At 40.0% G+C, this 144,179-nt stretch overlaps 1 protein-coding gene across 1 annotated transcript; it reads left to right on the forward strand.

The window, feature by feature from the left end:
• The first annotated feature begins 31,974 nt into the window (after window positions 1-31,974).
• antxr2a (ANTXR cell adhesion molecule 2a) lies at window positions 31,975-113,323 on the forward strand. The gene is made up of 17 exons (XM_084360183.1): window positions 31,975-32,501; window positions 38,659-38,730; window positions 42,236-42,307; window positions 43,488-43,569; window positions 43,671-43,775; window positions 44,074-44,142; window positions 46,398-46,478; window positions 49,719-49,779; window positions 50,640-50,735; window positions 54,432-54,501; window positions 63,710-63,788; window positions 64,426-64,521; window positions 69,866-69,916; window positions 70,577-70,666; window positions 72,578-72,745; window positions 73,558-73,638; window positions 110,558-113,323. Exons 1-17 carry the CDS (start codon window positions 32,329-32,331, stop codon window positions 110,594-110,596), a joined length of 1,485 nt encoding a protein of 494 aa, XP_084216309.1. The 5' UTR covers window positions 31,975-32,328; the 3' UTR covers window positions 110,597-113,323.
• The last annotated feature ends 30,856 nt before the right edge of the window (window positions 113,324-144,179 follow it).

The following is a 144,179-nucleotide window of genomic DNA, read 5'->3' on the forward strand; positions in this document are numbered from 1 at the left end:
GGAATGATTTCGATTGTTAAAAAATGCCCGTGTGTGTGGACACGTTCACGCAAAATCAAGGAAATGATAAGGTGATATTTTATACGAAATAAATTTGCCTCTGAGTCCTATTGCCTGTAAAAATGAAACAAAAAACAAAATTGAGACAAAATTATGTCCGTAGTTTTCCCATTTTCTTGACTTCTTGCTGAAAGAAATGCAAAAGCTTAATTCTACCAGAGAAATATTCATGTAATATAAAGCATAAAATTGTATGCAGTTGAATTTTTCATCCAGAGAAATTTCTTCTTCGAGATATTGTTGTAAATTCCAGTTAAATCAGCTGTCAGGCATCCTGTTAGATCACTGCTCTGTGTGTGTGAAATGATTGACTTTTCTTATACAGGCAGTGATTTGTGATTTTGTATTTAAGTTTTGTTTCTGCACCGAAGTCTTGAGGAAGAAGAGAAGAAAACACACACTGTGCAGTTGTAACGTACAAGTTCAGATACCGCTCATGCAGGAATCGTAAGGAAATGAGAAGATAGACGTGAGCGAGTGTGTGCAATGTTGCTGGGAGGGTCTGTGTATGTGTGTTCACAGTTGAGTTCAGCAGTGTGTCTGTGAATCATCTGGATAAACTGACAGTTGTATTGTTTCCTGAGCACCACTCCCTTCAGTCCACACTCACATTTTAGGTCGGCTCCAAGCAAAGGCTGTGAAGTCAACACTCATATTTCTTTACCGAGGAGCTGAATTTGTTCAGATGAATATTGGAAACGGCACGAGAGAGGGACTGAGAGCTGTGATGATTCAGATTAATAAATCATGAGTTTGGAAAATAGTTATTCAAAACACGGAAAGCAACACATAACCCGACAGTTTCCAAATTGATTGCAATCTCAATCAAAAGGTTGATTGTGTTTACAGCGGCCATTTTAGGACATGTCAGACTCAGCATTTAAGGCTTAGCTCTAGACACTGTCAGCTTGAGGTAAGTGTTAATCTTCACCAACAGCAATAATTTTTAGCCCTAACCTCAGCTATATGCTAATGGTAGCATGTTAGCTGTTGCGATTTGAATGTTAGCATTTTTATGTTGGCCTACTTATCCATGATGGACATTTAGACTATGTAGCGTCTAGCATTTCAGCAGGCTAACATTTAGTAAAAACAAAACAAAAACTGACCATGTTAATTATTAAAATGTCTAATTTTAGTGTGACATGCTAACATTTTGCATGCCAACATACGATTATCATACAAATGCTAGCTTTTGCCATTTGAATGTTAGCATGTTTATGTAGGCTACATGTTGAGAATTATTTGGTTATTTAGGATGTAGTTTTTAGCATTTTATTAGGCTAACATTTAATGAAAAATAACAAAAACATTAGCATGTTAAGCTATTAAACTTTATACGCATTACTGTACTTTACTGTTCACATCCAGTGGTAACTTTCAGTGCCACTGCAGGAAGTAGTGTTTCCTTAATGTAGGCATATAGTCAGGGTGCAGATGTCAGGAGATAAGTTGGCATCTTTTAAAGACTGTAACCACAATCTTTCCCTTAACCAAGTGTTTTTGTTGCCCACCCCGAACCACAGTCTACCTCTTACCAACTCAATAACAGGGCAGAGCTTGTAATAAAATTGCCAGTACACCATGTCAGACACAAATTTTAGGTTCTTATTCTGCGATCAAGTTAGCAATAATAAATATGCAATGTCTGATTAGACTTTCAACATAGAACTTGCTGAGAAATATTTCTGCTGATGGTCACAGTTTGGATACGTTAAGGCACCAACACCACTTGGTTAGGTTTAGGCAAAGATCCTGGTAGGCTATAGGATGTAGGCTATGTTACGTTAGGTATGTAACCAACAAGATATTTATCGTGATGAATATATGTGACATACATTTATACGTTATACAGAGTTAAATACATTATGTACGTATGTGACGTTACGCGTGAAACGTTAAGTACGTAACATTAAGTACGTTGTGTAAGTTGTCTTACGTAAGGCCTACGTAGGTTAAAATAAGTCAAAACTGACTTTTGATTGTGCACAAGACACAAATCCTGACCTCCTGGGTGAAAGTCCAGCGTTTAGGCGATAAACGTTTTGTTTGACCCATCCAGTCACCGTGACCTCCTCCCTACATGGACTGTCACACTTTGTACTTTTCAAACCTTGGCAAGGCAAGACGTGACACCGACACGGTATGCTCCGATCTTAAAACTAAAGCTAACTGCTCTTAGTAACTGTTACAACTGAAAATATCTGACTGTGTGTAGAATCAGCAGGAGCAATGAAAGAATCAAGTAGGATTATTAGCATGAAGTCTCAAAAAAATGAACACTGACATGTTGGTGTCCTTTCCCTGCGTTAAACAACTGAAGTTCCTATCAGGTCAAATTACCTGTTGAGTAAATAGTGTATGAGGAAAGGCTGATGCCCGCGCCATGATTAATTCACCGTCATCACGCAACATCTTGTGGGAACAATCTCGTGCTCATAAATGCCTCGCCATCAATTATAAACAGAGTTTCTGACAGGATCATATTTTTTTATCATGGATCAACAGGCATTCTTGAATATTTACTCGCAAAAAAACCTGAGCAACTTCTAAACTAAACTTTATCTTTAATCCTCCCCTTGTGATGCAAAATTCTGCAGCAATGATAAGTTAATTCCCCTCCCTTTCATTCAACACATCACGAGAATGACAACAAAAGCGTTTCCAAATGGATTTCAGCAGACAGACACTGGCAGCGCTGCGTCCCGGACGTACTGTCACCGCGTCTCATCAAATATTAGGCATGTTTTATGCTTCGTAAATTTTTTTTTTTAAAAAGCAGCTCGGGAGACTAATGCATTGATCTTCGATGGGTAAACACATCACAGGAAAAACACAGTTATTCACCCAGACGTCAAAGTCGTCCACTGTGGACGTGTTGACAGTTATTATTTCCAACAAAGCTGTTTAATAAATCTCCCTCTACTTTAATACGTGGAGTGGAATATGTCTTTTTTAATGGTCCAACACAACCATACACACACAGACATAAATAAAACAAACAGAACCAAGATAGGACACTTTGTTCCTTTATAAAACAGCCAAAATACTTTTATCACACTCTCTTTTCCACCTGCAAATGTTGCTGGTTCTGAAGCTAAGGATCTCCCTGACCTATTACTGATGTGCTTTTTAGCAAGGCAGTAAACTTCCAGGTGATTCAGTAAATAATGTCAATATGGTATGGTATATCCAAATGCATTTAAGCAGAACATTTCTGTGAAACAATTGGTATTTTATGAATATGTATGGAAAATGAAAATTAACTTCAGATATTGCTGATATTGTCGACTGTTTAATATTGTTATTTATAGATTGTCTTCGTTAAGGGACATTCCTGTAATAAACGAAAGCCATTTGTTTTACTTAACTTTAAATGAATTCTGCATTTGACAGGTATGTTTAATTTTCTTTTGTTAATGTTTACCCTCTTGGGTTGGAGTTTCAGGGTGTAGGTGTGGTGTGGAGTATAAAGGAGGTGTTTGTTTATACATTATGACAGAAAAACTGGATTAACTTCAATATTAATGTATTTGTCTTATGTTTTATGAACTGAATCAGGGTCTGTCAACCAGAAATAATGTAGGCAAAATGTAGGAGATGTAGAAAGAGATGAAAATAATTTATGTTGTGTTACATCTTTTATAATGATCTTTGTCTATTTGTCTTTAATGCTGTTTCCAGTGGAATTTAAGCTTATCTTCTTTCATGTTTTCTAAGGAAAATCATCACAGTGTAAATTTATTCCCAAACTGTAAATTGTAAAAGTTGACATCACTTGAAAAAAGTCAGTCACCTCGTCAGATTTTACAGTGCAGGCCAGTAATCAATATCAGTAATCATTCCTAATTTGCCTCCTGTACTACTTTAATGCTCCATTTTAGTCTTTAAGTTGTAAAACTTCTGTGAGAAAATTCTCACAAAAAGAAAAGAAAAATGTGGTGTCCACCCCAAGATTTTCATTGGCCCCTTCTGGGCCCCCCTATAGAACATTTCTAGGGGCGCCCCTGCTGAACAGCTCAGTGTCTTTAGACAGACTTATATCCATGTGGTCCTGGTGAGTCGGTTCATACTCAGCCTGGCTGCTCAAATGAATTTAACAGTAATAGTAATTCTTTTTTGGTCTAATTTATACTGATATAAATTAAGTTTAAAAGATTTTATTGGACAACTTTGTGTCACATTTGGTATCTTTTAATATCAAATTAATAGTGAGTGTTTCTAAAATCTCAATTTAAAGCAACCCAACCTAAAGGGAGCGACCGTCCCAAACATTGGAAAATGGATTTGAAAGGTTGCAAGATGATTTACAAAATGACAAAGTTTGCTACAAAACATTGTTCAATTTCTGTCCTTGTAAAATGTTGTATAGTTTAACCTTTTAATGCCTTTAAAATGATTCTGTGGTTGTCTTGCTCACAAATCAGAACGAGGGTGATGATGAGGGTCACTTTAATGTGTCATTAACCAATGATTGGGAACACACCGCAAAGTCTTGACTCTTTGTTACAGCATGTTGTGAATGAGTGATGAAGGGAGTGATTTTGGACCAGGTCCCTGTATCTTCTGTTTGTATATTACTGACATCATCATTGTTTAAATGAATGAACAAGGAGACCCAGGCTCTCGCTGGAGTTGTAAACACGGTCCAGATGCAATTAAGAAGAGTCACAGGGGAAAAACTGACATGAGGGTGGACGAGCGGCGACGCTGAGACCCGGCTGTGAATGTGGGAGTCAGTGTAGACCTTCCAGTCTCTTTCCAATGGAGGGCAGAAGAGGAGAGGGAAGAGACAGGCAGCGACTCTGAGGCAAAAGCAAAGAGGAAGTGTGGGATGTTTGTGTGTGAGTGTCAAAGAAAGACAGAGACAGACAGACACACACACACGAGGAGACAATTCCTGTGATAGTAGAAGAGGAATGCGAGAGCTGTTCATGAGAGACAGAGGAGGAAGCACAGGCCGCGGTAAAAAGAGGTCTCATTTCATCACAAGTTTATATAAATAAATGTCAGTCCGGCTACTCACGCTAAATGATATAACACAACAGTGACTCAACCTTCAGCCAGTTCAGGATAGCTCTTAAATTAGCTGCTTAAATCCTCCTCTGTCACACAGGAAGTGATGCGTTTTTTGGCGCATGTGGAAGACACAAGAAGGACTGTGTGGTTAAGTGGGAGCCAGACAAACAAAAAAAAAAGAAAAAGAAACAAACGAAAAACAGAAAATCCATTGACTGACAGGTGAGAAAAACAGAAAATGAAATGCAAGAATCTGACAAAGGAGTATTGTGTGTGTATCACAGCCTGATATATCTTATTCCTCAGTGCCATAGAGCTTCATTGTTGTCCAAAAACACATCAGTGAGTCACACTGTTGCACTGGGTGACATGTTCCTTCATTTCCATGAACACACACACTCAATCGCACATACACCATCTTGCAGCTTGTGATATTCACCGGAGCACATTTGTATTGATCCGCCGCTGAAAATAGTTCCCAAGAAATGCAGTATGTAGTCCTGTTTGAATAATGTTCCCAGGAATTTCAGGAATTTTCTGAGTTTTTTTTAATTATTATTTTTGTATTAAAGTTACACTGTGTAGTTTTGGAGAAGAAATTCAAACTCAGAATGTTAATATTAACAGCACTAATGAGGTAATGATACAATCTCAGAAATATCTATTTTTACCATAACTGAGTAAACAAGCTGTTCTCAGAGGAAAATAAGGTCCAGAACACTGTTTTGAAGTTAGGAAGATGGCAGGGTCCGCCAAGTACAAACAGACAGTATGAAACTGTGTTGTCGTTTAATGTCCGTTTGTTTATTCACTTTATTCAGTCATGAAAACAAAGAGTTTATTTAGTTTGTTTTGGCATAAATGTCAATCAGTCAATGAAGATCCTTCTCTTCTGATTCCCCAGAACTACGTAGTGCACCTTTAAACTATATATTCCTCAGCTTTAACAGATTTGCATCCAGGAGCCAGGGTGCTTGGTGCTGAGCGCCACAGACAGGGCGGAGAAACTGTAAAGTATTGAGAACGGACAAATATAGAGACCAACAGGCCAGCCCTTTAAAGAATCCTGCATGTTGGTTTAAAGAAAAAAGAAATATAGAATTACTTTCTTCCCAGCCATCAAATGTCAGAAGATTTGGGTTTTATTGTTACAATAAACCAATTTATTCCTGTTGTAAAGCATTTAAAATCTAATTTGTGCCATAGTAGTGCTGAATACAAACAAGATTAATGCATAAAGACGGACTTCCGCACTGGCAGTAATCCCCACATTTAGCTTTGAATTAACCAAACGCTTTAATCCGCACACTGCACGTTAAATTAACTTGTCGTTCCTGTCCTCATAGACATCAAATGGATTTGGAAAAAAATGAAGGAAAACGAGAAAAAAAGAGAAAAAAAACACAGAGGGGAACTGAAAAGGAAAAAAAAAAAACTGGGAAGGAATGAATTAATAATGAGCCACTTTTATACCGGATCCAGCGATTATACAAATGGGGGAAACGGCCAAAAAATATTCTGTATGGCATATGGCACTTCAGCTGCCATATGTGCCAGTTTTCACAAAAATTGGCAATGACGTTCATGATGGTCAGTACTAACTGCCAAAAACACAGCAAGGCCTGAACAGAGGGAGATAGAGAGACAGAGAGAGAGAGGGAGAGAGAGGGATGGAGAGAGCGGGTGAGGGAGGGGAGGAGGGGGGGAGTAATGCTTCAATAGCTTTGTTGGCTGGCTTGGACTCTTCACTCCACAGCTTCTGGTGCTCTTACTACAAAGAGAAAGAGACAGAGAGCGAGAGAGAGAAAGAAAGGGACAGAAGAGGAGAGAGACAAAGAGAAACTAAGGCTGTGTTCAGATCAAGTAATGTTTTCTACCTCTGTTCGGTTCGTTTGGTCGGTTGTGAGCGTTGCCACTCGCTTCCGTGGCCTCCAAGCCTCTGATCAGGCGGGCTGGTGTACGTGTCTGACTGACAGCTGAGCCGGCAGGGGCGACGGGTCACAATTGTCCATTTTTTGACCGAATAGATGGAGCCACGGGGACTAAACTCAAGAACAACATCAGTTCAATTTTGCATACTTCCATTGGCATTTCATCACATCTGGAGAACAGTCGAAATGAGGTAAATACAGTAAGCCTGATTATGGCTGAAATGAACAGATTCGTGGAGACGACAGGACAAGGTGGAAACAGAGACCGAGGATGACAGGAGAGCTTTTTGGCGTACTACAGGAAATACCCACTCAAGTCCTAATATTGATACTTGTGAGCTGAATGGGCGTGGTTTCCATTTTGAAAAAAGTACGTGCCGCCAACGGCAACTTGAAATGATGACTTTGTCCTGCCACTAAATTAAATATCACCTGTAACTGTAGCACTGTAAACAATACAGACTAATAAACAGTGTGAGGTGTCATAGCTTAATCTAAATAGAGAGCTACTGTATTATTGGTTACACTCATGAAGCGTAAAGCGTTAAACTTTACCTCAGCTTCCCCCTGCTGCAGTTTGATTACGTATGATAGAGATTTATCACTTTAAAGCCATCTGCATTCCATTTATGTATATTTTTTGGCCAAATTGAGCACAAGTTTAGCAGCTGCAACGTTTGTGTTTGGCGAGTGAGTGAGTCATTCCTGGAAGTTACAGTGGAAAGTACTGCAACCCGAAGTAGGATGTACTGGGGGCCCAGAGATAAATCTGAGCCCTGGTTCCTTTGGTCCAAACACAGCTTAGACTCTGGAGTTCATAAAGGAGGCGCATTTTGCTCATTTTCAGGCACATAATTTCATTTTGGGTTGCTACCAGGACAGGTTTACATGCTTTCATGTTCAAAAAATGCGTATGTTTTCTCACTGTATTCCCCCTCTGTCTGAAACGCTCATTACGGCCCCTCCTCCCGAAACCCCAGTCGTCTCTGATTGGTCTAATTGGCACACGTCTGAGCCAGCACCGCTAACAACAGCAGAGCAGCTGTGCTAAATCAATTCTTGCGTGCCAAACTAGCAACTAGGCATAAATTATGCAAATGTGCGACATTGTGACGTAGTGTGAAGTCAAGAAATCACGGAATTAAAGGTGAGACTACTGGCGAGGCGTTTCAGGAGCAGTGTTTTCTGTGGGAGAGAGGAGCTTCTGTTGGTGCGGTTTTCGACCTTTTTTAACTTTCAAGACCTTTTACACGCACAATCAATCAATCAATCAATCAATCATCTCATGACACTTTACAAAATGAGCAGGTCTAGACCATACTCCTTGAATTATTTAGAACCTATGTAAAATACTGAAGGAAAGGAAAAACTAAAAAACAGTAAATGCATTCTAGGCCATGCGCAGATGGCATTTTGTTAGTATGATATTGGTGGATAAAAATCTCATCCTGGCATTTGCAGGTAGGTTTTTTAACTGTTAAGTGAGCTGCAGCTGCCCAGCAAATGAGCTTATGGCCTGGAAAAGATTTTGCACCAACAGTTGTGTCATAATTTTGCAAACCAAGGTGCAATAGGATATGTCCCCATGCATGTAGGCCTAGATAGAGACATGAGCTAGAAAGCTATTTGTCAGCCAATGATTAAACAGTGACCATCTTTATGGTACAACAAGTTAATAAACTATTTTCCATCTCTAAATGACTTTGTTCTCAAGCTCTAGTGGATTTGTGAGAACCGCGTCGAACCAAACACAGAAAAGTAACAAAGTCAACTCTTCCAAGAAAATAAAGTATAGGTGTGATGGCACTTGAAGGGCGTTTTCACACTCGGGCTGACTGAACCTGTGGCTGTTCGCCCTAAGAATCTGGTACAATTGTTTGAAAGCGTGAAAGCTGCTGTCACACACGGGTGTGGTCCAGATGAATGGTCTTGGGTCCGTCACAGTTTTCACACTTGGTCAGATACTTAAATCCATAGACTACACAGGAGCTTCAACTGTTAGAGAGGGGGAGGAACTGCTGAATTTTCTATGTTCTGAAAACATACAGAATAATGTTGTTATTGTTTTGGATCTTGAAAAGTAGTTCCAGTCAGCCTGAATGTGAAAGAGCAATCAAATGAGGGTCTATCCTAGCTTCAAGTTAACAAGAGGTAAAAACCTATATAACTTGACCATGTATCTGTCCCTATCTCAAAAACGTTTTGCCTTGTCCTTATACATCTAGCAATAGCCTGAGGGCCTGTGTCCACATAGCGTTTTATTCTGAGCCACAACAACTTTTTTCAATTGTTTCTAATGAGAAGAACACTTCACCTCTTTGGTTGCCCCGAGCACTTCAAGTTAAAAACCTTTAAACTTTTCAGAAACATGCTGGTGACGTCCCCGCTGCCTTTTTTTCCCTAGGCAACCAATTACATATTCGATCAGTTGAGACTCGTCACACGTACGAAGTTCTCTGAGTTACTGTTAGCTTTTTAGCTCAGTTAGCTGTGCAGTCACCAAGGGAGTTTTATTGTTAACATTGCAAACACAGTAGGTTTGGATTTGGACTGCTGGGACAAAGAGGTTTTCAGGCCAGGGGCTAGCCAGTTAGCATGCTAACTTCAATAGATATGTCATCAACACAACATGTCTTTGATGTAACAGTAAAGCTGTTGCTTCTTCACATTGTGTTGGTTATTTTTTTAATGCTGTCTTGTCAATCTATCTCATCTTATCATCTAAATTATATACGTATATATATATATATATATACATACATACGTATATATGTAATAATTCTTACGAGTTACGGTACCTAACTAACCTTGGTGCCTATTCATTTGGAAGGCGCAATGTCCAATGGGGAAACTCTTACACTTGACCAACCAATGGTGTAACTTCATCACTAACTCACTCACCCAGTAAGTTACAGACTTTCATGTTCATAAGTGGGGTTGCTATAATGACCAATCTTCCAAATGGAAACACAAATAACGAATCTAGGCCTAATAAACAACCACTATGGCACCTTAAGGATGGCAAGCAATAGATAAAATAATGAAGCTGGAAATAATAATCATCATTGTCCTCAGATCAAAGTGGCTCATTAGAGGTAGATGTGAAACACAAATTCACAGAAGCTTATAAAATGACTTGGCCAGTGGAGGCTTCTTTCTCATTTTCTCTGCTGATTCAGTAATCAAGCGAGTCTCTCATAGAGGTTCAGGTTGTACTGACCATGAAGCACGTAAACACGGACCTAGCTTCCTTTTGATGACTTTCTGTCATGTAAATCCTGTTTGTTTGTCGCCTTTCAACTCAATTCCCAGGAGCCGAGAACAACCTGGCGTCTGCTCCAACGGTGATTATTTTGGGCCGTTTTCAAAGGGACGGTGACACATTTTCTGTCTGCATCATAGAGACTGTCCAGCCACTGAACACAACCTAGTAATTTGCATCCCTCTTCCAAAATGTTTTAATCCTTGCTACTCTCTGTTCTGGATGAACACGGTCAAACAAAGGCCACATAGGCCAACTTTCCCTTCTGCGCATCTGTGATTCCAAAAGAGAGTGACAAAAACATTTCCACCAGCTCGGACATGGAGTGGGGCTGTGCGTCCCAGAAGAGTGAAAAGGAGCAAGCTGAGGGGCCTTTTCAAAACCTGTGCCACCCCCGCTGCCACCTCTACCCCAGGCAAGCTGCCAGAGCAGCTCAAGGCTCAGAGCTGCGCTGAGCCGCCATGGCAAGGCTTAATGTTCCAGATTTCTCTGCCCTCAGGGCATCCTCCCATACACAACCCAACAAACAAAAACACACTTTGGGAAGAGAGCTGCACGTCTGCCCCTGTCTGAGCAGGGCAATGTCCTCCAAACTCTTCAAATGCTCCACTTGGCTTTGCTCTCGTTGTCTCATGTAACCAGAATGATTCAAACAGACTGAAGCCCCCAGTTTAAAAAGTTTTTAATAAATCACTAATTTCCTTTTTGATTCATGAACAAATACTAAAATGTTGCTGTAAGTCAGCTTTTATAACATGTGGATGTAGTTATTTGCACAATAAGACAAAATCCCATACATCAGATCTCATTTCTTGCATTCTGCATAAAGTTTCCTCAGGTGTCCAGTGATTGTAATAATGGAAGTCAAGTCTATTATTTGTCAATTAACATTCAGGCAGAATTTTTTTTGAGCATAAAATCAGAATTTTGGAGTTAAATTCTGAGAATTCTGAAAGATCTTTAGGTCGAGATACTGTATTTATCCTCTTGGTTTTTGAGGTTGGCACATTCAAAAATGTTTAGAAAAAAACAGATTATATAAGCTGTGTGAATTTGGAAAAGTGTAAAGTGAGTTCTATTTTCTTTTTAATATTCTATGAAATACTTTAATATGATGATATGGTTAAATCTGAAATATACTAGCGTACGGATTATTAAAAAATTTAAATGGTTGTTGAATTTCCTGTGTTTAACTTTACAGCTACAGTTTTGATTTGGACTGATTTTAATAATTCTGACACTATTCTCATAATCATTCAAAATTAACATCTAAACTAAAATATTTCATATGTGCCCCCAGCACTGTTTCTCATACAGACATCCCTAAATGATAATAATTTCAATCATTCGTTATTTTCCTTCTATTGCTGTTTTTCTCGTGTTGGGATAATTGGAGGTGGCGCCAAAAAAACAGCCCTAAAAAGCCAAACCAGAAAACATTAAGTTACAAACTCATTACCAAACACTCTTGTATCTTAGGCCCATACATTTCAATGAATGCCATTACTCTGATGCATTGCAGAGTTTGTAGGATGAATGAATTGCATGAGGTCTCCACATCATACAAGCCCTGTGTGAAAGCTCATGTCACCAAATTTAATTTTAAACCTCTGTTTGAAAAGTATTTGAGAGGGGAGGGCAGGGGGGTCTTTTGATGTAACATGGAGCCAAAAAAAGACACACATGTGAGATGAAGATGACAAATGATGTGGAATGCCTTGAGGAGGAGCTGTCAGCACCACCAACACCAACCTCCCCCCAATACACCGCCATCTCCACCTCTCCAAACTTGCAGTGGCCCGGGACGACTGCAGGACCGCCGCACCAAACAGCAAATCAAAGCCAGCAGCAGCAAACACATAGCCGTGTCCTGACGGGCATCAGCAGGCGGACACTGGCAGGGAGCAGGGCAGAGCAGAGTGTGTATGTGTGCGCGCGTGTGTGTGTGTGTGTGTGTGTGTGTGTGTGTGTGTGTGTGTGTGTGTGTGTGTGTGTGTTTTAAAGCAAACAGAGGTGGGGCACAGCTGCTTAGTGGAGGGCATTTTAGATGTGGGTGGATTTATGTGTGTGTTTTGGGGGGGCGTGGCCCCTCTCAGGCTCCCTGCACAGGGAGAGTTCTGCGTTCCATAAGTGCATCAACGTTTCATCTCAAAGAGACAAAAACACACAGAGACTGAAAAGAGAATGAGCATTCAGGGGGGTGGAGGGTTGGCTGACAGACTAGCAAACTGATTAAAAACAAAAACTGAAGACTGATGCAGACTCTGAAGACAGCCGATCAGAGTGGGAAGATTTTTTTTTTTCGGAACCTGAATATTCAATAGGAGGATTCAAGCAGTGACATTAACAAGGCCTCAGTGAGGAGGCCCTCCATCATGGACGCTCGGGAGCAGCAAGTGCAAAAGTGCACGTGGCCACAGAGATGTGCAGCACAGATGCAGCTGTATAGGAGGTGACACGTTTTTGCCACATTGCTGCTTTGGCTGCAGTCCTAACAGGAACTCATGGGAAATTCATGGGATTTAGAAATTAAATTAGATTTTCCTTATTTTTTAAAGGTGCACTACATAGTTTGGGGGGAGAAATTTTAATCAGATGAGAAAGAAAGGGAGGAAAAGAGATTGTGACGTCTTAACATCCAAAATAAGCAAACTCTTGATTTCCTTATTGAATAAACTGAATAAACAAACTGTTTTACTTTATATGTGGCGAACCCTCAAACAGTTTTCTGGGAACCTTATTTTCCTCTGAGCATAGCTTGTTTGTTGATGTTGGATAAAAGGAGTTTGGAGTTTATATTATTACCTCATTTGTATTGTTAATATTAAATTTGAGTTTGAATTCCTAGAAACTGACTGAAACTGAATGACAATTTGTTCAGCTTTTAAAATCTACATGGCCTCAAGACTTCCTTTATATACTGTATCTTAAATGTAGCTGTCAAAAAAATAACTTTGTTCATTTTACTTGGATTTTACTATGTTTTTATCACACGATAAAAAGGATTTCAATTTCAGCATATTTGATACTTAAGTATTTTTACATGTCTTATCTTTAGTTTTATAAGTGTGGAGCTTTTGAAGCATCCTGAACTGCAGGGTGAGAGCCCGGATAACAATCCAACTGACCCCTCTCTTAGAAATTTTTTTAGTACCATATGGCTTGCACGATTTGAGTGGTGGCATTAATAAAAAAAAGGAAAATAAATCCCTCTGGACTTCCAGTGATGCCACACAGGGAGCTAAAGGGGGGGCACCATCCCGGGACATGCCGGCAGTCACCAGGGATGCTTTAACTTCTGACCTTGCTTGACATGGATAACCATGTCTGACCATAATCACTTTGAAACCCCCCTCTCCTTTAAGACATTTCAGCCGAGGGAGGGATCCCACCCTTAATGAGTGACCCCTGGTTTTAACGAAGCACCCCATTGCCCCCGGCGCCTTATTCCCTGGACTTACTCAGGGGTCATGCACCCGGGTTACATCGACCTCATTCCTGTCACGTCGGGGCTAAGCAGACGGCGTTGTCCTCCGCACTTTCTACATGGGGGAGATTTCACAGCAGATTTACCTCATAACCACCATCATCCTTCCCTCTGCTCTCTGGGGAATCCCCTAATTCCCACTGTGATCTCCTTTGTCTTTGTTGTTGCACGTTGGAGCCTGGCACGCACCCCAAGCCACCAGTCCTCGTTTGTCTTATGTGGTTTTGGGAGCGCAAGGCTTACTGGAGCAAAGAATGTGCAACGTGTTACCAGGACGCCTGCCAGGAGAGAGGATGGACCCTGCTCCGAGTTTTAATTGGTCTCATATTCTTGGCCTCAAGCATTCAGAGATTGAAAGAGAGTGTGCGGGAGACAAAAAAAAAAAAAGGCATCAGAGTGTGGAAGGGGGATGTGACAAAACTCATTTCAAAACCTGATTGTTTTATTTAAGAGAAATTGAGTTGGAGCAAAGAGTTTAGAATTAAACCCAGCAGATTATCAGATAAAATAATTACACAATGCTGACAAATGTTAGAATCAGAGAAGGAGTCCACCACAAAAGAAATTCAGCGGATTTCGTTGTTACATGGGCACAAGAGGCTTCCTGATTTCATGTGCAAATTGGACAATCTGCTGTAATTGCAGCAGGGATGAATGAGTCCCTGGTTATTTAACTCCACAGTTCAGAAAACTGAAGCGGCACTCAGGTGTATCCTCAAACTGCCTGAGGAAGTTGGAGCAAAAGACTTTGGGAAGCAGCAAATGTTTCACTGCTGAGCCAAGTATGTGACCCATTGAAGTGTTTGGCCTCGGTTCGAGTCTAAGCTCCACACACCTCCCCACCCCCTTGTACTTGAGTGGCGTTTGGTGTTAAGCTAACATGACTTGAGGCTCAGGCACTGCAGCTCAACGTCCGGCTAAATATTGCTGAGATTGGCCCGAGTTTACTGGTATTGTAACTGCGCCCATTTAATCCCACAGCCTCGGACCACACATCCGCAGCGCTCATTACTGTCACAGCCCTTTAATATTAGATTAGTGACCCTTTGGAAATTAGAGGATGACCAGAGAAGGAGGCTTGGAGTGATTTGCCAGGAGGGATGTGCAGGGGTATTTGCCCACCATCCATCCAAACCTCTTATGTTCGCTTCGGGAAAACGGACGCCGTGGCCTGGACTCATGTCATCCTATGTGGCCGGTAATCGCATTAAAAGTTCACACAGTAGTCCGAGATGGAAAAAACGGTGCTGTGCTGTGGCTGTCCTCAAAGGGATCCCATGTTACGGGAGAAGATGCGGATCCCTGGTGTACATTACAGGAACATGACTCCGGGCTGAGATGGAGCTTGTTAGCTGATGGTTCTGTGGATACTCAGAGTGATGTACAGTTGAACAAAAGATACAGCTGCCTGCTGACCTGAAAATTTATCTGACAGTGTTAAACTTTTCACGTTGTCTGAAATGGTTTTTTGAGCTCAGTTCACAGAATGCTCCTTTGATACCACACCAAGCATTGAACTTTGAGTGAAATATACAATTGAAACATAAATTGAGAAGGATGGACAGGATGGAGAAAAAATTCAGTAACATCTCTCATTTATCAAATCTAGTTTTTTAAACAGTCTGAAGAGGTTCTAACTGTACTGAAGATACGGTTAGGTCACACCTTTTGTGAAAACAAGTGAAGGTTTTACACAGTGTACTGTAAATGTTGAGGCTCACAAGCAATTCAAATGCATACATGCCACTAGATTTGAAGTAGCTATTCTGCTACCTTTGATAAGTGGTTAGCATACTCTGCAATACAGCTGCTTGTGATTGTTGATATAATGTTTAGAGTCAATATCAGAAAAGTAAAGAGACACTTTGCTGATATTAAGTCAACATGATACAAGTTCACTCTTCAAGGGAACTGTTTGTACTTGGAAAATCACTTTACTTCTGCCTTATGTACGGAGCTAGAGCCTCACTTAGCACAAGGACTGTAAGTAGCTAGCCCGGATCTGTCGAAAGTTCAAAAGTATCTCTCCCAACACCTCGCTGATTGACACATTTTCACTCCCAATGCATCAAATATGTCAGTTGACGCTGTATAGGTACCCCTCTAGCGTCACTAGTGCAGTAGTAATAATAGCAAGAAACTCCAAGTCTGGGGGTTGTTAGATGGGTCATACAGTGGATTTTCCTTCCTAAGAATGGGGTGTGCATCCTGTTTGTTACCAAGCGTGTCAAGAGTTTAGTTTATAAGTTATGTTATGTAAGTGGGTTAACATATGTAAATGATGTAAGTTTACGTTATGTGAGTGACGAAGTCAGTAGGCAACCAGCAGGGGCGCTGCAAAGGAGTGGACTGTTGATACATTGTTGTTTGTCAAGTACGACAAGTTGTCTCTATAGTTGCATACTGAGAACCAGGCTTATTGTTTCCCATGGCTTCCAGCATTGACGCAGAGCAAGTTGATTATATGCATTTTCCAAAATTTCAAACTCTTCCTATACAATGGACCATGCAGAAGAAATCCTACCATAGTGTGCGGCGGGATTGCTTTAAGGAAGCTATTGCTTGACAGTCTACGACATTTTGCCAATTTTGACCCATCACAAAACATCCAATCAACTTCTGGTGAGATCAGCATTAAATGTGGTTGCATGGTCAGGGAAAACGTCCAACCACAAATTTGACCTGACCATCAATTTGGTCAAGGGCGGGTATCTCATGGTATACAAGAGGAGGAGCCCAATAAACTGTGAAACCTCATCCTCAGTTTTTTCCTAAAGGTAAAAACAACCAGAGATGAATTCCTGAGAGGAATAACAATTTCATGCCACTGCAGCTTGGATAAAACAAAAAGTCCCCCGACGAAACAAACAAACGATTCCTGTCACGCTGCCTCCTCTTGAACTACAGACTGCGGGTGAGGTAGTGTACAGTTTGTCATTGTGTTTTCTGTTTGTTTTGCTGCTTTCTAGGTTACGTGAGTTGACGCTGGATGAATCTTCGTGCTCTCTCTCATCCAAACAATACGGTTCCCAAACAACAGCTGAATTCACTTATGTGGTCTGGCCAGGCGTGATTATTCATGAACGCTCTGATACTTCTACAGTACCTAACATGTGTTTTCTCTCACTCGAGCCTGGCGAGGAGGGAATGTGCTGAGATTATTGATTACACTTATGAGAACTGCAGGGAGCAGAGATTCACTTGCGTCTCAGCCAGTGTGTCTTAGCTCATATGAGCAGTGACTCTCATAATCAATGCTGTCGGTTTTTCACAGCAGGGGAAATTTTCTGTCAACGTTCGCCCAATATTACACTCACTTCTTGACTTGGTCTTTCACTTTTGAGCCTCAGGAATATGAAAAGCACATCACTTCTTGACCCATGTGTAGTTTTTCTTCTACGCTACTTACCAGTCCAGGTGAAGCTCTTTGATTACCACAAGTTTCTATACTTAAATAGTTAAGAAAGTAAGAATAAAACAGACACACAGATATTTGTCGTCATAAAAAAACCTTACTATTGATCTTAATGGAGTGCTGTAGGGATGACGTGTTTTTGTAGGCTAAGTTAGCATCGCCCTGGTTGGCTATTTGGTCATAAACCAAAGGAACAAACTTGACTGAATTGATCGAATGGTTCAACTTAAGCAGAAAATTGTTGAGTAGTCTAGGGCTTGATGAATCTGCTTTAATAATGAACATAGGTGACAGGAAAAGGGAAGAGACAGAGAGCAGAGACAAGAGTTTCTGGTGAGTTCTGAGTTCAGTCAGAGGCTGGGCTGAACACAAATCCACAGACACACTCCCACTGTTTGGGGACAATAAACACAAATTGTTCAGCACTCAGATTCACATAAATGATGCTTTGTATCCTGCCTGAACACATCTTCACAGTAATGAGGAAATTGGACGTTTGAACATCTACGACTTTGAACAACATCTGACAACTGAACAAACTACTAAACGAATCCTGTGTGTAAAAGAACATACGGTAAATCAGAGAAAATAAAGCTTCCATCCGCTGAAATTGTGTTAAAGGGATCCTGTTTCTTCAAGCTCAATTAAAAGGCCTCATCAGTTTGAACTTGAGGAGGGATGCAATCATGTTCAACATCATCACAACCTGGCCTCGAAATTTCACATACAGGTAAAACAGCAGCATACAAATGTATATTAAAACTTTGAACATTTATCTGCAGTAATATCAGATTGAAATATGACAAAAGACACACATTGTGTGTGTTGCACTTCGGTTATGTAGTCACACTAGCTTTTTGATCTTGGTGCCAGCCATCAGCATCCATTCAGCATCAGGCAGAACATCCGCTCCATCGCGCCCTCATTTCTAACTGTATAAAGTTCAGGATTTTTTTCATTTCAGTTTTCTTTCTCTCCAGCTGTCACTCAGGGTCAGGCGGAGGCCTGCTGGCCCTCAAGCCCATGTTGCTAATATTTGGCGACACTGCTGCAACTCTCTCCGCTGTCTCCAGTTTGTGCTCTCGAAACCTGAGCAGGAAAAGGCGGCGAGAAAGCAAAGTTGATGGGGACTTGGCAGTCGGCTGGCTGCGACGGCGAAGCACGGTACTGAAAATGGCAGCTGTCAAGAGATGTGATGCTGAGGGGGAGCAGGCGAGAGCCGAACCCCCCACCACCACCACCACCGCCCTGATCTGTCTGAGGACTTTGTCACATGCGTTAGATACTCCTGGTCGTCAGAGTAAATGCGGACTGGCAAGCTTGTCAAGTTGAGTGAGGAGGTATGTCCGTGCGTGAACTCAAGTGTGACTGCTTAGGTAAATCCATTAAAGCACTAAGAACAGGGGGGATTTCTTCAATGATTCAGCCAAAGCCAGGGGAACAGACATATGAATATCTCATCACATTTAACATCACATTGCAGCTAAGATACTGGAGATTACAAATAAATATGGAACAGTAAAAATAACTCTGAGATTGCAGAATTTAAAAGAGGGGCACTTTTCAAACAAACCTTACTTGAAGATGTTTTCTGATAAAGTGGGTGCATCAACTGCATATCAAAAAATCTGCTGAATTAAATAAAATCAACAGTAGTCCATGTGGGGAAATAAATGCTTAAAAATCTTGAAATATTGTGAAATCCGTCCCTGTTGTCTTATCACAAGGTCTGTTGAGTAGCTATTCTCGATCTTTCAGTTATATGACATAATCTTCATGCAGATGAACTTCAAATTTCCATGTTTTAGAGCAATTTAATGGCTTTTTGTTTATGTCAGCCTAATGCATAACACCTTTTAAAAATGTAATTTAAAGGTCCAGTGTGGAGGACTTAGGGGGAACTTTGGGCAGACATGGAATATATTTTTCATAATGTTTTCATTAGTGTATAATAACCAGAAACTAATAATCATTGTGTTTTCATTACCTAAGAACCAGACTTTTAATATCTACATAGGAAGCGGGTCCATCATGTTGCACCACCATGTTTCTACAGTAACCCAGAATGGACAAACCAAACACTTGCTCTAGAGAGGGCCTTTTGTTTTTTTCGTTTATTGTTTGTTTGTTATTTGCAGGTACCAAAGGGGAAGGTGAGATGAGGGGTGTTCAGTTGGTTGCAATCTATAAATACACCTCTAGATACCACTAAATCTGTTGACCTTTACAGCAAAAAAACACCAACGAGATATTGAAAACACGTTATCAACCCTAGATCAGCTACAATAATGTAAGCAAAACAAAAGCAAAGGACTATAATAAATAATACACATGGTGATAGAAATAAATGGGAGACATAAAGCAGTTGTACTAAAACTTGGTCCTTGGAAAACAATCTAACATGCAACACAACAACAGTGCAACAGTTCGCATTTAACAAAAGTATGTGATTCCTTTTCTCCCGCTGCTAAACAATCAAAAGGGACTGAAAATTTCCCTTTGCAAAGATGGAAAAACAAATGATAATCTTTCATGTCCAATTTAGCAACAATGCAAGATGATCATGGTCATTAAATATGACACAGTCCTGTAAAAATAAAATAAAAACCAGCAGTAAAACCAGAGTAGTGAAGATAATTCACTGCCCACAGAGGTTAAAACCGGTCACCGAAAGATAATGCATTATCAAAAGGCCCACAGTATATCCATACCTTTGCCATGCATGTCATCTTTACTGTACATGCGTGTAACTTCCGTTAAAGTTTAATGACGCATATTCATTCAGCGTGTTGAGCTGCGATACATTCATCAAAGCACCTGTCCCCCTGTGAGGTCATGTGAGGTCAAAGCCTCTCCTGAGCCACGTGAAAACAACAATGTGCCAGCAAGTTTTCTTCTAACGCTGGAAAAGTGCAAAGACTCCCATGACAGGCTGGAAAAAACATCGGCAAGATGAACTGTGAACACAGCAATTGTTCTTCGCTGTCTTGCTCAAAGCGCCCGGGGCAGTTTGAACCGGGGCTGGTGGAACAAGGGGGGAGAGGATTGTGGGTCGCACATGGAGGTGACGAGGTTGGACGGATTATTTGCTGCCAACTTAAGCGACAGCAAGGCTCATGCACTTCCTTCTTCTTTAAAAAGTGTTTTTCCCCCCGAGGGACAGGGTGCTATGGGACAATCATTAAGCTGTAAAGGAATGGCCCTCACCAATCAGCCCCCGTCAGTGTTTAGCAGAGCTGCAGCCTGACATGTGAAGCAACAGCTAATCGAAAGCCTCGTCCACTTTGGTTTCACATCAGCGGCTGCGCTCTTGCTGTTCGTTCTCTTTGTCTTTCTTTGTTCCACTCAATGTTTGTCTGCGTCTTACGTGTTCATTCAGTCAAACACACGAGTAACCCTAACCCTAATTTTATATTCACTACTTTTTCTGAACTCACGTAGGGATATTTTAACCCTTAGCAGCAACATTTTTAACATGAACCTTCATTTCAACCATTGTTTTGACTTTGAGTGCAAACCTAAAGAGGCAGTAGCAAGATCTTTGCTGCCCTACAGCAGCAACACATTGAAATATCTGCATGGGGACTACTTTGCTCAGCGGGTGATTAGATTTAAGGCTTTCAGTATTGGGTTTTCCTCTACTTTGAAGAAATAATTACAACTTTGATGATCCTGCCAAATCCTGATAAATAAGACTTATATCAGATGAAACAAATTCTCTCTGAGTTGTTGCAATTGCAACTGTTTGCCAATAGAGGTTGGTAAAGGTCATACATTGCTTAATACCGCTACAACTCTTTTCCCTGTGACCTCATTGTACTGTATAATATGTTGTGTCTCATCATTTGAAGAAAGGATGCTGAAGAATGGATACTAATGCACAGTCATCGTCTGCGTAGCTGGGACCAGTCTGAGCCATTTCCCACCAAAGTTGAGGAAGTTCAACTGTTGTCATCATTGTGGTCTTAATTACGATCCTCTCTGGTTTTTGTCATTTCTTGTCATTGGTTTATCGAATGCTACATGTGAAGAAATCTCTCAAAGAAAGGAAAAAATGTTGCAGACTCAAAATCAAGCTCATACACTTTGACATTAGGCCGCCTGTCTGTCCAGTGTCTAGATTTTCATTTATTTCAGCTATATGTTTCAACTGTCTGTACCTGAAACTGGCACTTGTGCTCATGTTTGACAGGTCAGGGATGTGCAGCACAGCCAACTCCACTTATCCATGCCCCACTGAACCCATTGCTTTGATCACGAAGACTCCTTCTGGAGCATGAATAGGGTAAAATTCCTGACTTCTACTGCTTAAGATGACAAACAGAGTTCATCTGTGACAGGGCAAGACAACATGCCTGAGGAAATGTAAGGAAAGCATGTGTCAACACGTATAGTGCATGTGTTTCTGTGCAATATCCTCATCCATTGCACCAACGTTCTTACCACTGAAGGTAAAAGCAGTCGTTTTCTTTTCAAGTTTTAGACCTCATTCATTTGAAATGATTAAAAAGTGAGATGCTTATAAATTCACAGTGGCAGACTCAGGATGTTTGAGGTTCAGGGGCAAAACAAATAAAAAGGGCACCAGCTGTATGTGGTGGGGCACCAGTATGCAGAAAGTCGTGATACATTTATAGTGAAATCCGTACAAACCCTAGTCGAGATTATGTTTTTTTTATTATGGAACTATTAACTATTTGACTGGAAGAGCACTCCAGAGGGCACTTTATCATGTTATATCCACCATGGGGGCATCCAAGAGGGAACTTTGGCAGCGTTTTTTGAACATGGGGGCACCAGGGGGCCATATCTTCCCCTGCCCCCAGTGTTACTCTTTAGTTTTTAATATGAAAGATAAAGTTCAATAATGATTATCATAAATAAAAGCAATTCAACAAAAGGCCTAATAGGACAAAAATGTCTATTTATACCAAAGAATACACCTTCATCAGGCTCTTTACGCTGCAATAGTATTTCTAAAGTATTTTGGCACTGTGAAAGTAGGTAAAGATGTGCCAGAAATCATCACTCTGATTAATGTGCCAAAATTCAAATGTAATTTTATGTCTAATATGTTTTTTGGTATGCATTCGAACTGGAGTTTTTAGGAAATGCCAAAATGTAGTGCAAATAACTTTCCTTGATTAACTGAAATTCATCTTCAGCATACAACAAAAGCTAATTCAGTCACACTGACAAAGCTGCAGCTGCAGTAATATAATTGAATCAGCAAGTGAATATCACTGGACGTTGCAGTGAGTCAGTTAATGCTGATACCAAAATATAATTACTTTACTGATGGCGTAAAGAAAATAAGCAATACATCGGCTTCTGTATGTTTCCAAAGGCCTACTGTAGGGTCCCTTGTACTGGGAGGTTCACACGGTCAGCTCCACAAGCAGTGTGTCAATCAACAATCCTATATTATGAAATGTCCTTGAGCAAGACTCTGAATTCCCCCTTTACGCACTCACGCAAAGAGTCTGAACAAAATACTCCTCCAAAAATGTGCTAAACGTAATCCAGTGATGAAATCCAATGACTCTTCCAGAGACGAACATGCCTCAGGACGCCATGCTGACCTGATGTTTGCACAGGCGACTCGTCAGCCTGGAAGACATTTCATCACAGCGGAAGAAGAAAAAACACAAAAAAACAAAAAAAGGTGGTGAGAGCGAAATGCTGCTGACACTCATCTGCAGCGCTCTGGACAGGAAGGTGAGCAAACAATCACCAGGAGCAGGTGCCTTTTGATGGACAAAGCTGCCAGCGCGAAGATTGCATGTCAGCCAAGTAAATAAAACAGGGGGGGAGGGGGAGGCCGGTGGGAGTGTGAGACGGAGGAATGAGATGGATGCAAACTGATGGTTGTGTTTTTACAGACTAGCGGTGGTGTCTGAACTGAGAGAGGAGGCAGTTTTTCGGGGGAGCATGTTTCAAACCAAAGGTGTTGGTAATATTATCCATCCGTTAAAATAAAAACATTTAGAATTTAAAGTGTTACAAATATATAAAATCTTTTTCAACTTGTTAGACAGTAGTCTGTGTGAATCTCACAGTAAATCTATGTGCTAGGCCAGCAGGGCAGAGCAAACTGGAAACCATAGCATTCTGATAGTGAAATAATCCTTCACAGAGGATGGCGGCTGTAGTTACCTTTCATTAACACCACACCAACACTATTAACTGTGTGTCTCAATAGTTTTAACCAAAGCTTTCACTTGTCGTTTGTCATTTGACTGGTATGGTTAGCTGTTTACCTCTTATGTAGCTGCTAGCTGTTCCATTTAGCGACAAAAAAGTTTTGGCAGAGTAAGTATATTTTTAAGCAATATTACATGAGAGGGTGAGCTTTATCGGCTAAAAAATCAACTTAGGCAAACAAGTCTAGGAGTCATTTGTTATTAGCGCTAAAAACAAGTATAGCTGCGGCTTGTTGGAATATCATTAGCTTTACATTCAAGCACAATATTGGACAAATTGAAATTCTGACCAACCCAATCGCCACAATAAATGTTAGCAAAGTATGTTTCTGCAAAACCTCAGATACGTTAAAAACGTCCTGTTTCTTTAAGTTGCAACTTTATGTTTATTTAGATTCAATCTTCTGTTTTTCTCACATCACAATGCTGTGCTATGCTCCGATTAGGGTTAATCACAAAAGCCACTTTTGGATGTTTAGGAAAACATTGTGGTTTGGCTTGAAATATCTTTTTGGTTGCCGAAAACACAGCTGGAAATTGTCCTGAGGTCTCCCTACATATATCTGGTGGTGTCACGCTTACAAATGTTGAAACCCTCCACCTCCAGATATGAACGTCAGGTATTACACACGTAATGTGAAGGTGGTAAGACATGTTTTGAACAAATGTCAATATAGTACATAGCCTATGATACGTACATATGGATGGATCAGTGCTATGCAGAAACGTTACCTTCTAACATTTTATTCTGGTGAGTGGGCTGATTTTGTCCCATATAACTGAGCAATTTGAGAGAACACAACCCTAAAGTGATGGACCGATCAACTAGCTAGCTACTGTAACAAACTGTATAGACTGCTAGCGACTCAGCAATGTGAAAATGGTTCAGGTGCAAAACATCCCATCATTTTCAGTCTTGGACTAACTTAAGTAGAGAATCTAATAAGGACCTTGCTCTGCCCCATCCCCACTGCATCAGGAATCCACTGGATGTTCCGACTGTGACATTAATCGGTTCAGCCTAATGTTTCCAGAAATTAATCCATACGCCCTCACACAGGCTTTCACTTCCTCCCATGATACTGCACGCCAAAGAAATCTTTGACATCTCAACAGCGTGGTGAAAGAAGTTGAAAGGGTAATTCTGAAACGACTTCATCACCTGTTTTTCTCTCATCCAGCCCTCCCCGACGCCCCGTCTCAGAGTGTATTTATCCCGATTTCCCTCTAATCCAATTAAACATGGGAGCAGAGGTGCTGTCACTGCCAAACATGTTTCTGCAGGAGCCAGCTGAAAAAAAGCCTCGAGACAGATTAAGGCAAAGAAGATCCTTAATTTGTTAATCACTGAACTCTGCTGTCACTGATAGGGGGAACGATGCACGTCTTCATACACGGGCCCTGATATGAGTGGGGAGTCAAGCGTGAAACACAAAGGAGGAATCAAGAACAATTACCGGGAGACGATGAGAGGATCAAACGTGGATTCATTTCATTATCTGGACGATGCCTTGCTGCCTGTTCTTCTCTAAATGCTAACGTCTGCCTCCGAGGAGCATGGAGTCAGTGCAGATGTGTGCTTTAACTGAGGCCCATCGTGCAGGGATGTAGTGGAGGCTGAACCCACAAGCAGTCAGCTCAAACACACGTCAAGATGGACTTCTTTAGCATGTACGTACCTGCGGAGGTATCTTTTTGTTATTATGGCTCCATCCTTCTTTATGTTTTTGTACTTGTACTTGTGTTCTACATACTGTTTTATTAGAGTCTATCTTATGTCACAAAGTGGAGGTACAACAGAGACATGTGGGGTTAAGACTAGAGACTTGAGTCAGACTTGAGTAACACAAATTCGGACTCGTTTCAACTGCAGTTAGAGCTGAGATTCTTTATTAGTTAATTATTACTGATCTGGGTTAGGGTTATCTCTATTTATTTCTTATTTATATCTCTATCTATTTTAAAACTATCAATGTCTTGAATAAGTGCAATGGACAAACCGCCATGCACACTTGCACAATTTGAAAACATTACAGCATCTTCCAACATGGCGGCGTATCTCATCTGTGACACGGGTATAACTGATGAAGCTGATGTGGAGCAGCTGATGAGTTTGCATGTTGTATGAAATGAAAAATGGCTTGTTCAGATAGACAAAAGATGGTCACTGTGTGCGTAATCACCACTCACACTTATCAGGCAGGTGTCTGACTCCCACACACACCACACTCATTACACACACACGCACACTTTTGGCTTTTGTGTGTTGTGACACTTGGCCTCAAGTCATGATTGATAGATGCTGTTTACTTGTGGGCAAGGCACTCAATTTCAACTTAAGATGCCATTAGTGACAAACAATGCTTTCTCAAAGGAGGGAAAACAAGCTAAAATAACAGTTATTAAGGTAATTATGAGTTATAGATGCTATTAGGGCTCGGTGGATCTTTGTTATTGTGACTAATACTTCTTTGGTGGGTTTTCTTGAGGTGCCTTGATTTTCTGACGCCTCTCCAATTATCGATAACGAGTTCTTTTCTCTTGTGATGAAGCTTCATCAACACACAGCAGTTCTGAACTTCAAGGACCTTCAGAGGACAAATCTTTGACAGTAAAGAAACACTTACTGTATACGAAGCCACAGTGAGTCACAGAGAGCAGTAAACTGGTTCAGTAATGGTCTCAACTGGTTGAAACTTTTGATCATTTTCAGCACCCACTGTAAAATCACTGAATTGAGTGTAGCTGGAGGTACTTGAAATGTTCTTGCAATTTTTTACCTCTGTCAGCGTGGATAAACTCCTATTGCCTCACTCTTTCTGTTTCCTTTCTCCATGTTGTGCTTGACCTTTGCCTCTTCTGAGTCTATGTAGTTTGTCATTTTCCATGTTTCCAATGTGGAGAGGAGGTCGTGTGGCAGGTCTGTTTGGAGCCCTTGAAAGTTGCTCTATGTCCTCCTAGATCCATGTTCCTCAAATATGATTATAATCAATATATCATTTTGTCATCCTAGTGTAATTTTTTCTGTAAATGTGATACCTATTGCATTTTGGGAGTTTTCCCTTATTTGAATCAAGGTTCTAAGAGGATGTCATTGATAACCACCTCCATTAAAAAAAGACAGAGGTAAAAAATACTCAAACACAGTGATTAACTTGCAATGTAGAGAAACAAAATCATGTATTTGTTATCGAAGTAGAAGTCTAAAGTTTGCATGGGTTAATGTATGATATGCTCCGCAAACAATATTACCTAAACATTGGGCTAATGTTCTGCTAACCTTAGCAATATGACATTTTAATGAGCTAAATTAACACTGTTTATGCTAACCTAGTTTAGCACAACACTGGATAAAAACACGTCTTTCAACAAATCCAAAACTGGCTTACTTATGTTCAGTTGTTTTCAAGAGCTAGCGAACAATTTACCAAAGAATTACTGGGGTTTTGTTCAGAGTTAAGAAGTTATGCAAGGAGTGCCACATTAGCTCAGTTGTAACACACCGAGCAGAGTCTGTTTCCTTGCTGCAACGACCCGGGGTTCAAGTCCGACCTGTGGCTGCTTGCTGCATGTTATCCCCCACTTCCTGTCATATCGCAAGCTGTCTTATCACAAAAAGCCACAAAAAGGCCCCCCCAAAAAAAGGTTGTGCAAGCTAACTGGTTATCAAACCATATCTTGTTTTCTATTTTTTTTTCTTTGCACATTTGAAACATGAATTCCCCGTGTAAGACATAACTTTGATGTCGTTGGAAAATGCATTAGAAAGAGCTGGGTTAGCAATTTTCATCTGATTCTCCTCTTTGTGCTAAGCTAGGCTAAATATGGATGTACAAAAATGAAGCTCTGTCTGTGTTTTCTTAAGACTGAGGGTCTTTTTAAGTTAGTATAGTTATTCTGAGGAGGTAAAGTGGGAGGTCGTGTTTGTTTTTTGTTTTTTTCTTTTTCTCTTGAAGGTCCAATTTGTAAGAATTCCCAGCTCGTCAAATACTCTGGGTATTTGGGAATGTTGGGAATGAGACTCATAATTTTAAAGTCGGAGGTCCCTTATGCTCCATTTTATCTGAGATTGCTGACAAAAATCTCCCTGGGTTTCTTTCTTAACTATCAAAAATATTTGTTTATTCTTGCACTTTAGCATTTTGTCATGGGCTTGTCTCTTGATTAGCTTCAACACCTCAGTGCTTCCTTAAATTAGTGTTGTTGTTTTAACTGTCACTTCTGATTTCTCCTCCAGCTTAAAAACCCCATGACAAATTCATGCACTACAACTATTTTCTCAAGCCACTGGATTCTCATAAACATGTACATTTTCCAAATAATGGAAACTACATGCTTGTTGTGTTTTTTTGCTCTCTTTGTTTTATGGAGCCCTGCTCAGGATACACCAAGTTAGGTAGCATATACGGAAACCAAATGGCGTGCAAAAGAATTAACATTCTAATTAAAATCTAATTAGACTTTGATTTGCCAGATAATTATACTCGTGTGTCGCTGTTCTCTGGACTATTCAGATTTGATGAGGTGTGTTAGTGGTAATTACCTCGCTGATATGGAGTTGTGTGACAGCGCAGTTTTCGCACCGAGGCAAAACAAAAGAAAATAGATTTAGTTCCTCCGTATAATCCATGTTTTAGAGTAAATGGTTCTTGCACTTAATAAAGTGAGACTGCTTCCTGAGAAAAGAGCAAAATAAGAGTTTAAATAAAGCAGGACTTGATGTGGACATAAGTGTTTTTGTGTTAACATTGTCTATAGTCCGTTTTCAACATTCATTGTTTACCATTTTAGGTTTTCATGGCAAAAATTTGCAAGCATGTTACTCACAATACATTTCTGCAACAATATTTGGATCACTTTTCTACACTTAAGCTCTCCAGTGAAACACATTCTGACATGAAGTTTAACAGCTTTGATAGTTTAAGTCATTCTATTAAGGCAAGAAACCTTTGTAACTGTGGGGAAGCTCTGCATGATGTCCTGCCTGGCAGCTCTTTTTATGGTATCATACTATTCTGATTTTATGGTCTCGATACTTTGAATATGACTTTTGGTCATGTCTACAGCTGTTGTCTTCCCATTTACATTTACAGAGCTGCAGCCAGATAAATTTACTGGAAACTCATCCTAATAGAAACTTGCCTAATTTTTAAAAATATATTGAAATGTCACATTCCCAGAAACATCTTGAAATCATCTTTGGCTCACATCTGTCTACTGTATTTTAAGAGCAGTGTGTGCAGGAAGAGGCCAAGCTCACTGTCAAAGCAGACAAGCAGACCAAAGTGTGAACTCACATGAATTTACTGTCTTTGGACGTGAAGCCCGACTTTGACTTTAAAACAAATAAATCATGAGTTCACTTGGACTTGTTGTAAGACTGTGGAAGTATTTAGCAAATTTACCTGACCTTAAATTCACATTAAGGACTTGAGACTTGCTTGTGAATTGTAAAACAATGACTTACAAAAAAAGTATAGGGAAAGTTTGACAAAAAGTTAATAGGATTTCATGGCACAATTAAAGTCGAGCAATTAGGAATATGTTAAACATATTACAGAAAAATTACAGGTTTTGATTTCCTCAATAATCACAGTCAGTATTTCCAAATAAATATGGACAACAAACCTTTATTTTGCTGCTGGATTTACATGGGTTTCAGTGCAGGTACCACCTGTTTTATCACCACAAATGTGTCATTGTGTTATTTGTCGACAGTGACATATGTTGTAAAACCAGCAAATAGACCTACAGGTATTACAGAAAGTGCAATAAATATAAAAAATCCTTTCACTCTACCTTTATTGAGAACATGTGTCGCAGCAGATACAGGTAAAGCAGCTAGAGCTCAACAACAGCTGAGCTGAGTGCCTGTCAGTGTTTATATCTAATTCCATAGCCTGGAGTCACAGCCAGCTACACACACCTTGTTCAAACAAGTGATAAGGTAAGACCAAACCTGGAACTTCCTGTATGTCCTGGAAAATACCGCCTGCAGAAAGCTGTCATTGGCGTTTATTGTTACCTGAGGTTGTGTTAGTCAGATACACAGGAGTTAGGAAACGTAATTACTCACCAGAGTCAACAGATACAACTGTGAGAACATTTGCATCATCTGTCTCGGTATTCCCTTGAAGACTTTTGGTTTCAGAATGGCCACATGTTCATATTGCATTTGGTTAAGAAGTGCTGTGGAGCTCAGTGGGTGGAGCGTGGCAGCAATAAGATGAGGAAGGCTTCAGTTTTATACATGCATACAGCTCCGTGGTACATTGCCAGGCTCGGAGGTTCAGCTCCCTGTGTAGATCAATGAGGAGAGAAATGCGCTGAGTCTGCCAGGTTTGGGGATTTAAATCACACAATGAGCCATCCATGCTGAAGATAGAGGCACCTGCAGTTTCCATAGTGTGCCTGGAATAAAAAGGCAAAATTAATTAAATGTTGAACAGAAAATATCCCATTGCTCCTCCTGAGTTGTTTTGTGTTAGCATATTTCTGTGTTACAGCGACAAACTAACTGGATTACTCGAAAGTGCAATATGTACAAATTCTTGAAAAAAATACATAATTCAAAAACAAAAATTAACTAAAATTATCATCAAAATGTGAAGAAATAACAGTTATGATGTCTATGTATTGTGTAGCAGAGATCTACTATAATTAGCATGCTAACTCAGGCCCATCCCAGTCCACAGCTCACTTGCTAGCAGTGTCAACAACAACTCCCACAGTGCTCTGAGCTCCTAGTCTGGACCACTAGTTGCACGGCTAACCAAGCTAACTCGCTAACGGCAGCTACAGTAAGCAGGTGGACAGGTGTTCAATTTGTGCATATTACACCTTTAATACTATGATATCAGTCAGTTTTAAGGAGTACTTTCATAGCTCTGCTGTGCTCGGGGGTCTGTTTCTGTTGTGTGTTACTGAAGGACTGCAGGCCAAAGTTATTCTGGGTACACTTGTGACACATATGAGTTAAAAAAAAGTGAAAAAGAAAGGCTGAAGAACAGGATGAGAAAAAATACACAAAGAGGTTTACAAAAACACATCACACCCTTCCAAAAACTATTTATAAGGATTTCACTATTGCCACACCTCAGAATTTGTCCTTATGCAACATCTTTGATGTGACGGACCTCACATCTGCAGCCTCTTCCTGTTCACTTTCTGCCAACAGACTTTTCTGTTTCCTTCAGAGGGACTGTTCTGTATTGGGAAAAGAGTTTTGGATGCCTGCTTTGTTTGCCACGTGTGTTCTCACTGTTTCAAATTGAGTGTGCCAAGCCAAGCGGATATCAGTGGCTGAATGGGAGGCTTTTAGCGCGCATGTCAAAAGAAAATTTGGGAAAATTGTGAAATCTTGACAAAAGGAGAAGATACATATTTCCTTGCCTGTGCAGCTTGTGTGCTTCTTCCAAAATGTAATCAGTCATAATAGCTTGGATGATGGGAAATGGAATTTATCTGTATTAAATGGTCCTCTTTCTGTGTTAGTTTGCAGGCAGAAAGTTAACAAGAACCTTGAAACGCAATGCAAGTTGTTTTCTCACAGGAGCAAATGTGAAATGCAAATGTGTAAATATTGTGAACGTAACATCATTAAGTAGCCTTGTACAAAAGGCAATACAGATGTTGAAGGGTGTGTGTGCACTGAGACCTCCAGCTCTGCAGAAGTCCAGCAGCTGCTTTCACATCGGGCATGCGCACTGGGTTAGAAACTGGTGAGGCGTTTAAGTGCTGTCGGAAAGGTCGGAGTGAAACTTGAACTGGAATAGTCAGACAATTGTCGCTACTTTGGTGAGACGTTAAGGGACATGAGAGACAGCCATATTAAATACTGAGGGATTGAGCTTGGTGAAGGGGCAGGAGGCAGCGAGATGGCTAAGTCGGTGCAGCATATGATGGCTGATGCCGAATGTGCCCCTTCTAATGACAACTGGTCTCGTCGAGGATTGTATTAGATAGGCCTACTTATCAGTCCATCTAGACAGCCTAAATTCAGGGTGGAAATATGGATATACACATTTGTGTTTCTTATCTGCTGCACTTAATCAGTATCAGCTTATTCTAACCTTATTCAAGTAAATTTTTCTGATGTCAGGTATTCATTGCTATATATTAAATTAAATTATATTACATAAAATACAGCAATTGAACTTAATTCTGACAAAAAATGCTATCTACACAATAGTACATCAGGGATTTGACACTTGTATTAGCGCTATTTTTTATGAGAATATATTCTTATATTAGGTTTTTGTTGATTCAGTAAAAATGGAGTGCCTGAAATTACTACCAAACTGCAGTAAGGCAATAAATATCGCATATTTTTCACTTCTCTGCCACCTTATAAAACATTGGTTGCACGTTTAATAAACAAACAATATCCTCTTCTTTCTAGTTAAATGAGGCAGCATTAAGCCCCTGTGTCAGTGCACTCTTATAATACGAAACATAACCCATCCAAGTGTTATGACTCATATTACAGTCATTTTATAATCATTAACAACTGTGGTGAAAAAACCCCAAAACAAGTCACGCCTGCGTCTCTCAGAAGTACGAGCTGTCAAGGAGCCTTTGAAGGCAGCCCTAACTTTCCTCAGTGTGTACTTCAGCACGGTGAAGTTTATTGTTAGCTGAGATTTAGATTATCTGTTAATGAGGCTCGCTGTGAGCTCAGGAGCCAGGTTGTTTTTTATTGAGGATGTGAGTGAGTGAACAGTGAGTCAAGATGATGAAGAAACTGCACAGCTGGTGACGTCGGCGCGGTGATTTCCTTTATTTCGCAGGTCAAACAGTTAACTTGGTTGTTTTGGAGGAACTCTTGACATGTAGCTGCTCACACTGCGGGATGAGCACGTCGTATTCAACGGACTCTACGCAACGTGAAACCGCCTGAAAGTTATTTATTGTCGTTTTTAAAGTTTTTTTGTGTGTGTGTGTGTGGAAAAATGTTGGAAAAGTTGTCACGCTACTTCGCCCCGGAGGGTGAACTTTTCCACGGAAAGACTCGCTGGACCTCGGCGGCGGTTGCTGTCGTCCTCCTGGGGCTGTTTGCTTCATCTTGCTGGGCAGAGGAAGCATCCTGTCACGGAGCCTACGACCTCTACTTTGTTTTAGACAAGTAAGTGAGGAGAAAAAAAAGTTCGTCAGCTTTTGTTTCAGACCACTGTCCCCTCTTATTGAAGCTAAACATTGAAATGATGTCATTGCAACACTCTTTAGCTTTATCTTATAAACTGTTGCTGGTGTGGCGGGGAAGGGGTTGAGCGTGGTCGCAGGTGTGACACCCCTTTCTGTGACCTGGCTCAGACAGTGCCACTGCACACGTTTCTGTATCACCACAAAGTGCATTTTGGTAGCTGTCACCAAAAATGGTGCCACCATAGTTTTATGTCGGGTAACACATCCGGACAAAAGTATGTGGACACTCCTCACGACATATGGCAACACTGTGGACAGGGCAGGAGTGTCCACATACTTTTAATACAGGGGACTACAGTTCTGCAGTGTTATTCAAGACAATGATGCCGGTTGTTTAGGGCAAGCTCTTTCCCATGTCAACATTAGGACACAAAGCCAGAGGTCGACCAATATGGCTTTTTCAGTTACGATACCGATACCATTTGAGATAACAATTACTGTACCAATATGGCTTTTTCAGTTGCGATGCCGATTATTAGTCAGAAAACAGATATTTGGGACTGATATTCACTTGCGAACCCATTTCACTCTTTCGAACAACCAGTGATGGAATGAACAAATAGTACACTTTACTCAAGTATTGTTTTTAAGTACAATTCTCATGTACTTGATGCAAGTATTTTCATTTTCTGCTACTCGATGCTGCCTCTCCACTACATTTATTTGATAACTTTAGTTACTTTGCAGATTCAGATTATTCACTGTTGATAGGCTCTTAATTGTGCCGTCTAACCAATCAGATATTGTTGTGGGCAGGACATTAAGTAGCACATTTTTAAATTAGTAAATTTGACAGATAATTGGAAAACACTGAATATCGGCCCTGATAATTGGCCAGGGCCGATAATCCATCTACCCCTAAAAGCCAGTCCCATTAAGAAATGCTTTTCCCAGTTTGGTGTGGAAATCAAGTTGACTCCAGCCCCATCTGATACCGTTGCGATGAACTGGAAAGCCAACTGTGAGCCAGACCTTATCACCCAACATCAGAGTTGGGCTGAGGCTAAATTGGTGCACATTCCTGCAGCCAAAAGATCCAAAATCTTGTGGAAAACTTGAAAAACCCATGGTTTTGAAAGCACGTTCAACAATCACATATGTTTGGACTATGTAGTTTTAGGGGAGACATTTTAATCAGAAGAGAAAGATCTTCATTGACTGATTTTTTTTTTTTTAGATAAACACTCTTTCTTTTCATGACTGAATAAACTGAGCAAACAGACTTACTTTAAAGGACAACACAATTTCATACTGTTTTACTTTGTTTATATTTGGTGGACCCAATTCTGATTTTTAATGTCTTCTCCAAAACTACATAGTGCCCCTTTAAGTGTAGCTGTGCTAGTAGGGTGTAATGGCCATAATGTATCAGTCTGTGTATGATGCTTTAACACCTCACCTGTCAATATTTGGTCCACAGTGTGTTTTTGCTTTCTGTAGTTGACCCTTTTGTGTCACATATTTCAGTGTAACATCTCCTGCACATGTTGAATGGGGTTAAAACTCCTGTTTCTCATCAGCTATCACAGAGGCACTCATCATGAGCAAGGCAGCTGATACAGTGGCTACAGCTTGCTTCAGTGGAGCTGCTGAGTGCCCATCAACATACTGTGGTTGTACTGAGTAGCTTCCAGCGGTGAATGTTTCACAGGAAAGACCAGACCACCGAGTTTGCATGTTCAGCCCATTTACTACAAGATACTGTACACTTTGCTACTGACTGGTTCAAAGGTTTGACCTATTAACGTCTTAGCACTAAAGTACAAGCAATTTGCAATATAAAGAGGACAGATGCAACACAGTAAGGGATGCGGATGTACAAAGAAAAACTACAACAAAGTAAAAAACAATGGATTTCTTGAAACAAGAAAAATAAAACAACAAAAAATAAAAACACCAAAAGCCAACTTATTTCCATATTGTTCCCTCCACAGTCTTGTCAGTTCCTGAATAACAAGGCAACCACTGGTTTCATTTCATTAAATTTTAGTATGCAAATCAACTACGTAAGAGTGATGTTATTGTTGTGTTGTTATTAAGTACAGATTTTTCAAATCAGTCTGTAGCTACACCAACTTTGGCTAAATAAAAACAGGCATGATATTTATGATAATGCATTAGTAAAGTCAGTTAATGTCTCCGAAGATTCTGGCAATTAGTTTAAAACAGTGCCTGGCGGGAAAGTAGGGAAAAAACCTGTTTAAAAGTTTGATAACATTACATCATGTTCTTGAAAAATAATCAGCAGTATTGTCCAACAAAAGAAATTAAAACAAACTTGCACAGTCCCTCAAAGTTGAACCAAAGTGTGCACGTTCGTGCCTTACTCTGAATTTTTAACCTTGGTGAAACTAGTCAGGATGAACCTGGGTGGATCTGGTTCTGGCCTTTGACTTCTCTGACCTAATAGATAACTGAGGCATGTCTCTGATTGGCTGGAGTCATGTGATACTCCGTGGTAACATTGAAGGACGATAAACCTCAGGGAGCCACACAAGGCTAACCATGACCACACTAACCCAGTAGATTCATCCAGGTTAACCAAGCCTTAACCATACAAGCTTCTCACATGTCATGAGGTCTGTACATCTCTTGTTCCCTTACTGTACATGAGAAATGCTGACAATGTGAGTGGGTTACCATGAAAAAGGAAGAATGGAGGTTTGTCATCTCTTCCTCCCTCACAATGACAAATACATTTCGTACTTCTTCAGAATACATTTATAAATAAGTTCAACCATATTTTTTTGGAGGTTGCATCATTTCAACTTTTAGGGAGATGAAAATAACCATTATCTGTCCTCGAGTATCAGCTAGCAGGAATTGGACCACTGTCATGTCCCCTTGACATATGACCATTTGAGTCATTTATTGTCACAAAAACACAGCCCATAAACATCTTCGGGAAGGCCTTGAATGTTGTGTGTTAATGATGCAAACTAGCAAGAATGTACCACTTCCTGTGTCTTTTCTGCACTCACAGTGTTGCCTCAGACATCAAACACACACAAACTGCACAGCCAGATTCAGTCAGTTCAGCAAACTTTGCAGTGTTGCTGTAGCGTCATGCAAAAAGGCCTCCAATATGTAATGGAGAGTTTACAGGTCTGATAGCAACTGTTTTTAATCCTGTCCTCCCCCGGCCTGGAAACGGGCCATTACTCAGGGCTGTTGAGTTGAAACATTGCTCCCCTGACCCGTTTTTTAAACCATCCCACCCTCATCTAAATTACAGGATGATGACTGAGATTATTGGCACAAGTTTGACCAAGTGCACCAACCGTAGTTTGTTCTGCATTTTTGTATACATTTGCAAGTTGGGGGTTTCTTTGGCTTACATATGCACGGTTATGTTTGTGAAACAAAAGCTTAATCTGCAGCGATTGCTGGGTGTCAAATAGTTGCATGTCTCTTCTATGGAAGTTTAACTTGCCCCTGCTGATAAAGTACTCCACCATTTCCTTTGATAAGTCCTGATGTCGTCAGCAGTTTTCCGCTGCAAGAGTTGTTGTATGTTTTTGTACAAAGTCACGTCCATTATGGTGTTCTAACACCTAGAGATGGTGTTTCAGTCAGAGGACAGTACATGAAAACTTTTCTGTTTGGTTTCCTGAACACTCAGGTGACTCTTTCCAAGGAAACGTCCCTTAGTGTCACTAAGCTTTATAGTCAGGGAAATTTCACTGAGAGCCAAGCTCCCTTTCTCAGGAACGCCCTGGTCACACTCACACAGTGACACACATTCACACCTGGAAGCTGCCCAGTACAACCCCAGTCTGATGTGCTGGCCACTGAGCTGCAGTTGCAATCTAAGGGCTTTGCTCAGTGGTGGAAACAAGGAAGGTGCTTGCACTTTTCATACCCAGACCAATCCGATCGCAATTAAATCTTGATATATGTAATCTAATATCATGATTTCAGTCTTAATTGTTCATTACATCAGAGTTTATTTACCTTTTCCAGAAAAAGTAATTATTTTCTCCATTCCCCCCGATCACAAGACAGTGAGTAAAATATCAGCTATGATTGTTCAGTATAGATGATAAACCAATAGTTATGTGTGTGGTGTACCTGTGGTACATCAGTGTACAAAGACGAGGGTAAAGATACAGGAAAAACTTTGGTAAAACTTGGTAACGTAGACTTAAAGTCCTTTGTAAAAGGAAACATTTAAAGTATATTGTGAAATTATGCTCAGCAAATCACAGAATCTTTGTATCACTATCACTACATAACTTAGACTGGTTTATTGCCCCTCTCTAGATCCTGGTGTATTTTTAACCAACAGGTAAAGATCTAGGTATTCAGCATGAGCAATGATAGTGACCTTTGCACAACAGAGTGAGATCCTAGTTGGATGGAAATTTATAGAAATACAGATTGAAATTTGAAAAACCAGAAAAGCCAGAACAGCTGAAATGCCTCAGCTGATCACTAGCACCATCAACATGATACAGATGTGTTCTGGAGCCGTTAAATTTAACTGCCGCACCAACACTTAAACCACAGTTAACCACTGCTAATCGCCCACTGACACTTAAATATTGTCAGAGTGCAGTGTAACTTTCCTTCACCCTCACAGTCACGCCTTCCCTCCGCTGTGTGACCTTGTCTTTGGGCAGCGGGGAGGAGAGAGAGGTGGCATGAAAAATGAGCCTCCTAATGGTCAAACTCTACTGTTTTATGTTCTCCGCACATACATTGAATTGTAATTATTGGTTTAATTACCTCTTTGTCGTTATATCAAGGGCACATTTTACTCACTGTGTTCATTGTGGTCAGATTGACTTATCGAGGGGTGAGAAGGGCCAAGGGCTACAGGTTGACACCCACCTAACATTGGTTTGTCCTTGGTCGCAGCAAAATTTATGCATCGTTTGTGACAATTACTGGGTCTTAATTAGTTTTAATGAGACAAGACAGTGGTGGAGGAAGTCCTCAGTGCTTTTACTCAAATAAAAATGGCAACACCTCAAAGGGAAACCTGCTTTTACCAGTTTCATACGCTGAGAAAAGGAAGGAAAGAAGGATGATAGAAGAAAACAGAAGGACAGAGGAAAGAACAAAAACTACATTAAAGGAAAGTTGCACAGATATGAATGAGTAAAGGAACGAAAGACTTAAGAGTGAAACCAAGTCTCACAAATCTAGCACCTATGGATTTACTAATGAAGTCCTGCATTGAATTTAGTACATTAAATGTGGATATATTTAAATTTGATGTAATTGTGTTTGTGTTATCCTGCCATGGCTCCTATTGCACACCTTTTTCTTGTCTTCTAAAGGAACGTGGTGGTGTTCATAGCCACTGGTACTGTTAACAAACAAGCCCTCTGAGAGAATGCATGTGTTACAGATGGGGCTGGAACTAGCTATTATTTTCATTATCGATTAATCTGCCAATTGATTAATGGTTTAGTCTTAAAATTTCAGAAATTAGAGAGCCCAGAGCCCTAAGCAATGTCTTCAAATTGCTTCTTTTGTCCAACCAACAGTCCAAAACCCAAAGACACTTCATTTACTGTCATAAATAACAAGGAAAAGCAGATCCTTACGTTTAAGAAGCTTGAACCAGCCTCATATTTGACATTTTTTCTTGTAGATGACAGAAATTATTAATTGATTGATATTAAAATAATACGAAACTAATTTTCTTTTGATCGACTAATTGTTGCAGCTCTGGTTACAAATGCACTTGAATTGACATGCATTCCTTATAACTGTACTATAAATACTGTACTTACTTACCTCCCCCTCTTTGTAACGACCTCCTGTTCATTAAGTTTATTTACTTTAATGATTTTGCTACCTTTTAATGTTGGAAAATAAATTCTAACTCTCCCAGCCAACTAGATTTGTAGAAAGGCAGCACTCCTGTGAACATTCGAGGGTTGTAACAGCTGAAGCGGCTGCTATGGAACACAGACTTATCGGCACAATTATCCAGCATGTGGCTGGTGTTAATGTCCAACTGTGGTTGTGGTACAAAGCACAAATACTGTACAGTATTTTACTCCCCAGCACACAATCTGCTGCCGCTGACGAACTGCAAACTGACTGTTGTTTTCTCGTTTCAGGTCTGGAAGTGTCTCTGCTGACTGGTTCGAGATTTACTCGTTCGTGAAGAACCTTACAGACAGATTTGTGAGGTCAGTACAAAGTTGCCAGGGTCAAAATCAAACATTTTCTTTTCAAACCTGAAAAGTTTCAGGATTTCATAATGCTTTAAGATAAGTAATATTTAGACGTGCTGATATTGCACAGAGCAAGGGCAAGTAATGATACGACAGCAACACGTAGAAATGTGAAAATACATAATAAAGCAATAAAAGTGTTAAATATTAGAATAATGATTCCTTCGAGAAGAGATATTTACCATTTTTAAAAAATGGTATCTACATTGACAGAATTGGTTGGGGAAATAGTAGTCTTTTTGACAAAACACCTTTTATTTAACATTTTTATAACATTTTCATGGCTGTTTTATCAAAAAAAATGTCTGCAATTAAGAGTCTACAACGTTAGCTGTAGCCCATTGCACAGATTTAAAGCACTTCCCACCTGCTTTACAAACTATCAAAATTGCAAAATCAGTGACATCCTTTTTGCACATAATTCATTAAAAAGACGAAAAGCAGAGAAACCGGCTTGAAACGTTCAGCTTGCATAACGTTTGAGTCAAACGGCGCCTGCCAGCACAGTACAGACGGTAGCGACCCAGCCAGAATGAAGTGGTTGGTTGAAGAAAATAGCAAAGGCACCAGGTGGGAGTGGGTGGCAGAGAGGAGCAGTCTTCTGGGCTGTGAGAATGGCCATTTGCACCGGGGGGGTCCGGCTCCACACTTATCCCCTGCTTCCACCACAGAATGGCTGACAGGCAGACAATGTACAGTAAAGCAAAAGAACACTGGAAGGCGACGAGGACAATCTGCTAAACAATGCTCGCTCACCAAGAGCTCTTCTGTTCCGCCATGTGGAGCAAACTGGACTACTTCATCAGCCCCCCCTCCACACATCCCTCGAAAGAAAAGAATCCCACCACCACCCTCTGATATGTCCTTGGCATCCCTGCTGCTTTATCTGTAGACTTTCTTAGAAACAGAAAATATCTCAACACTGCTTAAGAGCTAACATACTCAGTCATAAGCTCCACTGAAAGCCTAAAGTTCGACGTTAAGTCACCACCCACGATTTGTCATCCGTGTCTTGAGCGTGGTTAGTTTTTAGTCCACATATGACTCTGAAAGTTGCAGACAGGATGTGGATGTATACGGCTGCTACCGCTCCCTGCCAAATCTGGCCGTGTGGCTTTAAAGATTGTGCTATGTTTGCGGGGGAGGATCGCGACTGGGCCATGTGTCACGTGGGTGAGAAATATCAGCACCTCTCCTTATGCTCTGAAGGCTTCGGATCTCTGAAGGAAACACTTGGGCGCTTAATTATCTGAAGTTTGACTCGCTCTGTGGGATGGCATTCGTGTGCTTTGTGTTTGTAACAGAGGTGGGAAGTAACTGAGTGCGTTCACTTGAGTCCTGTACTTCAGTACCTTAAGACTTTATTTGGTACTTTGAGACTATTTTTCTCCCTCTATATTTCAGAAGAGGTTATTGTACTATTTTCTCACTTAGATTTATCTGATGGCCAGAGTTACTGGTCACCTATAGCTTTAAGATTTTAAAAAGAGATGCTAAGGTCCTACTTTGTTTCTCCATATACAAATTCTGATACCACCTCTTTTTATTTTTCAATATAAAAATGTATAAACCTCACTGTGTAGAAATGATTGGTATTAGTCTTTTGTGTGTAAGCTAACGCAAAGCAGTTATCAACAGTGCATCACTTGTTCCGTGTAGTGACGCATTTGCTTTATAGGCTTGCAAATGCAAATGATAGTTATATTCTTGCAGTGAGTTTATCACATTGCGCTGTTACCTTTTTATAAACAACAAAGAAACTAACATGTATTTAATGTGTATTGATCACATCGGTCCGTGACAAAGTCTGCTTTATAAGGTCAGCATTGGCACCAACCCCTTTTTTTATATTCGGTGTGAAAAAAAAGATAAAATATGGCTGATGTGTCAGGAATAAAAAAAAGCCTTGTTCCATCTTCATGATACAGAGACTTTTAAAGCTATCCAGAGAACATTCAGTTGATCTGTAGAGGAGCGTTTACTACTTCTGTTCATCATGCATTCATGAAAATCCTCAGAATTAAGTCAAGATGAATTTATTCATACAGCCAAAAATTGCAATTCACAAAATTGCAGATCACAAAATTTCCCTCAAAGGGTTTAACAATCCTTAGGAAATCCTGATGAGGAGCAACAGAGGAAGAATCCCTCAGCAGGACAGATATTAGATATCATGCGAACAGACCAAGACTGAAATGATAGGAGTACAATTATGATAAGGAGAAACAGGATGACAGTATTAGATAGCAAAGATATATGAAGAAAAATAGTAAAGAAAAACATTTTAATTCCAACTACTGCTGGGTTACAAATGTTATTACTTTTCGAGTTTTGATCGAGATGTGTCGGTAGCACAAAGCTTTTAAAACTATCATGTACTGAAAGCTGGCCTGAGTGCTTGTTCTGCTTCTTAATCCTGTTCCTTACTCTTTGATTAGTTATCTCCTTATTTCAATCATAATTTTGCTCATTACAGTCTTAATCTAGAATAGGCAGAGTTGTCATACAACTGCATTGTGTTAAGCAAGAAATTAAGACATGCCTTTTGAGAAGATTGGCTTGTTTTGTTAAATCAAAAAATACATTTAGTTACTTTTCCTTTGCTCTTTAAAGAAATTTAAAATCACTTAATTTTACCTGTATTAGAGTATTTTTCCTATGTGTTGCTGCAGCTTTTACTTGCATAAAGAATTTGTAATTGAGTTTGCATAATCAACTCAAGGAAGGGAAGTTTTCAGGCACATTTTTACGGTGGGAGTTGTACATTTTCATCATCTCTGTGCTGATTTCTCAGAAATTTCGGCTGGTTATCAACTCAGAAATCAGCAGTGTTTACAAAAAAATGTGTTGATATTCATGAGAAGGCAAGTGTGCAGTAACATGACAGAGGGACACTGAATGTAAACAGTACAGGTTGTACAGAGAAGCCTCAGTCTGATGCCACACTCTGTGGTCAGAGACACATCACAGTGTCCAGCTTTAGTTCTCACCCTTTTAAAGTCACAGGTACAAAGTAAATATTAGTGTAACCAACAGGATGTGTGTGTGTTTGTGTGTGACTCATTGCCACAACATGTTTCCTGTCTGTGAATTGATTAATCACTTCCTTCAGCCCCACAGAAGCTGCTTTAGGTTGCACACTAATATTAGTTGACATTAAAGAGCCCCTTCTGTTTGGTTAACCCTTAATGCTTCTTTCTCCTTAAGTGACATGGACTTATGTTAAAGCTTTATATAAAACTGTCAGACATACTCAGTCATATAGGAGCATTTTACATCTCACGCTCTGTGGTTGGTTAACAAAGTGGACAGAAGTAATGATTTTATGCATTAAGGAAGAGCTGAATAAATATTACAACATTATAGTATACAGTTTTGCCATAGCTCTGTGCTCATTTATTTTAAGAATGAAAAATGCAATATTTCTGAAACCTAATGTCATTTTTGTTTTTCTCATCAGCCCCAGTATGAGAGTGTCATTCATCGTTTTCTCGGCCAGAGCGACAGTCCTCCTGCCCCTGACTGGAGACAGGTACTGAACTCTGAGATCAACTCTCTGTAATAAATAAATGACAATGTTGTGTTGTGTCTGTTTCTACTCCTGCTCAGTTTTTACATTTTGTTTTTATATCACCGACAACAATAACTTCCTGACTAGTTTGGTTATAATAACAGCCCCTGAAATGATTTTCAAGAAAATGTTCACAATATACTGTATAATGATGAAAGTATCTTTGCTTTTCCTTTTAGATGTATTGGTGTTGTTGTGTCTCTCAATTTCCAGGATACACATTAACTCAGTATCAAAAGAAAAGCAGCAAACATTGTGTCTTAAGTAATTTTAAGGTCAAGGTATAATGTATATGCCGCACCAATTTAAAAAGGATACAACACTGGGTACATTAAACTGATATTTTACTCATCAGTATTCTGCATTTTTGTGGTTTATTTAACAGGGACAGTTCACATTAATAAATATTGCTGTTAATGTACCGGAATTCGCCAAAATGCCTTTTTTCATCTGTAGTAGTTGGACAGATGTTAGTCACCCTAAAAACAGAATATATAAATTGCAATGAATTATAATTCCACTTAAATTTGGTCTTGCATATAAGTATGTGCTTTATTTCGATTACATACGATAAATTAAATCAGTTATGTGCTTATGTGCACCATCATCAAACCTTAACCTAAATCTCTAATGTGTGTTTTGAAGCTGTTACAATAATAGCATACATTATTATTGTTCAATAGGTATCCATATGTATATTATACTGTATATATTACCTTGTTGTGGTTGCATACTTGAAGCATTTTGTTGATTTGGGTCTTTCTGGCCTCTTCTTGCAGGCCACTGTGGATGAAATGTTTGCATGGTGACATTAGAATGAGGTCAGAGGTTAAATCCCCACTAGGCCTCTAAATGCCAAAAACAGACTCTCTGGGACATTCTGGATAAACAGCTTCGTCTTTATTACAAGAACAACTTGATAACATCTCTTTTTTTGGAACCTGTAGTTATTTGTACGACCATAACCACAAATTTCCACCACATTATCTATGAGGTGTTAACATGCTGTTTTTATAGTGGTAGTACAATAAGCTTCTCCCATTGTGTGAAAAATAAGTATTTGGAATTCTGATGTGATTTCAGTACAGAAGAGCACATGTGGAGAAAAAAAGTCAAACCTTTATTTTGTGTGTGTTTTAAGATACGAGATAGAAGAGGGTCTGAAGCGCCTGCATGACGTGAAACCAGCAGGTGAAACATACATGCATGAGGGAATAAAACAGGTCAGTTTACCCTCTCAATTATAGCTTATTACAACTCAAACATTCACATTATGTTAAATTAATATCTGCTGAAATGTTTGTTCTTCATTTTGAATCTGCAGGCCTCAGCTCAGATACAGGCACAAACGACCAAGTCGTCGAGCATCATCCTGGCTCTGACGGACGGGAAGCTTGAAGTTTATGTTCATGAGCTCACAGTGAAAGAGGTGAGATTCTTATTGTCAAACAGGTGTACAAGTTGTCTTGTTTCTGTGTTAAAATGTTGTGTTCTGGTGTCAAAAGAGAATTCATGCAGATTCCCACAAAGCTGATGTTGTACTTGACAGTTTGACAAACTTTAAACACAAATGTTTTCTTTTTATTACAATTAATTATTTACTTTTAGTTATTTAATTGGTTAATATATTAATTCATTTATTTTCCTTAAATATGATTGATGAATGTAAGTGTTTCTGTTCGACCTCGACCTGTTGCACATCATCTACACACTTGTTTGATTTGCAGGCTGATGAGGCGAGAAAATATGGCGCTCGTGTTTACTGTGTGGGTATCAAGGACTTCGATGAGCAGCAGGTAAGAGAGCTTTAGTCTTAATCTGCAGCAGGCAAACACCAGTGAAGTCTGTCACTAAATGTGTGCTGAAAGACAAAAAGAGACATTGTGTTGGAAGTGTGTCAAGACAGGTAAACACATGTAATGCTAGTGCCATTACCTGTGTGGAAAACCCTTGTCTTAGAGTGATATTCCACTTTAAAATAAACAAATAATCCCCTGTCGACTTAAAAGGTGTGCAACAAAGTTTGTAGTTTGTAAGAGAAAACAGATGCCTTGGTCAGATTGAATTCACGTCAGTTGTACTGGATTTAAATGTCAAATTCTAATGGAGGGAAAAAATAAATAAAAAAACTCCTGCAACATAATCCACTTCTCAGATGTTCATCTGCATGCTCAATATGCTCCAAATAGTCATTGTTTTTCCAAAATAAGATGAAATATGCTGCTTCCAGTGAAGTTCTGGGGCTTCCAGGACAGCAATATTTGTATGTTTGAATATTTTCTTCAGGATAAAGTCTTAGTTTAAGCTTTGTTTTTGGTTTGCTGTCATTTTTTAAAAATATGTTTTTGGCCTTTTCAGCTTTATTGAAAGAGTTCTTTAACAATTTGGCTACTGGGGTGCTCTATGATTCGCTGATGCTAATCTTTTATACTGTGGGAAAAATATGGAAAACATTTTTTTTCCACAGTATAGATTACATTTATTCAAACTTGAAGATCATTGAGGGCAGACCCTCAAAGAGTCTAGTCCCTCAAAGAGTCTAAAATGACATATAACAGGTTCAAAATACAAAAGATAAGACAATTAATTAGAAAAAGTATATAAGCACAGTGCATGAAGGATACAAGTTCCACAGACAATTAAATTAAAACAGGTACAAACAGAAGCTGAGTGTTTTCAGCCAGTTCATTCATTTTTAGGGTGCTTTATTAAGAGTTGGGGCATAGAAACTAAAAGCAGATCTTCCAAGTTCGGTACAAACGCGATGAACCTGAAATGAAAGCCAGTCATTAGAGTGAGTTTGATAAGGTGCAAAGGACCAATAGCATAGCAGTTATAAATGATAGGAACCTCCCAATAAAGACCTTTTTTTATATGAACCAATACCAATGCCTCAAATGTCACATCTTAGAGAGAGAGAGAAGACCAGTAAATAAAAAATAAAATGAATAGAAACAAAATTAACTAAAACATGAGATTTATCACGAGATAAAAACAAATGACAGCTATTTATTGTTACAACACATCCAAGCTAACTACATTGCACAAACACATGCCACATAAACCGAAACATAATGCAACAATGGAACATCATTCACAAAATATGAGTGTTGTCTATCAAATACTAGTTCTACTTTCACATTAGTTTAAATTATGAGAAATTACTTCTGATATTGTCTGATTTGTTCCGTTTGTGGAAGCTCTTTAAATGACTGTGTTTTAAAAGGATTTGGACCTTTTAATGTTCTTATTATGAAGCTAAATGAGTGAGCATTGACGTATAAAGTGCAAGCATATCTTCAACAGACAATTCTTCACACATTTCTTGATAAAAATCACAATATTGCAGTGTCTCTAGCACACACACATACACAAAGAGTGTAGTTTCTGTGTTGGGTATTATTCACACTTGGACAGGCCAGTAGGGCCACGTAACCAAGAATCTGTTTAACACTGATGTGTAGGGGAGTGTGACTATTTAAGCTTACTGTGTAGATTTTCATTGCATGCTGTTTTAAGTAGAAACTGTGGATTGAAGTCACCATTTATGCTTGCTGTCACACTGTTGAGAAATTAGTAAATTTAATCAACCACAGAAGAATTTGATCACTACTTAATTTATTATTTGTCTCCACATCTAATAATCTTCATTTCAGAGTTTGTCCTCATTTAAAAAAAAAAACAATGTCAGACGTCTGAGCTGCACCAAAGTCACAATCTTTCCTTCTTGTGTCAGTGGTGTCTGTAGTTTTTCTGTCTCTCCTCCAACATGGTGGCCTGTCCCTTGTAACCATTGGTTACCACCCTGTGATGAGCTCTCATTAAGTCAAAAACAAAAGGCAATATTGAGTCCCAGTTTGTGCTGCAATGATTTTTTTTTTATGGTTGAGCAAAGTGTTTGCCACAGTCATGCCATCTGCTATGTCTCCTCCTGCCCATGATATGAAAGGAAAGACAGTGCTCAGTCATAAAGAGGAAAACAGAAAAAGAAGAAAGCAGCATTAAATCAGCAGTACTTCTTGTTTACTCAACTCCTTCATGAAACCAACAGCTTGCTGTGATTGCGGACACCAAGGACCAAGTGTTTCCTGTCAAAGATGGCTTCCACGCACTCAAAGGCATTGTCAATTCTGTAAGTTTGCCGACTTTTTGTTTGTGTGTGAGTGAGTCTGTTGTTGGACTTTCAGTCAGCTCAGGTTTGTGCTTCATGTATGAGCTGAATAAGTGGAATTTAAACTAATTTTCACTTCTAAAACCAGACACAGGTAGTCATTTTAAGGTATTTTCCCTTACTTTTGGAGGTGGTAACATAGTGCAGATTGTTGGTATATTTGGCCATCAGGTGGATAAAATTGTTTCCTCCCTTGGCTTCATTGAAATTTGTCACAAATTAAAGCAAAACCTCAGTGAACTTCCTGCAACGCTGCATGGAAAATGTCTGTGGAAAGAAGTGCTCGTTGTGTCCTCAGTTTTTAGATGGGGAAGGAAATGTCTCAGCCACTCTGCAGCAATTTAGACACTGTAACGGGAGCAGCTTGACAGTTAGTCACTGTCCATATGACATCCTCTTCACAATGTTTTTATTGTGTTGAGTGACAAAACTCTCCGTGCAGCAGCAGCGCTTCAGTACAATTAATGCTTTTATTTTTTTTATTGTCAATGCGAATTTTGCATTGAAAGCCAGCGTTATGCATCAACACCATTGTGTCATTGTAATGCTGTAATCAGTGAATAGCTGTTAGAGCATAAGAGTCCCTTAAACAGTGTTTATACAAAGTTTCCCATGCAGCCTCTTCGTCCTCTGCCAGCCAATTAGTGATACTTTCCATTTGCTGCAGCTTTTAGCCTAAACGCTGTCAGCCAAGGCGGGGGTTTGTATGGCAACATTTTTACATGAATGTGAGCCCGGAGCCCTGCGGAGCTCACTGACCTGTGCCGGACTTACATCTGTGTCGAAGCCGACAAGGCCAGCAGTGTTTAGGGAGAGGGCAGAACTAGACGGAGCTATGAGACGTGCAGCTGGAAGGACGCAGAAGCCAAAGGGTGTGTCCTGTTTCTGTTGTGTGACGCAAAGTACAACAACTATGATTGATTATGTTGCTTTAAACATGGCTGTCGAGTAAAGGAGGGACTGAGTCTCTCGCTCTCAGTCTTTTGGTTCACATAATGTAGAAGCTGAAAACTGCAGACAATGTGCAGAATATTTCGGATGCCAAATGTGCGCTTTTATATCTCTTCTCTTTATTTGTCTTAAGAATTTTAAACAAATTATCACTATAATTAAAACATTAGTTTAAGTGTATGTACGACAAATAATTTTTTTTAAATGAGTCCAGGTGATGCATCTTTCATGTATTTAGCAGCAAAATAATAACACGCGATAAAAAATGTAACCACCATTCATTTGAAACAGGTGTAATTGTCGTCATTATAAAGTACAAGTAACTGTGTCTAGAACCCTGAAAAATTAAAAAAGGAAAAAATGACACACTAGTTCTGACCTAGAATAGTCTTCTCTAATGAGTATGTGAACCCAGCTTGTAGTAATTAACATTATGTTTATAAAGCCCCTGAAAAAGTGGATTTGATTATTGATAATTAGAAGGGAATATGCTTCTAATGTTTTTGGGCTGAACAGAGAAAATCTTTTCTCTAGAGAAGAGCATTTACATTCTCCTGCACGAGGTCATCCTTCCCCATTAAAGCCATGTATATATTTTTATACAGCAACACTTTTTAAAATGTTTGAAAGCCTGCACAAGAATGTCCAGCACAACAAAAAAGCTCATCCCCTCAGTCCTCGGAGGCGCAGAGCACAGTGCTGCTTCCAGCATCCAAATGAAACGCGGAGCATTCTTCTCTGATTAGTAATACTGGATTCCTGACTAGTTGGCCTCCTCACTCCTCTGTTGGATTGTGAGGATTTGAGATCATCTGTGCAGCCTTTTGCTGCAGGATCCACGCTGCCTCTGTGACCAGCATGACAAAACTCACTGAAAGAGCCCGGCAAAGTTGTGCTTCTGCTCCCTGTTAGGCCATTATTCCTTCTTTTTTTTTTTTTTTTTTTTTTTAACTAAACTGGACTTTGTTGTCTGAGCTGTGGGCCATTTGGGAAAACCCCAAATTGCAATGTAGCCACATCATTATTGTTAACTCCCTTTTAGCTGCTGAACACATTCAGCTGAGTTAAGCTAAACCTGTACAGTTTTGCTGACCGTTATCTTTTAATGCACTATTGTTAAATACTGACTGACAGAAATGCCCTCATGAACCTTTTCACCTAAATATTTCCACAAAATGAGTAAAACCAGCCTCATCCATTTAGAAACCCCACCACTTACAACACTGGCTGAGATATTCGGATGACTTTGGATATTTGGACGGCTGCCTCCTTTTCCCCCTGCAGCCTGTAAATAATGTTTGTCACAAGATCCCAGAGAAATGAATAGCTGCTGTTTGAGTTCAGGCCTCTAATCTCAGCATTCAAAGCTTTTATTTGAAAGTCTAGTTTGTAAATCTTCCAACCCTGACAAATTACTTAATTTACACACATTTCTTTAAAAGTACTATACTCTGCGATACTGAAGAGTCAATGCTACTTTTCCAAATGGTATTTTGGAGCGGAAGTGTCTACATTTCCACACTTAATGGGAAAAACAATGTCATTCCTCGGGTCCCTCCATCATTTTAAGCAATCAGTTTTGTTTTATTTTCTTTTTCCCCCCTTTTATCTCAAGCACTGCCAAGGAAGTAATTAGACGGGGAAAATAGTGGCACAGAGGAACAGCAGCAGATCCTTTTCCTCCCAGCTGTCATCTACAACCCTCTCCCCTTTTAACGATTCCATATCAGACCATCATATTTAATAAGGCCGCTGTAAACACTTCCCTCTTCCACTCCTCAGATTGAAGTTTCAGCCAACATCAAATGAAAGGTTCAAGTGTCCTATATTGCAGTTAATATGCTTCTTTTTACCGACTGTGTACTGGGATTTGCATAGTTTGTCCTTTGTTGATTTATTGAATCATAGCGGATAGTGCAGCTCTATGACAGTGGGCTCACACAGGCCTCTTTATATGATAATGCAGGATCCCGGAGGTTTTTAATAGAACTGGGAAATGTAATAGTCTTGCATAATTTTCCCATAAAGGCTGACACAGCTGCCGTTTCTCCCTCCTGTTCTCCTCGCCACTGATACTCGGCGCTCTTCTTTAGCCGCCAGGGCCCGATCAGGAGTGAGACATTTCTCAGGTGTTGCACTCTAATCTGTTTTCTAAACTTGACAGAGCCGATAACGGCCCACACTTGATGTATTTATTCTTGGCCCTCAAGCGATAATGTACCCATTTCATTTTTTTTCCTCATCCCCCAGATATTAAAGCGATCGTGCACAGAGATCCTGAGTGTGGACCCCTCCAGCGTCTGTGTGAACGGTGAGTGGATCCTCTTGCTGCAGCTCTGCACAGAAAGGTTCAAGCCCTCTTTTTACTGCTTTCTTACTGAAACTTATGACATCTCTCCAAGGGGATGATGGGAAAGATGTCTCGGTTTCAAGCAGTGGTAAAGTAGCAAGTCTCCTTGGAGATAAGGAGTAGATCATTGTGGGTCGGAGAAAATCATCTAACAGAACTCAGGCCGTGACTCCTCCCTACAGGACCTCAGAAAATTGACATTATTTCAGACTTTGGTCAGTTGGTTCCCAACAATTGAGGCCTGTTCTTCTTTATAATGAACTCTTCATGACTGCTTGTGGCATACTGTAAACATGAGTTGTAAGCATTCAGTGAATTAATTCCTTCTCAGGCTGTTTTTATTTGTAGGCGTTTTAGAAACATAAAAGTATTCAGATGAGTAAAAAACAAAAGTGCAACAAAAATCATCATTTTGTGTAACAGAAATACATTTTTTGTCTTATCCCTATAATAATCTTGTTACCTCAATGTGTCCACCTTCATGAAGGGGATGCGACCCCTAGGTTGGGAACCACTGGTGTCGGTAACATGCCCAATTATATCATACAACAATACAACAGCACCTGTGAAAAGAGAGTCATGTATCTGTGTTATATATACACAGTACACACTTTTGTTCTTGTTCATTTTCATTAAACTTAGTGATAGTGATAGTTTTCCAGAACAGTAGGTGGTTAATGCTGAGAGTCCAATTGGAAGGAGTCTTTTCAGGGCCTTTGTATGCAGAAGCCCCTAAATCCAGATAAACACAAGAAGAGACTGTCTAACTATATGTATGTTCCTCCTCCCAGTCTTATCTCCTGTTTGTTTACATTCCACAGAGTCCTTCAACATCGTCCTCCGAGGCAATGGCTTCGCCCTCGGCCGCAGCAATGAAGGCGTTGTCTGCAGCTTCATAGTGGACCAGCAAACCTTCAGTAAGTGGTGGAGAAGTAACTATAGTACAAACCTTGCATTGAGTTGGTCATATTCATAGCAAAGTTTTGTAACCACAGGCCTAGACAAAGATAAGGCTCCCGTGGCTCAAACTGCAGCTTTAAAATGTTCACTCAGCACAGCTCGGAGATTGTCTAATCACTATGGACAACAAAACATGCATCCTGTATCACAAATTAAAATGATCAAATGGGATTTTGTGAGCATTGTTTTGACAATAAATAAATCATAAGGCTAGGCCAGTGGTAGCATGGGGGGACAGCAAAGGCAATAAGGCAAATAATTAAAATAGCCACATGAATTGTGGAGATATCTAAATTTAGTCCAAACCTCAAGAGTCACTGTGGCTGTAATGTGTTTTTTGAAGAATCATTTACATTTTATACAGTATCAATAATGGATGAGAAAACTGCCCATTTTGAGCTGATTGCAAACTTTATGTTGAAATTTTCTCAAGACCTTGTGTCTCTTAATTTAGTAAAAGACCCACGTTGCTATATTAGGGCCTACAGTTCATCCACAGCCGTGATCACTCTAGAGTCTACAGGAAAAGAGAAAAGACTCATCGCTTCTAAATTCAGCCTAAAAGTCTAAAAGTGTCTGAATCTTATAAATAGAGAATACAGGGGAAGTTTACATGCGCACAGCAGCAAGCACCGAGTCCTTTGTCTATAAAGGCATCATCATGTACCCTACCTCTGTCCAGGGTTTTGGGAAACACTGATCAATATTTTTCACTATTTTCTGACATTTTATAGACCAAATTTGTAACAACAGATTAATCAACAATGACAATTATTGTTTGTTGCTGCCATAGTCCAAGTAATGACCAATTTCAGCAAGTGCATTTACACACTATTGAGACCTGTTGCTTGCTTTTTTCTCGGGCATTTACTCTAATCATGTACACAATGTCAGTGTCTGTTGTGAGATTACTGGGGAGACTCATAACTTTTTTATAAAATATGAGCGGCCTATATAGAGCCTTATGTCATTCAATATATAGTATAGATTGACATAGTTTAGTCCAAATGTAATGAAATTCTGTAACTGTATAGATGATATTTCTGATTTGCTTGACAAAAATTTCTCAAGGCAAGTTCGACAACTCACTTTTTCTACAGCTTTCAACCACGTATCATGGTCATAAGCTGAACTTTTTTGCTCATACCTGATGATAATTATCAATCTTAAATAGTGGCACAAGCATTAGCTTCCAGTTAGTTGCACCCACTGTGGTCAGTGTAGCAAATCTAACCTTTGTCCACTGAGTGTGTGGTCCTCTAAATACATCTGTACAGGGCTGTCACGAGTAATAGAAAACCTACCGCATATCATGAAACAATGACTCTGCTATAATGTGGTCACTCAAAACGTTCTCTGTGAATCGGTATATCGCAGCCCTTGATCGTTCAATCTGATTAAAGTTTTTTCTGGAGCAGTGGTTCCCGAAGTGGGTGTCATGACACTGTGAGGTGCCTTGAGGCTCCGCCAAGTGTGCCGCAAGATTTAACTTATCCTTGTTCATTTATCGTGCATTTTTAATGTCACCATATAACAAACATCTGCAACATTTACATTAACTATGTTATGTTTTCAAGCATATTAAGCAGTAAATAATACAATAGAATACAACATGTGTAAAAATCACTGTATTAAAAGCTGTTTGTCGTAGTAGAGCTCAGCAGTCAGAGAAATGGTGCCGGTCAGAGCAAGTGATGGAAAGATTGGAAATCGCAAACAGAGTGCAAAGAAATGCAGATACATTGAAGGCCTCAACACCATCTGACAGGACTAAACAGACTCAACACTATTCAACTAATGGCTTGTAAAACACAAATACCCATTGTCTGATTGACTGTGGTGTTTCTGATACCTTGTATAACAAGATAAGAAACAACCTGTCTTTGGAGTCAGACCTATAATATGATATAATGTAATATTGTATGATATAATATAATATAATATAATATAATAATACAATATATGAGACATAAACCTGCTGACATGCAGTAAAAACCTCCATCCTCTGCATGTTTTGTAAATGTTGATTTATATTGTGATATGTGTTCTATTGTATTTTATGTCCTTGTTATGGACACACAATATGTCACATCTCCTGCACAAATCTTAGAACTCAACACATCTTCTTATCCAACTTGCTGCGACATGAATTGATGGTGGGTGTTCAAAGGAAGGACATGGCAAAACAAACCCCTGTCCCGCCGTATCTGTTATCTCATAGCCGCTCCCTATCTATACGATCTAAATTCACCAAAAGAAAGGAGGGTATGTAGGTCACTGTGCTCCTTATTTTGAGCTTGCAGTCTGTTCTGTTGAGAAATCCTTTTTCAGGAAGCAAACGGGATTTGGCAACGAAAGCCAATCTTTTCAAGCTCTCATTTGGCCGTGGGATCTGTGGGATCGACGACTGCCAATGACAACACTTCCCTCCTTGACAAGTTATTTTTGATTTTCAACATTTCAACTCGACTAAAACACTTGAGCATATTTTTTTTTCTTTTTAAAAAAGAACTTCATCCGAATCAGGAAGTGGCCATTAGCAGATGTCTTCCTGTTAGTCCTTTCTCAGTTTAGGCTGTCTCACATTCGCCCACTTGGGGCTATTTATTCCCTTATTGGCTTCTGCATGTGTTCAGCCCAGACCTTTTTAACAGTGGGGCACCTTATAATTATGGACAGGCATCATGGCAACTATGGAACACACACACCACATATGTGGAACAGATGCTACAGTCTTCTCCTTCACCAAACCAGTTGGAGCCCCGAGCAGACAAGCAGAAAGGAAATATCAATAATCTGAACGACCTCCATGGCTGAAGATGGTTCAGGCCTCTGTCGACCTGTGCTGATCTCCCACACACGCGCACATGCACGCACGCACACACATACACATACACACACCACACACACGCGCGCGCACACACAAATACACACATTATATGTAGTGTCTTTGTTTCCCTTTGAAAACAAAGTATCAATAAAATAGTCTTGAAATATCAAATCACACATTTAAGCTACTTTATTTTTGAATATCACTGATATTTAGTTTGAAAATAAATTCTTAGGATCACTAGAAGAGGGTCAAAGAGCTCTAGGACAGTTCAAACAAGCATCGTTCGCTCATTTTGCTCTAAAAGTTCCCCCCAAATTTGGCAAAACTGAGCTGATGACGATCTTTGAATGTTGCTTATAATAACTGAGGCTTTAACTCATATCAAAGGAGGTTTAGGGTTTAAATATGAAACAGTAAATCACATTTATTAGATGTTGGGTTTGCAAATCTGTCTTGCCCAGATGTCAGAGTTAAACTTTTTTTCTCAAAGTGTTAATTTAATTTCGTTTAGTAAACAAATGTTTATTCCTGATATAATTTACATTTGGCGCTTTCCTGATGCTGTGCTTACTGAGAACAAATTCTGTCTGAATATATGTATGTTGTTATCACCAGACTGTCTGATGGAGAGCAATGTTACCCAAAACATCACTACTTTGATGCATTAAGTAGATATTAGAGCCCTGCACTGTACGAGCAGTTTATCTGTCATGTTTTGCTCACTTTCAACTCAGCACCCTTCCTCTTTCGGTTTGGATGTGCATGCAGGACTTAAGGACTTAATTTAACGCTGTTTTGTCTTCTTTTCTGTTTTTTACAGATCATAAGCCGAGTACTGTGCGTAATGATTACCTGCTGTGTCCTGCACCGAAGCTCTATGAAGTCGGACAGTAAGTAGCCTGTGGAATATCTGTTGGAGTGAAGTGCTGGTGAAGCATCCAAGCGTTGCATATGGTGCAAATATTGACTCTTTAAATATTAGTATATCCCTATCAGATATTTGGACAAACATGTTGTCTACCGCTGATATGATGCAGGTGTTTTCATCACCTCAGACACAGAATTAACTCAAATGCAGATGTATTTTATCATCAGGTTTTCTTTTTTCTTTTTACTGATTTCATTATTAATAATTCAGTTGTGTTCATTAAATCAAAGTCAGCCATGTTTACACAGTAATGCTGTTCAGAGTTTCTCTGTGCAGTGTGATAGTCGGATCACGCTGCATTTAAAATCCTCACTTGTGTATTTGTGTGTCATGGAAGTGGAAAGCGATGATGAGTAGAATCCCAAAATAAAGGGGATTTTTACATTTTTATAAACGTCAACTGACACAAATAGATAAGTGGCACCTAGTGTATCATAAATAATAATTATAGTTGTTTGAAGAATTCTTTTTTTGCAAAACTGATCACTAGATATTATGCCAAGATAGATCAGTGAAGATGAAAGTATTTGATTATTATTTAATGACACATACAAATTGAAGAAAAGATGAATTGTATCTTTTTAAGTGAAAATATGACATAACCACCAAAATGACCAAATATGTTGCTCCTTTTCTTTGCATAAACAGTAGTTTAAATTCTTTAAAGCAAGTTTGACACAAATGAATAAACAGCTGGAAATAGTAGAAATAGAAAATATAGAATATTCAAATGTAGAAATTCTCAGTTTATCTTCGCATGATATAAAATAACTGATATGTAGCTGTAGATGTGAGGGCAGTGTGTCTGTAAATATAATATAAAAATAATATCTTGGCATATGGATGACTCGTGTCAAGTATTAATGACACGTATCTCTCTGTGAACTCTTTAAATTAAGTGTCTATAAATGGTACCATCTAAATAGTTGGAATATGTTCTCCTACAGATCCTTATGTTGCCGTGAAATAGTGAAGAAAGGGAGGGTTGTGTTTGGTAAAAGTCAAGTCATAGTGTTGAGATACTTCCTCTCTCTTTTTACCAACATCAGGACTCTTTGAATAATAATTCTGTTACCCCTTCTTCAGGCCTTTTGTTGTCTATGTGCTTCTCTCCTCTGTGTTCAGTTTAAGAATTGTGTTTTTTTTATTTAAATCTCCCGTATCTGTCTTATTTTTAGCTAAGTTGTTTCAATCCTTTATGTGTCTCTTGGTCTTACATTCACAGTCTTTATTTTTCTGCACTACTTTTTGGCTTCTTTTTTGTGCAGATAAACAACTCCTAAATCTATAAATCAGCTGTATGTTAAAACAGTAGATGCAGGGATGAAGGGTTTGGCGTAGCATGAAGACGCAGTAAACATTGTAGATTGACAGAAAAACACTCCATACATACAACCCAAAGATTTAAGTAAAAACAGTGTAAATATGGATGTATTCCCGGCTCCGTAGCTATTGTTTGATTTTAACGTCATCTCTTATAATCCCAAACCATAACAGATGATCGCTAAGGCATCCTAGATGGAACAACAGATTTTAATGTCCTGGATGACTGCAATCCAATCAAAAATGTATGATTATGAGTGCCGCTGGCTCCTGAAGGTCTTTCGGCTCTAAAACAGATTATGTATCATATGATGACGGCGATGCTGTAACTACTCCAAATCAACTTGAACCTCACCTCAGATAATCCTCTCATGTTCACGTCCAAACTGCTCATGATAACATGTTTTTCTGCCAGACGCTGACAGACAGCGCTGAAAGAGGAATGTGAGTTTTTGAGGGGATACGAAACGTGAAGTTGGACTCAGTTCAGCTTTTAGTTTTTCATAAACAATGAAATAATGGCTTTAGCAGAAACAAATACACTAAACCATATACACAAAGGCACATAAATGTACAGACACACAACATGCACTCTCGTGCGGAAAAATGTACTTCTGCACCTGTCAATGGATACACAACCTGTGCAGTACAATATGCAAATATGGTACATAGACGCATGAATTTGATCTCTTAGACTACCTTTTTTCTCTATTTCTGTTTGAACCCTGCATTCAAAGTCTAGGGGTGACCAGGGCTGTAATAAGCTTTTGCTACACATCTTATATCCATCTGTCATATAAAGAGATGGAATTAATAAATAAATAGGAAATCGGACCAAGCGCAGCAGTTTTCCAATCATAAGAGCTGGCACTTTTTGAGCACTTTTTTAAAATTCTGACTTTGAAAATGCACACATTATGAAGTGCAAGCATAGATGAAGCAATAATGCAAATATCCATCAAAATGATCACTGAGACTAAATTTTGTATTTTGTAAACAATATCCTTAAAACATACTGGTTTTGTTGTTTTGTGTGTTATATGCATGGTACATAAGAAGAAACACAATTACCAGAAATCCCCCCTCATGAAAGGAAGCCAAAAATGTTTAGTGGATTAAATACATTGTAAGGAGAAAATTTGTCACGCATTTTTTTTAAACATTTTTTTAAACTTGAACATTTACATTTTTTCTTACATACTGATTAATCACGTTACATAGATTCAGTGCAGATCTGCATCAACATGCAATTAATACAATAGGAAATTCAAAATGATGCAGCTTCGGCGGAAGTATGCACTCTCACACTTCTTTCTTTTGTATTTTTATTTTATTACAGCAGGTTAACAGCTTCTTTTCCTCCAGCTGCTAGAAAAACTATTTTTTACACTTCCCCATCTGGCGTGACTTTCTGTAATATACTGTAGGACATTCACACAATGCTGTTGGATTGTATTTGAGTTTCTTCACTTATCAGTGTGAAGAAAATGCAACATTTTGAATACAACTGGTCTTACAGTAGCAGCTGCTGTAGAAGTCCTCTTTCTACCCAGATTTTCTCTCTTGAATAGAAACAGAATCTGATATCTTTCAACCGACTCACTTAGGATGCCGTTAAAAGATGAACTTGAGCAACTACATCTGTAAACCACAGGCCTACAGCGCTTGCTACGACCTGATAGGACCTGAGCTGATGCTACGTGCCCACCATTTGCAAAAGGCCTGCTTAATTAACTCTTGGCTGCCGATGGTGACCCATTAAGTAGTTAGCTGGTACGGGCGGTGAGTAAACACATCTGCTGGAGGGGCTTTAAAAGGATGTGCGACAGATGCAGCCATTCCCTTTTCCACGCTCCCCATTTAAATAATTCACCATGCACTGCCAGTCCCTGCACCCAGGACCACCTGCATGGAACGGCGAAGCCCGGAAACTTCCGTCTCCGTCCATCTGTCTGCTTCTGCTCCATCACCGCTCCCGGCGCACAGGGTGCTCCGTTAACATGGCTCTACTCAGCCGAAGAAGAATCGCCTTTTCGTTGCACATTCCTTCTCCCCGTTTCCCCTTTTTAACCATGTTTTGTTACACGTGAGGCCTACTCCTCAGCGAACGCTGCTTGGGTTGTTGGGGAACATATTTCAGATGCGGCAGTCACCCGAGTTGAGGTGCTCAGCTGCAGCTTCCTGGTCCACCGGGAACTCTGAGCAGGCGGCTCCACATCCAGCCTCGATGTCCAGGAATCACAGTGTCCTCAGTTGGTCATCAAGCTGTGTAGGAGCACTCACGGTGGAGGCATCATCTGTGCTGACAGCTGCGGCATCAGGCTTGAAACACTGGCATCTGCTGACGCCCTTCCTTCACTCCCCACCCCCTCCTCCTCCCCCTTCTGTATATCCCCATTAGGAGACCCAGAACACCCTGCTGGGGCACCGATCGGGAGGTTAAGTGGCTGTGCTCTTGCAGCAGCATGTCTTCACCTGGTGTTTTCACAATAACCGTGGAGGACAAAAAATAACTGAGGGGGGAGTCGACACCTGCTTTACAAAGCAGGTATAGTAGCTAATGCTAATGTTCGTCAATAATTAAAAAGGCTGTCCCAGGGCTGCTGCTAGCAGCAACATCACTCCATCTGCTCCAGTGGGCGCATGAAGATGTTTATGATAGAACTGTCCTCTTGTTTGATTGTCCCCCAAGTTGTGTCACAAACATGTTGGATGTGCAATCATTTGCTGTCCCATGATGAAGCTTGAACCGACTGTCTATGATTGAAAGATGTAAGGAGCAATGTGTCAGCTTAGATTTTGAATCTTTAATGTCGGATGTTTCAAGCTCTTCTGTGGTACTGGAAAACAAAAAAATAAGCAAAAGTGGAACACTTTTAATGGATTTACTCAAATAAACAGAATCCAGTCTGTATAAGTTGTGTGAGGACTTATGTGGTTTTACTTGTTTAAGCCTGTTGTAAGGCTGGGCAAGGTATGATTATTATATTGAGAATCGTGATATGAGACTTTATACTGTCCTCTATGAATATGGATCTTTTGAAGTAAATGTTCTGAACTTACTAGAATATTCTACTTGTTCTAATACTTGCCATTTCCCACTTTGTCAGATAATTGATCAAAAATCTCATCTCAAGTACCAGTAGTCATCCCTGCAATATTGTCGCAATATTGATCTTGAGGTATTTGGTCAAAAACATTGTGATATTTAATTTTGTCACCTAGGCACAGGATTTATACAGTGCTTTGGAAGAGATTTCTAAATATTGAGATATATCTGTTTTGCAGTATAGCCTAAATAATAGTGCAACATTCTTTTAATGTACTAGAAATCCCGTCATTTAATTTCTTCGCATCACTCTTCCAAATGGTCGATGTCTCACTCTGGAAGTTCTCATCTGGTCCCCAGTCTTCATGAGGCAATCCTTCCTGTCCGTCGAGTTTCCTCTCCTCCGTCAGAACTTCTGCCACACAAATGCTCGCAGAGTGATGACTCCTGGATGCCGAGTGACAGGCCTCGCATATGCTCTGCAGTGAATTATTCAGCTCCTTCAATTTTCACATCTTTAAGGGAAGTTTGAAAGCCATTAGCGTCACCATTGTCAGCCGCTCCAGCTGTATCGCATCACCAAAGCTTAGTGTCACGACGGGCTTACTTTATGACAGATTACAGCGAGCCCGGGGACAAAGTTTTTCCAACGTGAAGCCAGAGATCTGCAGCGGGAAGAAGCCTTCTGCCATTCAACTGGTGTCCCTGGGAGCCTGTGTCGCTTTCTACCCAATTTTTGACTGATCCCTCGGCCCCATGACAATCTGCCCTCTCATCTCTCATTTATTCATACATAACCATCGACCCACCAAGCAGCTGCAGCTCTCTCCTCAGTGTCACTCACTGGCTTTCACCAGTTGGAAAAGTTAAATGACAGCGAGTGTTGTTTTAAATTATTCATCTGGCTACTTTTTAAAGTCACTTACCTCCCTGTTTTCATTGTTTTTTAACCCTTTTGGTCTCCTCTTTGTTTCGTGTTTTGCTCAGTGTTTCCCGTGTATAGTAGCATTCACTGGTGACCATCACAACGGTTTTGTACAAACTGAGAATTTAGAGCATAAATGCTTTGGGGCAACATAACTAGGTAGGTACACATTGTTTATAGGCCTTCCCAAAAACCTGCAGCTAACAATTTTCATCATCAATAATCTGTCAAGTTTCATTTTCAATTATGTCTGACTAAAACTTCAAAATCAGAGGATATTTAATTTGCAATGACATAAAGCAGAGAAAATTGACAAATAATCATAATTGAGAACCTGAAAATACCAAATTCTTTCAATTTTTTTAATCATAAATGACTAACAGTTACTTTATCAACAAAACAGTCAGACATTACATTAATGACGAGCATCTAATTGATTAACTTACCATTTCAGCACTAATTGTAATACATAGAATAACCACTTAAATAGATGTTGTCTCCTGATAGCTAATCGCTGTTTTGTTAATATTCCTGGAAAAATGGTGAAAAAGAGAAGCGCATGTATGACTTATGCCTCTGCTGGAGCAGATTCTGCCTACTCAACAGTAACTCTGTAAATTAGCAGTCAGTGTCTCAGGGAGGAAGAAAAGAGGCCTCGCTAACTATGGTTGGGTTGTGGTGCATTAAGGATGTCCAGCGATGTCAGGCGAGGGGGGTGGGGGGCGTTCATCAGTGTAACTCGCTTGGGAGCTTTCCTCCTTCACACGCTGGGGTCCACACCTCCAGCTTGATTAACAACCTGCCCACCATTATCACGGATTGAGGGTGTCAGCTAAATTAGCCTCTCCCCTCACCCATTCAGCACATGCACTTCGTTAACATGCATGGACCTGGAACGGCTTCAATGAGCTGCAGAGGCGTGCAGCATTTTACCGATCCACGTTCGACACAACGAGATGTTTTCCGATGGAAGCAAAGTGGTTCACCGTCAAAATCAGGAGTTTTCAAATCTTTTAGAGTGCACAGTATACATTCATGATTAAGAGGAGTATGGAGTGGGGACATGGCGTCTGTAGTGAGCCAGGGATTGTCACATTCCAGCCTCCTCTGAACGGTTTTGGATCAAGTGCAAACAATTTTAACACCTGTAGTCGAAGTAGGACACATAGAGCAGATTAAAAAAATGTGTGTGTAATACACAGACGTAGAAATGTTCAAAAATCCATATTTAACATTTAACACAAAATGAAAAACTTCAGGTATGTTTTCTGTATAAGATTAAAAGCGGTTTGTCTTTTCTAAACTGTTAAACCTGTTTGTTCAACTATGATGTATGTACTTGATCATCATACAGTCAGATTCATACTTATCATTCATTGTCCTCCGTAGAGGAAATTTGTTTTCACTCTCACACATAAAAGACATCCAGAACAAGGTGAAAACAAAAAAAACTAACAGAAACTTTACAAACATACCCAGGCTATTTAAAGCCCTTATAGTTTTGGGCACAAAACTCTTTTTTTTTACGGACTGGTTGTCTGTATCGGCAGCGAGATGGAAGGAGGGGTAAGCATAGGTTGAGGAGATGGCAGGGGTCATGTGTTACTTCAGTTGAACCTTCAGTTACATTTCATTAAGCTTTACTACTAATGACAAATGTATCATTTATCAGTTTTCTCTGTGTCATAAAGTTAGATTGATAATTAACACTTTATAAGTGAATGAAACTCTAGTGTCAACACTACCACACATCTCCTCCGATTAAATCTTTCTTTTACACACTAATTTTGGCACGACTGGAGTTTTTATGACTCTTCTTTTCATTTCATCTCAGTCTCTCGTCACTTGTGTGCCTGTTGTACAGTATTCAGATTTTGAATTTTTGTGTTCTTGGTTTCTTTTAATGCTTCAGGATCATGGGACAGGATTGAACTAGAACAGACTTGTGCTATGTGTTGTTGTTGCTCATGGAATAATCTGCCATGTCACCTAAAAAAATCAAAGCACTAACACTTCTCCTGACCTCAAAACCGTGCTGGCTAGTTATCCTCTACCTGTCTGTTCCTGCTCTAATTGAGCCTTACCTCCTTATTGTCTGTTTTATTGACTCATCTGCCCAGCTAAACCATCCAACACAAATAAAGATTCAATGGTCTAAATTAAACCTCAAATACAGAGGAGGAGCATCACATGTCAAATGTCAAATGCAAGAAAATAAGAAAAGCAAAATAAAATGGCAAATAAAAAGAGAAAACAAAGAAAAGGTGGAAGCATCAACAAGTTGAGTGAAGTGTCAAAGTGCATCGGGTTTTAAAGTTCCATGAATTGTATTTTAAATATTTAGTGTTGGTAAATTAGAAAAGGTGCAAAGGAGTCAGTTTAGAATATTTAGAATCCACTGCATAGTAATGGACACATGGTCTGGTTGCTCATCTGTTCTGAACCACAGGAGAATTGGTGGCCCAAGGCACTGCCTCAGGCAAGATCCAAAGCAAAGCAAAGAGCTCTCTTGTTATTATTCCGCAGCACCAGTTTTTATGCAGGCCTCCCCTGTACGCTACCACACACTCACAGCTGGCCCCTCACGCACACAATACCACTCTGCGTACTTCTTTCTCTTTCTCCCTTTCTTGTGTCGGAGGGAGGATTTCAGGCGTTTCACTCGTTCCATATCCTGAATTCTCATTAAACCTGCGGTAATTGGATTGGGCGTAATAGACATATGGAAATTGCGGTGCCGTTCATCATTAGGCTTTTAATTGCGCCCATTTTGGCCTCGCATTTTTCCTTCTAAATAAGTCATAGGAGTTCACGAGCCTTGTTACTGCTAGTCAGGTTACTTCATCCACACACTCTGATGGATGTGATAATGAGAGGATATCCTCCCTCTGAGTTTGACCGTTTAGTTTGCACCCATTGTGTTCTTTACTGAGCATTGTGCTACTGTGAGCGCCGGACTTGTTACTCATTTTTAAATAGGATTAGTTAGGGAGATAATATAATTAATCTCTTTATTCTATTACTGAAGATCATAAGAGATGTTTGATAAAACCATACCGAAGATTTACTTTAAGGAAAGCACTGATATGGATATTGAAAAATGTAAATCTAATGTAATCTAATCTCTCTTTTTACTCAAAAACATTTTTGGTAAAAATCCCTCATATTTGGTCAGTTTAATAGATGTGACAAAATTATCCCCTTAAAACAAAACCTGGATATTCCTTGTTTCTTAACAGTCCTTTTTTTTGTTTTAACTCTAAAGCTCTGTGTACCCTGATTTTGGACATTGATGCTGTGAAAAAGCAGTACACATTTTTTTGTTTTTTATTGTAGATAAAATCACCCAGAAAGATGTCAACTGAAGCATGATTATTACACATATCATTCAAAGCAGTAAATAGAAATAAAACAATTTTAAATCGTGATTGGCTACATTTATATAGTGATTTTTTACGATTTGCCTCTCATTCACCCATTCACACACACTCGATCTACTATGCATACTGTTAGGGAACAATTTGGGGTTCAATTTGACTCTGGGGATCAAATTCCCAAATCCGTGATAAGTGGACGACTCACTGTACTTCCTGATCCACAGCTGGACTTCATTTAGCAAAATAAGACAAAAAAAAATACATAAATATGCAGCATAAAAAGTATTTTTGTACTTTTGTGCCCAACACGATACAACAAACTGATTTTGTCGACCTGCTGGTAAATCAGCTTTTTTGTGATGTTATAAAGCACTTCTTGTGGGACTCCTGAAAGAGACTTCAACAGGGGTTTTCTCTCTGTTGTGCACATAGTTCACTTTTGTATGCATCCAATATAGTTAATTACAACACATTAATTAAACCCTTTTCTTTACAGGACTATGGATGTTCTCATCAGCCTAAACAACGGAAAGTCCTTCATCTCCAGCGCTTACACCATCACTGCCTCCACATGTGTAAGTCTGAACCACGTGAACACAATCTTTCTGTAACATTTTCTCATGCCTCTCTTTCATAATCGGAGCCAGATTTTTTTCAGTTAATGTTTCAGTCAGTGTTGCTCATATTGTGGTTTGAGTACGTGATAGTCACAATGTTCCTGTCCTGTCCCTCTTCCTCTCTCCCAACTTTTTTCATCAGTGTTGACCTCATTAATGTTGTATTGTTCCACAGTTTCTCACTGCCATTTGTTATTGTCATGCACACAATAGGGAAACACTGAAACATTTCCTTAAATTGAAAATAGTTAAATTGTTATAACAAGATACAAATTAAACCCTGTATTGAATTAAAATTAGACCTTTAATCACAGTCTGTGTATAATGACAACAATTATAATGATAATATTATCTTAATCTCCTATAACATTCAGTGTATTTACATGTATACCTAAATATGTTATCCATATTATTATTTCTTTGTGCCATTTATGGGTCAATGGATGACTTCCACTTCCACTTGATGATTGTGTTTATTATCCAGTAGCAAAAAGCTGTGATTTGATTGTTAAATTTTACCATTTTGTCATTGAATTTAACACCTAAATGCATTTTTAGGATCAATAAGCTGATTACTTGTCATTTTCTCCTCTAGTCAGATGGTTTTGTGGTGGCGATAGTCTTCCTGGTGCTGCTGATCCTCCTAGCTCTGGCCCTCATGTGGTGGTTCTGGCCTCTTTGCTGCAAAGTGGTGAGTGTTGCTGCTCTGCTCAAAACCAACTCTGAACATATTCAACTTTGGGCAACCAGAGCTGATGATTCATTCGATCTGGGTTTGCACACAGATAACAGCAGCAGGTTCTGTGCTGGCAAAACATGCCAAATAACTCATATGTTGCCTGTTTTGCCTGCAATCCAAAATAATAAAAATAGTACTCACTGCTCACCCTCTCTAGAGCTGATCACGATAACAGTCTAATTTTATAAAATGATTTGCATTTAGAGCTGGATGACTTTTAAAACATTCTGTCGTTGCAAATGCAGCAAATCAAGTGGTATTTGGGGAAGTTGTCCAAAGCGTGCTATGTTCACTCAGAAAGCCCAAAGCTGTGACCACAAACCAGCGATTGCCAGCAGGTCATTGCCAGGTTGAACTGTGTCCGAGACCGCTCGTACACAGAAAGCTAGACATTGTTCACTGGCTCTAAATGGAAGTGGTATTGAACATCTGTCCAACCCCACGCGTCCCGTTTACCTTGTTCATCCGCCGTGGCTTAGCAACGCCGCAGAGGAAGAACCTCAAACAGGAAGTGAAGAGCCCACATCCTGCAGTTGAGTTCAAGCTGATGACTGCATGTGATCACACACAAATTCTGAGAAGAGATGAAGTCACTTCATGTGAGCAAACTATGTAAAAAACAGAACAAGAGATAGATTAGCAGAAGAAGAAAGTCATGGACAGATTGCATGAAAGTTAACAAAATCTCTGTTTGTCCAGGACTAACTTTAGGCCTACCTGGGGACTGAAGTGATTAATAATAATCACAGAGATTGCTTATGGTTTAATCACAGTCGAATCTGTTCATGCTGCAGCTTAAAATACTTACTTTGTTTTGGTAAACACAGAAGTCTTCTTTTACTAATCCTGTCAGTGTTCCATTTCAGCTATACTTTGTTTTTGGCCCTTGGTTTATTTATCCTCTGACTCCCCCTATTATTATGATTATTATGATTATTATTATTATTATTATTGTTATTGTTAATAATAATTATTATTATTGTTATTAATAATAATAATAATTATTATTATTTTGATGATTGTTGACTTCCGTCCTCCCTTCATCAAGAATGGAGGAAGTATCTAAATTACCAAAATCATGTTTAAACAAAATTCGAAGTAAAAAAATAAAACAATTTCAACAATTCTCTTGCACACAAAACAAGTGTTTTTGACAGGTGTATAGGATTAAAAACTCTCGTGTCCTATCAGAGGAAACCAACAGCACCTCCTGGCATCCATACAAATGAAGGTCAATGAACTCTTCCAATCGTAAACATATTGTCATTATCGTCGGGACTGTGCGGGTGTGGTTTGATAAGATTTGATTGACTGTCCTGGCCACACAAGCAAACAACCCACTGTGTTATAACATTTTGATCAACATATTGTTAAACTCGGATTGGTACAGAAGATACACGACATGTTTTTCTAACTAACCTCCGCCCACTTCAAACCGATAAGAAAACCACAGAGGAAAACAGCACAGACAGAAATATCTTGTGTGAAATAAACAAAACTGTTTTAACTTTGAAAGAAAATATTTTGTTCATATAGGACCCCATCACTCATTAAAATCTTGAAATGATGAAATATAGAGTCTTGCAGTTTCAAGTTCAGATTGTCTTGTGATTAAAGAGAATTTTGGTAGTAAGTGCAAATGTGTTTCTTTAAATGTGGAGGCCGGAAGGTTATTCTCTAACTCCACAGATCACTACATGTTACTGGTCCCATGTGAACAGGCTGTTTGTTAAGGTGGAACTCGAGACTGCGTTTAATTAACGAGTCTTGAATCTGCAATTCACTTGTGAGCACTCCTTTATCATTTCTCTTTGAACAACTTGATTGTGCTTGATGGAAGTTTTTTTTCCCCTTTAATCCATTGTTTAAACTTTTCCTTAGTGCTGGATATTCATGAAAGCTATGATTGTAAACTCCTCCTGCCCTCATTGCCTTTGGAAAAACGGTCTCACCCACTTAACCATTTACAAAAATCCACAACAGATTATCGTTTGGGGCTATGAGAGAGGGGCTACAGATGGTGCACCCTGGTCTTTTTCTGTTTCTCTTCTTTTTTCTACTGAGATCTGATAAAGGCAAATTTACCCTCCACTACTGCCAACCGCCCTCCCCACCACACCTCCGTTCCCGCTCACCCACACCGCCCCTTAAATGATAGACGTCACCTGGCTTTGTGGACCTGAAGGGAGCCCATCCAGGATGAGATGGAAGCATATTTTGGAAAACCAACAAAGGCATTAAAATGTAAACCCCCTGCAGCATGTCTGGCCGTGGACGTGTTTGTCTTGGTGGAGAGAGCTGCTGTTGCCTTCCATCGAGGGACGCGGCAGAAGAGGAGGGCCATGTGTGGCTTGTTAATATTTAAACCCCCAGTCTGCCAGGTTTCAGCAGTCGGGATGAGGCCACGCACACATACACACACACACACACACACACACACACACCCAACCTCTTTCCCACAATCCCTGTCTCTCTCTCTTCTCTGTTTCTCTCCCACATGGATTGATGCCAGGAGAGAGGTCATACAAGCTGTGGAGTGGTAATTTCTTTGTTTATGATTTGTTTGGAAATTAAACTCAGAATGGCGTAGCCTTTAGTTCAAATCAAAGGATTCTAGATTGGAGATGCACTTTCGAATTACATCGCCATTTTGTCAAAATTACAAATGATTCACTGCTGAATTGGATTCACTTTTGGACACATTTTCAACTCATTTGGTGCTTAATATGTTAATAATCTCCAATTATGTCTTGTTATTTTATGTTAGAAGTTGTCAGCGTTGCTCTCTGATGCAGAACTTTTATCTTTTCCCCTCAGAACCATTTTTATTTCCTGCAAACAGGTTCATTTGTCCAAGGTTAAAGCAACAAATCATTTTTATATTTCTAAATATGGTACCTGCCACTGATCCATCATGGTAAGCCTCTCAAAACAGCTTGACACAACACGGTTTGAGCTTGAGGTTAGGAATGAACGGATTATCAAGTCCAGTTGGACAGTTACGGAAAGCCATATGGGGACGATGCCCCAAAAGCCTCTGATTGGTCTGATTCCTCCCGGTGTCGTGGCTGCAGTGGTGAGCCGCTGGGGCTGATGTCAGGCGGCTAAGTATCCCATGGTTTAGTTTTTAATTATGTCGCTGAGCGCTCTCCTTCACATCTGTCTATCAGGTAGCTGGGAAAGAGCAGCAGCGCCCCATCATTTGTATAATGCTTTATTTATCCCACAATATGTCCAGGAAATCTGCTGCATAATTACTTAATAAAAAGAGATAATCCTGTCAACGTAAGGTGTGGTTGAAATGATGTTAATCAGCGTATGGAGAGGTTAGGAGTAGACCTGCACTGGATTTGCTTACAGCCAGTTGTGTGTCAAAGAGCAATTAATTAACCCTAATTGATTATTTTTCATTATTCTAATGACAACAGTATGTGGAGAGTGTGATGGTATGCCTGCGCTTAACAATGAATGAAACAGCTGTTAGGATCTATGATATGCCATAATTACATTGCTCTTTTTTCCCTTCCAAAACCAATTTAGCAAATGCATTACCAGTGATGACAGTGAAGTATCTGTCTGCGATGACTAATGTACAAAGGTCTGTTTTCCACTTTACTGCACACCCCAGGTTGAGATATGTCCTCACTGTAATTATATGTACAGTATTTATAGGGCGGCTAGTGTACTCTGTGTGTAGTGCTAATGTCCACTACTCTGTAAGAAATGAGGCCATGTCTCACACCAACACAGGGAAAAGCTGGGTGAAATGGTGAACAGGAAGCACTCTTTCCTTTCTTGTCAACTTCTTTGATTTTTGATTTTTTGTCCATTGACTGATTAATTAACTAACAAATTATTTTACCATGGGTCACCCCCTTAGCATAGGGGTCTATGCATCTATAGCTGCAGTTATATTGACAATACTCCTTCAGTCCGATTCCAACTTAACTGTACATGCATGCTAAATAAAGTGATCCCATGAGACGTGAGTTTACATGCCCCAAAGCATTTGATCAGAATATACATTTTTTGACATGTGCAAAGTGGTTTCCCTCAATTTGAAGCATCTAATCCCTGGAAACATGATGGCGAAACAATTTATTTGAACAAAATTTCAACTCTATAGACAGTTTATTGGCGAGAGCCTCTTACAAAGTCACATCTGTTGGGTGAAAACGATCACGGCAATAACACACCACCCAATTCAAAAAGTTGATATTTTAAATTTTGATAGTTTATGTGATTTAAGATGAACCTATCTATAGCTGAGGTGTTTGGTAAAAGGTCTTACAGTATTCTTATTATTTGTGAATTATTAGGGTCTCTTTAAATGCAGCTGGTGGTCACTTTCACCACATAATCTTTAGAAAACACAGAGAGGACGTCAATGTGTTTTTGGAGCTAAAGGCCGCCTCTCTCAACTCCTGAAACCTGAAAACACAGTCGAATAATCTCCACCTTTCCAGCGTGATTGCTCTCACAGACGGAATGAGTGGCAGTGGTGTCTTCAGCAATCCTGCGGTAAAAAGTTGGACATCAGTATGTGAAGCGTCTGACTGACACCTGACAAATGTCACTGTCAGGCTGCTCTTTGCTTTGCAATGCACATCTGAAAAACCCAGTAGAGGCATCTTGTCCTTGAGTGGAATCACATTGTGGACAACCTGCTCCTCAGGTGCCATGTCATCCAATGTTGTCATGAACAATGCCGCCAGGCTGGTCACTCTGCTGTGGGAGAGGTGTGTTGCCACTATGTGTGTGGGTTTTTTCCCTTTTTTTCTGTGTGTATGCCGCCACTCATCTTCCACGCAGACAGGGCTTGGAGCTGAGCCCGAGCCTCCTCCTCTGTATCTCATTGGAGCTAATTAACTCCTTAGGACTTTATGATTGGGGGGATTGCTTGGGAGCACTGAACCCCATCCAATTAATTAAGAGCTAAACGGGCAGCGGCGCTCGCCCCAAAGACTCCCCTGTCAACAAGTTGATTTTCAGCTTTTCTTTATTTTGCACGGGGGGCCCCTGATGTTGGTTTACAAGCAGAATCCTTGTAATCAGTAGTCAGCCGGGCGATGGGGTGCCAGTTGCAGTTACAAAGCAGCCTGGCAGCAGCAGCGTCTCCGCCGTGTGACGAGCTGAGGGATGTCTCTGTTTGACTCAGTCACCTGTCACGAATCACCTCCGTCAGCCTTGTCCGCGCTTGTCTTGACAAGGTTTAAGCATGTGTGTTTGTGTGTGTCTGTATTTTGTCCCCTGATGGACTTGTGCTGACGCTCTTTTGCTTTTTCTGTTTATCCAGGTCATCAAAGACCCGCCGCCACCTCCTCCACCTTCCCGTCCACCACCACCTGTGAGTACATCACGATAGTGTTGTCACAATGCCAGAATATTTCAATTGATGCCAATGAAAGTTTTAAAATCTGTGTACTATCCTAGCATCCAGAAAGAAACAATTAGAGCAATTGCTGCTGCAAAAACTTAAGCTGATTTGTTGTTTTTACACAACTTTTTAATGTTGGATAAGCCATTTCTGGAAAACGATATCATCACATCCTAAGAATTTGACTCACATTCTGTCATCAGAATATGCAAAAACAGGTTTTGGTCTTCAACAATCACTAGATTTTAAGAGCTTTCAAGACTAGATTAATCTGCAGATGATTACTCAAGGAAAAAATTGGAGGAAATCGACTAATTATTCTGTTGATCATGTCCCTGAAAGTCATTGAACCATGTAGAAAGAATTGATGTCTTTAGCAGAAAAAAAGGATGTAGGTATCTCTTCCTTCATGAGAAAATTACGTAAATGTGCTTTTCCTGTTGAGAGGAAGTACATTCAAATTGTGATAAATGGGATTGAAGGAAAGTAGCACAGTCCTGTACTACCTTCCTTTTGTCTATGCAGCAGTTTATAGACATAATAAGAATGCATTTTGCATGTGGCTCCAACTGCAAACACATCTTCTGCTATTAATGAGTGTGAGTGTCTTAATTGTCCTGTCTTTTTAAGGAGCCAGAGCAGCTGCCCAAGAAGAAGTGGCCCACTGTGGACGCCTCCTACTACGGAGGAAGAGGAGCTGGAGGGATCAAACGCATGGAGGTCAGAGCCTAACCATCATCCTCCAATCATGAATGAAACACTTTCACTGCAGTCATATCGCTTATATTACTTTTGACACATGAATCTCCTTGAAGTTCTCTCGATTTGAATTGATTTTAGCAGCATATTTTAATACACTAGGGCACTCCTTACCTAAGCAGTGAAAAAGAACTCCAAGATCCTAGACGGCAGGAAATGATGCATATGTGACAGCTGTTATCCAGTAAACCAGCATCATGTTGAGGAAAAACTGCTGACATTCAGTCTTTTCTACAAGCCACAAGTTTGTCAAGTTACACAGGCAGCAGGAGGAGGGACTGACTAGGCCGCTGTCCTCGTCAGTCCACTGATAACTCCGACATGACAGGCCCTGCCATCTCGTCCTTGGCCGTGCAGCCCTGATTGGATCAAGTCATCGCCAGAATGAAGGATTGAGTGCTGCTGTCAACTTGACATATCCACCTCACCCACCTCTCCTCTCCACCTCCTCCCTTCTCAACTCCCAAACCTTGGCAGCCCCTTTGTTGTCCGCCTCCTTCCGAAGGGAATCCAGGTTTAAAGGCGAGCTCCCCACCTCCCCCCTCGCTGTTTTACCCCCTACTGCTTCTCAGCCCCGAGGAAGTTAGTGGCATTGCAGGGATTTCCCAGCATCATCAGGGAGCTCGTACCTCTTGACTTCCTTCCCACGAGTGTTGGCGAGCTGCGAGTGCGGCTGTCCCGCTGCTCTCTTCTTCTTGCAGCAGGTTGATTCCCACCGACAGGCCCGTCTCCACTTCTGAAGCTTCCCCCCTGCGGATGGAGAATGAGGTGCTTGTTAAGATCAACCTGCCCTCTCCTCTGCATCCACATTTAAGACGCCACACTGAGAAAACCACCTCCACCTCCATTGCTTTGCCGCTGCCAATATTTCAAGCGCATATTGAGGCGGCTGAGGTGACAACGTATCTTTTATTCATCGCGGCCCTCTCTTTTCTTGATGCGGCAGGCCAGGGATGTATCCCAGAGATGATTCTGAAAAGCTGTTCTATATTGTCACGGCTTAACCTACAGCTTGAAAAGTGTGTCGCTAATTAATCACCTCTCCCCATTCATGTGACGGTGGATTTTTTATCTCCTCCTTGCAACAGATGTGATGAATTCAATTAAAAAGCAGGACAGCTTAACTAACACACAGGCCTACATTCACACGCTCTCTCTCACACACACAATAACACATTATACCACATGTAAATGTGCTTATTAATAAAAGCAAAAACAGGTTTTCAGGTCATTTCCTTTTCTTATGAATATACTGATAGTGATAGCTGTTATGCAACTCCCTTCAGACTATCATAATGTTGTTCCTACCTGTAGATGTTAGCTCCTCCATGTCTGAAAGTGTTTGTGGCCTCTCCTGTCTGCTTATTGGCACATTTAGTAGTTTATGAATAACACAACAGATTTTGATCTTTGGTTACGGCTTATATCAACGGCTGCAACAAATTCTTAATTTGATTATCTATCCAGACTGACTACTGCTTAATGTATGAAAATACTGAGAAAATCACACCCATGATGTCAAAGTGATGTCATAAAGTTAATCTCATCCTGGGCTTGGCGACTGCAAATCCTTAGCAGAACTGTAATGAATTGGGGTTGTGGATGGGAAGTGTAGGATCCTGTGTTTCCATTTTAAGTACTAAAAGTCAGGATTGTTTTTGCTTTATTGTTGATTCCCATAAGCTTCCACAAAGTAGCCGCTAGACTTTCTTTGGTCCACACAATATATATATATCATGTCCATATCATATCTGCACCTTCAGTTCCCCTTTTTTTAAATCTGTGTCTCCCCCATCCCCCAATTTAATACAGTTTTTCTTTTTGTATTTCTTTTTCTTTTTCTTTTTCTTTCTTTTTTTTGTACCTGTGCAGGTACGCTGGGGTGAGAAAGGCTCGACTGAGGAGGGAGCCAGGCTGGAGAAAGCCAAGAATGCTGTAGTGTCAGTACCAGAAGAGGATGCGGAGCCAATGATCAAACGTCCCACCAAGGCTGCCCCGACCTACCATCAAAACGAGAACAAATGGTACACTCCCATTAAGGTGAGTGCCACATACTGTACATGCACCTACTACTGATGTTACTGAACATGTCTATCAGGATTAATCTTTTTCACTTCTCTTCCTTCTAATAAATTATATTTTTAATTTCGTAATTTAATTTGCAAAATCATCTGCAGTCAAGCTCGACTTCACCCATACACAACACTTTAAGCTTTTGAGTGTGTATGTGTGTAGATGCACCTTGTCATGATCTTCTTTAGAGTTCTTATACTTTAATACTATTGTTGAACAGTGGTGTCTCATGTTTAAAATGTATTTTGTTTGACGTGCTATGAATCTGTATCTGAATCTGTTTTTAACTCTGGAATGCAGAATCTCCCATCTGCACAACAAATGTATCCTCAGGTACTAATAAAGAAAATTTGAATCACACTTGCCAGCTCTTTAAAGCTTTCAACAGCCTCTCATGGTCTTCATTCATCAAATGAAGTTAGCTCAGGAGTCATTATATAATCTAAGTGTGAAAAAGTGTGAAATTTCAGTCAAGTGATAACACATGATCTTAACCCCAAGATCATCCTTGAATTTCGACAGAGGTTATGAAATGTAGGTCACATGATAATACGAAAGCCAATTCTATTCAAGACCAGCTGGAAAAAAAGCAATTTGATGTGGTTTAAAGCTCCTAAAAAGCTTTTGTTACAGAGTCAAAAATTACCTTTAGTTCTCCAGTTTCTCGTCTTGTTTTTTTAATTTCTAGATTATACATATTTTATTTTTCTTACCATGTCCACAAATAAACTGACCAAACACGTTGCTAAACTTAAGACCCTTTTTTTCTGTTTTGTCAGGGTCGTATGGATGCTTTGTGGGCTCTTCTGAGGCGGCAGTATGGCAGAGTTTCCCTCATGCGACCGACATCTGATGACAAGGTAAGTCAGTAAAAAGAACCGTGACATTTTCCAGCTCTTGACACTTTTGTTCCTCTGTGGAAAGTTTATTCACAGTTTGCCCTAAAATACGAACTATACCCATGATGAAGAAATTATGCAGAGGCATGCAAGATTGGATAAAGAGTGAAATGTACGTGGGTGTTTATCTGTAGGGTGTGTGTGTGTGGGATACAGTAAATCAGCATTAAAGTGTCAAGGATTTTTAGTTGCACAAACCTAAAGCCAGAAGGGAGTGAGTCAAAGTCTCATCTGTTGTCATCTGTGCTGTTTATTGTATTCATGGATATAAATAGTGCATTTCTTGCATCAGTCAGCAGTATGGATGGTCTTGTTTTTTGACTATCATAAAAGCAAGATCCCCCAGTATGACTTATTTGGGTATTTTTATTCCCTTGAATCTTTTGAGTCACCATAACTACAGTTAAGAACTCACTGTTTTATTGCAGCCATGGAGGTTCAACAATCTGTGTACTGCCTCAAAGCAGAGGAAGCTGCTGGCACAACTTTAGCATTGTGTTGTTGTTAACTAATCAGGCTGATGTGGGCTGCAGCTGCAAAGGCTCACCAGAGAGAGCATGACAGGGACAACCTAATATGGTCACACTCTGAACTTCTCTAAACCTCAGTTGGAGAAGGGGAACGCATCAGCTCCACTAACCGACGCACTGAAACCTGATGCCCCGCAGGCGGTTAAGAGAGCACGCTGCACACAAACCGCCAGCATATCCGAGTTAACCAGATGTTGTGATATCTTGTTAGCTCTATAAGGCAGCAGTGAATCCAACAAACCGCACCATCTGCTGTTGACACTGAGATATATGTCTAATCTAGTGGAGTAGAATCAGTTTGCAGACTGGTGTAGCGTGATGGAGCATTTAAGAATCTTTTTTCTTGACCAGATTTCAGGCCAAGAAACGGGTTTTCTTTGGCCTCTTCTTATGAAGTCACCCCAACAAACATGTATACAGTAGGCAGTGTAGATGTCCCACTTTAATTCTGCATGGAGCTCTTTTTTGAACGTTACAAGGTAACATTAGCTCTTTTCATATAGTCATCCAAAGGATTAAATCACATTTGAAGCTGAAAGAAGACCAACAACTGACTCATTTAAACATTTTCTCTTTGTGAATGAAGTAAAATATCACAGGAGCTCGACAGGCAACTTTATCCACTGTGGTGGGCACTTCTGATCCTCTTCCTCTTCACAGTGATCTCAGAGCAGGAACCATAAGAGTTTTTTAATGGTTCACAGAATGATGTCAGACTGCATCATCTCAAGTGGAATAACGTTTGCTGCTCTGAAGAACATGGAAAAAACCAAGTCAGTGGGCCAGCTGTGAGCCTGCCAGTTGCTACTCAGGGCGTCACAGTGCTGTTTAGCAGAGCTCAGAATGCCAAAAGATGCTCCATAAAAAAACTGCAACATCTTCTGAACTATTAATTGCAGGTCAGAGGATGTCCTGATATCCTAATAGATTGTTTTATTTATATATATATATATATATATATATGTATATGTAGCATATAACTAATGTTTGAACATCTCTTCAGTGAATGCATTTCAATAACTGAAGTTCTGTCAACAGCTGATCAAAACTGATCAATAGATGTAACTTTGTGCAAGAAACTACTCTCTGTAATGGCAAAAAGGACTTGAGTATAATATGAGTTTGTTTCACTGCCATGACAAATTGTTAACAATTTGTTAAATGGGCTGCTGCGGTTAATGTTGTGTTATGAGGTTAAATGGTGTGGGCAGGGTTTTAATTAGCTGACCAAACATGCATATTTTCCTGCAGTACAATCCTCGGAAAGGCTGCTGTTTTCATGTAGAAATGACAACAATTCCCCTGCACAGTATTCATCCAACTGTCTGAGTTTAAAGCAGAAAAAGGCAGAATGTGGAAACATCATGGCTCCAGCTCCCACTGTGTGACAGATGATAGATGTTCCCACACAAGAGGTCACCTCAGTTGCTCCGAGCAAACAGTTTGGAAGTGTAGAAAACGGAGAGTGAAGCCCACCGGTGAGTACACCAGTTGTGTCAAAGCTCGTAGGATAGACATGGAGGAAAAGGACATGGAAGAAAAAGCTGCCAGTGGAGTCCCTGGCACCGCTGGCACACTTCATTCACATGCCGATCACTGCGCCAAACCCCGCTTTTAAGTCTTTGATCAAGACTGTACAGAGCGGACACAGGAGAGAATCAAACAGGAGGCCACGGAGGCTGTGTGTGTTTGAAGTTACATCTTAACAGAGCAGTAGTCGACAGTGAATGGAAAATTAATATTGGTGAAAACAGAAAGCATTTATTTTTAAGTGGGCAATGATGTTTCCTGCCTTCCTAGTGTCACAATGAACAAAGCAAATTATTTTTATGAAAATTTAAGTTATGATATAATCCAATTTATTTACTTTTTAATTAGATTAATTAGAAATTGGATTAACTGTACTGTAAAACTGATTTAATTTGATTCAGTCTGATTTAAGTAATATCAGTACTTCTCAAAAGAGTAACAACTCCACCAATATATACTGTAAGGTGTCACTAAGATGATCCTGTAGACAGCAGTTAAACTCATACAAAACCTTTACTGAGATAAACTCAGAGTGCCTCAGTGTATATTATTAATCTTATTAATCTATCTAAATCAATCAACCTAGATTTCTTTACAAATTTCAGACAGTGGTAGATTTTTAATTCATCTCTGATTATTTTAATGTCCAATATAATCAATATCAGTGGTGAAGATGGCATGGCAGGTTTACATACAGTATCAAAGACTAGGATATATGGAAAATTCAGACATCAGTTTCCAAATCCTGATACTGATGCAGATCTGTCGTTTTATTGTCCAAGAAAACAAGTTTTGAATTTGGACAGTGGAAAATTAAACACAACTGTCTCATGACATATTGTCAACTTTACCAAGATATTTAAGTGTTATGTTTTATTTCTAGCATGTGTTCTCTTTTTCTTGGCTTTGGGCACTAACACAGTTTCCATGGACTAACAATATCATATACAGTAACTGGCATTAGATTTTCTTTGGACACATTTCACTGGAGTAGTTTTTTACTTGGACCTGATCCCGGAGTCCAGTTTTTCCTGGACTTTTAAATCTTTGATTTACAACATTAGCATCCAACTGTACAACTATGTGTAGCTGACAGTTTTGTTCATATATTCTTTTGTCATATTTCTTTTTTTTTAAATTTTTATTATTGTTCCTTGTCTTCTTTAGAGCTCATGTTGAGTCAGTAACTTCTGCTACTATTGTTGGCCCTCTCCAGCCTGCTCCTCAATGAGACAGGCGTGTGATAATTTGTTGAACAGATAAACCTGACTTGATCAAAGTGAGAGGAGTCTGAACTGTCCGGTGGGAGGTTAGGTGTAGATGGCAGAGCGGGCAACGGTGGCGTGGAGAAAAGAGAAGAGAGAGGAGAGGAGAGGAGCAGCGGAGGGAGGGGAGGCAGCAAGGGAGAAGGGGAGGGAGGGCAGCGGTCTTTGATGGCGGACAGGAAACCTCCAGGGTCATGAATTTTTCAGCAGGCTGCATCCGCGGGGTTACAAGGACTCGTACAGGTGTAAGGAAGCAGGTTGTCGCAGACATCTGTTCAGCACGGGGACCCTGGTGTCCATGCCACCCCCTCACCCTCACCCTCTCCTTGCTGAGCTTCCATCCTCATCCCCCCCTCCCTCCCTTCCTCAGTGCTGCCGCCCGGAGCCAGACTGCTGGATTGTCAGCAGATGCAGAAGAGAGACAGAGAGACAGAAAATGAGAGTGAAACAGTTTTTTTTCTCTCTCTCTCTCTCTCTCTCTCTTTTTCTTTTTTTTTTTGTGGTCTCACATTTAGCGCCGGCGGGCCTTCAACACCAAAGGTAGAGCGGGGGTGGACACAGCTGCAGCGCCGAACTTGCCCCAGGCACAAATAAAGAGATCTAATGTGGTTTGACTGTGTTGTCGGTGAGACAGGGGAGCCGGGGAGGCACTTCAGAGCCAACTTAGCACAGCAACATCTGCCGCCAAGTTTTGCCGGGGATCGACTGGGGACAGCAGGTAGAGGAAGGTGGCAGAGAGAGACAGAGAAGGGAGGTTGGCCTTATTCTGGTGCTCACTCAGGCTCTTTTTGAAGAGGCGGTGGTGTGCATACATGTGTGTTTTTTTTCCTCTCAGAAATCTCCCCCCCAACCTTTACACTCTAGGTATTGTTTTCTAAAAGCAGCTGTCCAAAAAATGTCCAAACAAGGTGTGCGATGAATGATGCATCACCATACATTAAACCCTCTGTGTCCGCCTACAGGAAAAGATACACAGGAGTAGGCAAGCCAAAAACAGAGAGCAGGCGTTAGAGTTGTTCTGAGTCTGTGTGGATTTCCAGTTGGATTTCCATTTGTTCCTCTTGCTCTCATCTGTTCCTCACCAGGGGGACGTGTGGGCTGAGTATGCTGGTGTGTGCGGAGGTTAATGGTATTATCTAATGGACCTTTTTTCACTACTGCTGAAGCATATTTGCTGTTGAGTTTATAAAATACATTTTCAATCATAGTTTTGCGGGGGGGACAGCTCCTTCTTGAGTCTTGTAATTTTTAGATAAAAAGTAGTAATGAGGTGATCCCTCTGGGTGGAAACACAGAAGAAAAACAGAAGCATGTGTCATCCTCCCACTAGCAGCTTGGATAGTGCTCAAGATCTCAAACGTCATTTTAGCACATCCTTTGCAAACTTTCAAACAAACTGAAAAAGGAAATTCTTCCACTTCTCTTTGTAATTCTCATTTCTCTTGTCCTCTCTACCGCTTGTGATATTATACTATTAGTACTTTTAATTTAAAGAATATTAACTAAGTAGGACAAATCTTAAAATAAACTTTATAATAGGGCAGATTTACATATACATTATCTCTTTGCACAAAGTAACAATCCATCCTTAAGTTGTCTATAAAACGTCAGAAATAATGACAGTTTTCCCAAAAGTCCCAAAGATGGCCCCTTTACTGTCATAGAGGTGTAAAGAAACTAGAAAATGTTAAGATTTAAGAACCTTTTTTCAATGAATCAGTTGTCATTGTTGGCCAATAATTTAATAGTTGACAACTAATTGATTAATAGTCAGAGCTTTACTGGATTGAGGATTAAGACAGTAGAATTGCCCCCCTTAAAAGGCCTCTTATAAACTGTACAGATAAAGAACACATGTGAGTCGAAGAGGCAGCCGCCCACCTCACTGTGTCTCTTTGCTCAGCTGGTTTATCTTTCCTTCACCCTGCCAGCGCTCGGTGCCCCGGCTGCGACGGCGTCTTAATTTAACAGCCGTCGGTCACGTTGTGGACAGTGCTGTGGGAGCCTTTAATTAAGTGACTGTGAGCAGAGGGACTCCACGGACCTGTTCTGGAAGAGTCCCGTCAGATGGAGGGAGGAGAGAGAGAGAGAAAGGGATGGATGTAATATGAGGTGTAAAAAAAAAAAAGAAAAAGAGGAGGACAAGGCTGGCATAAGCCGAGGGCCACAGAGGGTAGAGGTGACAGTCTGGTTGCCTGGCGTAGCCTGGCATGGCACGGCACGGCATGGCATGGCATGGCATGGCAGAGCTGTCCTTGGAGGTCACAGCAATACATGCTCTGGTTTATTTTCTCCTTCCTCGGCAGCTCAGTGTGGTGCCTGCCGGTTTCTCAGGGCTCAATTAGGATGCTGCGAGGTGCTGCGAGGTGACTGTTTGCATGGAAATAGAGCCAAGTGAAACATTAGACTGGAAGATATTTGCCTTTCAGTTTGAATATTGGACTGGTATGAAGGTGCTACATGTAGCATTTTAACATCAGTAAGTCATCAGTAATTGCCACATTCATTTTGAGACATGACTATAATTACTGTAAACAAACAAGACCGTGTCTGAGAGGATTGGCAGCCTCCCTCTGGCCTCCACACTGCATTTTTACATTGTGAGCCACCGGGTCACATTTTGTGGGAAATGTTCTTCCAGCGCAAATGGAGCTCAAGTTTCTCTCAGAGTTTCTCTCAATGGCAGATGGCAGAGGAGTGAGTGGCTGAAGGGGGGAAAAATAATTTCCAATATGTTTATCATCTTCACAAATGCCACAGAGAAAAGCTTTGGTCTGAACGTCATCTTTGTAACAAGAACTGCATTATGGGAAATGTAGTTTTTCAAGAGCTTTACCACAGATTTTGTACCATTGAACATGTGTCTGCTTTATGATGCTATCTACCATTTTTCAAAAGCAGGGCATAATTTTAGACTAGCTCTGACTTCTGTTCATTCATTTATTTCTGTTCAAGTTTGTAATCCATACTGAACAAGCAGTCGTTTCTACAGTTATCTTCTATGTTTTAGTTTGTTAGTTTATATGTCTTAGTTTAGATAAGTTATGTCTGTTTTGCTTTTGCGAAAGTAGACCAGATGTAAACATTTCCCGTGATGTGGTCGAACTACACTCAGACACCTAAGATTTCAAAGTCAGCTGTCAAACAGCAACTTTTTTAATTTACGTGTTTACTTGTTGTTGTTTACTAGTTTTTGTCCATGATAGTTTATTAGCGTATTAGCTGTCTTTTTGGTATACATTTTAGCTGCTCTTTATGGCAGCATCTGTGCACAACAACCAGGAGCAAAACAACATCTGAACATAACAATACATGAAAAATAAACAATGTTAGTCCCATGAGGTGTGATCGGGCACATTATTGGCTCATTGCTATCTTGAGGCATATTGTTGAATTATGATTCGCGCAAAATCACACGACATAAAAAAAAAACCTAGAAAGATGATAAAACTGTAGTTGTTGGAGTTTTAAGAAAGCAGCATATCAGCTGTTGAAAGAGCAAACTGTTACTGATCTGTTGACATAGAAACATGCTGGATGAGTAATTACAATATCATCAGTAGAAGACCAGATAAACCCAACTCACTACACCACTGAATCAGATTTAAATACAGATTTAGATATTGGACGATAGCCATGCCATAGGATCAGCAGTAAACTGGCTGCCATACTGGTTGTACTGGTGTATCAGTATGTACTGGGCAGGCTGGTCACATGGAAATGATCCAAGGGAGGAAATGGCTGCCTCACAGGAAATCACGCCGGCTGCTTATGGCCTGGGAGATACACAGTGACCCATTTAGATATAAGAGTTGCGATGGCCACAAAATCCTAAAAGACACTGAGAATAGATGATATTGAACGTTTTACACTGTGCTCGGCAGTGGAATTCATTCAACAGACTGTTTATTCAGTCTTATACATCAAGGATGTATTTAGCAGCTTCTTTCTTTGCATCTTCTGTATGTAAAGCAGAGCAAACATTTGCTCTGTATTGTTCAAAAAAACGTAAACAGATGCACACATACTCATCCTTTCACGCTTTCCGTTTGTTGCTTTTATCTTGTTGCATTACAATGCCACACTGAATATGGTGAGAACATCTTTCTTGAAGCTAATAAAAGCCGTCAAACTGTATTGTTCGGTGTTAAAATAAATGCCTGAGAAGAGCCAAAAGATGACACATTCTTGAAGGTTTTCAACATTGCAGAAGGCCCACGTTTTGCTCTCCACAGCCGCTGAAAGGAATAATTTGGTACCTAAACATCTGATAAGACAATATGCTAATGTGGTTATAATATATGCCTGAAGAAAGAGTTGACAGCAGCACTAATGCAGAATAAACAGAGTAATGCATGCGGGAGGACTCCTACATGTTGACATCAGTCAGGATGTTTACCATCACACAGATAAATACCTCGCTGTAACAAATGTAACAGTTAATTTCACAATAAAAGGCTTTAATCGAAAGTAAACAACCTGGCAAATGACATTAAGTTGAAACGAACCCCTAGATCAGAGAGCATGAGATTTCCTAATTAACAGGGGTAATTGGAATTAAACCAGAGCGTCACAAATAATGAAGCGTTGGGAGAAGAGATGAGGCTTCATTGGAAAAGGCTTGAGTTGACTCTGAAAAACAAAGCTCAAAATAACAATCAGATGTTACTCATGCTTGACATTTAACCCCCAACAACCAACATCACATTTATAGTATCTCTCCATGGTGAAGGGGAGGAATTTATTTTGTGTTTTTTAGCTTCTTTGTTACACTGCCTGTGTGTTGTACGGGTTATACTCAAGAAGTTATATAGAGATGGACAAACAGGGTCGATAGCTGGCCACCACTGTAAAATATAAAAATTCTGGGACACCTGTAGGGGTTCGTCACTCTTTAACCAGAAGGGAAATCCTCAAGAGTTTGTAAACCCAAGAGCATGTGAGTGTTTTCAAAGAAATATCTTGTCAGTAAAATTGTATGGTCATTTGACCCCTGGATTTTCTGATGCTAATTTAAACTGCTGAATAACAAACATAAAATACATACATTTGAGTAAATCAGTAGGGTTAAGTATTGTAAAACACTTAGTTTTTTGGGTTTTGGGAGGTATTTAGAGCCACAAATATACTATTCAACCTTAATGTTCAGGCATTCTGATAACATCAGGGAAAACATTTAAAACAAAAATAATCTGTAAGAAAGGAAAACAATTTAATTGCAGATTTAATCACATATCAACGTTTAGCGCTCAAGAATCTAGTAAAAAAAAATCTTAGCTTCTTATTTTTTGATGAAGTCATATGTTGCAGACTTTTCTAGTGCACTGCAGAACAAACATTTCCTTTTTTACAGTATTTTATAGTATCTTTGATATGGCTGTCTATTGTACTTAAAACAAGGCAAACTATCTGCCAGTGGGGTGACATTATTTCCCCTAAAAAAAATCCCCTAACAATAAAAACTCAAACATTAGGTGTCATCTCTTTGAGACTACATGCATGATCTATTTTATGTTGTTTCAAGATGCGAAAAAAAAAAAAATCTTGACACAAGGGAAAACCAGGTAACAAGTAAAGATATTTTACCAAGTTAGATTTTCTTCTCTTCATCATCACACTTAAAGACTTGTTAAGAGGGATGTATCTGCTGTCCATTTTATTTTTTTCTCAATTGTCACTAATAATCAAGATTGATCTGTGTTCTCTCCCGCACCTTGGAGCTCTTTATACATTATATCGTGCATTATACAGCAGCAGAAGCAGCAGTAGTAGTGGTGGCGGCGGTGGGCTTTGTGGGGTAGCGGCGAGCCCTGGGCCTCATTAGTCCTATCAGTGGACGGCCTTGTTAGCCCTAACAAGTAGTCAGCTGACAGCTCCATTCAGCCACCGCTCCCCCCACAAGAGAAGTGACAGCTTTAACTATGGCGGAGAGTGCCGCCGATTTATGAGCCGTGCCCGTGCTCTCTTAACCAGATTAGTTCTTTTTACATTAACCGAGGAAAAGTAGGGCAGATGTCTGTATGACTGGTTGTAAATTTGATAATGACCGCCATGTTAATCCCCCCCCATCTCCCCTCCTCCCCTCTTCGTCCATGCCCCCGCACGGCAAGTCCAGGCTGGGACCTGGCTGGTAACAGGATTACCAATGAGGGGACCCTCCCCATGTGTGTCTGTGTGTGTGTTTCTTGGACCAGGAAAAAGGAAGCTAATTGTTGTTGGTGGCGGCTGGTTGGAGGAGAAAAAGTGAAAAGTAGCCTAATGTGGGAAAAAGAGAGAAATAATGAGAAAATGTTCAGTGAGGCATCAGGACCAAATCCCCTCTAGTTCTACCCAAATTTCTCAGCATCTTAGTCTTGGATTTGTGGCATCAAATGTCTTTTTCACTTTAAAAAACCTTCTGTAATGACCATTTTAAACATTTTAATTTCAGAATGCATTTGAATTTATAGAAGTTGAATTTTTTAAAATAATTTTAAAGAGCAGCTTGTTTTACTGAATTGCTCATTGAATGTGTATTTTGAAACACATGTACAGAGATCCTGTAGCTCATATGTATCTGTATACATTGAAAACACACTCACGCATTTGTATATATTTTTACAACCCAGGCTTCAGGTGTTTGTGAGGTCATTAAATAGACAAATAAGAAGAAAAACAGATTCTTTTCTCACCAAGCTTTTATGTTGGTTTAAAAAAATAATAATAATGATATTATGGATGATATGATGGATTCCTAGCAACAACAGAAAAAAAAACAACAACAAAGAAAAACAGTTTCTCAAGCAACATGTCACCCAGAAATGAAAAAAAAAAAAAACTAAACCACAGCAAGCTGTTGTTTAGATATTTTAATATCCTTCCAGATTTAATGTCATTTATCTGCATGTGAAGACTGTGACTCTGATCTCTTCTCGGTCAGTTTTGGATTAGCTCTTGTTTTTCTCTTCCCTTTAAAGCTCATTCTGCAGTGAAATCCACTCTAACACAGCTTTATACGCTCGGCTACAAAAGAATTTTGAGATTCAATCAAGTATTTTCCAGTGTTGTTGTCCTTGATGTTGTTTTTGGCACTGTCCAGTCCCGTACCCCCCTCCCCCTGTGTTGGAGGTCTCCCCTTTTCCTCTCCATTAGCTGATCGGTGTTGTTGTATTTGGGTGGCCGGGGCTGGTACCTGCACCCACTGGCCTCCCCCCCTCCTGCCCCCCTGTGCCTGATACAATCTAAACTGATGTCCTGCCGGTGCTTTTTTTCCCAGAACCCCTCAGACTGGTTGGAGCGGTGGCGGTGTCGCCGTGTGCCGAGCCTTTTCTTCATCACCTATTAAAATCAAAAGCCCCGTCGTTTGGCGAGGACCGCTGGGATCTTGGCTTTAATTAAATTACATTATTGTTAACGTCAGCTTTGCCGAGGCCCGCTCCGTCGCGTGCACTTTGCCCTCCTCCTCCTCCTCCTCCTCCTCCTCCTCCTCCTTGGCTCACCTCCTGACAGACATATAGAGGAGGGAGGAGGAGGAGGGGAGGCAGGGGGTGGGGGGATCACACATACATGCAGTAATGTATTCTAATGCTCCCCTCCTCTCCTCCCATCGATTTGAATTTTTAAAAAGATGGAAGCGGGGAGTAATGTTATGTAGGGAATATGTTCACAGTGAATATTCAATTAGCCTGCTCGTATTTTGTATACATAAATGTAGCGGTGTGACGGTGCCGGCTAATATGTAGTGAAGGGCTCTCGCATGAAGCTACATGTTATATGATCTAAAATGTTTGATAACAGACGTACATCATGAATAAACATGTAAACATGTGCCTCAGATGGTAATTCTCATACCGAATGTACAATGTGACTGTTTAGAAGTTTTTTTTAATACTTGTTTAATCCTTAAGCTTTACCATCATTGATAATGTTGTATTAGTTTAGGCTAGTATTACCCTCTCAATAAGTCTCTATAATTCTCTCTGTCCTCGTAACATGGATTTATCCTTTCTTGTCAAAATCTGATTTCAGTGACAAAACACTGTCCTGAAGGCTTATTATGAATATCGTCGTGTTTATTTTTATCTGTTTTGGTGAGAAAACAAAATGAGTAGCTTCCTGTAAACACCCTGAACACTGAGGCTCTCTCCTCCATTGTGAATAGAGCAGTGAAGTGTCACTAATGTGGCTCTATTCATTGGTTTGCAGGCCTGACCCTAGTCTTCATTGCCGTCCAACCTCCTCCTCCTCCCTGTCCTCTCTGCTCCCCTGTCCCTCTCTGTCTTCTGTTGTCCTGTTGCTCCACTAAAGCTTGATAAAACTCCTACAGGTCAGTCGTTCTCTGAAAGGTGAATCATTCCTTGAAGAACCAAAGCCAAAGATTGCACAAGGCCGGATCTATATGTCTATGTATCACTGCACAGCAAGTGAAGGATGAATAACGCATACTGTAATTTTGTGGTGGCCATCTCCATTATTATACTTTATATCAGACAAAGCTCTAAATGTACAGTATTAAAATTAAAAGACAATGGAACTGTCACCCAGGCCAAGATTCCACCGATATGGGACCCTGCAAAGGTGTCACATTCAAGATCGAGACTTCAGATATGCTTCAATAAACCGCAAACTTATATTTAAATGCTTGTTGATATCTGATAATAATATATTTCTGGGCTGTAATTCCAACATGTGTTTGCTATAGTTCAGTTATAGCGCACAGGGTCTACATGTGGAAACAGTTGGTCTGAGATGGTTAGCCACCTACGTTATATGTTAATGCATCTTATCTAATGACCAGTTCAGTTTGTGCAAAAGATAGCAGTTAGAAAAAGCCACACACATTAAATATACAACATGAAACGATGCCTGTTCTCCTTTTTATCAAAAGGTTTTTCTATTAATAAAACTATTAATTAATGTGATGTTAATCCATGAAACACTGCAGGAAATACGGCTTCAGAAATTAATGTTCTGATGTCCTACTAAACAATGCACTGTTTCCAAGATTATTTCCACTTAAAATATTTTTTCACTAAGTAGATCCTTAACAGCGGCCCTGTAAGATGTACATACTTTATGGTACGAGGGCATACAATTAGCCCCGAAAGCTAAATATTGTTTCGGAGCTGATGAGTTACACTAAAGATCACCTGTTAACATAGAATCAGCCGACGTCTCTGAACTGATCGATACAGTATGTCACTTGTGCTGAGGTCTAGCGTGTCTTTTTGTTATTCACAGCATCTTTTTGTGCAGTTGTATAGTCCTCATCTAAAAGTACATTGGAAAGTGAGAGCCATCACCACATCTGCTCAGAGAGTTACACTGACTTTTATTTGTTCAGAATTGATGAGTATCCATAAATGAAACCAGGCAAAAACGTGTGAAAAGGAATTGATATAAAGCCACATTTGAAATCAGACAAACTTAGACATCCGTCTTGATAAAGCTGAGCTCACAGATGTTTCATACGCCAACCTCCCACATCTGGTTATTTATTTATTTTAATTTTTTGTTTGTTTGGTTCTTTTTATTAACAGTAAGGCACCACAAGATGCTCATCGTCTCTGTTTTGATCGGCCTCCAGTGACCATTTAAGTGAATTAGCCGCGCCCCCATCACCGGCTGTGAAAGGGTCACTCCTCGTCCAATTACCGGCTCCACCTCGTTAACTCCTTCAACGCCAGGCCTTTGCCATTTTTTAAACATGAGCTTAATTATGCTAATGAGCTTAAGCATGCAAATGGCCTGAGCTCTTTCATCCTAAACTGTAGGCTCAACACCCATTCAAAGACGTTTTAATTCGTATTTGACACTGATTAAAATTTTCTGTTAAATGACCTCTGCTGAGATTTACTTGCGTTTGTTTTTTTTTCCAACGCATGATTTTGCAGCAGGTGCTAATGTCTTTCTGCCTGCAGTTACATGTACAGTATGTTACACTAAACAAAATGAATGAAAATCACCTGAGTATTTTCTTGTAATGTGCTGAATGCAGCTGAAAAAACTCAAAATCCGAGCTTTCAGACATCCATGCAGTTGTTAAAAATGCACCAGCAGTTGTGCACTCACACATTTAAAAGGGGGTTTTATTTACTGAAAACAATCTTAATGCGAGTTTTCACTGCATCTCCTATGATTTAAACAGATGTCTTCTTTAAGGACGCTGCTGAAAGCTTTTTTTTTTTTCTTTTTTTCTGTCAGTCCAGTTGTCGAATTCGTCATACATTCTCACAACTGGAGCCTGAGTATCCCATGAATAAATTACAGTGTTTCATAATTGATTGAGAGAAAAGATGCAGATGTGACAATAGTTGGCAAAACGGCACAGCGGCTAATTGAAAACATCCTTGAAGGGGTTCCAGATGTAGTTGTCGTCTCTTTTTCCGACAATAAAGTGCAGAATTAAGAATTCATCTTGATCAGACTTTGATTCGCTCGCCTCTTAGTCTCATTTGTCTCACCTCGTCCATGCCACCATCTTGGAAGAAGACGCCAATTTTACCACCTATTTTATCAATATGTCGTTTATCATTATAATAGATGTATCTGATGTTAATGACGATAGTTTATAAAACAGCTTATTAACCTTAATGACAGTGTGATCTTTTACAATTGATAGGTTGTCTCACCTTCAATTACACTGAGTAATGATGATATAGATTTAATTAATGCTTAAGTGCTCGAATGATTCTTTCATTGCTGTACAGCAGCTCACCAGTACAGCTTCAGTGGACTGTTCCTTTATTGTTTGTTGTTTATTTGAACCCCCGGGTTGGACCACGGCAGCAGATATTTAGCCAGGGGCCATCAAGAAACATGAACTTTATTCTAGGTCACAGGTAACATGAAATGTAGGTAAAATGCTGTACATGCAGTGAAAATGCAAAAAAGAAAGATGCCATTAGATCGGAAAAACTGTATTAGATGAATTAAACCAGAGCATACTGTGATGATCTACTTTCATTACATACAATCTTAAAGCTGTGTTTGCTTATGAACTTCCAAAACAGACAAAGCCATCAGAGAAGTGTAGTACCAAAAAAACAAGAAGAATCTGTGTTCCTGAGTCGTCCCTTTGCTTCTCTGCAGTCCGTCTGTCTCTGTATCTGCGACTGAGTGAACGCCTCGATTGCGGCATTCAATCCCACTGTTTGGGAGCACAGATGCACATTCAGTGCTGTGTTCTCTGCAGTCTTAATAGTGTTAACCCGTCAGCTGTCCCCAAACTGAGGACACAAGCGTCTCCAGTGTTTTCGCCGCTAAGCCGGATTTTCACTCTTTCTCGCCGAGCAAGTAGCCAACACAAGTTCCACTGAAAACCATCCTCCTCCTCCTTTTCTCTCTCTGTACTCTCCTGCTGACTGCTGCTGTCTTTGAAAAACCCAACATGAAAATATTTTTTCTCCAGATGAGAAGAATAAGAAGATTTTTTTGGTCACAGAAATGTTTTTTTCTGTTAGCCAGAGCAAACAGAGACATTATATTAGAGGCCTTTAATTTATTTGGGCTAAATGGTTTAAAATACCCACTGGTTTCAACCTCACACTGTGTCATGACTTTAAAAGCGCTGTAAGGTTCCTCTGGGACTATTTTGGCTTTAGATGTTTCCGAATTATCTGTCTTTTTAGTATTTTCGGAACATGATTTACAGCTAACTATTAAACTTCAAAGCCTTGTCGGCGCCTACTAAAATCTGCCTGTGGTACAAAGTGAAAACTGTCATTTACCAAAACGTGGCATGGAATTTCTGCTAAAAATTGTTTGTACAGTTTTTCCTTTGACGAGTTCTTGTACGACTGCTTGTGTTGAGACTACATTAAACATTTTAGAACTTCTTCTGTTAAATAAAAAAAAAATACATATATTGGTATTTTAAAAAGTACGATACACAATATTGTGCCATAATTTAAGTACTTTTTTGTATCATAACATTTCAAACAATATCCAATCTCACATATGTATATGTTTTATTTTTGTGTTTTCTCTACATCAGAAGATGATGTATTCTTGTGTACTTCTCCTTTTAATCAGCCTGAGCATTATCATTTGTTTTGCGTGATGAAACTTTGGTTCGCTCAGAATTCTTTACCTACTTTCTCCCGTCTCTTTTATTGCACACTGTCACAAGTTCCATGCTCATCTCTTCATCCTCTAGCCCCCCCACCCTTTCCACTACTGCCCCTCTCTCTTTCCTCCACTGTACATCTTTTCCTTCCTTCTCTCTCGCCGCCTTTGTCTGCTGCCTTCGTGTCTGACTTTGTCCTCCTCTGCGTCTTTCACACTCCCTCTCCGTCTCCATCCCTCTCTGTCCATTCACATCGGGACGAGGGGCGCTGGGCGCCTGTGACAGTGCTCCTAATTAAGACGTAAAACTGTGGGCAGCAGGTTTCTGAAGGTTACACTGTCTATACCGCAGGAAGTGATAAAGAATGGAGTCACTGATGACATGTGACGTTTTCACCGGGGATGATGCAAACCGCTGCTAATGAAGCCACGGCTATGGAGGAGAAAGCGAAGGGGACAGGGGGCCTCTGTGTGTACGTGTGTGCGTGTGTGCGTGTGTGTGTGTGTGTGTGTGTGTGTGTGTGTGTGTGTGTGTGTGTGTGTGTGCAGGTTTTGCTCCAGAGCCCTTTGGGATATCAGGGCAGAATTTTTGTGTCAATTAGACAGATCGAGTACGTGAGAGTTGCTGCCCTGCACTTTGACTGATAGGTCCATTTTCTCATACAGTATCTGAAAGTCCTGCTGTCTACTGCTCGCATGTAAGATCATTCTTATGGCTGGGTGATAATCCAATATTGTAATTTATTGACCATCAGCGGAATCAAATCATGATGATGTACATAATTCAGATATTCAACTTTGTGTATGCACGTACATTTTTCAAAGCTTTTAAAAAATAGTTTTAGAGCATGTGTGAGTACTGGGATACAGGGATTTGGGTACTTATATATGTATATATGGATATTGACATTGTAGAAAATTGTGTTACCAGTATTGAGTTGGTAATTACTCTTAAATGATCGATCAGAACCTTAACCGTGTTAACTTGTTTCAACTTAGAACTGAGATTTCCTGAACTGGATCGGCAAACATTTCTAACTGTTGGATACATTTAGGCAGGTTTCTTATTAAAAACAGTTTGGTATGTTTTGTTAATGTACATGACAAAACACATTATGACCTGACAAAGCACGGCTGAGATGTAAACTTTTACTAATTTTATAATTAATGGTTATTAGGAGTCGGTGTGTGTTACTTTTTTTTAATGCTAATTCAGAATAGCCTTGCACATACATGCATAATACATCTAAAATGAAAAAACATGACCATGCTTATGTTTAACTAACTACTATATCAAAAAGTAGGTAAAATATCATTTAATATGTTTGCATACTGCTGTCAATTTGATACTGGTGTTTTGATTCTGATGTCACAGTACTTTTTTAATACCTTACTTTGATTAATAGAAATGTTTTTTCAATTCACTCTTTCTTCATACACGAGCACTCATGCAAACATTTTCTGACATAAAACAACAGATATCAGAGAAACATATAATTTAAGAATATGTTAAGAGTACTGCTCTCTGTGAAAATCTGTTGTATTTTTCATCGGTGTAATTTTTTACTTTGTCGTGAAGATATCGAAATCTTGCACAGATATTGGCTGATAGAATATTTGTATTCTACTATGAGCAAGGACAGCCTGACCTGTTCAGACATTCGACTACACAAGAATAGTGTCTGTGAATTTGAAAGTTCACAATTTCACCATATTGATTTATCGGTCTTAGTGCTCTGACAAAACAGAATAGTGAGACTTTGGGATTAAAACATTTTGTCAGCAAATCAGTTTCATTTTACAACAACAAGCATACATTTGGATTCAAGACACACCTGTTGTCATTCCGTATTCTTTCTCAGTTTTGTTTTTAAGGTATCATTTTTGAATTATTAATTGACCCAGAAAAGCATTTGTGCTTTACCCATTCAGGAAGAAATGAACTCTTCAGTCATAATCGCTCCAGCTAGATGAAGATGAAATTAAGCTGTATCCCAACACGCTCCCATCCAGACGCTACATTGGTGTCATAGCCCATCACCGCTGTATGGGGTCTAGTCCGTTGGCATGCGATCAAGGCTCAAGCATCTGCAGTGAATGTATGAAACCTGTACGCTGTAAAATATAAAAGCTGAAGCACAAGTCAAGCTGCATATTCCAGCAGCAACGTGAAAGAGAAATTGAACTGAAAAGCGAATGCATAAAACATGACAGCTGGCGTTTTCCTTCAAACGAAATAATCTTGACACGCTGTGTTGAAAAACGCATAATAAAAGACTAGAGGATGAGGCGTCGCTGATTAGCATGCATGTCACCCTAACAGTACAGCTTGACTCCCCAAAAAACTTGGAAACTTGCAACGAAATGCTCTCGGCCAGTTAATGTAACATCATATGTGGGTCCTCCTGGTGAAATATCCTCTGAGACTTCCAGTATGCACATAGTAATGAAATACATGGCCACCAACCTCGCCATTAGGAAAACAGCAGTTATATTAGCCTTTTTAATGCCGCGCAGTAGAGAATGGAGTCGCCCAACACTGGTGAATAATTACACTTAATACTGAGTGTTTGAGATGAGGCTTCAGGCAACTGTGAATGTCTGTAGTTCCCAACATATGCAAATAAATTAACATAATGCAAATCGCACTCAGATTCGTGCTCATGGCAGCAGCGGAAGTTGAAATGAGTGTTGACCCACTGCAGAGCTTGAAAACCTACTTAATTAAACAGTGCAATCAGTGTTACTGCAGGGATTTAAATCACAAAAAGTGTAGTAACAGGAAAATCCTTTTCATGTGTGGACGCTGACATTTGGAGACTAGAAACTGACTGAGTGAGCTGTTGATATTGTCTTTGCAGCAAACCCATGCTACACCTAAAGAAGGTTTTTGTATGTTTATGTGACCTTAATGTTGCAGCTGTGTGGATTTTGACTGTGGTATTGTTATTAATGCTACAAAACCTCATAGGGAGACATCTAAATTCAAAATAATAGCCACACATGACGCAATTGAGCAGCACTGATATAACCTCCAGAAAATCCCACTCTCTAACAGGCTCTACAGTTTGTTCCGAAAGAGAAAGATAAATCAAAATTGCTTTAATATACCCTACCATGTATTAATGTCAATAACTTATTACTAATTACTCACTACTAGTACTATAGGTGCATCCACAAAGTTGCCTCCTTTAACTGTACTAAAAAACACATCTGCACACTGCCGCTCAGTGAAGCCATGAAATGCAGTCATTGGCTTCGAGCAGAATAACGTTTGTCTGTTGATTGCACATTTTCAAAGAGGGAAAAGGAAAACCAGACACGTTTGGAAAGTGTGAACAGATTAACCTGCGTATATTCGTAACTAGAAAGTCAAGGTGAGAAAGCCTCCATCACCTGAGAAATCACATGGTGGTTAGTTGATGTGTTGAGTTGACGCTGATCTGGAAGAGATCCGAGCGCGATTATTGACAGACAGGAATACTACCTCCCTCATCCAGGATCACTGTGAGTGTTACACAAATATGTGAGTAAAGTGTGACCTCTCGAAGCTTTACATGAGGAGATAAAAACAAAAAGCTTTTGTACTTTCGCAGGAAATTTACATTTCTGCTTGTTTTGGCATATAAAATCGTTAGATAAACTGTCATTTTGCAGGTGTTATAATTTTTTTTTTCTTCATAACTGTTTGCAGTTACATTCCTTCCTTTCTGCCCTTTTAACCATGCCAATTCTATGGAAACACACCCAGAAAATGTATTTATCTTGCATTCATCCTGCATAAAAACTTCAGAAAAGTATTTGTTGCATGTTTGTGAAATCCTTGCACCGTTAGACGTAAACACTCTGCAGTTCTAAGGATAAGATGGAGGATAAATGTATGCAGTTGGTTTTGTCAGTGTACACGTAGTGTGGTTTTCTACCCATCGCTTCTAAGCTGGTAAATCTCACCCTCAAACAAGGCCGCAGTGTTGCAGCTCGACAATCCTCACGAGTTCATTGGTGTGAGCATCTGAGCCCAATGTGAACTGTAGCCCAAATGTGACACACTGGCTCTGGCCATATGCAAGCTTTTCACCCCTCCTCCCTCCGCTCGTACTGGTGTTGTGAGTACACGAGTCATGACTGTTGGCTGTGGCAACACTCTGACTCACATAACCCCTCACAAAAGATCGGGCCAAGCTCCTTCAGCCCAGGCCAAGCCAGGCCGTCTCTGCATAAGACTCTAATTGATTTGATGGACTTGTGCGCCGTTCACACCCCTTCCCCAAACAAACAGTCCGCCCAAGATTTGTCTCCATTGAGACAAAGAGGCAGTGCCCGCCTTCCTCTCGCAAAGCAACACTCGGTGTCCGCCTCAGAGGGCAACGTCGGCCTGCCAAACTTGTTAATTTCACTGCTGGGCCTCGGGGAAGGTTTGAGCGTGCTGTGCGACGATTCATCATACTGCAAATCAACTCACCCACCCCCATTCTTCTACCAACTCCCAGGTCAACCAGAGTTGACTCAAGTTCACAGTTGTTTTTTTCATGATCGGAGCCAAGAGTGTTAAGGACAGTCGTGAGAACTGCAGTGCAGCTTAAGAGGGCGGTCCCTTAAAAAAAGCAGATGTACCACAGAGGCACACAGCAGTTGTTTTTATCTGGATTGATTGCAGTGTAGTACACCCCAAGACCTCCGCTAAGTGTGTGGCACCCTGTGGATTTCTTAAGATACACTCACTGATTTTACACTGTGCATTACTCAACATAGTTTAGTCTCAAAGCATCAGCAGTGAGCTTGTAAGAACAGCTCTAGAGGGGCTATTGGGTACAATAAATAATAAAACATCAGGGATTGAGGTGGGCCTTTCTCACCAAACAATCTCAGAAACTAATCCAGCAAGTTTTAGTCAACTTTGTATGATGTTTTTTTCGCAATTCAAGCACAGTGAAGATAACGGATTAAAATGTGACCTTTTCATTTTGGATCAAACATTTGCATGCATTTTTTAGCCATGAACCAAAACTAAAAAAAAAGTAAAATTGCATTTTAACAGCTTAATATATTAAGACAATTTGATAAATGTACATGTATAGAGATGGAAAGGAAGATGCAGGTAAAAGTTCTGTGTTCCAAAAAATGTTCCTGGCAAACTTCCTGCAGTCATAGAGGGTCATATCTCTACATATGTTTGTGTAGTGGTTGATGCATTTTGAGTTTGGAGAACTGATGGGACTGAAAATGAGAAGCCCCAAGATTTATTGCAAAAATAATGTATTACACCAAAAGCGTGATATTGTCAAGAAACTTAACACCTGTGTGCCTTAACTGTTGGTGTGCACTTTTGAGAAGCTTTTAAGAAGCTCACAGAGAAAGACGATTCCTGCTATGGAGTATTTACTTGCCGTATTCGATTTGTTGGTTTGTTTTAATCAAAACTAACGAGCTCCAGTCTGTTCATTTGTTTTCTGTTCTTTCAATTCTGTGATTCTTTGTGTTATTTCCTCTTTAGTGAGACTTAAGATAAGCTCAGAGGACGACAGCATGATGGAAACACACTGGAGTGGGAAAGTTTGTAATGCAAGATTGTGTCTGATGCCAGCAGGGACATGTGTGGTTAAAGGAACAGAGATCAGGTGTAAAAATGGCTTGTGGTGCCCGATTCACAGTGAATTAACATTAATCAGAAGCTCTACACAGAGATAAACTGCTTTTTCTTCCTTCTTTTATTAACGAAGCTGCAAATAGACTGTATTGTAGAGTCCTTCAAGCTCTCACAAACAAACAAAGTTAGCAACTTGTGGCCAAAGACCAGATCTAAAAGAAGAGTGAATAATGTACATTGAATGTTGAAGAAGGCTGTTAGCCACCACATTAGCAATATCAGCTAAAACAGCTTAGTAAGATGGTGGTGCAGTAGTGTTGTTTTTCTGCTTCCTAATAGTCAAGAACAGATTTTATTGCAGCTTAATGGCTTTTAATGTCCACAAATATTTGGAATTAAAAGAAAAGAAAAAAAATCTCTCTGAATTTGTTCAAATTTAAAAATTTTGCATCCCCCAATAAAACAGGACATATACATTTAAATTTATTTGTGATTTATTCCACTTACATGTTGCAAAATACTCAAAGGTAGTCTTTCAAATTTCTGTAATTACCCATGGGTATTCAACTATCTAAAAATGGCATACACAGTAAAATCTAAATGATGTTCAAAGCACTTAAATGTGTTTAACTTTTCATTTTCTGTATTTAAAATAAAAACCGTAACAACTTTTTTTGAACTAACTGGTTATTTACACCTTCTTCTAAATCATTAATTTGGACAAAATGAATTGGTGACACAATCATATGACACGATTGTATCGCCTCGATATGATTCTGCTGAAAGATGAAAAACAGTTACATTGACTTACTGCCTAGTCAAAACATGCATACATTCAAAATGTGTCCCTCAAGTGAAGATCAGATAATTCAGTTAAAAAAATGACACATTGGGAGCAAACGTGTGCATTATTTTATTCATTTTTGCTCACTTTGCGGTTTCAGTTCCCCCTGAAAGCAGCAAAAACAAAACCTGAATGTTAATTCTGCCCAGTAGCAGACATCCATTAAGACTGACTTAATATTCTGTTTATAGTTTGTCTTGTGCACTGATTTATCACGTTACATTTTTATTCATGTACCTTGCCTTTACACAGCTGTCTGAGGTTTTGTGAGCCCTGTGTATGTGTGTGTGTTTGGTAAAATGCCTGTTGTCGGTCCACCCAGTGTGTGTTGCTGCTAATGTCTTCACTGCTCAGGTCACATTAACCCAGTTCTCACAGTTTGTAGCCCATGTTTAAAAAAACACACACACACAACACCTCCCTGTAGTCAGCGTGGCTTCAGGCTCCTTCACGCTGTTATATTTCCAGCATCGCTGGCCGATGATCACATTATTTACTGCTTGTATTAACATGCGGCTTGATAAGCATATTTTCCTCAGTAGAGCTAACAAGATGCTTTATCACCGAGCCTTTCCACCCAGCGTAGCAGGCCGCCGCCGCTCGCTTCTGTTTCCACCCTGTTAGTTTACAGCCTCGTAAATAACAACTTTTCTCCTGTTGAGATTTAAAGCTGGAATTTTTGCTGTAAAATCAGATTTAACTTTGAACATGGAGACAGATTTTGGTTGTGAATTATGAACACAGAACCTTTAGTGTAAATCAACGATGAGCTCTGCTAAATAAGCAGAACAGCCTTGAAATATTCAGCACAACAACACAAAGTGGATGTTCAAAATGCTCGGGAAAAAATATCAAGTATCTGGGTTTTTAAGTTAATTGTGTGTTTTGCCATAAACTCTTTGCTTCTTTTAGCTTTAAATACATTTAGGTTAAAAGGTTAAACGAAATGGAGTTTTCAAATGACGAAATCTAACTTGTAGGTCAAAACAATTAATATAATTAGGGAATTGTGTACATTTTAAGATGAGGGTGATTTTTCCACACATAATCAGTTGTTTTCAAGATTATTCACACTGATACCAGGACATGAGTGAAAGTGAGTAGATGTTAATACCTTACCTCACATCCACACATTTTAAAATCTTACATTTCGTGATGAAAAATGAAAAGAAACATCAGTTTACTTTAGAATAAGAATAAACAGGGATTATTATAATTATTAAAAGACGAAATAAAGGAGAAAACCTTCAATACCCCAAATCAGGCAGACTAATTGGTTAAACAATTCATAAAGACTTGATGTGTTCCACAAGTAACTTTTTTGTCTGTCAGAGCCAAACACTAATAAGGCAGCTACAGATGTTCATGTACTGGCAAAGATAAAATAAACCAGAATTGTCAGAGAGACTAATAGTAATTAATTCATCAACACACAGCGCAATTACGTCCTTTGTGTCTTTGATTAGACACAATTTTCCATTAATTCCTTTGTTTTACCTTTTTTGTAATTGTTGTTAATCATGTCAACTGCAGGAAAGCGCTGCATGTTTTTGGCAGTTCACGTCGGCACGTCATTAGCTGCAAATCTGCATCTTTAATTTGTTGATTAACTCTTTAAAGAGAATCCAGGGCTGTGATCTCTCTCTTGCTAATTGCGTCTGAAGGATCAATGATTCAGTAATGATACAAATATGAGATGTTGCTTTTTTAGATTTGGGGAACAGAATTTTTTTTTTTTTTTTCTTCTTCTTTTTTTTTTTAAGGAATATCTTGGTAAAATATGAATATTCATTGCAAATCAAATCGAGAGGAACAATTACAAAAATTAACAATTCAGGATTACACACATGAAAGACAAACACACAGAAATCGTCTTCTTCTTTTTCTCGCTCTTGCTCCAGATTCATTTCAGGTCACGGTTGACCCAGACCAGCCTCCTTTTTCACCTCTCGACCGGGCGCAACGCCAAACCCATTTCCTCCTGCATTAGTCTCATCAGGGACTTTAATATGTGCCACCCTGTAGGAGGGCAGCCTCTCTGGCACGTGCACAACACACACACACACAAACACACCGCCCCGTCTTGACAGCTCACTCCAATTACTGGCCCTCCCTGTCGCATGGCCTGCATCTCTGCTAAGAGCAGATCACATGTGACCCCGTCCAGCATGCCGCTGGTGGAGGGGGAAGAGGGGGAACCATGCAGGGAACCCGAGTAGTAACACACACCCACTCTCACATTTACACACATTAAAGGGACACTGTCCAAAAATTGAGGCCAATCAAAGAGTTTCATTCCAAAATGAGATCTTCAGCACTTGAAAATATATCTGCCTACTCTGACAAAAACACGACTGGCATGGAAGTAAAGCACATTGCTGCTAATGAGTCATCTTAAAACCTTTGTTTACAAATAGGTTTTTGAAGATTGAATCATCTGTGTTTTTGAAATATTGACAGATGAATTTAAGGCAACAAAGTTTAGACCAAATGGATACCCAGCATATTTATTTTTTGGAAAAAAAAATCCCTTCAAGTCTTAAAATAGGAAGGAATGATTAATATTATAGGCTGTCTGATTGTAGATGCAGACGGTAAAGGCTGGCTGCTTTTGAAGGGCCTGTTATAAAAACAGTGTACTGTAGTTACAGGTCAGACAGTTAAACTGAAGCACTAGTTGCACTAGCTGAAACAATGCTGGAGTCATGAGTGAAAGAGCATTTTACTAAAAAGTTATGATTCCTTGTCAACATCAGAAATGTGACTGCAAGCAAATAGTTGAATTTCACTGTCAAGTCTTGTGAAGTCTTGTGAAGCTGCTACTTTATAGTGCCAGTAAGCTGTAAGTAGATTTATTTTATTTAAAAACACAGTTCTAAAAGCTAATATCTTCTGCAGCAGTGAGAAAAGATGCATCACTCAAGACTTCCTGTAATATCGACCACCAGAACAGGGAGAACGTTAGTGGGACTTGATGTTACAGAGAAAATGCTGCAGCAGTCAATCCATGCAAGTTGTCACTACTGTTTAAAAATTTCACACAGCAAATATCACTGCAGTGTTAAAAGATGTTGCACCTGATCAGAAAGAGAATGTTGGGCATCTTATATGCACATGTAAAGTGCTTCTTCATCCAGCCCCTGCACCTCTTTTAATATCTGCAGTGATTGAATTGTTTGCTACAGGGGATAAATTCTGCTTTGTGTCTGTGAACGAGACACTGAAGTCATGCTAATACATATTTTATCATCAGTTATGTTTGTGTGTGTGCCTTTAAAAACCCTGAGGTTTAAGCAACAGCGAGGTTCATTCCATTTAGCATAAAACAGACAAATTTTATGGTGAAGTATTAACAGGCAAATATTACACAGACTTTATTTAGCCAAATATAAGCGATGTTTGTTGATAGGGCCGTGGCCCCGAGACATGATGAGAGCTTATGTTTTGAGTGCAGTTCTGAGTGTTTGTGGCGTCTCTCCTGGCCTCACTGGGAGAACGGCTGTGGCGATGACACGTAATTTAAAAGTACAGATGAGCCCACCGGCTCTCTACGGACGCTGATACACTGTGGCACACAGAAGACAAAATTAACAAATGGCCCCCTCTTTATTTGTGGTTTGTGTTTGGAATCCCTGGTCAGAAGGGTTGCACATGCTGTCTGAGTGTGTTGCACGGCAGATCTGAGCTTTTGGGACACTGAACAGCTGTGTGTCCAGTGCTGAACTGGCCTGTTTTTCTTTTTTCTTTAGTGGAATTTGGGTGATGCTGGAGTTTGCATGTTTTCATCCAAAGTGAACTATAACTTAGCATCTTACTTGTGTCATCTTTGTTTAACAGTATTTTCTATTGCCAACTAGCGCCTGAAATACTTGTATCCATATAGTGCTGTTTTGGTGGTTTGCAGAATTTTAAAATGTCACGCTACGATTTTTCCAATCTGCCCACCTATGTGCTTTTCCTCTCAGCTCATAAGACCGCTTGCATTTTTAGAAACCACAGAGTTGGCTGAAAAAGGCTCAAACTTAAGGTGCCGTGACCCTTCAGAAGTATTTAAACTTTTATCAAAAGAACACAGAGCTCCAAACGGGTTTTCAGAGGCCTCTTAGCACCACTTAAAGCTGTGACTAGTTCTTCCTACAAGCATCTGCTTAGCACTACGAGCTAAAAAAGAGAGTGGTGCACACGGTAATGTTTTTTGTCAATGCTTTACACAACAAATGTTAAGATCTGCTGCATGTGGGCATCACGTGGGAAATGGAGGGAAAGATTTGGGTGACAAAAAAAAGTCTAAATGTAAGTCTATCGCCTCACAGGTCGTAAAACAGACTATCAGCTGGCTCACACGTTGTATAAAAGTACCATTGTACCAGGAGAAGGTGCAGTCTATAAACTGGCTCTTCCTTGACAGACAGTGTCTCAGTCAGTCCATTAGCTGTAAACCCAGTTGTCTGGCTGCAGTAGGTTGACTTGGACGAGGTCTGTCTAACTCACTTCAGCATATATCAGCCCAAGAACAATCTCTCCTCTGTCTGATCCTCCTGGCACCACTCCACGCTGATCCTCCCACGATCTCCCTCTCTTATGATTATTTTATCATTTTAAATTCTTTATGCCGCATTGCCGTGGCATCATCCCCGCTAGAGCAGAGCGGCGCGTTGGCCATACAGTACATTCACACTACAGTTATTTGGACGGCGCTCCGGTGTGGCTCTGTCCCGGTCCCTCGGTTGGATTCTGCTCGTCCATTAGTGCCATCTGTGCCTTCCTGCGCCGTCTGTGAGGGCCCCGTCGACGCCAAAACGATTGGCATTTCTCTGGAACAACCAGAGGGACGGTGCCCAGAGCTTTTAGCTGCCAATGATGTGCACTTACTCTGACAAAACCAGAGAGGGTGGGGGGGGTGGAAGCAAGCAGGAGGCCCCGGCAGGAAACAGCTGCACCTACAGTACTGCATCCTCCATTTTCAAGCTTCAGGAGATACCACTTATCCCTGCAACAACAGACAGCTGATACAGAGTCAAGAGCTGTTTCATTTTTAGACATTTAGCTGGCAGTATTATTTACACTGACTGGAGTGAACAGGTACAGGTTGACAGGAAACAGAATAGAACATTTGCAAATGATATGATGCAGCAGATGGCCTTGTAGGCCTTCAGTTGAAAGGCATGTTGGCAAGCATGTCCCTTTCTGAAGTGCCTTTAAGCAACACTCTGAAGCCCTAAAACCACAAGTATATATTTATGTGGCAGAATCTGACCTTTCAGGGGCAAACTTAAAGTGAACCTGCACAAAGAAGCAGAATTTATTTCCAAGTTATATACCTGTACTTGCAGTATTTGGAGTTCCAACTATAGCTATGCCAAAAAGACAGAGTCTGGCTCTTCAGCACCATAAAAATGTTGTAGGTGTTTGAAGCATGTTCTGAAACTCAGGCGAGCATCTTTCTTTACTCATGTTTTGCAAAAGCAGACGACTTGCTGTCACCAATAATAAACTGCAATTCTGGCTCTGCCTTGGCTAACCCTTTACCTGACGATGCAAGCGTTTGTAGATGTAAGGAGGAAGGCAGTTCTCCTGGCCATACCAAAATAATTTGAAGTGAAAAAGCACTTCAGTAAGCTCTCATCAAGCTCCCATCTGATCAACGTTGTTTCCAAATGGCTGTGGAAACCTCAATCAGAAATGCAAAGAACCTGACCTCGTTCTTAACCATCAGTTTCTCTTTTCTACACTCAGTAAAATATTCTCTTATCTGCAGGAAATGGGAGCCAGTGACGCTCTGACAGTCTGCAGACCATATGCTGCTGCCTGCTAGCATAACTTTTTACTGCAAGCTGTCGCTCACTCCCTCTCTGCTCCCAGGGTCAGTCAAGTAGCCGTCAGAGCCTGATTGCCCATCAACCACTACTTTACTCACACTGAAACTATTGGAGGCGGTGTTGCTGTTTGAAAAGCTTAAGATGTAAATATGCTGCAAGAGGGTGGATTTTTACTGTATATCATCATCAGTTTTGATGGTAAATGTTTGTTATTGCTGTTCTTTTAGGATGATGGTATGAGGGTTATTGTCTGACTTAACATGAACATCATATATTTGTATTACACTGTTATAGCCTATAGTTTGAAACTAAGTTTAACTGTTAAAAGGCACATCGGACTGTACAACACTACAGTGTCTCCATCATTCAAAGGGCCTTAACTCCGGAGTCACATGTTCACTAAAGTTTAGTCAAACTTCAAACCACAGGTAGGGCTGTGCATCAAACTAAACATGTCCAATTTAAACAAGTACTCAAAGATGCCACTGGATACTGGGTCAGTCTTTTAGTCTTGTTTACCTATTAGTCGACCAGATTTTGCATAATTTGAATAATGCCACTTTTGGTCTCTGACTGGATTTGAACAAGGGATGTTACCGTAATGTTTTGTTGGCCACTAGACCAGCAGGGGCGTTCCAAGAAATGAGTTGGACACATGTAAGTTTAACTTTCTGTAAATTACTCTGTTTAGCACTTTTCTTTCTTTCACAACCCCTTTGTGTCATTGTTAGAGACTTTTACTTTGAAAGACCAATTTTGTTTTTAAAGGCAGATTGTATGTGCTACACTGTATGTACATAACTTTAGTTCTGAGCTAATTCAAGCAGAAAACAAACATTTTAGTTTTTACAATGGTGCATACATGAGTCAGAAAATAAATAAGAAAACATGACTGTCAAGAACTGCTGTCTAGTAGCGTATTTACTTAATAAGAATTGAATATCGCTGCTGTTGAGATTCTGTAATGGTACATCAGAAATAATTCCATCTTGAGTCTCTAGGACTAAAGGCATCATATACATTATGCCCTAAAGTATGTGCACAACTCTGTGCACTTTTTAATGGCCTGGGCCCCTAACTCCCTATAAAGGTCACTCTTCTCATCTAAATCAAAGTTTTAGATAACAGTATGCTGTCAACCTTGTGACAACTGTTTGTGTGTGTCTCGTTCATACTTCACCAGGCCAATGCACTTGTGCAAAAGCCAGCTCCATAAAGAAATGGGTTCCCCAGTTTGTTATGGATGAACCTCACTGGTCTGCACAGAGCCCTGACCTCAGCCTCATCCAACATTTTTTGTATCAAGTGGAACATGAACAGTGAGCAAGACCTTACCATCAACATCTGTGTTGGGGCTCACCAATGCTCACCAATGGAGCAAATCCCTGTAGCGAGGTTATCAAATGTGTCCTGAAGCCTGAAACCAGCAGAGTGGATGCTGTTACACCTGTAGATTTATGTGCCTGGGCTTAGAAGATGTTCAACAATCACAAATGGGTGTAATGTTGTTCATGGGTGTCCATTAACTTTTGGCTATGTTTTTGGGAAGGATACAGACGCTAAGGTCCATATCAAAGTTCTTAACAATAACAAGTCTTACTCATATTTGTTTAGCCCTATGCACTAGTAATACATGTAAACACAGCGTTATTTATAACATGGAAAGTTCATAAAGGTATAGATAGAAACTCTCTCCTGTTTTGGAACAGGAAAAAACTTCATCCAGCCTCTTCCAGGTTCTCCTTAACTTCACAGTTGTGAAAGGAGTAACAATTTTTTTATGTTGTCCTCCCATGTACCTTATGTGCCTGTATAATCTTTATTCATCTCTTTACAATAAGAAGAGATGCCCGAGTTGTCAGCAAGCATCATGTATTTGGCCGAGTCTCAGGTGGCTCTGATTTCCCAGCAGGCCAGATGGCAGCGCTGTGTGGGCAGTGTGTGTGTGTGGACGAGGGGCTGTGAGAAGAGGGCCAGCAGCCTCGTGGAGGGAGGATTGCTCACACCCTGGCTCTCTCCTCTGTCCCCGTGCAGCTGTGCTTCTCCCTTCAACTTGAACTTTTAATTTGTTCAATATGTGGCAGAGAGCACAGAGTAAAACAGAACACATGTCTGGTGGCTGAAGCTCGACAGGCAGGGACAGTTCACACTCCTTCTTTTATTCAAAGAGTACATTTTTTTTATACTGATTGTAGATTGTACCAGCAGGGATCGCTTTAATTGATTTAAAAAAAAAAGATTCATTCAGGTTGGTAAACCCTGGATTAGTGATTAGGCTAAGAAAAACCACCATAGTTACCATACAGTCAAGACAGAAATGATCACTGAAGAAAAACCATAAATGGCACCATTGTTGCTACATCCTCCAGGAGGACATTTACAACAAAAAAATGTGGTTTTAGACTCCTGTTTGTAACTATACTTTGTAAAAGTAATGGTGAACCAGACTGCCTTAATAGCCAAATGATTAGGCATTGCCACATGGCCACCACAACTGGCAACCTTTGTTGCAGTATCATACCCCTCTCTCTTGTTACCTCAATCTCCAGGAACTTGCTTGTTTAGCTTATCTTTGTCCAAAATGTGGCCATTTTTTAACTTGCATGAACTCAACTCTTAGTTCAAAGTTAATAAGAGATCAGAAAATTGAAAATGATTGATTGTGCAGCTCATCGTCAACTAGAATGGCACTCAGTAGAGTCTCCACTTTGTTCAGAGGTGATGTACCTAATTTCATCTTGTACTTACTAGAACATTCCTCCTGATCTCTGAAAACCCCTTTCCCAAACCTTTTTAGGTGGACATGTATCAGCAGTACATACTGTAGATACTGTAGTCGCATGCAGTCAAAAGTGGAGCATCTACATCCATTATATGAGTTCTTATGGTATAAATTTCCTGTTTAGCTCATTAACATTTTGACAAAACAACAAACAAGCGTTGGACTAATGTGATGAGAGTTGCAGTCATCCTGTTGCTGTTGGATTAAGTAAGCCCTCGATTAACTAAGCTACTGTATAGGCTGCAAAGCTCTAATGTGAAAAAAAAGTCTCTGTTCTGGTAATAAAATCTTTCAAAGCCTGTAGCTTATCACTGCAAAATAAGCATCTTGCAACTGGATTACAACTCTCATGCTTGCAAGTGTTTTCACACTACAGTCCAGATGGGAGATTCGTTCTGTAACCTAAATGGTTGCCTTCTTTCATGCATCTTTTTGTCGTCTATGATATCATAAATGGGACAAACTATACAATCAATTAATAAGACAATCCAATACAAACATTTGGAAGAGAGCTAACTCACCATCAGCTGTGTTTATTTCCTGTTATTTGTCTCCCAAAAATGTTGAGTTTCGTTTCGAACTGGTTCCGAGCATCACGATGAGACAAACACATGGCGACTTAATTTTTCAGTTGTAGTTTTGTTTAATTTACAGATCACAGAAGATGTCTAGATTATTTTCTAAATTAGAGAAGGAAAGCAAAGGAAGAAACACACATGGGTGTAACTTCCAGGGCCTGACTCACGCTCTGGATCAGATCCCACCATGCAAGAAATGACATACCGAAGTTTTATAAATGTGTTGATGTTCTGGTTTTTAAGGTGAACTGACAGTTTGGGCACCATCCACCATGGAGCCGCTGTACAAAAACCCTCAATTCAAAACCTGCCACAATGAATGGATTCAGCTCTGGATAAATAGTATTACTAATGTTAACTTTCCACTTCTTTGGAGTTGGAATATGTGTCCAGCTGCAACCTACAGTTGAGCCTGCTCACTAAAAGCTTTTCATGCACTCTGAAGATGTCAGAACAAACATTTCAGACGCTTCAAAATTCATCTTTACTGGTATCCATGCCAACAATAGAAACATAGTTTACGTTCAGTAATTTCTTGAATAAGTGAATGATTGTTTGCATAAAATGAAAACCATAAAGCCAGCCAGCATTTCCTGCGTATGTATGATGTTTTATGAAGAGTTTACACAACCATCCAGCCATTGTTGACTCAAGTGAATTTGTCCCAGATCCCATCTTTAGCCAGGAAATAGGAAGTGGACCTTTAGCATTGCCTTTCTTGGACATTAGATGAAGAGAGCAGGCATTGCCATCTACCCAGAAATGTTATGCAGAATAAATAAATACTTTGTGATGAGGTTAGGGAGCTAAATTGTAGCCAGATGTTCATTTTATTATGTTATAGTTCTTCAAACCCTACCCAGGCTAACCAAATCATCAGAATAAATGGTTGCAGTTGACATTTCTGCACGGATATGTTGAAACATTTCTTAATGTTCAATCGTTAGTATTATGTTGAGACAATGCTGTGCTTATTATCTTTGGGTGAGGAAAATATCTTGGATTTTGATTTTGGTTACCTCATCCTGTCGCCACAAACACAGCTGGATATTGTCCCAACGTCTCCTTAAGATTACCCAGTGGTTTCACGCTGAAAATTTTACAACACCATCTCAAACAGTGGTCTTTGACTCGGCAGCCATCAGCTGTCACACCACCACCATCCCCTCTACGACCGGACATGATGGTCAGCTAATATACATGTAATGTGATGTGACACAAATTGTAGAAATGTCAATATAATTTATATGACGCGTACAAATAACAGGGCTGCCCAGTCAGCCATCAATTTGCAGTCAAATTTTTTTTTACAGTTCAGCCACTAGAAAAAAATATTCCTCAGTATCATCGATTCTTTCCCAGAAACTTTCACAAACACTATTATGACAAGAATGATTATTATTTAAAATCTTCATGCCGTATTTCTTGCTTTTTTTGAGTGTAAGAGCTTAAAAACGCATAAAATAGTACAGAGTTTGGTCTGAGCTTGAAGTTGCTTCTGTCTGCTTTCTGAATCTCGCAGCCTCGTGCTGCGGAGCTCCTTAGAGAGTTGCAGCTCTGGGGGACTCAAGCTGCTCAGGGTGCGAAACACTGCGAGAGATGAGAATCAAAATCACACACATACAGTCACACTCTCTCCACTTCACTTCTGGAGCTCTGCCTCAAGTTACAAGCCAACAGTCCAAGTGACAAACATGTTGTCTGAGGACTGGGCAAATGTGGACCTCTGCAGCTCCTGTCAACACGCAGCGAGGGTTCCCGCTAACAAGACTTGAGTGTAGGTGGCTAAAACTCCTGTTAGCGAAGTATTCAACATTCAGAGTTGGTGCTGGGACTTGAGAAGATAATTTTGGTTGCTCAGATTATTGACGACATAAGAGAACAGAATTTGAAATATGCAAGAATCCTGTAATTTTTGGCAGCATTTTAACTCTTTGTTCTTGCTCAAAATGTTTGTATTAGTGTTGCAGTTAGCAGTCAGTAAACTGATGAGAAAATGAATCCACAGCTTTAATAATTGATTAATCATTTTAGGGAGTTCATCAAGTAAAAAAGCCAAATATTTGTTCAGTATGTTCCAGCTTCGTCAGTGACATTTTGCAGCTTTTTTCCACCTCAAATCGTTGTATTCTGAATCTTTTTGGGGGTTTTTTAGACAAAAAAACCAAATTGAAGACAAGTTTTAAAAGTTAAAATGCACATTACTTTATATTTAGTCATTTTAAACACCAGAGAATAACTCAAAAAATGTAAATCAGTTGGTAATCATTAGTTTAGGCAATGATTTTTATAAATGTGTTGCAAACGATCTACTTCTATGTGTTGGACCTCTCAGGATTATTGTTCTAATCAGTTTAATTTGATGTCACCATTCAATATATTCTCATTTATTTCAATAGAACGTCAGTGGAGTGTCAGTAATGAACCTTATTAATCACAGTCTTCATTTGGAAAGTCAATGCCTCTCTCTGACCCCTCCGCCTCACCCCCTCCTCTTGTCTCTTCACCTCTCCATCTCTCCACCTGACTCATCCACCCGTCTATCTGCAGTCACGCTCCCATCCGTCTGATGAGATTTCACTGACATTTCATGCTGACATATTCAGACTATTGTTCTGCCGCTCCGGGTGGCACAGGTGGGCCTCCATCTCTCCAACATGGCCCAGTTACAAGGCGGCACTCCTTGCCAAGTCAGGCCCCGCTCATCCGGGAACAGGGGAGCTGGAATGGGTTTGACCGTATTGTGCTGCACCTGCTTCGCCCTCGCACCAGATCCCCCTGCTTCCCCTGCCATTCTGCTGCCGCAGAGAGCACTTCTTCCCTCACCGAGCCCCTGCACCGTAAAACCCGTAAAATCCACTGAACTTAGCCGCTCTGATGGCCGCGGCCAAAACAGCATCTGATGTGCCTTATTTGTTGACTGTGTGAGATTAGTTGCAGAGGGTACACGTCGAGGGGCTTACCATGCAGAGATGGAGCGTATCCCCCACCCCTCCACCAAACACCCACCATCCCTGCCAAATAATGAGAAATGGAGGATTCTCCAGCTTGTCTAAAGCCCTCGTCACAGTCGGTCCGTGCACACTTCTGCTCCGGAGCCAGACTGTAGTGCAGATACAGTAAGAGCTCCCACACCAGAGGAACTGGCTGCTGACTTCTGTGTTCACCCTGCAGCTCAGGAGCCAACGTCCTGGTCATCTCTCTCCATAATACCTCAATGGGAAGCAGCCACCTGGACTGTGTGAAGCATGCATGTGCAAGAATGTGCTTTTCTGTTCTCAAACAGAGAAAGGCAGAGATGTGCAATTCAAATATGTACACACATTGTAATGCCAATTCAGTGAATCAGGTCTTTTAAACTCGAAACTCTGTGCCATTCAAAACTTTGCAGTCACACATTTCCTGGTCTGGAAATTACAACCAAAATTGATATGATATCCAATTGTATTTTTTCCCCCAAATAACTGCTTAATGCAATATAGGCTCCGATCAATTAAAGACCTTTTTATACTGATACATATCAGCTTCTCCCTTCTGATTCTTACTCCTCAGGGAGAATCAAAGCATACAGTACTTATGAAAATTGTTGTATTTTAAGATTGTTCTTTTATCAGTGTAGTATTTTCAGTAACTATTAATGACAAAATATGCATTTTCCCAAAAAAGTTTTAAAAAAAAATTAAAAAAAACTGTATAGAAATGTCTTTGTCAAGCAAGACTATAGCAGCCAATTAAATGTGTAGTCAACACCTGTTGGGACAAAAGAAGCCGATACAGCAACAGCAAATATGTCCTGCACTGTGATGACAAAGTAAAAGCTATTTTGCTATTTTTTTATTTCATGTTATGTTGCTGTTCTTGCTGGACAGGAAATATGTCCTTACAGTGCCATAGCCTGTATTATTACTATGACAACCAATGTAGTCGATAAGCAAATGCTCACACTTGTCCAAACACGATATTTGGAGATCAGGTCTGGACAATAACAACTAATCAGTCTGGTAATCCAGAGAGCAGGAGGCACAGCGAGAGGGAGAGGAGACCAGAGTACATTCACATAAGAAACCAGGTTCAGGTAGGAAATCAGAAAACATACTTAGATGTGCTGTTTTGTTTTTACTGTACATGTAGTTGGTCAGTGGTCACATTTAGTTTTTTAGTTTTTTTGCCTATTTTTATTCTATGAAGGGTTTATTTTGTATAGGAGACCTGCTTTGTGTTATGAAGCTGCCCCTGATCTTTTTTTTGGACTAAACACACAGTGAGAGGACAGTCTCTGTGGTGTGAGCGTGCAGTTTTTCTTATTAGGTTTCTCATGTTTTGAGCTGTGGAAACCATCTTATTCAGACTGATTCATTTCAGTTTCAGTGGCTTCAGTTATTTTGGAAACTAGAATCATTCTGGCTCTCTGTGATGCTTTCTGTCTCAAGTCTTCGACAGCAGGTAGTAATTCAGGCATGCGTCCATGTGGCCAAAAAATGTGGCTCTGTTAACGTTGTGTATTTAATCTTTTAACCTGCTCAGAGTCTCACAGGCTCACACTTGCAGCCAGAAGGTCCTGACTTTGAAGCTGATTGGAGGCTTTTTGTTTTTGAGCTTTTGCCCATGATTGCATGGCTTTCCTCAAGGACACTCTTGTTGTATTTTAAAGAAGAAGAAGAAGACTTTTAAAGAACTACTTTTTAACCAAGAAATTGTCCCAGTAAAAACAGTTTACAGTGAGGTCTGTGGATCATCAGGCACAGCTGAGACATTGTTTGTGTTGTACGTGTTGAGTCATTTTTCACTGCTTTGAGTGTTGCAAACAAAATTCCAATCACCCTCATTGCACTGATCATGTGCATGGATTGATATTGCTATGAAGTTAGAAATTGTGAGGTTTTATATTTTCTGTTGGACCTATCCTTTAGGAATAATCCTGCTATGGCTTGACCCAGACACTGTTTTCAGTATGAGTTGTTTGCAACACTGACGCTGCCCAGTAAATATTTATAACAAGTCAAAGGATGCAGAGGACAAATTTCCAACAAGGGCTAATGACTACCTTTAAGATGTTGTTATGAGGTTACAGTAAGCACATGTAAACACACTGACGGAGGTAAAGAGAGTCAGAGTTGTGTGTTAGTGTGAGGTCGGAGGCCTGCTGGCTGTTGAGGATTCGCTGTGCGAGAGCTCCCTCTTGGTGCCAGTCGGCCTACTGTCGGTGAACAGGCTGCTGCTGCTGCACTGAGAGGCTGAGACAGCTGCCTGGACACACACACACACACACACACACACACACACACACACACATACACATGTTGGGTGAGACCATGCACAGAGGGGCTACAGTGAGATGCCTTTTTTGGTCAATATTCTCAGTGTGGTGGGGGAACAGGAATGTCTGCTGCTGGTTCACCAATTGATGCTTTGCTTGTATTTGAATACAATTTCTGCTCATCGGGGTATTGATTAACTTAATTTGTCCTTAAATTATACTGTCATGAATTTATCTGTGTTTACTCTATGCTTTATATTTATTACATCTGTATGACTACTTGTTACTATTACACTTAATGAATATCACCTCCCTTGTTGTGCTTTCTTGATGTATTGGGCCAAAGAAATGTACTAAAAAAATAATAATAATAATATATATATATATATATATATATATATATTTACATCGATATTTTTATTTATTTTTACTTGAACCTTTCTATTGTCATTATTATTTTGGACATATTTTAATTTGTATTGTTTAAAGTAGTTTTTTATGTAAATGAGATAATAAGCAAATGATTAGAGATGCTCAATATGAAGGAAAAAAAGTACTTGGAAAAAAACTGCAGTAAAGTATAAGATGGTTCTTGATCATGAAAGTTCTAATTTTTTTTTATTTATTTATTTTTGTCTTTCAGGGTCGGTGTATTAATTTCAGCCGTGTGCAGCATCAGTAGAAGAGAAGGACGACTGTGTGAAACCCAACGTGCTGATCGCTGTGGACAAGAGGAGAATTTCAGTTTTTTTTGAAAATCTGTAATCCTTCAGCTGAAACCACTATCTGCTCACTCCGCTCTACTTTCTGCACAAAGTTTCCCTACTGGTTCTCTGCCCTTCGCCCTTTGAAGCACACAGGGTGAAATGTTTATATTAACTCTTATTCATTAAATTATTTGCTGCCTTTTTCCATGACCAAATATTTTGTTAATTAAGGGGAAAAAAAAAAAAAAAAAAGTCGAGCAGAAGCACAGGGCGCCCCAGAACTTAGCACTCAGAGTCGGTTAGCTTTTCGTGCACACCAAAGGCTTAACATATTCTGACCATATTGTGCCTTCTGTGGAAAAAAAACTCATTTCATGGACACAGACGGAAGCTATCTAAAAAGAAAAAATGAAAAAAAAAGAAAGAAAAAAAAACATGGAGAAAAGGGGCTGTTTGCCTTTGGCGTCGAAGTCGGAATAATCCCAGTGGGCCTCACAAGTGCAGAAGTCCGTTGCCTTTTGGCAATGTCTCATCACGAATCCTCTCCAACTTCCGCAGTGCTGGATGCCTGGCGGCTGCCCTTTGACTGGCTTATCTTGTCATTTTAACACTGAGAAGTGCACACGCATGACAAATTGTAGACAGGATGCCCCAAGGTATTGGAAGGCATCAAGACTTTGCCTTTAGTTTTTTTTTTTTTTTTTTTTTTTTTTAAAGACACCTTCCTTTCATTATGCACTGGGGACAAGAAAATTAATAGAGCGTTATTCGACCGCAGGACAGCCTCCTGACCACGATGATCTCCAGCTAGGTTTGAGGGATTGATGCCTTTAAGACCTTGACATGGCGCTTGGTGTTTTTTGCCCCTGTTTTCAGCGCAGTCTGCTCTCTGCTCAGCAAGGCGTAGCACATCATAGCCCATAAACAGGCCTATCAGTTAAGACTTTTAAGATATAGATACAGCCGCGTCGACGCTCCTCTGCCCACCATCTCAATCCTCCAAGGGCTCTCCGGCTGCGTCACAACTCACTAGTTCTTTCAGCACCAGAATATCAAAGTTTAATTAAAATAATTAAAGGCAACAGCAAGCAGCAGCCTGTGAAGACTTGGCTGTCTCTTTTTTATGCCTTATGACATTGAATGACCTATTACTGCGTTATTCACAGGAAAAAAGAGGACACCGCGCGACGGTGACGGTGCGACACGTCCAAAACGTAAACCTAAAGGAACGGATGCGATGGACGGATAAGTATTGTTCATTTCCAGAAATTATGTCCACCCCTCCACCCCCCAACTCCCTCACCCCAAAAAGCAGGGGATATATACTTAAATATATGGTGGATATCTCAAGCGCGCTGTCATGACGCCAATCCCAAATGATGTTAGTGTGAGCGGAAACACTGTGGGGGAGGAAAGGGGGCAGCAGCTGAAGAAAAAGGCTCGAATGATCCAGTCACTTCGGATACCGTACTTCAGATGCAAAATGGATATTCGAGTCGAAACCTGACAAAGCGCGCCGGCTTTGACGGGAAGCGGTATAGACAATGACCAGTGGCTGGGTCAGTGGGATGTCTCTGTGCAAGCAGGGAAGCTTATCAAATGACACTAAAAATAAGTTCAACAACCATCAAGTTTGAGGGGGAATGGGTGAGCGTCTCACATTCGGTGGGCACAAGAGCGTGCAAGACGGGCGGCGCGCAGCACGCCAGTCTAATTATTCTTTTGTTTCCTGTTCGTCCCGATCTGAGGGACATAAATAATTCCAAATCAAATCCTCGGGGTGTGCTGGTATTTATGTCCGACTTAAACGCTTTTAGCCTCTTGCATAATTTTGCAGGCTGACATTTAATAGGCTCATCAGCCTCTTGCTGGACGGACGGTGAACGAGGAAATTTTAGCACTTAGATCTTGTCTTTTTTATGTTACAACCAAGAGCACAGGAATGTTATTAACCCGAACTAATGAGATATTTACATAGCAGTCACAACACGAGCCGCCCTGCTAAACACACGTCATATGTCCCCTCTGCGTCCTCTCCACACATGATCACACAGCGTGGTGTTCATTTCTATAAGAAAAAGATTACTATTGAATTTCCTTGTGCCTTCTTGTAAATTGATGCTTTTGATGCAAAAAAGAAAGTATTTTTGTATTTCTGCACTTGTTTAATGAGGTTATCTAATGTCAGGCAAGCACCAAAAGTAAAAAAAAAAAAAATGAAGTGTTGACTTTAGTTATTTTAAACCATCGATTCACTTTGAATAAGTTTTTCAACTTTGTCGATTCAGAATGCAACTAAAGCTTTAAAAATTTGAGATCAGATTGCTGATGTATCTTCATTTTTTAGCAACATTTCTGTCAAATTTTTTATTTGATTTGATTTGCATGCACTACCTTCTGCTTAGTACATTACTATCAGCTCATTTAGGGTGCAATAATTGTAATTTATCTTTGAGTGATCTTTAAAATTGTACAGTTTGTGTCTTTCTTGCTACCTTTTTATATTCACGTAGCACCTTTAAGTCCAGGTTCAAATCACACGAGCTGCACATACGAGTGTGATTTGCCGCCAAAATACCAAAAACATCTTTTTCAGCAGAGCTTTTTTTCCACGAGTTTTACACTGTTTTTATTTTCAGTCAAATAATTCCTGTTTTACACTGCAGTATGTTGTGTCAAATATACATTCAATGAAAAGCGAACAGTGTTTTTGTTTTTTCTTTCTTTATAATACGCGTGTTTGTGTGTGTGTGTGTGTGTGTGTGTGTGTGTGTGTGGGTGGGTGTGTGTGTGCTGGTAGGGGTGGACATGCTAAAGGCTATCTTTAATTGGGCCCTTGCAGATTTATAGGGCCCGACAGGGAACGTGATTATACAGAGTGTGTGTGGACAGAGGAGTGGACAGTGTGCAGCCTCTCCCCCTGTGAAGTCAGTCACCGGAGGCATCACACATACACACACACACACACACACATTCAGAATCCCTCCAAGGTCTTCATCGCCCCAAAAATGAGGTCTTGCATTTAGTAAAAATATGCGCTCGTACACCTTCTGCTTTGTCCACGTTTGCATGCTGTGACAAGATGCCAGCGGAGGTGTGTGTATGTATGTGTGTGTGGGTCAGTGCATGTGTATACATGCGATAACCCCTCCTCTATGTTGGAAGTGAGAGAGGGAAAGTGATGCCTCCTTGTTTGAGGTGTAGATCCATCTCTCTGGGCTGAACTCTCCTCTCATGAAGGTTGTAAATCAAAATCAATCACTCATCATCAATGCAATCATTTCAGCCTCTAAAAGTTGTGTTTTAAAATCAGTCAGTCATGTAAAGCTGTTACTGTGAGGAATACATCAGCAGTAATGGACAGTTCACTTGAAAGCATGACAATGATCACATTTGCTTATTAAAATGATCCTCTTTACATCACTTACATTGCTGAACATAAACACGCTTTCCTTCTAAAACCCCACATGGTAAAAAAAAGACCAGGTGACAGGTAGTAATAATAAGTACTAATAAGTACCTTCTGTAACTATGTATACTCAGTTAGATACCGCCTCTGTCTTAGTTAGAGAGTCACAGTTTAACTTAAGTTACAGTTTCACATATGAGCATTTATATCATTTAAGGACTTCAAAGAAATCAAGTGTTCATATTCAGATTGTTTCTTATGTTTGTGTTGACTCACAACCAGATACACTAATACATCAAAATGAAAAAAAAAACAATAGTTTTTCCACTATAACAAGGTTTCTCTAATGGTCACCACCTTTAATGGCCAAAGTATATGACCCTGATCTTCATCTTTTCACACCGTTTAACATTTGACAAAATAACTCAAGTCAAAGTTTATTACAGCTCAATGTCAGGCTCAAATATGAGATGAGGTTCAAAGCATGCCTCAAAGGGCTGTACATGTAATTAGAAACAACAAATAAGCAAACATTCAGCAAAATGTTTGCTAAACACAGGAAAACATATAAAAGCATTAAAAACAATATTTGTTACATATCATATTTACAGTAAAACTTAACTAAACTTAATTGTTAATTACAATCTAAACACTACCATACAGGAACATTAAAAAGACAGTAAGGAATTATCTGATTAAATAACAAATTAACAAGACTAATTATGAATAAAATCTTTTTTTGGTTTGTTTTTTGAGTTATATATCAAATACAAATTACTTTTGGCTTTTTGGTTTGAGCCTTTCTATTATGAGGATTGGTATCTTTTCTCTATCACATATCTTCATGTTATTATAAACTAAATATTATATTAACCCAAACTGTTGACTGAACAATCAATGAATCAAAAAACTACGGATACATATTAAAAGATAATAAAACATAGTTAGTTGCAGCCTCACTTCAGACACAAATGCATTGACTTTGTATCAGCTGTGCCTCTCATCTGTTGGCTCACCGACGTCTTGAGTACAAATATTTCACTCAGCTGCAGGAAACCAACAAACCCTTAAAAAACGACTGACTCACTGTGTATTCAAGGTTTCCTAAGCTTGAACTGCTGATTCTGTATAAATTGGACTAAATACATCCTCCATGTGTCACTCTGATCCACAGACAGTATGGCTCTACGCTAACTGAATCATCACCATAAGCTGATTACTGCTCTCAGCTGACCAGTTCACACAGCTTTTAAAAAAACACCAGAACCAGCTATTGGAGACACGAGGGACCAAGTGTTTAAAATCACAGAGATTTATAAACTGCTTTATCAAAATATCTGCTTATCTGCTCTGTTTACTGTTGTGTTTATGATTAGCGACAGCAGCAGCAGCTACAGGCTGGGTTGCTTCAAACACAGCCGGCTGAAGGAAACACTTGTGGTAATCTGAGTTTAGTAATCTTCCTGCTAAATATGACGTTTCTAGACTGAAGTCTGTTGCGCGACCAATGTCCAGACAGCACATGTCCCGTCTTTGCTTTCTATTCTTTCTTTCACAGTTTCGTCGGTCTTCTTTGTGTTACTGACAACACTGCCAACAGAAGTTGGTCTTCATGAATGATAGAAGTTCAACCCTAAGATTCAGTCACTAACAGGAAAATAAAAAAACATATATATGTATTTATGTATGTATATATATGTGTGTGTACAAGTATTTAACCCCATGCCACCGTTGTTAAATTGATTTTGACTTTTTTTCTTGTAAAAGATGAACTTTATATATTTACAGTACCTGTGCTGACTCCGACAGCAATAATTCTGCATTCAGATATCAACATTTAAACAATTAATTCAAAAATAGATTAATAGAGAAACCCTAAATGAAATAAATCAATAACAAAATGATGAAGTAAATAAAACAATGTTTTCTTTCAATGTTTCTTATTTATGCGGATGTACTATAAATGTGGTTCTGAACATGTTGAATGTTTCAAGATCTTCCCTCCAGAGTTGCTTGAGAATACTATATGCAAATTGTATTTTAATGCAAACAAGTGCAGTGTGTTTGCAGAAGAAACAAATTATGTATTTAAAGACAGGGTTTAAACTCACAATCTTACTTGTGAAAAATCTACTTCTGAAGCGTCAGAGCTTTCTGAGCTACATCAGCTGTCACGCAGATAATATAAGAGATTAGAGGACACTACAAGCATGTCTAAATTATCTTCATTAGTGCACTGTATGCTGCCATTTTTAACTTCAGATTTGTTATTTGTAAGTGACCGTACGCATGAACTTTTTTCTGTCTCTTTAGGTTTATGAAATAAGATTGTATCTGAAACAAAGAAGGTCAATGCATTCACTCAGGAGCGACAACAAAAAATTGGCTGAAACAAAAGACAAAGTGAGCGAGCAGCAAACTAGAAGACATTCTGAAACAAATAACTTAATGTAGCTCCTTTAAAATTATTCCAATGCCAGTAACACAGACTTTCTCCAGTCTGCAAACACTCTTTGTGACAAATATGCTTTTAAATGAAGAGCCATTATTTCACACTGGAGCCTGCTCATATACCATGCTGTCATTCAAGCTTATACATCGCACGATATGTAAACGGGCTCAGTGCATAGCGACACACTGCCATACGTGAACAAACAAAATAGTTTGGAGATGAAAAGACATCTGAAAGGAGAATAAAGCGGCTGAATTACCCAAAAGATGTCATGTGTTGAAAGAAGCTTAGACGCTGCAAATATTCTCGATTTCAGCAGGAAAGAAATTCACAAATATGATACAAAGCAGAAACATGAACACGAGAATAGAAATCAATTTTAAAGATGATTTTGTGGCTGTAGTTGAGGATATTCGCATCCACTCGCAAGTTAGGCCTCGCTGCAGCAATTTGTGGCTTTTTAATGAGAATTTTCAGATTCAGAGAAGAAAAAAGTTCACCATTGTATTCGGTTGATCCCAAGTCTAACATAGTGGTTGGAATAAAAGTGGCACATGAGGACAGCAGCATCCGAAGGTCTTTGCATTCTTCTATTTTTATATTAACACTCACAGCCAAGAAAACACAGAGCAAACTCCTAAATCCATCCTGAGCTGTGCCACAAGGTTCTGTTTTCGCAATTTGATGGAGTGGGCTTAGCTGCCATAAAATATCAACCTCCACTTCCCCTGATAAAGTTTCTCTGGCAGGCACTGAACGGACTTAAGCAGCTGTTGCCCCCCGAAAACCCGTCTGGCTTCCCAGGTTATCCCGATTTGCACAGTTGTCTCTGAAATTTGGGTAACTGTGGGATCAAATGCTGTGACTCTGGACGGCCGCTAACCTTTCAAAGACTGAGCCCGGACCCTGTCAGATCCAGAGGGCAGCCCATCCGCCTTAAGAACAGCTTGTTAGAGTTGACACTTGATTTTATGCATTGTATTTCCGAGAGCATTACAACTAAATCCCCTTCTCAGGCAATGGAGGGCTGCTGTTCAGCGACGGCTGTGGAAAATGCAGGTGGGGGGATTAGGAGAGCTCGACGGTTCGGGATTTCAGAGCTTTATGTTGATGCTCTTTTCTGTGAGCTCCCTGTGAATTTTTAAAGCCCACTATACTATATACGCTGATAAAGATTTAGGACTCCTGTAAGATGATTAGACTGTATGTTATTCATGGTATACAGTTATTTCAAGAGAGCAGCAGGGAAGTGGAAAGCCACATATGTATATGAAATAGAAGTCCAATCATATTATACGCAAGATTTAGGCTGTTGTGTGCACTCCAGGAAAAACATGATCACAATGAACCGTGAGACATTAAGATTTGTCTCTCCAAAGGCTTTAAAACCTACTTAGATAACAGTTCTCTACTGAAGTACTGGACTTTCTACCACTATAGTCCACTGCGATTAATGGATGAAAAACATGAAAATGAAAAACTATACCTCTCAAATACATCTGCTCACTTGCCATATAAAGATTTTACACCAAAATGCTGAGTATTGGTACTGAACAAACTGTGTCTGAAGCGCTGATTATCAAAACTTCTAATTACCCAAAGTTGGCCGTACTGTAAATATCAGGTCATGTCTGTGATCTTTGATCAGATAGTTACTGATTTAAATCAGTTGTTCTTTTTCAATTTTTGCCAATTTCTTGACCCGTACAGTTGTTTTGGTTAAACAACATTAAACATTTACAAACTTTGGCTCCTCATGTTTAATTATAAGAAGGCTTTTTTAGAACATGTTTCTTTTTTGAAAGTAGGCCATCAAAAAAGCATTACATGGAATCAGCAGTAATACCAAAAAGTTACAAATAATCCACAGCCTGATCCAGTTGTCTGTTCAGTAGTAAAAAATGATATTCTCACCCAGCTACAAAATTCAGATTCTGCTTGAATATCAGTGCATTAGTAACAGGGTTGGGGAGGTAACTTCAAAAATGTATTCCAATACAGCTACTATAACCTGCTAAAAAATGGGGTCACTCAAGACCACAGTGATGTTGTGTGAGACTCGTGTTGTGTTGTCATGTGTACGCATGTGCATAGTTACAGACTAGTATATCACTCTGTATTCTGAAATGGATTTTGGACCATCAAAAACCCAAAGTTTTTGGTTCTGCCATTGGAACAAAAAAAAAAATTAAAATACATTTCCTTTGAAATAATTTAATGTTAAATATTATCTTTACGTGCTCACGTGAAAGGATGGTCAGCACATGCAAAAGGCTGCAGATGACATTTTTGCACTTTGCTTCCCTCTCCCACCTCCTGCTATAATTCTGTCCACAGCAACCTGCTTTTGCACCTAAATCTGGGCTGCGCTCAGAGATGCTCCTGCTAGGTATGAAATAATGATGGCACAATATGTGTGTTGAAGCTCCGCGGGGGCATATGTTGAGTCAGACGGCCGAGCGAGATCACCTGTCCGGCCGGAGGGGTCGGTGGGCCGTCTGGAGCCTGCTAATGATAAACCTCCAACATACTGACTGTCAGCTCATGGCAGGCCTTCTCCGAGCAGCAGATCCAGGCGGGCAGCCGCGGTCGCTTCTGCTCTGCGTCTGAACCCATATTGACCCGGCGCGGCGGCTGACGGAAGGCCCTCTGAGCCAATCGCGTGGGGGCCCAGTGAGCCCGTGCCGGCCCGGTGGGGGTGGAGCCGTGGCGGGGCCGGGTCGAGTCACCTTGCCGGCAGCACTCTGCGTCGCCCTTTAATGAAGGCAGAGGGAAACTTTGGCTGGAGGTGTTTGTATGTAATCATGTCACATTTCCAACGAGGCACGGGCAGAGGAGGCAGCAGATCGCTTCTGACTTCTCCAGCAGATGTTTGGAAATGGTGCTAATGTTGTGGATTATGTCTGTGGGTGAACAAGCAGAGAGAAACTCAGGAATGACAGCTGAGTTGACTTGGGACTCTTTTTTGCTTTTAATATAAATGTATGCAGAAAATATATCTTATAACCAGATTTATGGAAGAGTTGCTGTTACATTAGCTATTCCAGTGATACATTATTATACTACAAGACATACAAGTAAAAAATCTATTTATTTCATTACATACATACAGAATATACTACAGCAAGTCAAATTACTGACTTTATTGACCTTTGACCTTTTATACAATGGTTGTTTTATACTATGGGCCTGTAAAAACACTTTTTCTCAAACTAGAACCAAAATGTTCACAAAGCTGATGAAACTCTGGTGTTTTGGGGTTTGGTGCCTGTCTCTTTCTCCCTCCCTGCATCTCCATCCTCTCCTCCCTGCGCAAATTCTTCTCGGAGGGTCCACGCCCAGCGCCAGTCCCTAATCTAGCCCGGACCGCGGGAGGGACGACAGATCCGAAACGCTGTTTACAACCTCAGCTGCCGCGCTCGCTGGGCCGAACAAACACAGCCCTCCCACACGCCCGGTGCCACTTCTCTCCATGGCTGGCATCATTTAACATTACGATATTTTCCTGGTGTTTGCCCACGGATGATGAGGCTCTCATTGCTATGCATGTGCCAGATGAATCATAAACCTATACCATATGCCATCGCAATTTGCTGATGGGCCCAAGCTGTTTTGGTGGATATAAAATCCAGGGATTATGGAGGCTTGATCCTCAGTGAATGAAGGGAGAGAAGGACAGGGAGACAGAGAGAGTGAAGGGGGGAAAGGTGGAGGGTGTTGTCCCCTCCCTGCTCTTCTATTGGTCCACAGGTCAGTGACCGTTCAAAGGTAGAAGGCAGGGCTGCTGATTGACACCTCCCAAATAGTCTAATCTAGCAAAGGCTGCGAGGTATTAGCTCAACCTGCTGGTTTGTTAGAGCAAACAAACAATTTCATGTGCACACAGAGAACAACATGTTTGTCACCTTGTCCCCAGTGTCATATGGTGGTAATTGAAGTAGCTGTCACAAACAAAGGGACAAAAGCCTTCAGGGAATTACTGTTGTTGTTGTTCCCCTCTCTGAAATCGAGAGTATTACATGTGGGCCAATCATCACTGTTGTTAGCACTAAAGCTCTTATTTTAGAGAAAGCATGTTTATTGACAAAAGGTGAGAAATTCCTCGATGCAGAGACATCATTTTGATTGTTAACCAAAAACAGGACTTAAAAGCTTAGTTTGCATACGTGAGGGGGAATGCTTTTGTTTTGAAAATATGTCTGAAAAATATTTGAATTCATCCTGAGGTGGTTCCATACTGCTGTACCATTTGTTGTTGTGTTCAAGTTAGATTCGAACGTCTCTAATATTTTGATCGGATTGTTTCCTTGTAACTTTTAAGATTTAATAAAGTTGATTATATATCTTGTTAGAGGCTAACAACAAATATGTAAAGGGTATTGGTTCATACTGAAGCACAGCAAATTGTTTAAGGTAACAGGATGATTGAATTTTTTAAAAAACTATTTTTATATGCAAAATATTAATGGAGACACTGGGGAGATTTTACTAGATGCTATTAGTTTGTGACTTAAATTATAATAATTAAGGCTAAACAGGATAATAACCATTGGACAGTGCACTTTGTATTGTATTTGTGTTACATGGTTATGTGTTGACCTTTATAAAAACAAATGTAATCACACTCAACAAGTTGTTTCAACTTGGAGAATTTAACCACCGAAACTGAACCAAATCACCAGATTTTAAAAGGAAATCTGGTGATTTATAGAGAAACAAACCTGCGATGGGAGGGTGAAAATCTAGGTTTGATTTTAGACTTCACAGGTGAATAAATGTGACAGGAAACAGGTAAAACAGCACCACTGACCACAGTGGGTTGATTTTTCTCGGTTGGATTTTTTACTTCCTTTTCCTATTCCTTTTCATATGTAGGATTTCTTGGATGTTGGCTGTAGTAGCTTCAAAACTCTAAATCAGGGTTCATTTTTCATTTTTCATTTCATTTTTTTTTTTTATTGTTTTTGTAGATTGTAGATTTTGTTTGTACCAATAATAGTAAAAGTTTGATTCACTTTTCAACATCTGGTAAAAGAAAGTAACAGGACCTTTTTTTTCCTCAAACATTTTGCCTGGTAATAATACTACGTAATATTAATACTAATATGATGGTAACTGAAAAAAATATATATTTTATTTGTTGTATTAGCAAACATTTATGATCAACAACAAAACCTTTTGGAAGCATTACAAAATATTAACAGTTAAGCTTGTGCGATCTTAGCCTGTCGGTTATCAGGCCTGTCAATCAATTTTGAAGTGACAGCAGGTTGAGTTTGTTTTCTTTTCTTTAATTTAGTAATATAAAGGAGGTCGAGGTGTTCTGTAGTTGCATGTAGCCTATCTGACTTTCATATTGACAGAGGATTTTCTTTGTTTTTGTCTTTTAGTTGTATTTGTTACCATAGCAGTGGCATTTTCCTGACCCTGCAGTTGATGCAGATATTGTAGATAGAGAAAAAAAAAATGTTGACAAATATCCTGTTAGGAACGGGACAAAAGGTTGTTTTGTTTAAACATGGATTAAAAACTGCCCTTTACATTAAGCCTTACTGTTGAAACTGAACATTATTATTCTCTGTCTTTACATCCGACATTCGAGTCTGTTGGAGGCCAGCAGGAAACAATAAGCCTACTGTGTGCACTGGATGTTATTATGGTGTGAAAGGTCAAAAACAAGTCGATAAAGACGTAAAGAGGCTTAATTCATTTTCAGGTTTTGATTAATATCAATATTTGGCTTATGGACAAAGAATTCATGTCACGCTACTGACGGTGGAGGGAGGCTTAAGGATTGTGCATTGCACCAGCAACTGAGCGGTTTTAATAGAAAACCCTCCCAGTCCAACTTTCTATTTAACTTTACTGCACTTTCTAAAGGTCACCTGAACTTAAACCTTCGATACTTTTTAAAGGTTTAATGTATCATTTCTTAAGTAATTGCACAGTAGACTTGGGAGCACCGGTGACGAGAGACTGTGCTAACCACCATAACTCAAACTAACAGCATGTATAAGCGATTACCTCGTACTTTTTAATTGAGTGGGTTCAGAGAAGCTCTAACTTCCGAGTTTTACGAGTCCGGGGGTCCTTTAACGGCTCGGCCACAGTAATTCGATAATCATTTTCATTTGGTAGAATGCTGGCGATCAATCTGATGGATGACTTCATCAATCCTTATAACACAGTGGAATAGGGCGCAGAGTCTAAGTGTAAGTCGAGGGGCCATGAATCGTCCGTTTATGAATCACATTCCAACTAAAACTTGATTAGTGAGCTATTGCAGCAGGGAAATACAGCCGCACTTGATATTCATTAAGATAAGGTGTTACTGCCAGCGTTACACGGTTTGTGACAATAAATTTCCCATTTGCATGAAAATGGGCTCAGAAATTTAAATGGCAAAAATACAGTCTAGCTCATTGTAGCACAGTTTGGCAGCGAGGAGTGAAATAATTTATTCATGAGGCTGGCAGGATGTTGGGTGCTACCATCTGAAGTGTGTGGTGAAGAGTGCTGATACTGAATTTCACTCCCGTTTTGCAGTATGTATTCTTTCTTCACAATGTATAGATGAAACAATTCAATTTCACATTTAAGTCAACATCTCAGGCGTTTGACTGATCCTAAAATCCGCGGAAAGTACTTTAAATCACACACGTCGAGGTCAAATTCCCAGCTCAACAACATAACAATCCACCAATGGAGTGCGAGTTGCAGAGCCAAAAATGCCCAAACAAATCACACTGTTGATCCCAGATTGATCATGTACAACACATACATGATAATTCCCTGGCTGCTTCCTCCTCTAACCCCACTGGCCTGCCTTTGTTTTGCTTCAGCGCCGACGTGTGTCCAAACAATCGGTCAGTGAATCATATTTGTACCATCCTATTAATAATTGAGATTATCCTCATGATTATCCTGTTTTGCAGGCGAGCTCCCCCGGACCACCAGATTTTCTGGAGATAGTTACAGAGGACTTGAAAACATAGATAAATATGAAAATAATGGATTTTTCTTCAGCTATCAATCACCCGGTTAGACTAAAAATACAGAAAATCTATGTTTTTTGTGACTTTTTACATTTTTCCTACAAGCATGCATGCACAGAAGTGAGTGAAATGTAGACGTAAGGTATGATAAATAAAGAAAACATGCTAATTCACTCACACACCGATCCTCCACCTCTGTTGACCCTTATTAAGTGTCTATTGTCTATCTTTGAGATCAGTTTACACATATAATTTAAAGGTCCAGTGTGTGGAGGATTTAGAGGCAGGCATCTCTTTACAATTCTCTACCATCCCACCATCACACTCCCACTGACTGAATAGTTTCCTCTGCCTGTATATTATTGCATATTTCTCCTCCTCATTGACTTGCACTTCTATCAAATCCTTTTCGGACAATTGGCTGGGACAGCCTCAATCATCTCATCCGCCTGGATGGCTGAAAGAGAATGACATTAAGATAAAGTGAGAGTGGCCCCCCGGGGGTCCGTATAGCTCTCTGGTGAAGAAATCCGTCTCCAGCACTAGATTCCCCTGACATGTTCTCACCTGAGGAAGCCCCTGGGCGCAGGTTGACCTCATCCACAACCCACCACTCGTTTCACCACCAAACCCTCACATGCCCCCGTCTGTGCTGGAAGACACACAGTCAGTGATATGAAGCCTTCACTATATCGTACTGTGTGAAGATCTGACACCAGCAGTATCACTATGTCTCCTCGAGTTATTGTGGAGGAGGTACTACAACTGTCAGATTATTCAGAAAGAATAAAGTTGTTTTACTTTTGCCAGTTTGCCCAAAAGCAGCAGACATCAGGTAGAGAGGACAGTTGTTACTGTTATCAGGTGCCCTGAACATTTGAATCATTACATTAAAGCAACATTATGTAACTTTTTGCTTTAAAATATCAGCTTCAGAATCATGTTGATGGTACAGTGTTTGTAATAAGGTGAATGGTGTCTCTGTCTCAGCCACTCCATCCTCATATCACTATGTAACTTCAGTGAGAGGGCAGGATCACAGCGTTACATACATGTTTACTTCAACATACACGTTTTCAACACATAACATTGTTATGATGTAATAAAATGTGTCTGAAGTTAGCACCTACATTACATCTGACAAATTGTTACAGACCTGGTATTTGTATTTACGACAGTAAGTATTATTTTGTTGCACTCAGAAACTGTGGGGGGGCGATATATTGCTCAAGATACTAAATTCTACACATTGTTGCTTTATGTCCATCAACTAAAACAAAGATCACTTGCCTTCTGTCATGGTTCTGGTTTTCAGTTTAGTGTTTCCCGCTTTATTTTGTAGAACTCATCCTTACTTTCCACTTCCTGTCTTTGTCCTTTCCCGCCCTTTTTCTCTGTACCCGTGTTTCATTTGTTCGTCTTTTTCCCTCGCTCTTTGTCAGTTTGTCTGTTTTCAAACTCTTGTTTACATTACCTAGCTGTTTACATGGCTAATTAAAATAAATATTTCACTAATATTCCTGTTCACATGCAGCCGCGGATACTCCAATTAATGAGCACAGCCTCCCTCTTTCATTTGTTCAACCACCTTCTTGAAAAGGTTGGCATCGGGATTATTGTGCATATCCAAAACCTGTTGATATCCAGGTCTTTTCTAATGTTTATTAGTAGATGCGTTTCCCCTTCCAACCAGAAATATGGGCTTTTTTTTCATCTAATTTACTTCATTTTAATTTTTTCACGATTTGTATAAGTAATTAATAATCATTAGTAACAGAATCATTTGTTTGTTTTGTTATGTTGCCTTTTTTTCTTCATTATAAAGCTGAAACAATATTGTAAGAAATAGTCAAATTCAGATTCATATTCTGAATGCTCTGTGTGTTCAAAGAATGCCTATTAAAACCTAAATAATATGAGCATATCCTACATGTTTCAATCTGAAAATGTGACATTGGGGTCAAAGGTCCAATTTGTGAGACAGTTGATTGTTGAGTCTTGTCCTCATCCCGTCAAATACTGATGCTCTGGCCTGGTGGCCGACAGACCAACCTGAAGCGTCAGTGTTTGGCGGATGAGACTCAACAATCAACTATCTTACAAACTGGAACTTTAAAGGCCTTATTAAGAATATCCAAACAGAATATGCTGTTACGTGGCCCGTACCAAATTCTAGATATTGTCATATTCTGAGTAATAGTGGAGTATTAGTGTGTACAGTCACTGTTGCAGTCCAAAGACATGGCTTAGAAAGAATAAAGACATAAACAGTGGGTGTCTTACAGAAGCTCATTTTCAAAAACTAACTGACTTGCTGGTTCCTCTGAATCAAGCTCAAACATGCAACAACTGACTCAGTTGCCCAAACATTAGGATTAGTCGTTAAGCCCCTTCACACCAGGAAAATAACACCCTTTAAGTCTTTATTATAAGATTTTAAAAAGGGTTTTTTGAGATTGTGAGGAGCAGCGCGTTGCTGAATGCCACTGGGTTGTAATTGTAGTTCTGTAGAGAAACATGTAACAGGGTTTTCTGGGTAACTTGAGAGGACACAGGCTTGCAGAGGAGTCAACATGAACATTTTCCAAATTCTACCACTGTGTTGTCTGGTCCAGCGCATCAGACATGATGATCGGTTGATCCAACTTTGTGTCAGGAGGCCGTGCATGTTTGCTTGCATCAGCTCAGAGAATGCCTTTGGCCTGTTCCCTAACATTTTTAGGAGACTATTATATATTTCAAAACACATCAGTATCTGAGTGTTGCGCATTTACTAAATTTATGGCTAACACACACAGTCTGTCTGAGGGGTTTCTAGCCAGTGAGATCAGTGAAATCCCACAGTCTTGACTGCATTAAGAAGCTATCTGCTCCCTCAGAGAGTTCAACCAGTTCTGTATGGAGATCAGAGGTGTCTCTTGGGTTTTAATCTGTTAAACAACAACATATAGCATGCAACGAGAACACATATGTACTCTCATTTGTAGTGTATGTCCCCTATAATCCTTTATATGTTTTTTGTCTGGAGATATTGTTGTAATCTCCGATAGCGTGACCAAACTTATGTGACCTCCAAACTTACACTGGAGGATCAATAGCTATCAGATCACTCATGTTGTCATGAGGGCCAAATGAAAATCTGTTGGGGAATCTGATGACATATTACACAGCTTAACTCCTGCACTTCTTAAGGCAGGGAGAGATGATCGGAAGTCACGCGAGGGAGGCAGCTCTGAGGCTTAGCCTGTTTCTAGTATATTATTAATACTGTAATGTCTGGGAAGCATACATGAAATCTTCCCGTATTGACATGAGATGGGATTAAAATATGTAGAACATGTCTTTTTGTTGAAACATGAGAGGAGCAACGCGTCAGTCGCAAGCACATGTTGCTTTATAAATAAATGCATACCAATTAATTTGCTCATTAGTTCTGTATTAATGTAACTTATACAATTAATTATTAAAAAACTTTTGTTTATACCTGAAGATCAGTGGATACAGTATGTATTATTTTACTGCTGTCTATGAGCTATTCAGCCATCATGGTATAAATATCTATGTGCATTACCTGTACACGCGGTTCTTACCTCATCGTTTTTAACTGGTTCTCATTAAGCATATACATTACTACTACTGCAAACCCTGTCTACATTACACTTTTATTAATTTCATCACTACTGTACACTAGTCTACTCAGAACAATGTTTATTGTCGATATATGTTAATTTATCAATTGTATGTTTTAATCTTTTAAAGATGCAATATGTGGGAATTTGTTTCAAAGATTCAAACATTAAAGAACTCGGACATTTTTATGTTGTTTTTTTCCACAAACTGGCAACTACCAAGACTCTTGATGCTGAGAAAAAAATACCAGGTGATACCAATGGCGTTATGCTGTTGGCTCACAAACCTTGTTAGGAGCTGGAACCAACTGTCCAAACTCTTACACAGACGTAAACAAAACAATCATTGTGGACCCGACAAATGTTCTTTAATTATTAATTCACGATCATCATAATGTTTTTAAGGAACATTTTTAAGGTTGATACTTTTATTCTGCACCTGTCTGCCTGCTCTGTAGATGCATTGTTTAAAAAAAAGAAAAAAATGTTTACCTTTAAGTAAATTATCAACAGAATGTGAAGAAATAAGATTTTGGGCGTTTTGTCAAAGACAATGTCTTGTGTTGTTGTGATATCTGATGAAGTCAGCATGCTAGCATGCTAACCAGCTAACCCCGGCCCATCCTGTCTCTTAATACCACTCTGACTTAGCAGTCTCGACACTAGCTGCGGTTTTGATCTTTTCATTGGATTTATTAATAAAAATAATACAGAATTATTATTTTTTAAATTACCAGCTTCATGCTTCATTTATGAACAAAATCAAATTACCTACAATGGATGCTGTTGGCTAAAACATGTAATGAAGTAATGGGCGTTGAACCCATATCTTCATGCGAATGCATCAGAGACATCTCCTGTACACTCAATTATAAGAAGCCTCAGGGAGAGATAAGATTGAACTTTTTCAATCAGTCAAATGTTACAACTGGGGTTTCATTTCATTTAAACTCTCATTTATAAATGCATATAAATGATGTGTAGTACATGTTAATACTGAATAACTAAATCTTTGTGTATGTTCTGTGATGGTACATGTAGATAATTAAGAACATTAATATAACAAAAAAAAAAAACTGAACTGAAACACCTGAAGCTGAATCTGATGATTCCTCAGTCAGCGTGTGTCTTTAAGGCCGTGCACATTAATTACAAACCTCACTCAGAGGCTCCGTAACACACCCAGTATTAACACAGCATGTCATTAATAAGGAAGGGAGAGTGACATGTGAAGGTCTCACATTGTGACTAATTGAAAAGGCATCAATCATCCAGGGCCATTTTACTTGCCTCAGCACCTGCTACTGTATGGAGGAGGTCACACTTTGAACAGGATCAAGACAACTTAATCTAGATAAATTAGCACTGCAGACTGTGCCAGGAGGAGAGCTGCCACGTCCCTGATCTCACCTGCTCTGTTGTACAGAGTTGTATCTCATGGGATCAGGTCGATATGGAAGCTTATCTGATATTCTTTTAGGAATGTTTTTTGGTGAAGTTATCATTTCTTGTTTTGTTTTTTTTTGTAAGGTTCATTCTCATGTTTTGATATACCCCGCACAAATGTTCTGCAGCGGCGTGCGTACATTGAGAACCCGTAAAATCAGTTTTTGTATGTTTCTGCACAAATTTTTCGGACGAAAATCTGTGGTTGGTGTGAAAAGGCTTTAAAGCTCCTGTGCTAGCGGTGTAAACACCAACACTCCCCCAGTTCTCTCTGCTCTCTTTGCTAGCTGCACAGCTGACTGAGCTAACTAGGCAGCTATAGTCGTAGCAGTTAGCGGTCACTCTGGTGATATGCTGATCCCTATTGCTTTGAGTATGAATTCGACAGGTGGTCGACTCTTTCATACGGTATTGGCACCTTTAAGTTCAGGGAAAGTGGTTTTGGTTTATTGTTAATGAAGTCAACATGCCTTGTGTTGTGCTGCATGTTAGTCAGATTACTAGTTTGATATGTGACCAAGAAGACTGTCTTTCTCTAAACTTAACCAAATTCCTCGACATTACCATAAAACACACTATTCATGATTTAGTTGCTATGAGTGGATAATGCATTGTAAGAGCAGGTCATATCTGCCTTCTCTTGTTTTGTTTTACAGTAGCTTAAAAGACTGTAATATGAAATAAGGTGAGAATAATGGTGTCATGCAGCTTCTTTCAATAAAAAGTAATTATGTAAAACACAGTTTTTCCTCATCTAATGGTCAGTTTTTCTAAGAATACCCAACTACATGATAACATTTGTTTTACACAGCGTTTATATGCATCATTTATTCAAAGCAACCTACAAGTACAAAGACTATAGATCAGGAACATGCATGCAGCCAATTAAAGTGTAATCAGAAATGTATGTAAGACCCTCTGACCCTGGAACGATCATGTAATATGGAGACGCTGTGGGAAACAAAATAAGAGAGATAGCAGCTCAGGATTGAGCCAGGATGGAGGGTCATCAATAACCCACCGCCCTGAACTCACTTCTGTGTTTTCTTTTCTACACTCACGTCATGTATATTTCATCCTCGCGTCCCAGCGGCTCAGGCTAGGTCACTACTGAGCAGCGATCCTCAGAGGCTGCGGCTAAACAGATGTTTGGAATGGCAGATGAACACAACTTAGGCCTCACATATGCTGCACGATCAAGAGCTGGGAGTGATTTATTCATACCAGTGAATAATGTAAACAGACTTTTTTAGTGGGGCAGTCTCTGGTTCGGGTGTGTGCGGCTCACGACAAACTGATGTTCGTGTCACAGGAAATATCAATCACATTTCACTGTGAGGTTAACTATGGATGATTGTGCAGATGCAGACAACAGCATCCTCTTTCTAGCCGTTGAAGTTGAATCTTTTTACTGCATGCTTTGTAACCTTTGAAACAACATCCTCATCAAAAAGCCTTAATTGAGTCCGTCTTAGTTAGAACAGGATTGAGATCGAGTTGAGAGACCAAGTCAAAATGGAAGAGTCAGGACAGCGTTTAAAAAACACTGTGCCGTTACATTTACTGCAACCTAAAACAACAGATCTGCCACAAATTCTATATTTCATAAGCTCCCATTTTGGTTTATATTGCCAGAGAGGTCTTACACAACTTTACGGTGGTTACTTAGGTTGCACTAGACTGGATTATACCACTACCAGCCCAGTTGCCAAGACATTATGTTAGCAATTAACATTTCAAGTTCAAGTAGACACGTATACCAAACTTTTGTGCCTAAACCTAAACAGGGCATAAACACAGTTGAGTTGTGACAAAAGAGAAATAAAAAATGTAACCTAAACAGACGTAAAGTTGAAACACTCAGTTTTAACTTATCTATGGTTTTGCAGAAACTTACTTGACATTTATTCTGGAGATTGGGTTGGTTTCTACTGTACAAGTCTTCCCCCCTCATGTTGACAGTACATTAGTAACACTTCTCAGTCCGATGTAAATGATGGTAGAACTTATGACTGAACAGTAGTATCAGGTTGCCTTAGACTTATACAGATGTACCTAATAAAGTGGCCGCTGAGTGTAACTTTAATCAGTCAGTGCAAGTCCTTGGATCTAGAAAGGTTTACAATGTGATAGGAACAGGATCAGTTTGTATTAATTTAGTATAGCCTACCTTTTTGTTGCCTGCCATTTTATTGTTTGTACTTTTGGATTGTTGTGTCACCGAGTCTATAACTTAAGTATGTCCTCACTTGAGCACTACAGCCCTGCTCTGAAATTGCTTTTGTAAAGTTTTCCCTCTTTTTTTATGCCACTGGAATCAGGGGAATGGTCTAGTTTATAGGTGATAGACTGAGCTTTGTTTTGATGCAAAACTCAGTATCACTTTACAATTTGCATACCATTCACACATACTCACACACAGATAGCAATGACCTACCGTCCAGGGTGCTGACCTGACCATCGGGAACAATTTGGTGTTCAGTGCCCAAGGACACTTGGACAGGTGGACAGGAGGAGCTGGGAATCGAAGCGTTGTGCCTCCCGAGCCACACTCACCCAGCAAAGGATGATGTAGTCCTTTAGTTTGTTTACAAAACATGGTTACCTTACGTCATGTGAAAAGTCTGGATAAAATGTACCCAATGTAGCCTGTTTTCCTTTGGTCTGCAGCCTTACTTTCCACAATTCCAATTAAATCTGAACTCCATGAAGCCAATCTAACGTACAAACTAACTGGAACATTGTCAAAGTCCAAAAAAGAAAATATAAGTACTGTACATCTTGAGGTTAGCCTTGCTTTATGCAGATTACCATGACTGTGAAATTGCTTGGTGGTAACTTCCTGCTTCACATCTGCCTGCGTATCAATAGGATAGAAATCAGCACTGAGTGAGTTAATTTTCTGCCCCCCATCTAGTTAAGAAGGCTGTGATGGTGAATGGTGAATTAGATATCTAAAATGACCAGTGTGATTGTAATGACAGCTCTCTGTAAGAATCATTTCATCTGCCTACATTACTTTGGAAGACGTGATTAATGAAGCGCAGCGTCCTTCACATTTCTCCTCCGCTTTCCCTCTCATTCCCAGATATACTGATCTGCTGACATTTACTTAAGTTTGGGCTAATGTATTAATTCCAAAGATAATTATTCAATATACTTTTGTCACTGTTGATATAGCTCAGCGTCACCCTGCTGCGAGCTCGGCTCTGAGAGGCTCTGTATGACTTTGCCAGATGGAAAACCGGCTCCAGCAGAGATCTCGTTCTTTGAAGATGGCCATATGTGAGAAGTAGCATGGAGCGATAAGCAGACGTGAGACAAATGGTTCTGTAGTACATTTCTCACTGATACATCTCTGACATACTGGGCAGGCTACTGTGCATGCACAATATACTGTATATGCAGTATGATGAAATTAATATTATTATTAATATCAAAATCAGTCAACAGCACCAGGAACATTGGAAATTAATGCAATAGATAAATATGTGCTTGCAGCTCATTTAGTTATGTATTGGGTGATTTTAAGCTGTACTTCATATGACAGCTTTTTGTTTCTTCAAACCTTTTAAAGGTCAACATAGATGTTCTCAACCAAACCAGTCTCGATCTGTATTTTCTTTGTCTGTTGACGTTGATCCTTAAATAATTAGCTTTATCTGCAGCTCAGCAGCCTTGTAATGACTGCTGGACAACGTAGTGATCCAGTTTCATCCTTTTTCTGCTGTCTGACAAAAACAAACAGAGAAGTGGTGAGAACAGCATTGTGAATTCAGCTGCATTTAAACACACTAAAGGTGATCGCAGAGTGCAGAGTGCAGGAGGGGACAGATCAGACATTTTGGGTCCTCCCTCTATCCCCAGTTGTTCTTCTTCTCTCCCTCGCTCACACTAGTTTTGCTTTGTTATGTGTACACACATTCAGAAACAAATGAAGTGTATCACAATTGTGACAATAGTTTCCAACTTTATTATGACCGTATACAGTACGTTTGCAAGTGAAGTTCAATCTTCAGAGACATGAGCTGTTCCGGCAAACATAGACCCTGCAGACACGGACCCGGTGGACACACACCTCCTAAAATGGTAGGGGATCATCTCGAGCAGCCGCGATGCAGCTCGATGCCATGTACATTGCCTCTAAACTAGTTGGATAAATAACAAGATGGACAGATCCTTTCTTGGGTGTGCAAGTCGCATCAAAACTCCATGGTTAGCAATCAAATGGGCAATCAAATGGACACATGTATAAACATGTAATCAAAAACATACTGTAGATTTTTACATGCTTGGACTGATGTAAGAAATAATAAAACCAGTGTTACAAGACACAGCAGAGTATCGGATAGGTACGAGATGAGTAACAGAATTTGTGAAAGCGGATGACAGCTACAATGACAGGCAAGCTGTCTGTCACTCACTGTCCTCGTCCTGGTTACACAGAGTGGACTTATTCTGACAGCAAAAACATTTTTCTTCCTTTGTATTATTGCTGCAATGTGCTTTACTCTTATAGACTCTGTATTTCCTTTACTTTCATGTTGAGAGTAGCAGGACTTTATTTGTTTTCCTTCGGCATCGAGCCATAAGTGAAGTGTCCCTCATCTTTCTACACTGAAAGTTGAACTTAGTGTGAATTGTTGAGACACTAGAATATGAAACAAGCTCTGTTATTATTATTTCTGTTTTTTTTACTCCATCATAAGTTATGAACAAACTTTCTGTCAATAAAAAAATCAGGACGTTTTGATTGAAATGCATGAATGGCAGCGTGAGTGACCATCTTGAACCCGTTTTCTCAGCTTGACGTGAGATGAACTTTTATGCACGGGAAAGGCAACTCGATTTTTCAGTGATCACTGAAGTCGTTGGCTCGTACGCACCACGGGGTCATCTGTCAAATAACACACTCCACCTTTCAGCATGCTGGATTGCCAAAACATCTGGTTGAGCTCAACTCCACCAGAGCTGCTCAAATAGGATCCATATGCCACCGACTTTTCCTTACATTCTTTTTTTATGTCTTGTAATTGTCAGCAGTATATGGCACATCCCCCAAGGAGCTGTAACGCAACAGGTGCGGGGGCGTATGGGACGTCTATGAGAAATAACTTGGCAGAGGTTTCTGTTTCCCTTCAAAGTGTGATGAGATGGTACTGTGAAAGCTGAAAGACTCCAGGAACCTAAAACTCCCACTGAGAATTAAACAGCTGATGAGGTGAAAAGAGAGCCTCAAGTGTTTCCTGAAGAAATATAATCTTTTTTATATCTGGTCGATGATATGGTGTAATGGAGCATGAATCATTAACTGACAGTAACCAGATGTTTGGTGATATATTGTTATATCTTATTCGTCCTCCTCTGGGGTCATAATTCTATCAACCAGATAAGCAGGGTATCATTAAAGGCACCCGAAGGAGTTTTCATTGTCATCAAATATGGTTTTGTTTACGTTCAGTGTTTCTCACCAAATCGTATTTTGTGTTGAGGCGTAGCAGCCATGGTTAATGTAATTCCTGCCTCATTTAACATGTCTGCTTTTACTTCTCTTTTGGTGGAGAACACATTTCACTGTGCTTTAATGCCACCAATTGTCCATATGTGGAATCAAATGAACCCAAGGGATGACACACTGTTTTTTTTCTTTCAGCTGATGGGCTGTGATCGTGTTTTCTTTACCAACAATAAGAAAATTCCAGATGCATAAACCTTGATGTATCAGCCAATTATTACATAAATAATATTAACTCAAATTTTAACACATTTTGACGCATTTTATGTTGCATATAGTAAATTGTTTTTTTAATAAGACTGTGTGTCTAATATTTTTCAACAAAAAAATAGGGAAAAGGATGGATTCAACACGCAGTTTAAATTTTTTGTGGCATTAAATTTAATACCAGTTATTTCCATGTATCCATTTTCTTCTTAAAATGGACGCCGCTTGTGTCAGAGCTTTTCTTCCACCATCTGCTTTTTGCTGCATGCCGTGTGGTCAACATTAGCTCCAAGGATTTTAAAGGGCTGCACGTAGACTCAAGATGTAAACACACATGAGTGGCAGTGACATCTCCAGGAGGTCTAGAACACCATCAGAGGTGGTAACAATCACACGAACCGAAGCTGATAGGATGAGGAGAGGAACCAGAGTGACCGTGGAAAGGCCAGGACCATCCTTGAACGAGACACAGATGCGGCATCAGAAAAAGCCTCTTCGTGCATCAAACAAAGACCCTGAACATCATTTCCTGTTTGCGTGTCAGTCTCTCACCGTACGACACAAAAAAGAAAACAGCAGGCGCGGGATGAAACCCGGAGAGGAGCACATCACAGCGGCGTTCTTGTCATCCACCCAGCAAAGACGACATCACAGCAGTGCACACATCACTGGGGTTGTGTGTCCGAGGCCATCTTGCAGATGTCTTTGTTGTGTCCTCTCTCTCCAGGCTGAGCTGGCCACTGTGTGTGTGATAGATACTAGGAGACACGGGGAGGCCGCCTGTGATATTTCAGCAGCTGTTTCCTTTATGCAGCTGCACCGCCGCAGACAGGACACTTCAAATCATGCTCATCGCTGCCACCACTGTGTGTGTGTGGCAGTCCAAAGGGATCTACTGCTCGTCGCTGCAGCGAGACACAACACAGGGTTGAGGGGCACCCTACATCTATCACTATGGATATTATCAGCACAGAGGAAGCACAGGTCTACTGCGCAGGTTGTGTGTTTGTCTATTGAAAGTGCATGGCACTGGCTGCGTTGACATGGATGCTTTTATTCCACACATATCCAGAATTAAAGCTACGTTGCATCAAAAATGCCTCAAGAAACCGACTCTGTGGGAATAAACGAGCCCGTCCAGGCAGATATTTCAGTCTGTTTGGGGAATTTAATAATCAGTTCAAGGGATAACAGTTTGTCTTCATTCCCCCTTTACTACTTTCCTACTTTTAATTTGCAAACTGGCTCACCTGAGAAAAAGTGTTATTCCTTATTTATCAGAGATTGTGAATCACAGGAGGTGCTTTGTGGGTGGCATTCATGCAGTTACTAACCGTAGAAGTAACATCTTTGTACTCTTTGTATTGTTTAATAGTGTGAAGCAGTTCATCTATAAAGGTGTCCAGTACTCGTGTTCATTTTTTTAGACTTCTTTCTAATTACGTAAAGAAACTGAGGATATTTTCTTCTCAGAGAAACAACAGAATCAGTCATTTGATTGAGAAGCTTAAAATATCTGGTGAAACAGTAGTATGACAAAACAATCCTCAAGCTCAATCATAGCAGCTCGCGTGCCAACAGATCCATCTCCATGACAACGTAGCAAGCTCCGTTTACTGACGAGCACCATGTGATAAGGTCGAAAGCTACTACTTGGAGACTGAATTGGGATAGTTTACAGTGGTGGAAACAGTACTGAAAATCTGTACTCAAGTACAAGTACAGTTACATTACATAGATATTTCTCAATTGCAAATAAAGCTAGTGGTATTAAAATAATACTTAACACAAAGTACTCTTTTTCAATCACTACTCAGAGTATTAGTTACTTTTTAACCGTTGATGTTTAATGCATTATCAATAGCAGGCATTCAATCAAAGGGGTTTCTAAATTACTCCCAGCTCCTGCTCTGCTTTGAGTTTCGTGGGGGTTTTTGTTTTGATTTTTGTCTGTATGTCAGGGTCTACATCGGCCCGTTGGGACTGGATAGCCCTATTGGCTACAAAATTGCAAATTTAAGGTTTAGATATTAATTCAAATTGTACTCCGTACTCGATTATGATTCTAAAAGTAAATAAATAGGTTGAAATGCAATGTCTAATGGAATAATGTGACTGCAGAGCACAGAAAAAAAGATTAAAATGACTTGATATTGGGTATTAATATTGTATTCTTACTTTGAAGCTTTAGTTGTAGCTATGACAATAAATAAATAATAACTTTAGACTGATTCTGCATTGATATTTTCATACTCACTGGCTTTATTTCTAATTATTGGAGATTAGAGGGTCACTGTCACCCACTTCTGAATATTCCTCCTTTTCAGCAACCATGCAGAGTACTTAAATTAAAAAAACTTTAAATGTGTATGAAATAATTCTTTATTTAGAGACAATAATGTATCCTTTGTAAAGTTAATCGCAGTGGCTTTCCCGGTAATTAAGCAGTTGTAAAAATCATTCCATCTGTAGATTTATTGATTTATTGTTGTCCAAATGATATTTTGGTAGTTTGTCCACAAGCTCAGATGGATGCACAAAACAGTGAATCTTTGCACAAGAACAATAACATTTGAGCATTGGCAAAACTGGCATCTCTATAAAAAACATTGGTGTCAGTGACAGCCTTCAAAAACACGTTCCAGTCTGATCCCAGTGTCAACACATAATTCTCCTGGCTACAACTAAACAACCGTCTTTTATTTCCTCATTTATTTTTCATTTAAAGCTGAAACCACATTGGTGTACCCATGAAAAATACAGATTTCACCCTTGTCCAGTTGGGGGAAAAAGATCCAATGAGGCAGAAAGACACATCAACAGGGAGGAGAGGGCAAAAGAGGAGAGAGGGGAGAAATCACACAGTGTGTCCTTTGAGCCGGTGTCACCCTGCTGGGTGGAGTTTGACATTCAGACCATGCGACAAGGCTCGACCCAGGGTGGACGGCCCCCCTGCAATATTAACTCTCATTTGGAGAGCAGCTGTGGCTATGAGCATGAAACATTGAAGGAAACAGCTGCCATGGATCCAGTGCCATCGCACCACCTCTCGCACTGTCTATTAAAGCGCCCTCCCCACTGTTCCCTTAAGCCTGCATGGAAAAGCACACAAACTGGCTCTTATTCCTCATGTAATTTCCCATCTGACTGCAGTCTCTGGGCGACTTAGTCTGTCTGTGCGAGGCTTGAATGGCCTGGGAGATGTCACCAACATCTGGACGAGGAAAAATGCTTTCAAGGCCTCTCTGTCTGGCTAGTCAGTAGTTCGTGTGTGTTCTAAATGCAATCAAGGAAATGACACAGAAAGCGTTATTTAAGGAGCGAATAAAGGCCAAAAGGGTATGGACAGTGGTGTGTCTTGTATGATTTTCCTGAAAGTTTGAACAGTGAACTGGTCGGAAGGGTTTGTTTTGTTTGGATTTTCCTGCAAGATGAATGAAAGTATTATTTTATGAACAAATCCAATGAAAAGACCCAAAACCAGTAATTCACTTAACCTACTAACAGATGTCCGTGCAGCCAATCATTTTATTTGGTGGTGTCATATTTTTGCTGAGCATTCTCAGTGACGTTTACCCGACATGAAGCAGCAGAGCGGTTAGTTTGTCACGTAAGATTTGATTTAGCACAGCTGCTCTATTGTTGTTAGTGGTGCTGGGTCAGGCATGTTTGAGCTGACCAATCAGAGCAGACTGGGTATATACATATTGATGACTTGAAATGACAATTATCAAACTGAGCTATAACTTTGCAAATCTAGTCAAGGTGCAACTCAAACTATACCCACTTCTCCTACTGGTTCCAAACAAACTTGAAATGCATCATCTCACAGAGCAGCAAATGTAAAAATCTCTCACGAACTGGCTATGGGTTAAATGTGTTGTAGCAACTGATGAGAGAAAGGATATAAGATTTCTATATTTATAAAAATGTTGTTCTTTTAAAGACAAAATCTAACTGGAAATGAAGGCTTCTCCTGTACTTGTTTACTGGTGTTGAACTGAGCTAAGATTTTGTGAAAGCCACAGTGTGATTCACATCATTGTCATATTCATCAGACCATTCACTGAGCAGTCATGTGTGACAGCATCTGCATTTGTTCAGGTTTTCCCTTTAATTTCTCACCTGTCTGTGTGGTGATATTCAGTGTGTCACTGTAAACACTGATTCTCACTGATGCTGCATTCAGGTGCTCCTAACCCGTCATTATCTTCCACCCTGCCGTGTTGTCGCTATCACCACCCGCCTGCCTGTTCTTCCTGAATCTCTCTGAACGCTACAGCGACTCTACTTGCATTTTACAATCTCACACGTTCATAAGACACGCTGTATCTTAAAAGACCCTCGCCTTGTAAAGGAGCTCCTCGGAGACACATGCTAATTTACTTTAGCCTCAGGAGAGGTGGTGGTGGGGGGGGGTGCGAGCATTAAAAGGTCGTCGGTGACTCCTAGTGACAGGCTGAAAGTAAGTGTGCAGGCGTCTGAACCTGAAGCTCCGCTGGGGCCCGGACCTCCTGGTGTTCTCCTAGTCGCTGTACAAGCTCCTGTCGTCCGTGCGGTGTGTCAGTGACTGATTCAAAGGCAAATGGCTTTGAATAATTGATCAGTCAGGTCACTGTGGCTGTGGATTATAACCATATGAACACTCTGATTTACGTCTGTGTGTTTAGCCGTAATGAAAAACAACAACTCAAAAAGTGAAACATGATGCACAACAAGAGAGTGAATAAAGAATCCTCCTGCTGCCATCGTCGAGGCCCTGACTGTTCGCCAGCAACACGGACAATTAAGTTGTTATTAATTATTCAAGAGTGGAAATAATTGATCAGCGAGGTTGAAGAGGCTGTGGACTGTAATGGCATGGGCAGTGCCACTTTCACAGGGGGCAATTAGCAGCAGGGTAATTACACTTACTGCCAATTTGTAAAACCAGCGTCTCTTAATGCCACATGTGTGCACCGGTGTCGGCACGCAGTATCACGCTTCAACCAGACAGATTAAAAGGAGCTGTGGTGGTTGCTGCAAACGCAGATTATCTCAGTTATTCAGTGGTTAACAGCAGGAAAATGTAGTTTACTGAGCAGCTTCTGTGAATACTGTGCATTTAAATGCATTCAAATGTACTCGCTGGCCAAGGACGTCTAAGATACCATCAAGTTGCATTACAGGAAATGAAGGATTCAGGGGGTTTGAAAGATAATAGTTCTGTAAGTTATATAAATTAAAAATAAGAACTAGTGATTAAAAGTTAAGGACCTTATTTTACTGCACCTTATTTTGTGCTTTGTTACACAGTGTTCTTCTTATATTGTTAATATTGTTTTGAGTGAATTATATTCTGACACCACGGTTTAATAAGAACAGTTTGATCTTGATGTAAGTTGTCTTTTGAATGCAACTTAAAATTCTTGTTTTCCTCCTAAGTTAACATTAGATTGTATGTGTTTGCCTGATTTAATTAAAATACAAGATCCATATTTTTCTCTTCGGTACCCTGAAATTGTTAGACAATCCCTGGAGGTGCGTTATGTCAACTGTACATCCAAACATTCCTTTACACTAAAGCTTTCACTAATGCTACAGTGAGAGTGTGTGTACCCTATCTTGACTTATTCAGACTACTTTAGACCTGTGTAGTGAGTTGGTTGAGAGTTAATGCAAACCGGATACAATCATTTCTCTCAACTGCCTGCTGTCACCCATCATTTATATTTCCATATTGATTGGTCACCTTGTTTAAATGTCTCAGAAATGACCAATTAGGGCCTCATTTCCACTTGTCACAATGGTAACGTCAAATGATGAAGTGAATCAGAAGACTCTCCTCATAATGTGTCACTGCTGAGAAGGTGATTGAAGAAAATGTATGGTCTGTTCAGAAATTCAGTCAAAGACGGCTAAAATACTGACACATACCATTTGTTGAAGTCCTACGCTGGTTGTATTTTCGATACAAAGTCTTGATAAGACTATTTCTGGGTTTTAAGAGAAGGGTTGTTTTTTTCTTTTACAAATCTGGTGTGTTCTCCTGTCTTCAGTACTTGGCTGGCTGCCAGTATGAAACAGGGATGGATATCAACAACTGGACGTAAGTATTTAGTTTGTTGTTTGGAGTTTAATGAATAATTCATTATCTTGGAGTAGAACCAGGTGTCATAGAGAAAAACACGGAGCTTGGTCAATAAAAAAGCGTGTGTGCGTGTGTGTGTGTGTGTGTGTGTGTGTGTGTGTGTGTGTGTGTGTGTGTGTGCACGACGCGCCAAAATAAACATCGCAGAGCCGTTTAACATAAAGTGAAACCCCAACGAGACTCTTTCCAGCTCACTTTATTGTCACTGTCTAACGCACACTCGTTCTCTCTCCACCCCTCTCTCTCTTTTCTCCCATGATTCATTTCCAATGTGCCCTTTGCAATTAAACCCGGGGGTTCCTCACTTAAGACAGACAGGCCAGGGGAGGCGGGTGTCAGCCGAGACCATCAGTCATGTATGGACGCCGCGGTGTGGCTCTGTGGATGTGATAAAAAAAAAAAAAACGCTACACTGCAAACAACTGCCACACACACACACACACACACACACACACACACACACACACACACACAAACAGTCAATTATCAATGAAATGGCACAACACCCCATTTCTTCTGTACACTGTTTCCCTTTCAGTTCCTTCCTTTTCACATGGCGCTCCTGTCTCTCTTGTCACTGTCTTTTCCAGTTCCCCTCCCCTCTCTCTCTCTCCCTCTCTCTGCTATCTCTCATTGACGTTTTAGCACATTAATTGACTCATTATTCCAATTCGTACTCAGGGAGGGGGAAGGGACCGTTGATTAACGAAGGCAGATGCCCAGTCTCTGTAGAGGAGCTCTGGATCACTGTTGTTTGTCCCATACGTTTACATGACTTATTAGAACAGCGAGGGACTGCTGACTGGAAGGAAGAGAAACATAAAAATGCCCTTGTAGTCAAAGCAGTGCAACAATTATTGACCAGCCAATTTGTTTACCAACTACAGTTTGGATGTTTAAGCCACAATCAGAAATGTCAGACATTCTCTGGTTTCAACCTATTAAATGTGAGGATTTGCTGCTTTTCTCCGTCTTATATCAGTGTTTATTGATTCTTAGCCTGTGGGATGGATCGCCTTTTATTAACTGAACGTTAAATAAAAAAGAAATGACATAGTTTTGACAATAACCATTCGTTGCAGTACAGTGGGTTAGTTCGCCTTGCTTGTGTCCCTCAGACATCCCATATTGATAAGTGATGAATAGATTAAACACCATTAAGGTGTTCAAACATGCTCTATAGATAAGAGAGTCACTTTGTTGTTGACGTGCAGCTATTTGATAATTGCGGTAAGTCAACCTGGTATAAATGCAGATGGTTAAAGATGATCTATGTGTTTACATGCTTCAGCAATCTAATGTGTCCAATTAACATCTGGCAGGTGTGTGTGAAACAATGTGATGTGAAATGCAGTGTATTTCACAGACTTAATAAAGTGGGGTCTAATTAGTCAAAACATGATATCTGTACTGAATACACCTACAGGAAGTAATAAACAAATGAATTGATTCATTCTAATGAAATGAAAACGTGCATTTTCCACGTGCTTGGTTGCAGCCTGCCGGCCACAGAAAAACAGCTGTTTGCCAGCTGTTATCAGAATAATCTCTTTATGTGACATACATCCCATACCAACAATAATTTCCTTCATCTAGTTTTTACATGTATGTCATTATTCAGCTGCATTATCAATTTTCAGCAAGAAGTCTGCTAGTTCTTCATTACCCTTGTTGCAGACCTCTAAATCAAGCTTATTCACGTGTCAGCCATTTTCCTCCAACGTCATGCTCAGGGTGGGAATCTTGGATGGATAGGTAGACTTGCAGAAATAACAACGGTTAAATCAAGATATTTCTGTGAACAACAGGTCAAACTTTAGGTTAACTGCACCCAACAATCGCCACCATAGTTTGACATTTACAAGAACAATTCATCAGTTGCTAGTAGGTTAGGCCCACGGATCTAATGAGGGAAATTGGGATACAGCATTGGGTGTCCCATTTCATTCCTATGAAAGCTGCTCAGTGGCGAATTAAGCCAAAAAAGCTTATCTTCATGTATCCTCAGTTTTACAGCCCCCTTTTTCACAATGCTAGCTTATGGGAAAAAGTATTTTTGCATCACGTGACGTTGGAATTACAGTTTGACTACTATGTAAAAACATGAAGACAATGTCAAAATAAATGAAGAAATTGCATTAAAAGTTAGGTTTCAAAACCAATTAAGTGTGCATCTCAACTTGTAAAAGGAAAAGCTGAAACGTAGGAATCCTCTGCATGACTCATGGTCCCTCCTCCCACACTGTATCTTCCACCCTCTTTCCTTGTCTCTCTCTGTGTGATGCTAGCATAAGATTTTTAGGCCATATCTTTAACCCCATTGTTCCGAGGCGACAGCTCAACATTTAGCCGCCCTGACACGTCCAGTTAGCTACAGGCCTAAAGTTTACCTGACACAGGGTGGCCTACTTATCGTCTCTTGCCCCTTTTCTTCTCCTACAACCCCACCCATCGAATCCGCCACCATCACCACCACTCTGTCTCCACAGCCCCCCATTCCTCCTCCTCCACCATCCACATCCTATTTGAGAGAATTAGGAGGGAATCAATCATTTGTCTGGGGCCTACATGTTGTTACAGCGGGCCTTGCTTCACGGCCAGGGCAACTATCTTCTATCTCCAGGCGGACAGGATGGGGTGGGAGCGGGGGATATCATGTGGCGAGACCAGGAATTCAAAGTGACGCAGGTTGGAGCTCTGGTGGCCGTTGAGTTTCTCTGACAAACTGACTGCAACACCCCCAGGCTCTTTTTCCCTCTCCCTTCCTCTCTATCTGTCCGTCTCGCTTCTCTGACGTCCTCTCCGCCACCGCCACACTGTTCTGTCAGTCAGTGAGACGGGAAGCCGCCGCCATCATCGTTGTAGCAGCCAATGGGAGGCTGTGGCCTGTGTGTCTCCTCGGTCTGCTGTTTAATTGTTTGAGGTTGCGGTGGGACGCTCAGGGAAGCACAACCTGCCCTATGTACACGAGTGCTGTGTAAGCAGTCTGGATCAGAGCGGTATGCTTTAAAAGAGAAGAGGGTGCAATTACAGTAAAAGTTGAGGCGGTACAAGGAGAAGGAGGGGCATACGCTGGGGTTACGAGCATCCTGAGAGTGATGAGTTTTAACAGAGGCTGTCTCGCCGGATCCACTTAGAATTCAATCATAGCTGCAGTATAAAGACCGGACAGGATGGCGAACTTCAGTGAATCCAACAAACTGACTTTTTAGTGTTTTTTGGTTCATTATTTTGGATTTTTTGCACTGAAACTTTACATTTTTTACGCATTTTGAAATTCTTATCCACCTGTGACAAAAGCTAGACACATAAGAACATTTGTAATTCACATGTAAATTTCTTATGTGAAAATTTTCATTCATATGTGAATAAAATCCAAACACTTCAGTTTCAGTTCAGTTCAGTTTACATGCAACTTTATTTCATTTTCACATGTAAAGTTTTCGTATGTGAAAACGGTGAATCGTCTGCAAAACAGTTTTTGAAAGACAATCACATATGAACGGGTGTGACTGGCATTTGAAAATGTGAATTTTACGTGTACAATTTCATTTATATGTGAAAAAAGCCAATCACTTGTATAAATACCCAGTTCGCATATAAAAATAATTTAGATGTGCAAGTGCATGTGCATAGGCAAATTTCACATATAACATTTATTGTAAGGGTTGGTTCATTCTTATGCGCTCTTATTAGTGTCAGTGCTGGACATGACAGGCAGCTTTTTGAAGTAAAGAAAGGTTAAAAAAAAATAATAATAAAGACATTAGCAGTG

This window comes from Pagrus pagrus (genome assembly GCF_965226575.1).
Source record: "Pagrus pagrus genome assembly, chromosome: 8".
Lineage (NCBI taxonomy): Eukaryota > Metazoa > Chordata > Actinopteri > Spariformes > Sparidae > Pagrus > Pagrus pagrus.

Coding starts and splice junctions, on each gene's coding strand:
- antxr2a (XM_084360183.1), top strand. CDS start 32,329: ATGTTGGAAAAGTTGTCACGCTACTTCGCCCCGGAGGGTGAACTTTTC. Junction 42,308..43,487: donor CTGCCCCTGACTGGAGACAG/GTACTGAACTCT, acceptor GTGTGTTTTAAG/ATACGAGATAGAAGAGGGTC. Junction 70,667..72,577: donor GAGGGATCAAACGCATGGAG/GTCAGAGCCTAA, acceptor GTACCTGTGCAG/GTACGCTGGGGTGAGAAAGG.